The 144179-nt window shown below is 37.7% G+C and overlaps 1 protein-coding gene across 1 annotated transcript; it reads left to right on the top strand.

Moving 5' to 3' along the window:
* Window positions 1-27277: 27277 nt before the first annotated feature.
* Window positions 27278-95609, top strand: LOC306887512 (adhesion G protein-coupled receptor B1-like; the record flags this gene model as incomplete). Its single annotated transcript, XM_079445296.1, has 31 exons — window positions 27278-27995; window positions 40466-40624; window positions 40859-40933; window positions 41396-41500; window positions 42850-43017; window positions 44630-44809; window positions 45176-45505; window positions 46768-46869; window positions 47079-47185; window positions 47380-47574; window positions 47669-47737; window positions 48192-48300; window positions 50634-50777; window positions 55760-55835; window positions 57724-57826; window positions 58608-58651; window positions 70314-70440; window positions 76188-76291; window positions 78940-79042; window positions 79193-79343; window positions 79559-79628; window positions 79884-79950; window positions 80738-80823; window positions 84270-84368; window positions 86986-87157; window positions 87267-87362; window positions 88495-88534; window positions 90615-91270; window positions 93056-93091; window positions 93190-93348; window positions 95415-95609. The coding sequence occupies 31 exons, from the start codon at window positions 27278-27280 to the stop codon at window positions 95607-95609; spliced, it is 4845 nt and encodes a 1614-aa protein (XP_079301422.1).
* Window positions 95610-144179: the final 48570 nt, after the last annotated feature.

The following is a 144179-nucleotide window of genomic DNA, read 5'->3' as shown; positions in this document are numbered from 1 at the left end:
CATTATTTTTCTATCTGTCTACAAATCAGAATACACTCTTAAAAATAAAGGTGCTTAAAAGGTTCTTCACTGCGAAGCCATAGAAGAACCATTTTTGGTTCCACAAAGAACCATTCAGTCAAAGATTCTTTAAAGAACCATCTCTTTCTTACCTTTTTATAATCTGAAGAACCTTCTTTCACCACAAAGAACCTTTTGTGAATCAGAAAGGTGTTTTTGTGTTCTTCAGATGTTAAAGGTTCTTTATGGAACCATTTAGACAAAAAGGTTCTTCTATGGCAACGTGAAGCACCTTTATATTTAAGAGTGTATACACATGAGCGAGTACGACACTGACATAAGATCCCGTGTTTGGATTCATCTGCTTTGTTAAATATTTTAACAAAGACAAATGTATGGCAATATGGTGAATAAATCGTATCTTATATAGGTTGATAATGCAGATGCTGTGAGCTGAAAGTGTATATAGATTTGTGTGGGTTGGGGCAGGGGATTGAAGTTGACATTACAAATATATGCATTTCAGTGTATCTCTCTATTTCATGTGAGAAAAGATCTAGAAAGTTTTACTCATGCTCCTGCTCAAGGAAACACATTTTTCTCCTTCAGTCTCACATCAGAGGTTTTCCCAGCTGTGATGGCCAAGCCAAGGGCGAAACTGAAATAAATAATAAGAGTTATTTGAACATAAATGCGACACATTTGTACCTGACATCTGAACGCATGATGGAAAAGAAGATAGCACTGGTATAGATCTATATCTGAAAGGTAAAGTAGATCAATGAATTCCAAAGGGATATTTGGGGGTGATCCCAAAGGGATTTGGTTTTTGTTTAGAATTATCCACCCAAAAATGAAAAAATCTATAAATATTTACTCACCCTCATGTTGTTCCAAACCGTTGTGACCTTTCTTCTGTGAAACACAAAAAGAAGAATGCTCTAAACTGAGCTGAGACAACTCTCAGTATTGTTTTGTTGCTACCACATGAGAAAAGAATAGAAAACCTTGTTTCTGCAAGCTGTTCTTTTCACATCTCACATCAGAGGGCTTTCCCAGCTATGATGCTTTAGCCAGGGGTAAAACTCAAATAAATAGGAGTTATTGGAATATGAAGACATGTCACCCTAATGTTGATGACTGGACAAAAAGACAACAGTGCTACAGTGTTACAAATGTCTTGTTTCTTTGAAAAACAAACTTGCAAGGTACTGCAGAGCAGATGGTTTAGAGATAATTCATCATTTCTATATTGTATAATTTTTGGTCTCATACAGATTATGTTGCAAAGAGTTCACACTTCCTTACATGGCATAGGTTGCCCTGAATGCCAGCTGATCATTTGCATCCTTTGCGCAACAGGAAAACGCGTCTGGTGCCATGACGACATGTTTTTGCGTAATATTGCTCTCTCCGCTTCTGTCAGATTCTGATCGGTTCCATGAAGAGCAGCTTTAGCATCAGAAGCCTCCCACTCCCCGCCCTCGAGCTGGAGAACCCAGAGTCTCCAGCTCGAGCGCGCGCGGTGAGCAGGTGGCCGCCCACGAGCCAAACGCTGGAGAAACCGTGATTTCCAAGCGCACCTCCGGTGGTTTGGCGCCAAAATATCTCTTACGAACACAATTTACATTGACATTGAAATTGACGTCGCATGTTGCTGTGTATCACGTTTCCTCACTATAATTTCATAAATAGTCATTGAAGGACATTTTTGTAATTCTGAAATGAGGTAGAACGTGTCTTCTTTAAAAGATGTCTCACACAGTCACTAAAACATAATCAAATAAATTACACTAATTGAAAATAAAAAAATACTAGTATATATCTATCTATCTATCTATCTATCTATCTATCTATCTATATATATATATATATAATTTATACATTTGGCATTTTATTTAAATTTATACACACAAATGTATTCACTTTTTATCTAAATGCAATATATTTTCGAACTAAATATACAAATAATTTAAATATAAATTATAGTAATTATTTTTATAATCGGCTCTGAATGGGTTAAACAACTGCCTCCGTGCGCTATCTCTCTCTCTCTCTCTCTCTCTCTCTCTCCCTGTCTTTCTCTCCGTGCGCTTCATTTTCACTTTCTCATCGTTGTGTCTCCTTCATTCTGGTGTGACCCACGCAATGCTGTTGCTCCACAAGGGGGGGCTGCTGGATATATGGTTTAGTGCCCAACTGCCTGCCTTCAAACACTGAATCCAGTTTTTGTGGACAGAGCGGGCGAGGAGAGGAAGACTCCCACTGCCTCGACACGCACAGAGAGACCACCCGACCCGAGCCTGGGCTACGCTCACCGCACACCTCCCTGGAGCCTTCCCACACCACTTCAGGACTTTTTATCCGGAAAACAGGACAACCATTACGACTTGCGGGCTGGATTAAATAATAAACATTTGGGAAACAGAGTAACATTGTCAGAAGTGACAGAACAGAAACAAACATTAACAGGATCCGCTGTGAATTTATGGATGTTGCTTTTTTCGGTCCTTTGAGCACCTCTATTCCACTGGAGCAAACAGACCTTCTTTTGTGTCATTGTTCAAGCAGATATTGCCTGTTGAAAGAATGAATACACCGAACTTATTCTGAACAAGTTGGAGGAATAGTCGAAGGCTTTTTATGTGCAGACAAACAGATGGGACATGCCAACTTTTTCGAGGTAAACCCTCATTATGATTGATCTAGAATGTGATTAGAGACCCTACGTTTGCCCCAGTTCAGCCCCACTTGACATGGTAATTAAATGAAATGCGTTTGCTTACACATCATAATATATTCAGTAATTTAATCACAGCCTCACATCAATTATGCCTTGTCTACAATAATTGAGTGATATCTCCTTTTACGCACGCATTGATGGAGACTAGGGTCATTCTCATCAACTCTTTTGTATATTTTGTGTATTCTTTATAAGTGTTACATCAGAGAATGACACGACAAATCTGTATAAATAAGTTTGTAGAGGATTTCTGAACTCAAATGCGTTTATCTGTGCTCTCGTTCTCGTCAGGCAGCGTTCGCTCTCCAAGGTACCAAACTGCGGTGTTGACCAGTTCAGTGTCCAGTGGACAAAACAGTTTTGACATAAGAACATGATCGCAGAACAAACATATTTAACTATTTTAGCTTCGCTGGAAGCGGCTAAGCATGTGGTGTCTGTTATTTTACCTTGGCCATACATTGTGCGCAATAGTTGTTGCTCGGATCTCCCTTGTGGAATATACCTTTCCGTCTCGTGTCTCCTATCCTTCCCCTGCACAACATCAAAACCTAATACTCGCAAAACTCCTTCCAACATAAACCTGGAACAAAGTTGTTACAGTTGTTTTTTCACAACTTGTGTCTCTTTTTTTATTCGTGTTGGTCACTTAAATCGATTTACCATACAACACGTTGCCTATATTACAATGCCGATGAGATAGGATTCATGTATTCGGATGCGTTTGGAGCAGTTTTATGGGATATGACACATATTCCACTTTAAATATTATTACAGAACCTGTCACTTGCTATTAAGAGCACATGGAAAGAAAGAAAAGGTTGAGAGCTCGTGTTTTGTCCGCTTCAGTGACGATGTCTCTCTTTAACAATGTGTATAATAGGCAAACTCCCATTTCTGTTTCCCTCTTTCAATTGCAAAGTACTTGATTTGCACGTTCTTGCATGCAAAATCACCAGTAAATAAATTAGATGATTTAAATTAAATTAAGAATAAATTAATATTTAAAAATCAATAAATAATAACATAGATGTCAGTAATCGTATTAAACTAATACTTGCAATATACAATATAAAACCATGAACAATGACTCCACTGCTGGCTCTCTTTTCGAATCTCTCTCTCTCTCTTTCTGTTAAACTGTCTTACCATATGCTGCTTGCAAAGTCTAAAGCAAGCTACATGCGCCATTACATACCGACAGTATGGAAACTTCTCGTTTGGTAATAATAGATGTGGTTTGCTGGAGAGTTACTAATGGTGAGTGAGTAGAAGTTCCGTGTTTGTACAGTAGGGGGAACTGTGCCAGCGCTCAATTCCCTCCGTTGGAATAGGGGAATAAACGGCGATCACGGAGCAGGAGATGCCTCACTGCGCACTTTCAGACTCACTAGAGCCTCTGACTGCAGCACATGCGTCCTCAGCCGAGCTCCACAACAACAGGTTACCATACCGCTCGATCTGTGTGCTCTACTCAAAATCATACAAATACCTGAAAAAATGTTTATAATATATATTCTATCAGCATCACCACAGCAAAAAGAATAGGAATGATTAGACACATAATAAAAATTAAATAATAGCAATAATAAGTGGTGAAATAAAATTAGTGAAACTCGCTGCCAAAATGTTATCATATGCCTTTCTATGGTATTCCCAGGGTCCACGGTTCATTGGCCCAAGTCAAAAGAGCCCACCTCAATGTGTCTGTGATATTCTGGTGCGAAGATATGGCTAGTGCACATTGCTATACGGTTACTAGGGTGTTCTGGCTGGTTGCTAGGGTGTGGTTAGGAAGTTGGCAATGTGTTATGGAATGGCCTGAGTTAAAAGACCCACCTCTAAATCTTTATGACACTATGATCTGAAGATATGCCCTCTCTGATCTCCATTTGAGATTGTTAGCCTTTTTTCTGATCACTTTCTTCAGTAAGCCATATGATTAGAGCTAAAACTATATGATTTTAATAAAAAAATGTCATCAACAATAACAATAATAAAATAAGCCATATGAGTTTAGCTCTTAATAATAGTAATAATTTTAATAATAAAATACAAACAAAATGAACCATATGAATTGAGCACTCAATAATATTGATAATTGCATAACAGAAACAAAAAAACATGATTTGAGCTTTCAATAATATTAATAATAATAAAAAAAGCCATTTGATTTGAGCTCTCAATAGTATTAATAATTTGTATAATAAAAATAATAAAATCAGGCGCGTGGTTTGAGCATTCAGTAATATAAATTATATGAAAAATAAGAAAAATAACAAAATAAACTATATAATTTGAGATCTCAATAATATTAATAATAACAAAAAATAATAAAAACCTTTTTGCATTTCTTTGTGTATCATCACCACAGAAAATGCATCATGACAGTGACTGATTTCGGTGAAATATGCATGTCACAATCTTTGTGTTAAATCTAAATGGCACAGTCATATCAGTTCCGCCCAACTGCCTCTTTTAGATACACGCCTGCCGTGAGTCTCCGGGGAGTTTTGAGCTTAAGAGGCAAACACAGAACGCAGCGCTTGCCCTGTGGCAACAGATATTTGGACGGCTGTGTTTTCTTCATCTGAGGAAATGAGTAGGGATGATACATTGAGAATAAAAATAGATCATGCCGGAGCAGGCTGACAGCATAGTTCTGAATCATGAGCTGGGGTGAAATTGGGCAAGCTGGCACTATTGGCTTTTTGGAGGGCAGCCATGCATGCCTTTTAACCTAGATGTCCCCTTTTTGTCTTTCTCCTGTACATCCTTATTCTGTCGTTCACTTCCTCTTCTCTTATATACTATGCCTTTCTCAACTACCATTCATCATCAAGCCAACATGCATCAGAAGTCACAGAGCACATTTTGTTTAGCACAATCGCAGCATGTTTGCACATGCATAAGTCTCTCGACTAGTCTGTTTGTGACAGGTTTCTGTTCCCAACATACACAGAAACATTTCACACGCTCTCTGCTTTGGTTTACACAATGTACTGAAAATACTGTTTGCGGTTTTCATTTACAGAAACTTGGAAGGGAATTCAATACACAATGACAGTCAATCAACGATGAAAAAATACCTTTATTCTGCAAAGACACATCAAATTGATTAAAAGTGACAGTAAAGTTGTTTAGAATGTTAGAAAAGATTTCTATTTTTTAATAAATGCTGATCATTAAACTTTATATTCATCAAAGAATCCTAAAAAAACCCCGCAAAAATGTTAATCAGCAAAAAGTCCTTTCAGCATTGAAAATAACCAGAACCATTAATAACTGAGCATTCATAAATGATAATAATTGAACACCAAATCAGCATATTAGAATGATTTCTGAAGGATCATGTGATGCTGAAGACTGGGGTAATGGCTGCTGGAAATCTGGGAATAAATTACATATTAAAATTTATTCAAATCAAAACTTTTTTAAACATATTTCACAATATTACTGATTTTTACTGTATTTTTGATCAAATAAATGCAGCATTGGTGAGCAAAAGATACTTCTTTAAAAAAACATAAATAATTCCAAACTTTTGACCGGTGCAGGAGAGATTAACAGGAAATATTTGGAAAATGGGAAATAGAATTGGGACACTTTACAGGCCAAACTTGAACCTGCTCCGCCCACATGAGCACCACATTCAATGCATCCTATGCTATGAGTCCAATCAAGGCTAGATCCCTTAAACTAGGTTGCTGACTATTTTGACCTCCTGTGATGGAGTTGGTACGGAGAGGGGGGCAGGTGTTGAGGGAATGAGGTCGGTATGTTTGCAAGGTGCTAACCGATTAGTGGTGTGATTGTGCACAGGAGCCTGTGGCCCCTGGCCATCCTCGTTGAGCACAATGATCAGGGTTGGAACATCGCGCATTTGGCCATTCGCTCTCTAATTAGGGTCTAAATCAGAGCCTGTGCTCCTGCCTAATGAATCTTAGACAGAGAGCTGAGAGACAGGGAGAGCAGGCCTGGAATGAGGTGGCGAGAAGGACACAGTTCCCAGCATCCCATCTGAGGTCCTTGCCATGAAAGTGTATTAATGGCTGGCTTTTCAAACACTGCACAGATGGCTTCGCGATTGTGTGTGTGTGTTTCTTTCGGTGTGGGTGTGTTGCATGATGCAACTTTGGTCGCTTAAGAGTAAAAGTGTAAATGTGTGTGTGCGTGTGTGTGTGTTTGTGTGTATTATGGATGTACAGTGAAGCCGTTTTGTATTTATTGCAATGACAAAATTATCCGTATGAGATTCGGATGTGTGGAAGTGTGGAAGTGTGTCAATACTTATTGAAAAAAAAATTTAAATAGAGAAAGAAATCAGCCTCATTGGTCAAAAAACATGCTGCAAGCTAGATGTTTGTAATGTTACAAAAGGTTTTTGTTCAAATAAATGACACTCATTGAACTTTTATTCAAAAAATGAATGAATGAATGAATGAATGAATGAATGACAATTTTAACAAAAAACAGTTTTTGGATAATAAAAGAACCAGTGTTAATAATTGAGCACTGATAATAATTGTTATCGTGTGAAACTGAAGACTGCCATTATATGTTAAAATATATTCAAACCGAAAACAGACATTTAAATGTGTAATAATATATATCAATATTACTGTTTTATTGAATTTTAATCAAATAAACAAAGGCCCAATTATAGGCTAAATGTTACTATTTATTAATTAGAAGTTTCTATTTAGGAAATGAGCATAGTATAAAATTAATAAGTGCTAGAAAAACAAGCGAGACATAGTTGTATCTCACGAATATTATAAACATTAACAGATATTTCAAAAACAATAAAATACATATGATGTTGTATCTTAGTTCAATGTCACTCTTGGCAAGCTCAAGACATGCACGCACACACACACACACACACACACACAAAGGAGAATAAACCATGGCCATTTGATTTGAACCTAAGATCACAATGTGCACATTTCCAATTACTGGCTTCACAGACTCACCATTGATTTGTAATGATAGATATGTTCATTAAAATCACTTTATCATTGTGCTTGTTTTTTTATGTTTTCTAGTTAATTTTTAGTTAAGAAAATTATTTGTAATTATTTAAATAAATTCAAATAATTATATTCTTGTCTTTCTGAATAGGGCATATTGTACAAGGCAGACCTTGTAAAAATAAATAAATAAATACAAAATCATCCAACCCATCTTCTCAGATCCAACACAATGTCCTCTTCTGTGATTTTAGGCAATTGGCTCTATCTAGGACGAACAACTCTCTGAAAATCAAAATCAACATGCTCATTGACTCGTTCACTGGCCGTCGGCCCACATAAAGGTGAAGAACATGGAAAACTGGAGAGGCCTTTGTGCCTTCACTGAGTGCAGAGTCAGGGAGGCTGGATGGTGTTTCTCCGTGAAGCAGCGATCTCACAGATCTGAGCTCAAAATAAATCTGTGATTGCTTCAGGGAGGGAAACACCTTGTTTGAGAATCCTTTTCTCACACACATACACACATTTATCTGTGTGCGAGGTGGTTTTTTTTTTTTAACCTAAATTATGCAGTGAAACTCCAGCGGTGGAAGGATGGCAGATGACACAATGTGTGAGGACACCAGAACTGTATGGCACCTTTGTCAGCTAATTATAGACGGCAGAGTATGACTAGAGCATGATGACGGAAAGCTTTTTCTTGGACGTATGCACGTATTCGTATTTTTAAATGTCAAATGCATGTGCACAGAGGCGTTTCATTGTTTCAGTGGCATCCATATGGATGTCACAATCAAACCACCCCTTCACACTGTAAATCTTATTTGTCTGCTCTCCTCTCAGTAAAGCATCAAATAAGGCCACTGTTCTTCTAATGTAAAGATATTGTAGGACGTGTCTTTTCAGCACATGCTTAGCAAATAAGCTGTGATAGCTTTCTCACTGTTTATGAAGTGAAAATTAGACCGGCAGACACTGACATATTTGACATATATTTGACTTATATTCAAATATACAGTGCACTCTAAAAATTCAGAGTTGTTTCAACCCAACTTTTGGGTTCAAAAATTAATGTAAAAATTGAACCCAACAGCTGGGTGTAACGGTCTGGTGGTTGTGGCAAAAAGGCGCACGACAAAAGTATAAACAAAAAGGAATCTTTTAATAAATAGCTTCAACACACGTAAGACAATATGTTAACTTAAGATCAGACAAACACAAAGGCAGAACTGAGGACTTATAAAGGGGCTGGAACAAACGAGGAAACAAGGTAATTAATTAAACACAGGTGATGACGATCATTAATTAACAAAACTAGGACACAAACTAAAACAGGAAGAACCAAATAAGGGCAAAAAGGAAACTAAACAAACAGTTCTGTTACACTGGGTTAGTCCATATTTGATCCAAAGTTAGAAACAATACAGCATTTGTTTAGAGTGTGGATTTAAAAGCAAACAACGTTTGTTAAAAAATATAAAACCAAGTAGTTTTCTTATAGGACTAGCTTCTCTTTTCCAAGGTATTTTGCATTTACTTTTAACCAAGAGGTTCTAAGGTGATTTTTAGTGGATGTATGAAGTCCGTTTCTCAAGTTCATGTAGTAATCACAGTCATATTTATGATATTTACAGAAATCCTGTGCTTGGAAAGTGTGCTTGTGCAACCTTTCTTTAAAAGAAATGCTACACACAAACACACATATCTATACTATATATATATATATATATATATATACACTATGAAGGGCCGAACAGGAAATAATAATAAGAAATCTGAATATATAAATGTATATCTGTATACATAGATACAAATCTCAATAAATGTAGATTGTGAATATAGAAGTAAAACCCAATTTTAAGCCAGAATTTTAGGATGTAAATTCTGAATATACAGAAGAAAATCAGAATATATAGTTAGAAATGTAAATCATGAATATGTAATTATAATTCTTAAGAAATATTTTCAATATAGATGTAAATTGGTTTATATTTATAAATCCTGAATATATAAATGAAAATCTGAATATATATTGTCTAAATCTCAATATAAAAAGGTCTTTATTGCCAAGCATGTCAATACACAATGCTCTTATTGATTTGTTTTTGTTTAGTTTTTTAAGAAAATAATATGCCTATACATTCTGTATATACAGTATGTTTCATGCAGATACTATATTAATTATTGTTTTGTTTTGTTTTTTGGACAAAATCAAGTCCCGTCCTATTTTTTCTTGTTCAGGAAGCTGTTTCGTTTGCATATACGTACCTAAGTCACAGTAGACAAGACAATCACAATTTCCATTTCATGCTGACTTTAAACAGATAAAATGAGTCAGTTAAACAAAGGTTACAAGAGAGAAGAAAAAAACAATACAGAGAAAAGGAGAAAGCTATGATACATATCACAGATAGCAAGCATTCTGCTCCTTCGTGATTTAATTACAAATATTCGTTTGACCCTTCGTTTACAGCAACCAAGAACATTAAAAAAAGACAATAGAAGGTAAAGCGACTTGCTTTTAACTCTGGCTCACTTTTTATCATTCTTTTTTCCTTTCCTCTTCAGTCATTTGTTTTCCGAAAAGACAAAGTGTTATTCATGCTAAACCTGTTTACACAAAGGGAATCCCTGTCAGCAATGTGTGCAAAACTGAATAGCTCAAAATCGTTACATCCTGGAGTGCCTACACAATTTTGAACAAGAAATCTCTTTTAAAGACTTTTCGGGGCTATGTGCCGCATCAGTTTAAGGCCATTTTGTGTACAAACTTCAATAAAAGGGGTCTGTAATAGCGAATGAATGAATGTAGTCGCTCTTTTTCCGCCTGTCTATGTCCTCTTGTGAGAACAAAGCTGTCTTTGATGTGAAGTGCATGCATAATCCTCAGTATCTGACATTGCATCTCTGTCGTGGTGTAAAGCCCCCTCAAATCTCAGAAGGCCTGCGTCTCCGGAGCAGTGTCGTTAACTCCCCCACTGCGCCGGTGTGTCACTCACGGCACCGTTGTAGCGCTTGAATAGCTGTCAGCGCTGTGTGTTTGCTATTGTGATATACCCGACTCCATCATTGTAACTGTTTGTTACCTGAAGACATGTTTGTGACTTTGAGTCACTGTGCGTCAGTGTTCTGAGGGCACAGTGTTCGTATTTTTTTCTTCTGTTCCGTCGTCGTTCGTTTTTCGTGTGTTCCGAGTTCATAGTGGCCTTTCAACATATTGCGGAAGACGTCCTTTCTCTCGTAGCTGTGTAGACATAAAAAGCAACAACAACAGATGAACCCCAGTGTTCCTCATCTGTGATTCTTTTTACTGGCTAAATGCTATAACCGAATCAGTCTTTTGAACAAAATACATCTGCGAGTAATTAGGCTTGTTTCTTTGTGTTTATCGTAAAAGTATTTTGTATTTTTTCCCCTTCGATGAACAAGAAGGATGAGAAAAGCAGAAGAAAAGTGAAAACATCTGCTCTCGGAAGTGCAGACTGTCCAATCTGGCCATGTCAGCCTTTCTGTAGACTCTGGTGAAGTAGAGCGTTTATCTGTAGCAGTGAAAACTCTTTCTTTCTATCCCATTAATTTCCAAATTCTGCACAAATGTGGTTTTCCTCGTGCAAACGGCAGCTGCATTACTGTTTACTCCACATATGATGCAGTGTATGAATGTACAGGCCCAAATTTAAAGGGCTATGTGTCTTTTCAAAAGTCAACGTTAAAAATCAATTTGAACACTGCCTAAATTAACGGTGACAACTGCAGAGTTTCTGAGAAGTTGTAGAAAAGTTGTGAATGTGAGTTTATTAAATTTGATGCAATGAAAAGATTGTGTACTGTAAAATATTGGACATCTTTCTAGTTTTCCTTGTGGGCTGCATGCAAAAACAAACATAAAACACAACCGGTGTAGTCTAATTTATGAACAAATGACACTTAAGAGTCAATAATTTTAAGCAAAATAAACATGAAAACTGAAATGTACCCAAATGAATCTGAATCATTTGAAATCAGCGTAAAATCGAATCGATAGCTTGAGAATAGCTTGACAGGTTGTAGAATGTGTGTTTTTATAATGTAACACTGTGGCTAAATGCCTCCTCCACAGAAGAAGATCAACGTCTGCTTCTACATCACTGTCTGTTTAGCCCCGCCCACCGATTCGCGCACTTACTGTAAATAACAAGAGAGACAAACGCAGGTCTATGCAGAAACCAAACGATAAAGGTGACTCTGAAGAAAACAAGACACTGTGCTGTGCCAAGTTGTGGAAAAACACAAGTCTTCGCATTGCCTTCCTTCTGATCCCAGCAATAGGAAAGAGTGGAAGAACTTTTTTTAATGAAGGTCCAGACCACATCAGTAAGAACTTGGTCCTTTGCTCACTTCATTTTACCAAGGTTTCATTTACAAACAAGGCACAATTCGACGCAGGGATTTCAGAAAGATTGAAACTAAAGTATGATGCTATATATTAGATCTAATGTCGCACCACACAAGTGCATGTAACTGTTTTTAATACATGGTCACTATTGCTTTTTATGTATTTTTAACATAAATCACATCATCTGTGTGACTGTGAAGGATGTAGGCTGTCAAACATACACGACTGTTAGCCAATCATGGCAATGGGTGTTTACTTCCGAGACTACAACCCTAAATTATGATGTTTTTGATGTAAAAATATTGATAACATTATAAGTGGACCTAAGAGAACAGTACAAAATAATGAAAAGGCAGTTCATGACACCTTTAAACATAAAAACATTTTCTAGCAATAGAGCAAAGTAAATTATACTTTCCCTTGCACTCATACACCACCATGATAAAATGCATTTCTGTAATGAAGTTAAAAAGTTTACATTATATAATATATACATATTGTGAATCAGTTTGTGATCGCACCATACTTGAAGAATTCAGATTAACCTGGTGTTCAAGGTTGGCTAAAATGCAAATGTTTTATAGCCACATTTTTTTGTGTGGCTTGCTTCTAAAGGGCTTATTCCCCACTTCGCTCTATCTTGCAAATGTTAATCTGTCCACATTGCCCATACAGATTCTTATAATAGGACTATATATCTTTTCTAATGAGAGAGAACGAGGGAGATTAAACAGGCTGTAATCTCTCTTCGTCTTTCTCTCGCTCTCAGGTCAGGACAGTTTGATGGATGGAGCAGGTCATCTCTCAGGCGCTGACAGTGATAGCTTGTGTCAGCCCTCAGATAGTGACATAGCTCAATCGCTCTCGTTCCCTCCCCTTGTCATTCTCCTGCTCTTTTAGTATTATCATTACTGTACTATGGACAGATAGGGTGGAGTTACCTTAGAAAGAGGTTTTGGATTACTCTGTATGTCTTTGCTGGCATGAAATAGTGTCCCACTGGTACTGTCAATGCGTGTAATCATCCATATCCCCCAGTGGAGTCTGCGTGACTTGGCTTCTCACTCACAGCCCTGCTGGGAAAACCAGGTCATACAGCATAAGGTGGTCAAGCTGGTTTTTGGAACATGGTAAATAGTTTTTTGCTGGTTCAAGATGGTCTACCAACCTAGCCAGGTCTTCACCAGCTGGTAGTGCAGCTGGTCAACCACCTAAACCAGCTTGAACCAACAAATGACCAGCTAGTAACCAGCTGCTCTGTTCCAAAACACTGATACTACATAAAGTTGGTTATAGCTGTTCGTTACAAAAATCAGTAACATTACCATGATGCTTCAAATGAACAAAACACATTTTTGCATTGACAAATGGCAGTGCAATGGCAAACATGCTTTGACACATTTGAACAAACAAGTGGAATGTTGCATTTTCGTGTGAAATGATGTAAAAGACAAGACACAAGCAGTCAAACTCATCTTGTCACAAATTTACAGACAGCGCAATGCAAAATTTGTTCAGTGTGAACTAGACCGCAAACCATTTTTCTTATGGTTATTATGAATGACTTTTTAACATACCTTTGTTTATTTTATCAAATTTCAAATGGCTTTTATGTGTAGATTTTATTGTTTTACCAATGTTAAGACTTTTAATCAAAATCACTTTTAATTAAAATAAAAACTGATGAAAAAAAACAAACTATGATTGTCTTTAAAAAAAACTGGGGAAACAAATCAATATATATTGTTTTATTTTAAAATTATTTTAAAATTTCATTTCCACAGTCATTTCCAATACAATTTTGGCCCTAATAAAGTTTTTTTGGGGTACTTGGTTAATATGAAGTCTTAGTGAAGAGAATGACTGAGGTGAAATATGAAATGTGAAATAAAGCCAGTGTAAATATTACTTGTGAATCTAATATTTTTATTATGCATGACTAACAAAGTTATGCAAAAATTGAAAATGTTATTATTTTGTGTGTATTTGGGAAACATAAAATGTAAACTTTAACAAGACAAAGTCTTGGCCATTTTATTTCAAAATATGAATATTCCAATACATAATTTCAGATTAATAGAATTGTCATGTGATGCAATACATGCCAAATTGAACAATGTTCACTGACAGATTAAAGTAGGTAGATTTTGTTGTTAGTAACTAAAAATATCATCTACTGTAGACTCAGAGTTGAAGAAACACCAATATATTATGGCACTGAATGAATATATTAATTTAACATGGCACATACATGATATATTTTTTGCTATTTTATGTCCAAAAAAAAAAAAAAAACACATGGCATTGGCTCAGTACATTTTTTAAGTGAGGTTAAGGATACAAGATCCTTGGGGCTCCATATGGACGAGTGCATGCCTTCAGAGACCCCTCTGTGAAGTGTCTGCACAGAGAGCTAATTGTTGACATTGGGTAATTGTGCCCTGAAGGTCTGTCGTGTTTTATTTAGTTTCGTGATGAGCAACCACGGCAGGCCCCTCAGGCTGAGCAGGGCAGAATGGAGACAAATAGCAAAAGAGAGACGGAGAAATACAACGCAGGAATAATTCCTTAAACTTTTATTACTTCGATGGCACCGCGATCAACTCAGCAAGCATTTAATGTAATTATCCAGTGAGCGTAATGTTAACACACTCATCGACTTTTCGTTTGTTTGTAAGACATCTGCGTGCCAGTGCCATTGACCCCGCGACAGAGCTCACTCTCTGCCTCCGTATCCGTCGTTCGCTTCTCGATATTCATCTGCCTTGTTTATGTATTCATTTATTCATGCCCATGTAGTGAGATGTTAGCCACCGTTGGCCTGCAGGTAAAGCTTGTACATTTCCTGCCATTGATTTGTAGTAGATATGGATTTCCTCTCTCTCTCTCTCTCTCAAGTGGTGAGGTGAAATAAGCTTTGTTTGGTGGGCCGGCCTTGAGTAAATCTGCCTGTGACATTTTGATAGCTGAGATGTACTGGAAGAAAAGCAAATATCATTAGAGAGGGGGTCGAATTAAAAGCAGTCACTCAAACACTCCATTATCAAACCAAACGAGAGCATCGCACTCAGAACGGATGCGCGAAGAGAAGCTCAGTTATCTGCACAGATAACTTGAAGACAAAGAGAAATGGCGAGGGATGGACTCGTGGGCTAGTCAGTCCGAGAGTCTTTCAGTAAACAGCGAGTCGTAAATATTTCAGCCGTCACGGCAAAGTGTCGACAGCTGTTCCCAACTGCATGTTAATGAAGGCAGAGGCGAGGGACCCCGGCTCAATGGGTCCCTTCAGCTCCCACACTCTCTCTCACGCACACACACTCCCACACCCAAACACTCTCTCTCTCTCTCGAGGTCCGCCACGGCTCTCTCTCACTGGATGGGCATTGTACACCCAGAGCACCCTCAGTCCCACGTATCTACAAACACACTCGTGCACTTGTTTCTCTAGAGCAGTCGTGAAGTCAGTAGGCTATAGAGACAGAGAGAAAGAGAGACACAAAGAATGGAATGGATCACAGGTGTGGTTGAGTGTGAGGTCAAGTCTAGGTGAGTTAAATATACACAATATTCCTTATTACACTCAAAAATATTCATTTTTAAAAAGATTTATGTATTTGAAATGCATATAAAATTTGGATTACTAATTATATTCTAACATAAATGCGTTGCATATTTTTCAGTCATACTTAAATTAAACAGGTAAGATTTCTGTAATTAAAAAAACAAGGTTTATATATTTATCATCAATAAATGATTTATTTTTTTCAAATTTAATTAAACTGCTTCATCCACAGCTAGCCATTTCTGAACTATGTTTGTACATGTTAGCTGAATAAATTTAATTGAACAGATCTATGGTAATTCTAAGCATTTAAATGAATGCATTTTGAAAATATGATCATTTAAATGAGATCAAATGCATGCAAATAGTTAATAATAAAATATGCTATGATTTTTGGAGTGCAGAAATCTTACATGTTTCTTAGCTGGATGAGGAAATGTTAATTTGACTATATTAGTTACTGAAATGTGAAAAATAAAATAAGTAAATAAAATAAAATAAATCTTTGAATTTTACTTCCATACAGTGATTCACTGAACATCCACTTTTAATTTACCTATTTGAACATAGATGGCAATAAATTTCATCCCATAACATGCATTCTTATTTGTTCTTATTTTAAAATTTAATCTAAACGTAAAAAAAAAAATGTTTAAAAAGTTTTTGAAGAAATAATATAATATAATATAATATAATATAATATAATTGTTTATTTATGATACTAAAATATTGTTGGTAATTTTATTTAGACTAATGTGGTACAAATATACATTTTTTAAATAGTTAAAAGAATAAATATTTTAAACCAAGAAAAAAATTATCTAAATAATCAAGTTTACACTGGATCTTACATTTAGTTTTGTACATTACATAAAACAATACAATTATTATGTTCCATATGTACATTACAGAAATATCTATTTATTTATATTTTTATTTATTTATTTTGTGTGTGTGTGTGTGTGTGTCTGTGTGCGTGCGCGCATTTTTGTGACAAATGAGGACATAAATTTGTATAATGACACAGGTATAACAAGGTGAAGGTGACTTTTGAGGACATTACCCCATCTCCCCACTTTTCAAAACACTTATAAATCATACAGAGTGAGTTTTTTTGGGGGAAAGTAGAAATGTGAGGGCTAAGTTTAGGTGCAGGGCAATAGCACATACAGTGTGTACAGTATAAAAACCATTACGCCTATGGGATGTCCCCAATTTTCACAAAAACAAACATGTGTGTGTGTGTGTGTGTGTGTGTGTTGAACTCATTGAACTCACATCTAAATATGTAGTGGTTTATCAGTGAACAATATTCTTAAGTGGATGTCTTCTCCTATCTTTACTTTTATAAGTGGTTGAAGTAAAGGAACTGCAAATATGGAATGATAATTCAGTGTTTGACTAAAGCATTAAGAAAGGCTATTAACTGCAACATTAAGACCTGATGTGTGACGGCTCTCCCTTTCTCTCTAAAAGAGTGGCATTTAAACGTAGGACATATTATTCAGGATCAACAAAAACAGTCATCCATATAAGACACAAAAACAGTTCAGATATTTTTTTTTATGCGTCACAGAACCATGATGCAATACTCAGTTACGGTTGCCCTTAGGAAACTGACACCCCCTTTCGTCTCCCGCCGCAGATGTCCCCTATAGTCATTGGGTGAGAACCGTCTCAAGCTAACAGAGTGGGATTGTTAGTTCTGTTATGGAGCTGATGAGAGCCATACTGTGTTTGTGTGTGTTTAAGAAAAAGCATGCAATGTTTGGCCTCAATGTCACCCGGAGGATGATGTGAGGTCATTTAGTTTCTCAGCTGCTGGGGTCAAGACCTCAGTCTTGCGTCCCTTATGTGCTATCAGAGCTATGTACAATAATACTGACCGAGTGGATGCTTTTAATTTTTAATTTGCTACAGCATGTCTTTTGAGGCTCTTTCCCAAATGGCAACCTCAGCCCTTGCGGTCCTCCTCTGAGTCTAAACACTGTCGCATGAGCTGTTGAGTAATAGTCTGCTGTAGAGGAAGGAAGGAAGGAAGGAAAGAAAGAAAGAAAGAAAGGATGATGGATGATGGGGAATTTGGATGAATGGATGGATGATGATAGGTAACCTATAGAAAAAGAGATAGATAATGGATGGATGCATAGATGGGTGGATGGATGAATGCATAATGATAGGTAACCTATAGATAGAGATATATATGGATGGAGGGGTAGATGGATGGATAATTAAAGGTAAACTATAGATAAAGATACAGATAATGAATAGATGGATATACCAATGGATGGATGGACAGAATGACAAACTCATAGATATGCTGGGGAAGTCGTGGCCTAATGGTTAGAGAGTTGGACTCGTAATCCAAAGGTTGCGGGTTCGAGTCCCCGACCGGCAGGGATTGTAGGTGGGGGGAGTGAATGTACAGCGCTCTCTCCACCCTCAATACCACGACTGAGGTGCCCTTGAGCAAGGCACCGAACCCCCAACTGCTCCCCGGGCGCTGCAGCATGGCTGCCCACTGCTCCGGGTGTGTGTTCACGGTGTGTGTGTGTGTGTGTGTGTGTGTGCATTTGTTCACTACTCACTGCTGTGTGTGTGCACTTGGATGGGTTAAACGCAGAGCACCAATTTCGAGTATGGGTCACCATACTTGACAATATGGGTCACGACTTTACTTTACTTTACATATAAATGAGTGGATAGATATATACATGTTAAATGATGATGGATATATTATGGATGGATGGATAGATGGATGGATGAATGATGATAGGTAACCTATAGACAGAGAGATAGATAATGGATGGATAGATGAATTGATGATGATAGGTAACCTATAGAACAAGAGATAAATAATGGATGGATGGACGGACGGACGGACGGATGGATGCATAATGATAGGTAACCTATAGAGAGAGAGATAAATAATAGTTGGTTGAATGGATGGATGGATGGATGGATGATAGGTAACCTATAGAGAGAGAGAGATAAATAATGGATGGATGGATGGATGGACAGACGGATGGATGGATATAGGTAACCTATAGAGAGAGAGATAAATAATGAATAGATGGATGGATGGATGGACCGATGAATGGATGATGATAGGTAACCTATGGAAAAAGAGACATATAATGGATGGATGATGGGTAACTTGTAGATGGATGAATGAATGAATGAATGATGTAACATATCAGAGATCAATAGATGGATGAAGGATAAATAGATGGATGGATAGAACAACAGACAGAAAGATAAAGACTAATAGATAAAGAAACATGAACAAAGATGATGAAATCAAGCCCATGAAATGTAGTTCCTGCAAAAGTGGGTTCAGTCTGACAGCATAAGGCCTCAGGGTACGAATCCTTTATCCCTGCTCTTAAAGCCCAAATGTGCTGTCTGGCTCATTTGCAGTGGACGTGATATGGTTTGATTGGATTTGATATTCACTACAATTCCCTCTCATATGTATCTGATTATGTTCAGGCACAAAGCACTCATTATCTGTGGGATTGATTCTGATGGAGAGAAAAGAGGACAGTCTCGACGCCATCTGCAACAGCCCCACTGTGAGATGTGTGAATTATGAGCGATTAGCCATTTCATCTCCCGAACTCTCCCAAACACTCTCTGCACACTGAAATGCACTCTCTCTCACACACACACACACACAGAGGCCAGTGTTTTTCCCAGCCACGCTTGATTCATTTTGTCACCCTGCTTCCGGAAATAAAGGACCCCTTTTAAGCTAACTGAGCCCCTGATTGTAAATGTTTGTGACGAACTACCGCTGCAATGAATGTGTTTATTATTAACAGCCCATAAAAGTGTTTGTAAAGCCACTTTTGTAATTTTCTTTGTTTGGCACCACTATAATCCGAGTTACAGATGTTGTAAATTCTGCCGGCATGAAACCCAATTAGGGTAGTATTCAGCGGCGTATCCTTTCCAAGCCCGTGCTCGGGTGTTGTGTATGGGAGGAGATAATTGTTTTCTTTCATGTGAGGGGATGATGCCACTGGGTATCTTCTGGACGGATGGACAAAGAGCACACAGATGTTGAAGCTGGATAAAAGGACAAATTATTTCTTTAATGAACTGTTGGTTCACATATATAATCAATCGGGGAAGGTAATGAAGGGGCTGAGGCATCAAATCTGCGCATGTTAGCGAGAAATGAAAAGAGCTTAAAATAGATTCATTAGAGACGATGGGTTTCATTCACTAAGTCTTCTGCACGCAGAAATGATTCTTATAAAAAAATTTCACCAGATTCACAACACGCACTTCGGTTTGTTCTTATCCTCATTCTAATTTTGATGAATCTGGATTATTCTAAACAAGGAAGTCCACAATTATAGCATTTAGCATAATATAAGACCAGAACATCTCCATAACTTTCCACACAATTACACAATTATGCTCTATGCGAAGTACCCCAATATGCATATATGCGTATCCTTTGGTCAAAAACATACTTTACACAAGCGAACAAATGCAAATGTCTAGTACTGCACTCTAGGAGGCAACAGACTTACATTTGAATGTTAATAATATGATAAAAAAATGTAGGGGGGAAATGTATTGGCAGATATTTGTTAATTTTTAAGCGTAAACTCAACTATGTTCAATTTCTCAGAAAACAAGACTTTGTCTTCATTTTGCATTTTAAAGTAAATGTATCCTGATTTAAGAAAGTTTATTTCCACTGGAAACAAGACAAAAATAAAGAGGATTATTTTTTTTTTAAGTGCACATAACATTTGTGAATTTAAGACTACCTGCTAAGATTCAAGACCTTTTGAGGCCCCAATTTGTGTAAGAGTGAATTAAGACTTTTTAAGACATTTTTAAGAACCACAGAAACGTGTGTTAAGCAAAAAAAAAAAAACAATTTATATTTGTAACATTGCTATTAAATTTATCACATTCACGTTTAACACATTCAGTGTTTTTTAAGTTCATCGGGAGGTTTGTTGGCATGTGTGTGGTTTGAGCTGGCTCAGAGGTTTTTATTTAGTACCTTAAAAGCATCCCAAGATATATTGTACTGTCTGACAAAAAAAAGCTCATGTCAGCCTTGGCTTTCATACAAGATCTCACGGGGCTCATATCATACAGTTTGAACAGCAACAATCATAAAAGACATTTAAAAAAGCACATTGTGTACTTGGTTCAAGAGACTACTAAATATTTGATGTCAGCTTCCTAGCCATGGACATGTCCATTTGTTTGTATTTTATCTGTCTCCTACAGTCTGTCTCCGTTGTTGTCTCTGATGTGGCTCTTCAGCTTTATTCATTTCTTCAGACAGTTAGACGCCTAATTGACATTAGCGTCAGGTAAGCACTAGTCTGTGGCAGAGATGACAGAGAAAACAAACAGTGCTGGAGCAGGCGTGCCAGGGGAAAGAGAGCATGCAGACGCAGCCTGTTAGATCATCACACAAACAGATGTTCAGTTTTCTCTCTTCCCCCTCAACATTTGTCCTTCTAACACTCTCTCCATCCCCTGCCAGTTTGTTCATCTCCTCCTCTTTGTCTCTTCAAATCATGATGTCGACCTCTGATCAACCTCTGAGATACTGACGTCAATCTGAACTTTGCATGAGGAAACAACAGGTTTGGTCTAGGTCAAGTAGGTCTATATCACCAGGAGTTATAGAAACACCAATGGTTCATGTAGCACAGGACCTATTGGAAGTACATCATTTGAAAACACTTGAAATATTGAAACCACAGAAGCTTTTGAGCCAAACACATGAGCCATAAATGCCATGTGACTAATCACTGCGGAGCCACAGGAAATTATGTCATGACAACAATGACTGGCTGTTGGCAATGATACAAACTGTGACAAAGGAACAAAACTGGGGAAATTAAATGTTTTAAAGAATATTTTAGCCATTAAGGGCCATTTTTAAATAAAATAATAAAATGAAATTCCAAATGGTGTAGTCAAAGCATCCATGAAGAACCACTGTATTTTTAGGTGTACTTAAGTGTTCAGCATGTCTGTGGAACAGTACCATCAAAAGGCATTAATATGTAACCTATATATACTAGTGTGCGTCCATAAAATATTATTATGCATCCTTTAGGGTATATTAGCAGATACTGTCTCAGAGAAAAAAATGTTGCCCTAACAATAATGTATCATGTTATCTAGCCCGATCTTGACCTGTTGGTTTAGGTTAAGAATTAGACATTCTGTAACTTCCATAAATATCTGAGATAAATGGATTCTGTGTATGAGATCAATAATTGTGGAGAAAAATAAGAAGTACAATCAATTTAAATATAATAATGCCCTTCAAGAGCTGTAAAATTCTATATTCATGACAATAGTATGCAAAACATTTCCCGGAAACAATATAGTGTGTTTTTAAGGGTGTGAATATATTTTTCCATATCCACTCTCTTAATTTTAGATTTAAAGACCATTTTAGCTTCGTTCAGTAAATCTCCCAGGCAAGTTCTGATCCTATAGCTCACAGAAAGCTTGAGACAGCAGAGATAAGTTTGCTCTGCACCTCTTTCAAGAGCAAGAATACCGCTACCTCTGATCTGTTTACCTAGCTTAAGGTTAACCCAGGAAGCACTGAACGTTGAAATTAAAGCGATAGTTCACACAAAAGTCTATTCAGCCTCACATAATTTGAAAAGCATATAATTCTTTTTTCTTGCATGGAACAAAAAAAGGGAGATTTTGCAGAATAAGCGGCTCTTTTCCACACAACAAAGACATGATTTACAAAGCCAAGCTCCAAGAATAGTCCATACAACCCCAAATGTGCTTATAATGTTGGTGAGGAACAGCATTTGTTCTAATGCAAATACAAATTTGTTGTATGATTTTAGATGCCTGTTGTATGATTTTAGAATTATGTCATAATTTATTCACCCGCATGGCATATTCCAAATCTGTATGACTTCTTTTGTGGAACATTTTATTTTATTTTATCATATCTTATCTTATCTTATATTATTTTACCATGAAAGTCAATGGGATCCAATGTAGCTAGAACCACAACGTTCTTCAAAATATCTTCTTTAGTGTTCTGCAGAAGAAAGAAAGTCATATAAGTTTGGAACGACATGAGGATGGTAAATAATAATTTTTGGGTAAACTATCACTGTAGGAGGACTCAAAAGGACTTTTCGAGAACAAAAGCATCTCCATCTGACATTAACTGTTTTCTGATGCAAGATCCCTCCGCATCCTGTACTTTGTCTGATAGGAAAAGCAACGGTTTATAAGTTGATGAAAGAAGGCCTGGCATTTAGCACGGTAAACACATTCATCACCAGAGACAGATAATTATCTCTTTAATTCCATGACCGCGTGAGGCCTAGTGCTTGAGAATGAGGTTGGTCTTGAAAGAGGCAGCAGTGCTTGTTGCCTTCTGTTTGCTCAAATAACCTTGTTCACTGGGGTGTCATTGTAGCTCTTTAATTTGAGAGGAAGAAAAAATAAATAAGGGGCGGAGTGCGGAAAGAGATGCCGATGAACGAGAGCGCCCATGAGAAACGACAGCCTGTCTTCTCTCCCTTCTCCTTCTCTCTATCTTTCTCTTCATCTGTCGCTCTCTTTTTCGTCCACTCGTCCTCTAACTCCTGCACCTTTTTCCCCACCCAATGTTTTTACACAAACTACCAGTAGTACTTTAGGTACCATTTCCAGTGACATACTATGATTACATGCTGTCCCTGACAGACAGTGAAAGGATAATGAAACGACAAGTAACAAGGTAAAAACTTAATTGAATGAAGGTGGTCTTCATCTTCCATGAGGTTGGAAAAATCACGATTACCCTCAATGGCTTCTTTTCTGTTCAATGAATGTGGAAAGCAAGCCCCATCATGGCCCCTCTAATCATGGTATAATCCTGCTATGAGAAAATACCTGTATTTTCTATACTGTCTCTCTTTTTCTTCTCTCAGAAGTTAACGTCAGTACGTGAGCCCTTTCTGCTTGAGCAATTTATCCAGCATATTCAGAATCCGAGGCTGCTAGCAGTATGTGAGAAGCAGTTAGTGTTTCCATAATGCCTTGACAGCACGGAACTGATCACGACACACTTGACACGCACATGTGAGATTGACAGATTAGGAAATGCTTTTGACAGTGAATGCCGATGTCTTACAGGGATATTTCATGCAAAAAATAAAAATAAAAAATAAAATTGTGATTTACTCTCACCTCATCTTGGTCCGAATATGTATGACTTTTCTTTTATTTGTTAAATTTTTTTGCATTGACTTTCATTGTATGTGGCCCGTACAATGAAAGTCAATGGCATCCAGTGTTGTTTTGGAACTGACTGACTTTAATAAAATGGTTGGGGGGGGTTATCCCTTTAAATATAAACTAGTCACACTTATCTGTATTCTCACCTGGCTCTATTGCATTATTTTTCATTCAAAGTGTACATTTTCTAGCTATTCCTTTCTCCCAGAGTGACATAGTGTGCAAAAGTGAGGGCTCAATTAACTGAATAGCAGTTTTCGGTGTGTCACTGCTGCTGATCAATAAACAAGACATGTCTGTAATGAGCTGGCCACTGTGCGACACTCAAAAACCCCATTCAGTGCATGCTGGGATTGCTAAATTTCTTAGGGCAGAATAGAATGGATGAGCGATCATCCCTGCATCAGTCGAGGTGTTTCTTGAGGTTCAGCCTTGAGAATGTCCCGGTTAACGTCAAGGCTAAATTAAGACAAGGATTAGATGATTACACCCTTCAGCTTCATTACGGATACCACTGGCATGAAAAGCACTGTTTATTCTGTTCAAAAACGCCCACTCTTTCACTTAAAGACTTATGCTCTGAGCATCCTGAACAGAGCTTATCTGGAACCAAACAGATATGTGCCATTGTGTGTGTGTGTGTGTGTGTGTAAGGCACTGTTTGAGGTCATGCTGAGATCAATTGGAGCTTTTTTTATATTATCTGCCCATAAAAAACGAAAACACCTGTGCAGTCAGCCGCATCCATCTATGCTTTTCACCCAAGGCTGTGCCACTAGGACTCCAGGATGCAGTCTGTAGAGAGAGAGGTTAAGATTTGGGTCAGTTTTGTTGCTTGTAATCTTAATTTTAATCTCATCTAAGAAATTACTAGTCAAAATGTTTGTGTTTTCTGCACCACTTTGCTGAATACATGCTGTCTGATTTGAATGTGATGAGATAAAAAATAATGTGCAACATAAAATAGTCAAGAAAAAACACAATTGTGTTGAGTACTCATGTAGTCTGATTAAAAAATTAATTACTCTTATTAACCAATTAAAAGCAAATGACTTAATTGTTTTAAAGAATCGATCAAAAATATTCACAAGTTTTGAAACATTGTTTTAAAGATTAACCAGCTTGAATCAGTCTGTCAGATGTTTCACTGAATAACTTGCTGAATCAGTCAGGGGTGCATTTCCCAAAAGCAACGATGGTCGCAAGTTTCATTGTTACCAATAGAGTTCAATGGAACTTGCAACCATACTTAGCTAACAAAGCTTTTGAAACATACTTTACATAAAACTTTACTTAAATGATATGAAACGTTTATAAAACAGCTTTGTGAAATTTGAATGAATATTCATAAGTTTTAATTTACATAACAGCAGTGTTCTATAGGAAACATTGATTCAAGACAAGAACAATGCATGGAGTAAGTTTCATTTCTGCTAAATGACAAAAGTAAAAAGTAAAGAGTGTAAAGACCATCAACTCTACCGTGCGACTCCACCGGGCAGGGACACCGGCAAGGGATAGAAGTATCGCTTTTTATTTTAGTTTTTTCATTTATATGTTTATTATTGAAATGTTGTTATATGCATGTGTCAATTTTATTTAATTTCTTTATTTTCTTAAATATGTGGGTATATAGTATTTATAGAGTTGTAACTTTTAGTTTTAGTTACTTTTTCTTATTTGTAAGTCGCTTTGGACAAAAGCGTCTGCTAAATGACAAAAGTAAGTAAGTAAAGTAAGTAAGTAAGTTTCAAGAGAAAAGAAATGAAACAATTCATTTAAATAATCCAGTCATAGTGTGGTTGTGTTCGCCCTGCTTGCGCTGTGAAAATGGGTATTTTAGCTCACTCAAAAATTTCAGTCGACTAAACTTATATGCCATTTCAGTCAAAGTAAAATGGACTAAAATGAATGAATATAGCATGACGAAATATTGACTTAAATGACACTTTCATCGAAAGACAAAAAGTATGACTAGAACAAAATATGGTGCAAAAAATAACTCACACACTCATTCTTGCACATTCACAAAATTGCATTCAGTGCTTTGGTTGAAATACACACACACATTTCTAAAGAATGCACATTCTCATAGACACACACATCGATCTCACCCACACACATTCATAACAGCATTATCCAGCATCTTTGTGGAAACTGCTAATCTCCAACAATACCCTGCTATATACGCCGATAGCGACTGTTATATTTATTAACAATACCGAGAGGAAGGAGCGTACTAAGATTGCTGAACAGATTCATTACACATATTAAAGTAGCAATGATTATTATAAATATCACATCACTTCATGTGAATAAAGCACCCCATTTTTCTTCATCCATTTCTAGAATCCAGTAGTATTTAAAACCTATATGACTCAGTGCACTTTTTTTCCCCTGTCTGGGTTGGTCTCGTTTCTTAGCACGCTGAATGTGAGGAATAAAGCTAATGCCTTTAGATAAGGATGATTAACCTAGAATAAAATCTGCATGGTATATTCTTGTATGGTATATGGCCTGTCAGGGAGAGCCTGGTGCTGGGATGCTCACATTGTAAAGTGACTAATGGCACATGGAAATTTTGCGATTACATCAGAATAGTCTCCAAGATGTCTGTCTACTGCTCTTGCATGTGACCTCACATATTTCTTATCTTTAAGTGCTGTAAAACTGCACGAGACACTGAATTGTCAGGGAAAAGAATGACAATCAGGCCCATCTGAGAGATGATCCAGACGCTTTTAGCCTAATGATTCGCAGAGGACTGAGGCTATTGATCATTTTGGCATGAAGCAAATGCACTGGAAATAATGAATGACAGCAGGTGTTCATATTTTTGTAATTGATTGCCCCATAATTGGACAAATTATTGAGCTCACTGATGAAATACAAGATTGAGGGTGACGTTTTTGCAGAAAGTGACTGCTTCACAGGGAACAAAGAGTTCTTTTTGAATGTGAAGCACAGGTGCGGCACTTCTGGATCGATATAGCCCAGCGTGGTAATTTCTAAGTACCAAAGTCAGTCATGTCGGTGTCTACACACTTTTGAAGTTATTATGTTCACTCTTATCTGGTCAATGGATAATTGCTGTTGTTTTCCCATCTGGCTTATGCAGTCTTTTTTCTGTCTTCTCTAATCCTGCAGATCTCTCTGAGGGCGTCTGGCATCATGGACAGCAAACTGGATCAATGAGCCAAAGTTCCCTCTCATCCTGAGCTGTCAGTTCAGACGGTTCTGCAAACATCTGAGAATATCGGCTTGTCAACAAAACGAGGCTGTTGATCTTACATTAACAAGAAGAGGCTCCCAGTAAGAGATATCTTCAGCCTCACACTTTTCTGCACACCGTTCTGCCGTTTACAGCCATGATATCAAAATTCTTACAGAATTGTTCATCGTTGGTCCTTCTTTTCCCTCTTCTCCAACTGCTGCGGCTGGACATGCTCAACGCTGCCCCCTCTGGTCCGGAGTCTGACACCTGCTCCACACTGGTCCAGAGCCGCTTCTTTGGATTCTTCCTCTCGTCCTCAGTATTTCCCAGCACACCCTGCTCCTGGACCCTGCAGAACCCCGACCCAAGGCGCTACACCATCTTCATCAAGGTCACGAAACCAACCAGAGACTGCATTCCCCGACAGCACCGGACCTTCCAGTTTGACTCCTTCTTGGAGACGACACGAACCTTCCTCGGAATGGAGAGCTTCGACGAGGTGGTGAAGCTGTGTGATGCCTCTACCCACGTTGCCTTCCTGGAAGCCGGGAAACAATTCCTGCAGATCCGGAAAGGGCTGCCCAGAGCGGGCGCTGGATCCAGGAATGGCGATGGGGAATTTAAGATGGAGTATCTTGTGGTTGGGAAGCGTAACCCCAGCATGGCTGCCTGTCAAATGCTGTGCCAATGGTTGGAGGACTGCCTGACCTACAGTACCTCCAACCGGCCCTGTGGCATCATGCAGACACCATGCCAATGTTGGGACCAGCCCCCACCGGACAAAGAAACCAGTGGATGCTACCGGGACGGGGTCTACTTGGAGAACTGCATCCCTGTTGTGAAAGAAGGAACAGCTGACACTGACACTAGCGGTAAGCTAACAGTTTTTGTCTAGTTATAACTCAGCATGGTTCAGTAGTTATTGAATTAAAAAATGTTGTTCTCTGTTCCCACTGTGGGTTTGGTAGCTTGTCTTATTTAGTAGCAAAGCAACAGGACAATCGAAGCTGAAGAAACAAGAGTTCAGAGAGAACCGATGAAGGTAAAAAAAAAACAAGGTTTTAGGTTTCAGCTGATGTGTCCTAGCTGGGTGACCTTGGCTTCTTGGCGCCATGTGTGATCCTGTGAGGGTTCAGATAGGGATATTGGATCGGCCCGTGGGAGAGTTGATGCGGCAGACATGCTCTGGGAGTGACACGGGATAGTGGTGGTGATGCGCTTAGAGATTGATTATTAGGAAGGGAATAGGGCCGGTTACTGAGTTCAGAGCTATGATGTGATTTCTTCTCCAAGAGTGGATGTGGCACAGAAACTCAACCCCTAGAGAGGCTGCAGCCATTGGACTGGAAGATCACTCACCCTATTGCACTGTGTGACCTTTCTGTGGACTTTCTGTTCCTTCTCTTTTATGCATTACTTTTTTTCTGCTTGTTAAAAAAACACAAGAGGGTGACGAATCTCCACAACTCAAAGTGTTCAAACATTATCTGTAAAAGAGCACTAAAAGTGTGTAATTAATAATATGTGTGATTGTTACACAGCTGAACCAAGTGATAAGGGGGCCGTTTTCACAGAATATGTTCTTGCCTCCAAAAATTGCTAAAAATGGAGATTAATTTATTATAATAATTTAGTATAGTTTGGGTATAACATACATTTTACTTACAAATTCTTATAGATCATGTAAGCAAAAACTGAAATATTATAGAATATATAGAAGGAACCTTCTAACTAGAAATTAGTTCTAATTTTGTAGTTGCCCTGTCAACATGTTCACTGGCCTCACCACAGATTTGTGAAGGATCATGACACTGAAGCCTGAAGTAACGGCTCCTGAAAAATCCGTTTTGCCATCACATGAATAAATGACATTTTAAAATACATTGTATTAGAAAAGACAACAATATTTAACAATATTACTGTTTTTACTATGTTCTTCATAAAGTAAATGCAGCCTAGATGAGCATAAGAGACATTAAATAAATCTTATGGGCCCCAAACTTTTGAATGGTAGTGTGTATATTTGCTAGAAATATTTATATTTATCATTAAATTAGGTGTTAAAATTACAGTTATAATGTTTACTCCATACTTTTGAAAATTATTGTATCCAATGGAAAGCATTATTGATTGGTTTCAAGTTTTCAACAAAATATTATAAATTATGCTTCCAAGATCACAAATGAATTTTGCAATGTCAATAAAACATCATCTATTTTAACCAGCTACTGTATATAACATGTTGCTGATGAATCAGCACTATTTACATTGTAGACAATGTAGAATACATAAAAGAAAAAAACAAACATTTAAGTTTGCAAGGTATAAAAAATTAACACGATCAATTAATATAAAATGTTCCGCAGCCAGTGGCCCATCCTTAATGCCGATGTGTCACAACAGTCAAAGACACTTGTCTCATGTATGTATATACAGCAAGAACTTATATGTGAACAGCCCCTAAGATAAGCAAGGCAGATCGAATAGATGTACGGAGGGCGTGATAAAGAGAGAACATCTCATAAATTGATCGTGAGCTTGGGAGGCAAGCCAGGAATGTCCGGCTGGGCCCATCGGATGGAGCCAGAGCAGAAAGGCGAATGAAAGATGACTTTTGAAAGACAGGCTGTGCATCATTACAATGCTACTCTACAAGACCTATCGCTCCATGGATATCCCTAGCTCAGTCTTAATGGCACGCTGTCCATTTTATGTGTGGCCAATTTGGAGATGTGCCTCCTCCCACATCCCCCGTAGGTGGAAAGGGCCCACCTCCCTCCGATTCCTAAGAGGGAATGTGGAGCGTTAAATAGAGGGACACATGAGGGAGAGAGTGTGCATTCCATCTTAAAATGCTAAAGGCGTGTCTATTGTGTGAATGTGACCCATTGCTCAGAGGCAAGGCATCATGGGAGATGAGTAGATTCATCTCTCGCAGCTCAGAGCAGTGACAGATTACGGGCTGGATTTGAGAGACAGAACGGAAGGGGAGTCGAGTGAGAAAAAGCAGGGGAGAGAATTTCAGGTGTGAGGTGATGACAGCGGAAAATACTTTCCTCATGACTTGTACTTTTTTATTATTCGGGACGATGTGTCTCAGAGAGCTTTGGTTAAACTAGATGAAAGTACGTACTTGTTATTTCTCAGCGATGCGCTTTGAATTGAGAGCGGAGCCGATAATAGCTTGGCTGTGATGTTGCTAAACAAAGGAATTTAAATTGACTGCCCCCATAGTCCTCAGTTCTTCATCTTTAGGCGCAATAACAAGATTTAACTTATCACTGTTTTGTTGTAGTCGTGTCTCTTTTCTGTTTCTCTCACACACACACACACACACACAATCCCTCACGCCAGTGAGCCGTTTCATGCTGAGTCGTTTCATTGTGGATGTCTGAAAACGGTTGTGTGGGCAGCACTCTGTCACTGCGTGTGGGGGTGTGTGGGGGTGTTATGAGCATGTTTGGCCACCAGGGGCACACAAGTTTTTTAGCGTACAGCATATAAAATTGCTCCCACTGCTCTGGGAAGAATAAGCACAACGCTTATCTCTGCTGGACGGATGGTCTGTGTCTGTATCTTTTTCTCTCTCTAGCTCTCGTTCTCCTACTGTTGACAATGTAGCTCATGGCCCCTCTATGGCTCTCCAGAGCTCATAAAATATTAATGTTTTAATTAAGCAGTTTTACTGCCTCTATGCTTGATAATAAAAAATGCCCCAGGTTGGGTGTGCATTAGGATGAGTATATGTGTTTTAAGAACGTATGTTAGCCGTGAGACTGTGCTAGTCCATTGTAAACATACACAGGGGATGGGTGGGAGGGTAAATTTGTCAGACATCTGTCTTGCTTTAGGGGTTCATCGCTATTTCATGCACACTTTCAATGATGGATTTTTGAGGGTGTTTGTTCCAAGAGGCTGTTACATTGTTGTTCAAGAGAATATCAGTTTTTCATTGTTTACTTTGCTTTTTAAGTTTTATCATCTCTATTTTCAACTCATGTTTGTCATGATAATGCTGTCTTAATAGCTCTAAATCTGTAGAAACCCCCAGAGAGGTGCTTTGTGGCAAGTAAAAAAAAAAAAAAAAAAAAGGTATAACAGTAATGAGAATCAGCATTGAGAATAATGGAAATATTAAAAAAAGTGAAATGTCCAAGAAGTTTCTTGCAATAGAAATTTAGAGAAAATGTTTAATTATCAAAGAAAACAATAATGACACAATGCAAAAAAAAAAAAGGGTGAAAATTACCACACAAAATGAATGAATTACACCACTGCACTGAATAGGGATGAAGGCTTTCGAACTTTAAAAATTATGTATCAAAAAAGTAGTTTATATGACTCACATGCTATACTGGATTTCAACCATTAGGCAGCCTGGAATCTTTGGCGTGCTTATGAGATAAGATTTCCGATTTTTGAACGCGTCGAAACTTTTCAATGATTTAGCCTACTTGATCCGGTTCACAACTCAGGTCTTATGCTACATTCACGATGTTATCGTAAATTATCGTAAATACGAGTTTCCTATTCGGAAATTGACCTTATAAGGCATCTCTAAGGCCGTTCATATCCAATTTCCGACTAGGAAGCTTGTATTTATAATAATTCCGATGAATGCAGCATTAATAATGATTCGTGTTTTGACTTCGATCCAACACAGACTTCAGAAATTCTACATTTCTTTTTGACAAAAGAACGAAAGCCGTATGGGTCTGGAATAATGTGAGGATGAGCTTGTTTTCTTTATACAAAATGTAGTATTTATTAAAAGTATTTCCTTTGATATTGCGACTTGGCCATTTCTCAAATGGAAGGCTGCATCCTCCGGAGGTTGCATTTGTAGGCTGCATACGTCATAAAGAAGATATTATTTTAGAATATTAACAGTTATAAATTTGGCCATTATTCTTAGTTAAGTGTAAATTGTTATAATATGCTTTTGATTTGCGAATGTTATGCTCAGTTAACTGAAATAAACCAGGCTTGATGATGTATACAGCCTACAAATGCGACCTCCAGAGGATGCAGTCTTCCGTTTGAGAAACGGCCTTGGACATAGGTCAGTTGACGCGCATGAGCATCACGCAGATCGACCATTCCCCGCTTGAGCCAAATGGTTCATCCTAATGTTGTTTGTCTGGAACTGCCTAGAATTTGAGTGGGACTTGTTTGGTAAAGATTGGTTATTGTAACTGCTAGATGACTGATTGTTAATGTGTTTATGGGCTAATTTCCTTCTCTTTCTCTGAACACTCTTTGTCTGGAAGTGCCCGCGCTACATTTGCACAAATGATTGGCCCCTTATGTCCGATCTTCGAAAATGATTGGTTGTACGCTTCAAAGCGAAGCAACACGTAGCGAGGATTGGATAACAGCGAGCATGTTTGTTCACTTGCTCTGATCTCTCAGCATTGGTGGAATTGAACAGCACTGACTGGACTTCAACTTGTTGGAAGCAGCAAGCGATGTGCTGCTTATTTAAATTTCCCTCAGAATTCTTTATTATAAAGCTCCTTTGGAAGTCAGACACCCCAATCGATTTTAAACATTATAAAAGCCATACGCCGCATGAGTTTTGTCGTTCCACAACCAGACTTTTTGTGTGCTAGACCGACATTTTTCTCCAATATTGCTGCCTTTTCAGTGCATCAACGCCTAGCTTTTACATTTACATACATTGTCATTTTATATTTACATTTATTAATTTAGCACTTTATTCAGAGCAACTTACCAATGAGAAATACAACAGCGAAACAAGCGAGAAATGCAACAAAGGATTTTTAAGATGATTTTAAGTAACATTGAAATTGTGCCATAATATATTGTTTGAAGCTTGTCAGCTTGTCTTTCTTAAATTGCTTGGAATAAAAAAAAAAAAACAAGTTTAAGGTTCATGAAAAAAGAACAGGTAGATATAGATAAGGCACAGTTAATAATGTTGACTCAACCACTGATATTATTTTATTTAAAGGTATTGTCCACCCAAAAATGAAAATTCTGTCATCATTTAGCCATCTTCATGGCATTCGAAACCTCTATGACTTACTTTCTTTTGTAAAACACAAAAGAAGATATTTTGGAGACTGTTGGTAACCAAACATTTTCAGTTTTCATTGACTTCCATGGTACGTTCAAAAAATATTATGCAAGTCAATGGGAACCGAAAATGTTTTGGCTTGTTCGTTCTTTTTTTCTGTAGAATTTTCATTTTTGGATGGACTATCTAAAATGAACAAATCTGAACTGTGATATCAAAATGCACACAGATTTGTGTCTGGCCCTGTTTGAGCTTTAAAATTCCTAGGGAGCTGCTTATTAGTGAGCACATGCTCCTGCAGATAGACCTGTTGTGTTTGTGCGTGGGTGTATGTGTGTGTGTCTGTAATGGAGAGTGAAAGACAACAGTGCTGGAAGGAGCTCCCCGACCTATCTGTATGATTAGCCCCTCTCACATCTCTAGAGTCACATCTAACCCACAGTCCATACAAAATAGAATCTATAAAAGATAGAAAATATCTTCTAACATGCTGAGATTGACCCAGTGAAAGCGAGCAGGAGATATTGAGAGAGGAGCGATGAATGGTTTGATTAGGGGGATTAGGGGTTATTTGTCTGATAAAGCCCCATACTTTTGAGAGGCACCACAGATGGGCATGTAGAAATGTCTAATGCACCTAAGGCTCTGCAACATACATGTGCCACCAAAGTGGTTTCCATAGGAACACTGGATCAGAGTGAGACACTCAGTATGAACACTGTCAATTCCCAATCTGAAGGCTGTTTTAATCAAGTTTACTAACCATATGGGGGCTAATTCATATTTTCTCCTTCACTCTTACTCTCTCTCTCTCTCGTTCCTCCTCAACCTGATATTAAAGTATAACCGCTGTTGCAGTAAAAAAAAGGCTAGTTTAGATTTTAGACTAGTTCAGCACCGGATATTCAACATGTGGAGCATCCAAAAGTAGTTCAGGTGTTTGTTTTAATTTATATTATTTTATTTATGTACATTAATTGGTATAAAATAACTTTTACGGGCTACTTTATAATAATTACAATAATAAAGCACATTCTATTTGCATATATAAATGCAAAGATAACTAAAATATGATTTCAGTTTTTAAGGTCATAGACCAGAAATGAGCTAGATTTATTGTAATGGTCAAAAGTTCAATATATAAAAACATTAATTTCATAGCAAGCCATTTATGCTTACATATATTTATAAAATAATTTTAATTTAGTCGAAAGCTGTGCCTCATGTCAAAAATAGAAAAGCGGCATTCATCAACCAAAGGAACATTGCAATGGGCAATTGCAAAGTAGACAGCTCTGATTTAGTTTTGTCATTCAGTGTAGTGACATTCATATTCATTTTGTCAAAAGCCTTTTATGATTTTAGATTGCCACCTTAAATGCCATATACCATAATGACATATATTGTGTTTTAGTTGAGATTAAATAATAGACTTTGCATTCCACATACCATAACATCTGGCTATGAAGGGTATCATCGTTAAAAGACTGCCTGCATTTTTAATAGTGGACAGCTGCCAGTTTGGAGAATTCAATTAAACTAACTTGCTGCAATAATAAGGCTTGTTTACTAGATGTACCCACTGAAATTCACAAAGTAAATCATTCATAAGTAGCATTTTTAAGTAAAACAATTTATCACAGTTGACTGCTGGAATGATTATGCTATTATTCATTATTTGTCTTTTAATCAACCTCAATATATAGTAAATATATGTAATCTCAGTATCAAAATTGCAATTTCATATCCAGCTTATTTAGTATTAGGCAGGGTGCTTTCTTGCTTCTTAGCATTTAAAATTAGATGAACTTTTAACCACTAATGACTGTGTTGTAAGTCTTGTGTTTTATATATATATATATATATATATATATAGTTTTTTTTTTACTTTTGTGGATATATGTATTGTGATGTTCTATGTGGTGCATATGTAATATTGTATGTTATTTAATTTGATTACCTGCCCAGGGACAGCAGATGTAAATTAGCTATTAGCTAACTCTGGTGCAATTACTTTTAATTGTGCATTGTCCCTGTAAAAATAAACAATAAAGTAAACTTATTTCTTTGTAAAGGTCTTGGAGTTTCTGAGAGTTTGATGCTGTTCCGGTTAGTTCAGCCCCAATGTGATGATCCATTTTGGCGGTCACTGATCTGAGAGATGAAAGTGCATGGAAGTGAGGGCAAGATGGCGTGTTCTTTTGTATGTTTGTGTGTGTGTGTGTGTGTGTTCACATGTGAACCCACGTCCTTTTGGTCTTATGAGCAGATGTTTCTCTGCTGAAGATTGATGTGCAAGAGGAAAATAAAAAAAGCCTATTATTTTTCCACTCATCTGTGGGCCTGTGAAAAGTGGGAGGCCCATCTGATCCTTTTAGTGAAGGTGTTTTTGATTCGAGCTAGATTTTCCCCCTTTTGTTCCTGCTGAGGAGAGGCATCCATCTTCGGAATTGAAACGTCAACTTCTCTGACCCGCACCTGCAACCAAAGAACATTCAACCAAACCCCTATTTATATCTCTGTCGTACTTTTGATCTGTTTATCTACTTGCTCGTCGGTAAACAGTGCAGACTCTGAGCTCCCCACCAGACCCAGGCCGTAATCTTGTAGCGTATGCACTCCGCTGATGAGAAGTCACTGGTTTTGTCATTGTGTGACCATTGAAAGACAGAGCAGAAGCAGTGATCATCACTAAACACGAATCGCAATCATCAGGATTAACCTATGAGATAGAAAAAGACCCAAGCCCAGTGATCATTAATGAGCCAAAGAGAGAGAATGTGATTGATCATATCACCAGAGAAGAAACAACAGAACAAAATGTTTAATTGTGTTAGGAACTGACACAAAGCAAGTCTAAATCTGCTAATATAGACAGTTGACAGCTGTTTTAAATATTATACATTTACACTATTCGAAAATAAAAGCATTCATAATTGTGTTTTAATTGAGATTAATAGACATATAATGACATCTGACTCTGAATTAGTACTGACATCCGTCTGCATTTTTATCAGTGAACAGTTTTGAGAAATCAATTAGACTAACTTAGATTTCTTGTAACTATTTCCATCACTGAATTTTATGAAGCATAAACAGACATTGTAAGATGAATGAAAAGACCTTTCTTTGTTTATTTTTACTTGTTCTGCCTAATTTTATTGGTGTTTGTTGCTTTATTGTTTATTTATTTGCACTTATAGCTAGTTTAGTAGCTTTTACCACTACTATTCATTTGAAGTGAATCATTAATGAATTAAGTCAATTATGAATTATTCATTATGATTTTTTTATTATTATCTCTCGTGACATGATCAGTTACACTCTCATTGGCTCATGGATTAAAAAATTAAGCATTTAATAAATAGTAGCAGGATACACTTATGTATAATTATAAAAACATATGCAATGTATAATGTGAACAATATGTATAGGGTTAATATTATTAATTAAAATTAATTCTCAAAAACAGCTTATCCTCTCTTGTGAGGATGCTGGAGCTTATAATATTTTAATATAAATACAATTTATTTTACTAGTAAATAAAAACTGTTGATGTGATGTTTTATGGTCATATCTGCATTGAATACCATCTCTAGAGACAGTATCAGTATAGTCGTTTGGCATCAGAAAACCCAACCAGACCACTTCCAAACCACCAACTGCTAATTAAATACACATCAAAATGTTTAATTAAGAGCCAAATAGTGTACATCACCTGCTGCCTGAATGTCTCAAATAAATCTGTCAAAACATGATAGAATAACATTATTCCACAGTTTCAAGTCAATTAAAATCTCAAAGGAAAATTGTGCAATTATTAGGAGCTGTTGTTCAATATAATCCCCCACATATTGACAGAAACCATGTTAAAATTCATGGGTAGGAATTGTGTGGTCATTTAATTGAGAGTTGGTTTGTGTGGGCCATTTTGAGCACTGCGGTGCAAGATGGGAAAGATTATGTGAAGCGGCAAGGATGCAAACCAAAGTTGTGTTTCCTGCCCCTGGAGTGAGGTTAATCAATGAGATGTGTAAGCACAGCTGTTCAAATATTTATTCTAAGCAGGATACTGACAGCAGAAATGCACACACACAGAAGAGTGGATTAGACCTGTGAGCTGCAGCCAGCAGAGGGACAGATAGAGATGGACAGAGGGAAAAAGGTGTGAGATGATGGATGGCTCATTTCTTTTTGCTCAAACACTTTCAGAAATCCATTTTATTCCAACATTATAAAAAAAAAAAAAAAAAAAAAAAAACTTTTTTTTAAAGAGATCAGACAACATGAGATTTTTTTCTATTTTTGTAATTTCTCTTCTTTTTTTATTAGTTTTTTTTTTTTTTTTTGCTTGCACACTTGGCGACATGGATGCCAATAACTAGTAGCATCCTCTGGGTGTCAGCGCTTCCCATGTTTCGCTTTCCATCAATGACCCACAGTCTGTGTTTTAATGCATGTAAGCAACCAGAAACCAATGCATGAAGTTGAATGTAGGGTGTAATTTAGATGTACCAACTGACCTTGGTTTCCTAGCAGATATGTACTGGGCAGGTGAGATTATGGTGAGATCTTGTATTGATGAATTCAGATCACTGTCACTTGAGCCATTATTAGACCTTCTGTTCACCACTGAGGGAAAGTGAAGGTCACTTTGAGGTTTTCGTAAGCCAAGATGATATTTGCTAATGGGCAAAATGATGTATATCCACACACTCATCCTTTGAAAGCAGGTGCGTGCTGCAGCTGCAATCTGAAAAACAGGCGAAAAGACAGAATGATGGAGGAAGGGCTGATGAATAGAAAGAAACATCCGAGCAGAGGACGAATATGAGAGTTTAAAGATGATATAGCGTCTGCTGCAAAGAGTCTGAATTAACACTAAATTATTGAAAGCATAATAAAATGTCCTTGGGGACAGAGAAAGAAAACACTATATTATTCTGCCCCCCCTTTTCTCCTTCAGCCCGTGATTACTGAGCCAAAAAAAGGTTATACTCTCCCATCGTTTTTCACAGAGAGAGAAAATCTTATCTCCAAATGGCGTATTATTTTTTTCCTATCTGGACTTTTTTTTTTATTCGTATTCGCTTTTCTAAAGATTGTTTGCCTTGCGAATATTCTCACCCTACTCATTTCACTGTTCCTTACTCGCATATATTTTATATAAGGTTGAAGTCATTCAGCACAGAAGCTGAGTAACTTATTTCAGACTGATTTTTGCCACTTATGGTCCCCCGTTGAGCAGGGATTGGCTGTGCATGCTGTTTATGCCACGTGCAATTGGTTGATGAAGCCATCTGACTTGAAGTGTGATTGGTGGATGGGATTAATCAGGGCAGCGCACTGAGAGCTGTCCCGGTTCATTTTGCATGAGATTGTCACTTGCTGTGCAAGGAGGACATTTGATTGTATATTCAAGGCTGAGGCATTGAAGATTAGAATCCGTTATGTTTTATCAGGTGATGTGTCTCGCGCAACATGCGGCAAAGCCAATCTCAGCACCCCAAGTAAACAATTTGCCATTAATCGCTCATCCTGCTCAAACAAATAGATATTGATTCTGCTTTTCAGCACTCGCTTGCCAGCAGATTTGTATCAGTGCTGCAGAAAAGGCATAAATTGTTTTTATATCTGGCCTTTATGTGGCGTAATGTATTAACTCGGGCTTTGAAAGAGGGATGCTTCGAATGTAATGGTCGGAAGGGTTCAGTTGATATTAGGGTCAATGGCATGACACCCATGTTCTTTTTCTCTGGGTTTATTAAGGTATTCAGAAATACATTAAATATACAATTCATACATATTATTACCCTTCTTAATGAACATGCTTTCAATTTCTGAGTTAAAACTCTTTGGTGTTTAAATTAAATTGTATGTGTGTGTCGTCTGTTTTTGTCTGCTACTTTAAAAATAAATCTTAATGAAATATCAGTCATACACTGTAAAAATTATTTTTCATAGTTGTAAATAAAGCAAACCTTTTGTGGAGTACAATTTACTTGAAAATGTCATGTTTAATTAAATGTGTCACTCGTCAATTCTTCATAAATATTTGTGAAATTTGCTAGAATTTTCTAAGTGAAAAGTGTAGTGAAAAGTAAATCCTACAACTTTTTTAGTGTAAACATGCAATAAATATTCTGTAAATAAATACTACAAATGCTATAATTCTTACCAAACCTTTGACATGCATTTATTGTGATTTGTTTAAAATGTTATAAACTTCATGATATTTATAATCCAAAAATGTAATGAATAAATTAATGAATAAATAAATAAATGAAAGAAAGAATATGATACAACATAATATTTGACATTTATTTTCACCTTCTAAAAAACTGAAGGTTTAAGAGGGTTTTTTTGTTTTGTTTTTTGTTTGTGATACATACACCACTTGACATTTATAGAGTAATTTAAAAATAATAATAATAATAATAATATAATATATATATATATATATATATATATATATATAATGATGTAATTGATGTTGGTTTCATGCATTTTTGGAAATGCCATAAACATTTTTCAAAAATATATGAACCAACACTTGGTGCTTCTTTTAACTAGATTTTTAGCATTTATTTTTTTAACTAGATTTCTTTTTCTTTTTTAACTGTTTTGTCGAGTTAGATTTCTTCTTTTATAATTCTTATTATCTTCTTTTAACTAGATTTTAAGCATTTCATTTAAAAAAATAATTAATTTTTTTCTATTTTGACTAGTTTGTTGAGATTTCTTCTTTTATTATCTCTGACATTTATCTAATATTGGCTCCATTAACTGATCTTTACATTGTCTGCATGGACCATTCTCATGTAATATATGTTAAAATCTTCTGATGGACATTTTAAATATAGAATGTATCTGATTATTTCTCACTTTCATTTCAGTTCTCATTTTCCGGGTAGAGCGGCACTGAGTGTAGAATTAAATACCCTCCCCCGTACAATTGATTTGTGAGTAATTAAAAATGTCTGCAGCTGGACATGGTCCAGCTTCATGTTCTATTCATGCAGATTAATACATATTTGTCGGGGCTTCCGGGATCAGACAGGCAGCAATGTCTGCTATTAAACATTCATGAGGGAGCAGAACACAGGGACTCGTATCCTACTGGTATTTATGGTTCCATTTCTACTTCTTAGTACCATCATAATGAATTCCGAAATCAGAACATTATTGCTTAGCAGGGATGGAAATTTAATTTGTGTCACAAAAATGTATTAATAAATGGCTTTTTCTTGGGAATTACATTCACATGGACTGTGCTCGTGTCTGTGTGTGGGTTTAATACAGGTGGCTGGAGTGGGTGGGGCAACTGGGCGGAGTGCAGCAGTGAATGTGGAGGTGGAGTCCAGACTCGCATACGCACCTGTCAATCACCACCTGAGGAGGCGTACCTGTGCGAGGGTGTTCTAGAAGAAGGTCGTCCTTGCAACTCTCAGCAATGCATCGGTAAGTTACATTCTAGGCTCATGCACGTTGTACGTGACCTTTTGCACATCCACTTCTTCTCTGGCTTTCTCTCTCTATCACTATCTGACACCTCATTTTTTTACATTCTTCACATTTCACTGTAAAAAAGATGTTCTGCTTCCTGTGTGACACAATGATAGAGCAATAACGATAATGAAATGCTAGACTGATGATAGAATGAGCGTTTTTGTGTGCTTTTCATTGGACCCATAGGCTACAGGCAGTATTCCTCTAAAGGCAAGGGTTTAAGTCCAGTGAAATACAAAGGAATGCAAGAGGCCATGCTTGGTAAGGTCAAGTCAGTTTGAATGTGACTGTAGTGAGTAGATCTTCACTCAGTTTGGATGGAGGCCATGAGTAAATAACCCACTCCATGGTCAAGGCCATCGGCTGCAGATGTCTTCACCTCAATTGTCTGTGTCTCCGTTCCGCATGGTCTGCTTATTTTTCATCCGCCATCCACTGCTCGCTCCATCTCGCCCTCTTTCTGCACACTTCCTGCCGTTTTTTGGTGTTCAAAGCACACGTTTCGAGGTCACGCAAGCCTAGAAGTGTCCAAACTCTCACAGAGTCTCGCGTTCGCATGGAGAGTAGTATCAAACCAAATATAGGTTCACTTCTTCTCAGCTATGTAACCTTAAACTTCACACAAAATCCCAAGCATGGCTGATGCTGGTCTAGATGTTCAGGTCGCACAGCACTGCCCAATCAGAATTCGACTGTAGTTGCTAATCCCACCCCATCCTGCAGGCAGAGGCCGACTTGGCACTCGTAGCCAATCCCTACGCTCGGTGGACAGCCGTAAACGAGAGGACTCTGATAAGACCCGCAGCGGACAGCAGTCTTCCCAAACAGGTAAGAAGACAGGTGGCATCAGCCTCCTCTGCAGCTTGGGGTCACACACACACATACACACAGTTGCAACCGTTTCGCTCACTAGTCCACATACAGGGAGTAGACTGGATGCGTATGTGGCTATGGCCTTGTTTTTTTATGCTCCTGTCAGTGTGATTTATGTTTTGTTTGTCTTTGTCATGTGTATTATGGCATGGTTCATGGAGGAACATCGAGATGTCCATGAATCATGGACACCATTGCTTACAAGGAAGTTAAAAGCATTTTGAAAGGGTTGTAACCGCTTATTATGAAACAAACGATAACAAGACACACCTTGCTTGGGGGTGGTGATGTATGATTTGCATGCTTCAATATAAAAGACATATTGGACTAATATGATGTAATCCCTAGTATGTTGTCTTTTCTTTGTGAACACTGCATGCATTTGTCTTTCAATTTTACAGTTACACCGATATGAGCCTTTCACTTCAAAATAAATGCAATTTTCCTCTGTCATTCCAATGTGTTACAAATCAGAAATCACAGTGAATCCATAAATGGAGGCTGTAGCGTCACATTTAAGTTGTTCATCAAAAAGAAAAAATCAGTTTTTCTATGAATCAGAAAGTATATAAAAAAATGTGCATGATTTTACCAATTTTTATGTTACTTTCAGAAGCAGCATTAATACTATGTACACAGTTTTATGCAAATTGCTAAACTAAATGGTACACAAACAAGTTTTGTACTGATAGTTTCAGAAATTAAATAAAACGCTCATATATATGCATATTATTAAATATGCTTATGCAGGGTTTTAGTATGAAAACTAAAACGTTTATAGCCCCTAATATTGTCAGAATGAGGTGAAATCCTTCCCTCCTTATCACTTTTCATTTTGAAATTAAATATCATTTTATTGGACATTCTTGATTCTCCATTTCGTTCCACTTGATGGTAATGATAGCTTAACTCTTTCTATTGGACAGACATGACAGCCCATATTATCTATTGGACTGTCAAGACAATCAAGTGTTTCCTATTGGACATTTAATGTTCCCATTCCTTCGGGATTACACATGATTCCTTGGCTTTCCCAGTTGCTCAGATAGTAAAGTCAGATCTATTTGGTAGCCTTGTGAAATCTTCGTAGAGATGGCTGACTTACATATCCCAAAACTGAAAGCATGAACTTCTATTACGGGTAAATGCGGAGGATATGGAGTCAGCGACGAAAAGATCTTCCCCTGTTAAATAAAATGGCTAATCCTGCATGCTAATTAGTTTTGGCCCTGTTCCTACCCTTTCCTCTGCTCTCTACCCTACCCCATCCCATCCCCACCCCCACTTCCCCCCGTCCCTCTCAGTGGATCCTCCATCGGGTGGGGAGTGGTCTGCGTGGAGCGTGTGTTCGACCACGTGCGGTGAGGGCTGGCAGAGCCGCACACGCTTGTGTGTCTCGGTGCCGTACAGCACGCAGTGCAGTGGGCCGCTGCGTGAACAGAGACCCTGCAATAACACTGTTGTGTGTCCAGGTAAGCACAGCCAACCTCAGGCCTCTCCTCACCCCCACCATCTTCCTTATCCATATCCCGTCACCCGTCCCGCGTCCACTCAGGTCCATTAGCTTTGCCCACTCACCCTCCAGCTGCTGCCCACCTGAAGCTAACTATTCCTGGGCTTCCATGTACGGCTTCTCCCCCCTCAACCCTGGATGCTGGAGAGCCGTGGTAAGATGTTAATGGGTGCAGCACTGTCAGCTAACTCCCTATAGTTCCCACTGCATGTAGGATGGTCTTTCTCAATATCTTTTCATTCTACCATTTCAGCATCTCAGGGGGCCAGACAAAAGTGTTACCTAGATAAAAACATGTGCCTAGTCAAGCACAATGTTGTATTAAGTGCTAATATCTTTATGCAGAAAAAAGAATGATTAGCTCTTCAGAACATTCAGAATTTGCAGCCAAATATTTAACATTTTGCACACTAAAATTTCCATGGATATTTGTGTTTTACGCTACCCGTAATTCTATGTTCACTCTGACAGCTGTTTTTGCTGTATTGTTGGTAGCTAGTAGCAAAGCCTCTTGGAACGAAAGTCAGTTCACATGGTGGATATTCGCAATGCAAGATCTAATCGAATGCAGAAAATCTGAGAAACTGCTTGCCAAACTTATTTAAAACATTTTACTTACTTACTTTACTTTACTTACTTTTGTCATTTAGCAGACGCTTTTGTCCAAAGCGACTTACAAATAAGAAAAAGTAACTAAAACTAAAAGTTACAACTCTATAAATACTATATACCCACATATGTAAGAAAATAAAGAAATTAAATAAAATTGACACATGCATATAACAACATTTCAATAATAAACATATAAATGAAAAAACTAAACTAAAAAGCGATACTTCTATCCCTTGCCGGTGCCCCACAGATTTTGACATTTAAATGCATATATTTCTGGTCGGTCAATGCCAATGCACATGCGCAGTCGTTAACACGAGTCTCAGGTTTCTGTGGGAAGTGGAGTGTCTAACAGTAGCTGCAGTGCAAAATGACTAACAACTCTTTTATTTCGATGGCATCACTCCTATTACTAGAGCCGCCATATTGCGTGTTGCAGTTTTTCCAATTTATAGCAATATGAGTGAACCGTCTTGGGTATCATACAGTCTTCCCTAGTAGGCGTTCCTGTTGTAACATTATTTGTGGGCTATGTAAATGGCTGTAGCTTCTGAACATCTGATCACAAATATGATGTATTGCTGTTAAAAATAAGATGTTCTTCGGTTTGGACAGGGAATCAGTTTTCTTGCTGCTAAAAATGGAGTGGAAAATGTTCATAAAATTGCAGCAATACATCATATCATGAACAAGATGATCAATGATCAATGCATACTGCTGAATGTGCTCCAATGCCTTCACTCCTATTGGTAGTCTTCCCATTACCTGGCCTCTCATTAAACTTTTCTCAACTTTATATCATCCCAAACAATTGCTTATGCCATCAGGAAATCAGCAACTCCTGTTGAAAATAGATGAATTCAGATCGTTGTCAGTGTGAACCCCTCTTTAGTTTTACCCTAGTGCGTGTGTTTGTGTGTTGTCGAGGTGCGTTTTTCTCTCTATAAATCATACCCTAGCCGCTCTGATTACAGTGCACGGGTCGTGGGATGAGTGGACTCCATGGAGCTTGTGTTCTTCAACGTGCGGCCGTGGGTACAGGGACCGCACTCGCTCCTGCAAGCAGCCACAGTTTGGAGGAAAGCCCTGCGATGGTCCAGAGAAACAGACCAAATTCTGCAACATTGCTGTATGCCCAGGTGATCTTTGGGTCTTTAAATACAGACTGTCTCATACAGATTTAATGATTTTCATCAAGCAGCACAATTAAAGCCTAACGTGAGGCACTGTAGAGAAAGAGATTGAAAGGAACCAGTGTGAAGTTCACAGCAAATGATGGTGATTAAGTGAGGCTTTAAATCACTGCGGACTTGACTAGAGTTTGGCAACCCAAAGCTCCTCTCTCTTTCTCCTGCAATATACTGTATCTTTCAGTAATGTCCCCTTATCATGCTCCACTTTAAGTTCCTCTCTTTTGTTAACCTAATGTTGCTTTGTATCCTCTATGCTCACATTTAGAAAATTCTTCAGTTTCTTCTTATAACTTTATGTCTTTTGCTCTGTAGTGGATGGCGTGTGGAATGAGTGGTCCAGCTGGAGTTCCTGTTCTTCGTCCTGTTCAAATGGAACAATGCAGCGCACTCGGGAGTGTAACGGGCCCTCGTATGGGGGTCTGGAGTGTCAGGGCGAGTGGCGTCAGACAAGAGACTGCTTCCTCCGAGAGTGTCCTGTGGATGGCCAATGGCAGCTCTGGAGCTCTTGGGCTGGTTGTACCAAAACGTGTGGTGGAGGAAGCCAGCAAAGACAGAGAGTGTGTTACGGTCCCTTTTTTGGGGGGGAGCCATGCCCAGGGGACAGAGAGGAAGTTAGACATTGCAATGAGAAGAGATGTCCAGGTGAGACAAACACATGTAGTCAAAACTCATGGTATAGGCTCACTTGTATAGGCTACATTTTTGACTAGCATCTCTATCACGGCAGTGTTGCTCATGTTTATCCTTTTCATGTGTTTTTACGTTTTGACACATTAAACTTCAATGTTTAATGTGTCAAAACATTAAACACATTAAACTTCACTATAGCACAGTAATATATGAAAGAGGTCTCAATTCAGTACTTGCACACTGTTCTGACAGATGATTTTATTTCTGAGAGACAGTTTAATTAAAACCGACTGTCAGAAGAGTGCGCATGTATTTAATTGAGATGTCTTTCGCAACTTATTGTGCTGCCTGTCACACAGCATGAGTACGGAGTTATTTTTGCAGTTTATTTCACTCAAACATTCGAATATACAAGTTATGTCAAAACGTCTGTCTTAAGTTAGAACATTAGACCCTTGTATTAGGTCTTAAAGTGACAGAAGCCTAATATAACTGCTTCATGTCTTCAGTAGGCTTGAGAGCCGATAGATGATGCCATTGTCACGATGTTGAGCCAACATTGTGATTCCTTGCCCCACCTCTCTACCGCAATCTGCTGCATCTCATTTCCGTGTTTGGAAAGGAAATGACATGTACTACGGAACCCCTAAAGGGAATAAATAGGAGATGGCAGGGAAAAAATATTTCAGTACTTTCTCTCAAAATGATATCGTTGTGTAATTATACTGTATATAAATTGCAGGCATCAGGGAGCCGTTATTAATATGCAGGGCATTGAAACCACTTTCGAATGCGTGCTCTCTTTTTTACTTTCACTTTTGAGATTCCCGATCACATGGACACTATACTACGGAGAGGCAGTACTTACCACACATTCTACAAGATTAGATGTTTGTCAGTGGTGCTCAGGAGACATCGTCCGATGCCAGTTTGGTAGACATCGCCCAACCCAAACTTGTATTAGTTAGGCTAGTATTGGTTTTTGCAATGGCATTGACATAATTAAAAAATAATAATAATAATAATGGCATCTAAAATGTTGGCATTGTAACAACCTTATTTGCAGCAACAACAAAAAAATTATATATTATCATATATGGCATTATCGTAAAATACAGTTACTCTTTTGGTACTCTTTTGGTCATATCACCTAACCCTATTTATAGACTTAACAAGTATTATGTTGTAATTCTGTAGTTTACTTGTTTCTTTGTTCACATTTTGTGGCATTGGTCAGTTTTTTTGCATTTTTTGACTTCTTCGGTTTTATGCAGAGCCGCATGAGATCTGTGATGAGGAGAATTTCTCTAACGTAGTTTGGAAAAAAACTCCTGCAGGGGACACTGCAGCTGTCCGCTGCCCTCCGAATGCTGTAGGTAAGATATGACTCATGCAAACAGGAACACGCCGCAATAACTTCCTAAACAGTCATCACCCTCTAAGCTATACTGAGACAATTTCAGGACCACGGACAGCTCCACAAGCTTGGTTCACAGAAGAAAACCAACAAGACAACATGCAGTATACAGTTTTTAACCAATCCTTGTTCAAAATCTGGTAATGACGACCCATTTCTTTGATGCAGGGCTAATTCTTCGGCGATGTTCGTTGGATGATGTAGGCATTGCATTCTGGGAGAACCCAACGTACATTAAATGCGTCTCAAATGATTACCGAAGTATCCAAACACTGGTATGTGATGTCCAAACTAAGCTCTAGCTAGGTTAAACTCAAGATGGTGTTTGCAATGCTAAGGTTGTTTTGTTTTGTTTTGTTTTGTTTTGTTTTGTTTTGTTTTGTTTTGTTTTGTTTTGTTTTGTTTTGTTTTGTTTTGTTTTGTTTTGTTTTGTTTTGTTTTGTTTTGTTTTGTTTTTTACCTACTCCAGACCAGAGATCACCTGTCCAAGGCTCAACGAGGGCTTGTGGGAGATGGGGTCTCTGAAGTCATGACCAAGCTGAGGGTGACGTCAAGTGATGGAACAAGCTACAGTGGAGACCTTCTGGCTATCATAGACGTACTGAAAAACATGACAGAGATATTTAGGAGGTCCTACTACAGCCCCAGTAATGCAGACATGAGGGTTAGTGAAGCATTATTTGCTTACTTCTAAATAAGAAAAAATAATAAAACGTTTTGACCCAGAATGTTTCTCTGACATGTGGTTTTGTTCACAGAATTTTGTGCAATCAGTGAGTAACTTACTGATGGAGGAAAACAGGGAGAGGTGGGAAGAAGCACAGCTGGTGAGTCAGCCTTCACTCTCTCTCTCTCTCCATGCCTGTTTATTCACTCACTCATTCATTCTTCCACTCACTCATTCATCATTCTCTCATTCCCTCTTTTAATGTTGGCATCATCTAACGCTATTTCATTTAGTAATTATACAAGTTTCAGCTGGTTTTAAAGGTGATTAATTGGCTAATTCTCTTCTCTTCGCTGCACATCTTTCTTTCAGCTGTTTGTCTCCTGCTGTTTAGTTAGATCATTAGTTAGTTTATAATTTATGCCTTAACACAAGCTTCAGTCTACATTCTGAAGCAAGGATATCATTAAGCTTGAGCAGCAGCAGCAGTTATTTTTAGAAAAATCTACTATTTATTACAATAACATTTAAAATCCACTTACAGAATCACATAGCCTACTGAAAGAAGAACTAACAAAATTTTTAACATGAAGCTATGTTTTTCCTTCTGGCAGCTTGGGCCCAATGTTAAGGAGCTTTTTCGTCTAGTGGAGGACTTTGTGGACGTCATCAGTCTCCGCATGAAGGACTTCCAGGATACTTATGAGGTCACCGACAATCTGGGTCAGTTTCCACTGACATTTAGCAAGGTTCACACCTCTTCAATAATGTCAGAGGGCGATGGTCATGTACGTAAGTAGTTGAATGTTTGGACAGGCAGCCTAGAAGTTGAAGCTATCCAAAAAAAGAACTGGAGAATATGAAGCAAATTGTACTGAAATGTAATTAACCATCTGATGAATGATGTCCAATACTGTGGAAAGGTCTTTTAAAAGGCATTTTTAATCATTCAAGGTGTGGTGATGTATATAAATCTTCATGGGTGGTTACCTATGACCCTTTCTCATAGTTTTAAATGGCTGTCATCTTTTTTGTGCTTGTGCTTTTAATTACAACACCACAAATTCCCTTCACCAATACCACCAATACTATTACTCACACACACCTTGAACATTTTCATACTCATCAGAAAGCAGTAATACACAATATCCCTCTGGGAATCATGAGAAGTCCCTGAGCTGTCCCTGTCTCTGATATGCTGCTCATACTGATTTCCAAATATGTATAGCTCTAGGCATTTCTATAACTTTGGAATCACACTCTAAACGCGCATCTCTCCTGCACACAGAAAGGACTATGGTTTACTCAGCACCCAGGTTCGCAAAAACAGCGGGAAGATGAACCTTCATGGTCATAAGTTGTGGGCAGCAGCTGGCAGAGTTTAAAAGGGGGTGTGAGAGGTTCTGTTTACCTCTGAATCACTGAACTGCGTATGAGCTCAGATTCTCCCTTAGTGACAACACCTGTCCTACAGCAATGACCTATCAGACCTACACAAAGCTTTGAGACGCAGATGAATATGTAACACCACACATTCATCAATAGATGGAAAATAATGCACAAGAACTTGAACTTAAGAACATGAATAGCACTGTACAGAGTTAGTAACAATTAGCACACACATACATTGATCAAATCTGGCCTGCTAGTTCCCTTCTTTTTCACCAAGTAATTTAATGTCTCAGCTCCAACCTAGATTTCGATGCAAAAATGTGACCCTGGACCACAAAACCAGTCATAAGGGTCAATTATTTGAAACTGAGATTTATACATGATCTGAAAGCTGAATAAATAAGCTTTCCATTGATGTATGGTTTGTTAGGATAGGACAATATTTGGCCAAGATAATGTGCAACTATTTGAAAATCTGGAATCTGAGGATGCAAAAACTCAAAACATTGAGAAAATCACCTTTAAAGTTGTCCAAATAAAATTCTTAGCTATGCATATTACTAATCAAAAATTAAGTTTTGATATTATGGTAGGAAGATATATTTAGATGTATTTAGATATATTTATGGTAGGAAATTTACAAAACATCTTCATGGAACATGATCTTTACTTAATATCCTAATTATTATTGGCATAAAATAAAGATTTATAATTTTGACCCATACAATGTGTTGTTGGCTATTGCTACAAATATACCCATGCTACCTATGACTGGTTTTGCATTTCTTAAGCATTTATTTTTATTATCAGTTTTAAAAACACTTGAGCTGCTTAATATTTTTGTGGATATTGTGTTAACAGTTTCAGTATTTTTAATGAATAGAACGTTTAAAAGATATTTTTTATTTGAAATATATTTCCTCTGTACTGTCTGTCAAAAAAGTGAAACTACTCAGTTACTGTATTTAGTTAGTAGAAGAAAAACACGATGTCTAACAAGTCATTATATTAGCACTGTATCTTGTAAACCAGGGGTCATCAAACTTGATCCTGGAGGGTCGGTGTCCTGCAGAGTTTAGCTCCAACTTGCCTCAACACACCTGCCATGACGTTTCAAATATAACCAAGCAAGACCTTGATTAGCTGCTTCAGGTGTGTTTGATTAGAGTTGGAGCTAAACTCTGCAGGACACCGGCCCTCCAGGACCGAATTTGGTGACCCCTGTTGTAAACACTAGTTCTGAGGCTGAGATTAATTAGTTGGTTACTTGGTTAGTTTGAAAGTCTTAAAACTGTATAAATCATAAGTAAAACCATCGGTATGTAAATTGTTCCAATACATTGATTTGAAAAGTACAAATGGCTTTATGAAAGATTTGCACAGATTTATTTTTCGACTTTCATAAATAAAAATGGCTCTTTTGCAAGTTATGGGAATTTATTCAGTGATTAAAATGCTGTCGTCGTGAAGTGGTACAGAGAATATGGCTGGCAGCAGAAGGCTGAGATCATAAGAGAATGAAAGCGTTTGAGCTGAGAGAGTTTGTATGGGGGAGTCGTCTGACAGCATGACACTTTCTCTAGTTGAGATGTGATCGCTGTGCAGTGAGTCAGGATATTGGTGTTGCCATGGATCTTACAGTTCCCTCTGGATTCTCTCTCCAGTGTTGAGTATTCACAAGCGGCCTGTCGCAGGAAATGCAGATATCACTTTCCCCATGAAGGGGTGGAGGGGGATGGTGGACTGGGCTCGCAACTCAGAGGACAAAGTCAGGGTGGCTAAAAACATCATGGTCACTGGAAAACCAGGTAAGACAGACACAGTCTCACACAACTGCACACATATATGCTTGTAAGCACTAGTGGCTAAGTGATATTTACACATGCTAAAGACACATTGAGCCTTGATGCTCATATGGGAAGCACAGGTTTGAATCTGGCCTGCATTGTGCGCTCATCTAGGACACTATGAAATCTGTTTACATTTTTTCCAGAATTCATAAAATGTAACAATTTAATCAGTAATTTCCATTTTTACGCCTGGATGCTACTCATCCCATTCCCTTTTTTCTCTCTGAATAATTTAATGTCTCTTCTCTGCTGTTTACTCTAGTAAAACAGTAGAAAATTGTATTTGTAACAAATCTCTGTTTGTTTGATGGATTTTATCTCCTGGAGAGCAGATTGCTGTAGGCTGTTTAATCCTTGCCATGTCCGGCGTTACAGGCCATTTAAGATGCTTCTTCCCCCGTGACTATGCTAATAGCGGAGTTGCTACTTAATCAGGAGTCGGCAGGAGCCAATCAGGCGCAATTAGGTTTAATTCCCTTTCCCATTGGGAGATCTGTTGCCATGCCACCAGTGCTGGATTGACAGGTCGTCAAGCTTTGGACATGCTGAGATTAGCTGTTATATTAAAGATGCTTTAGAATGAGACAAGTGAGAGAGGAATTTGATAGACTGAATCCAATGAAACACATTGTAAGCGAACAAAACACTTTCATTCTTACAAAGGATCTGCTTTTAAAAAGAACACTTTATGATTCTTTCACCAAAATGATTTGTTCACAAACAAAAGACCACTATTAAAGTTGGCATGAAATTAAAGCTCTATTAAAACCTGATTTATTTTCTAAATGCATGTTACAGATCTTATTGTTACATGTAACAATTAATCTGTGAATATGTTCTCAATAACTTAATATAAATGAGTAACTGTTATAGTGTCAGGTTGTTGTTTTAATTATGTTGGTCTAGCGTGGGTTTTTATGTAGTTTCAAGTAATTCACATTACTTGAAGGTCCCGTAAACTGGAAAATATTTAGTGTGGACTTGAACATCTTAATTTTTAAAGTTACAAACTCTTTTTTTTTTTTTTACAATGCACATTCCTCTAGTACCTTGTGTTGTCCATAAATGCCCTCTCGGGTCTCATCTGTTCGCATTATCATGGCTTTGGCATATTAGTAGAAGGGGTGGGCAAGCAGAAACCCGATTACCCCGAGGGAGCTCAAAACTGTCACGCCCCCAGCCCCCTGTCCCCCTCCATCAGTCTGTGTTCTTGCCCATAGGACCTCAGCTGCAGCCCTGAAGCTGTGGACTCTGCCCGCCGCCTGGCACCCCCCTACAGACTCTCACTCTTTCTCTCCCTTACAGCACATGCCAGTCTGCCACATGTTTTGGCATGATTTAGAGCAGTCTAGCTTGAAGACCAGATGGACTTTATGTGTATGCACATATATGTGTGTGTGTGTGTGTGTGTGTGTGTGCGTGTGCGCATTGTTTCAGGTGGTTCTGCTGAAAGTGATGCGATGTGAGTGTGACAGAGGCTGGACCGCTGCCCTTTCCCCTTGCTCGCGCTTTTTCAACTGTGTTGCTCTCTTCATTAGCACAAGAAATATCACCTTGTCATTTCAAACCAACAGGCCAAATATGTGTATCTGTGTATACTTGTGTGAGTGATATCTGCAAGTTTAGTTACATCACAACCATGATTTGCTATATACACTATATTGCCAAAAGTATTGGGTCACCCCCTTCTAATGAACATGTTTGACTAGTTTATTAATTTCTATGAGTACAAATCTTAATGTTTAAGCATATAATGATATTCTAGGGAATTGTGTTCTTCTAATTTTATAGCAACAGTTTGGACAGGACCCTTTTCTTTTCTAACATGACAGTTCCTCTGTGTATAAGGCATGGTCCAAAAAGACATGATTGATTCAGTCAGTGTGGAAGAACTTGACTGGTCTGCAGAAAGCCAAGTCCTGATCCCAGCTGAACACGTCTGGTGTGACTTTATATGCAGACCTTGAGCCAAAAACTCATCACCAAACACCAATGACTTGTATAGACACTATAACGACAAAAGTGTTGGGACACCCCCTTCTTTAGAACAGAAAAAGGCACTCGGCTTGCGGCTGTGGCGATATACAGCCATAGACCTGTCTCACATCTACGAGTGAGATATTGCATTTATACAACAGTTCAACAGCACAAGTGTGTAAATAATTTAGAAACAACAACGGAGTAGCCTATCTTTAAAAGCCAACAATGTAACTAAAATCACAATCACAAACACATGCAACATGTCTCAGTACTAAACACTATTGAATACTATTATTATTTATATAAAATACTAATAATTGAATAATCATATTTAATAAACAACAACAACAGCCATCATAATAGTTGCTAGGCAATTCAGTCAACCTTAAGCAAAGGGACCACGATATACAGCATTGAATTTACATAAACATGATAAACGTTTGCCAAAACTATTTTCTCTGTAACAAATAATAGTTTAATGAGACTGGCTGTTAGATTTATCCAACACGAATTATATCTCGTGTTTAACCAGTATAGAGACATTAGAGGCATGGGTAAATTCCAGAAGATCTATGCAGGTGTAATGAGCACTGAACTGCCGCTGAACCGCTAGCATGGAAGCATATGTGTAGCTAAATTCAATTTGAAATGTAATGTACAAAATGGCAATGCAATATGTAAAAATATGTAAAATGGCAATGTATTTCTGTATTTAAATTTACATTTTCCCATTCCATATGTGCAATATTTAGTGCAAAATGAAAGTGAAAGTTCAATTATATAATTTAAATTTGCCATTTTCTACGCTAGTTCTAATATGCTAATTAAAATTTTTTTTAAAGCTTTATAAATTGCTAAATTAAAATGCATTACACAAATTGATTAGATATGTTTAACATGTCCAAGCAAAAACTGTTGCAAAATTATAATTTAAATGCTGTTTTTCTGCATTTAGACTCGGTAGGACACTTGGGATTGCATTTTCATCGTGAGACCGCGGGATAATTGTAGCAAAATGCAAAATGCATAATTTTGCTATAGTTTTTGCTTGGACATGTTAAACATATCTAATCAATTTGGGTAATGCATTTTCTATTTAATTTTGCAACTTATATGGCTTTAAAAATGTTTTTAATTTGCATATTAAAACTAGTGTAGAAAATGGCAAATATAAATTATATAATTAAATTTTCATTTTCATTTTGCACTAAATGTTGCACATATGGAATGGGAAAATGTCAATTTAAATACAGAAATACATTGCCATTTTACATATTGCTAATATTCACAATAAAAATAATAAGGTCATATAGATCATAACACAGTCTCGGAGGTAAGAAGTGGATTATCCTTCACCTGAAATTTCTTTTCATCCTGAAATGCGAGGCAAATGTTGGATCACAATAATTAGGAACCACAGTTTCCACAAATCCCTTCACTCGATTGGGATGTTCTCTTTTATTCTGGATGGCAAGGGCAGTGACTGTAACATTGAGCGTATTTTTCAGTATTAAAAATGTATTTATATCGATTTTATCAGGCTCTGAAAATTCTTTAAAAAGAGCAAACAGAGTTATCTTCTCAGCTACCATAGTTGCAACACTTGCGTCATCAGAACAGGGTGTTCAATGCATCACCGTTTCCGTTTAATAAACGTTTCGCACCGTTTTTTCGGGGCTGAACGCAGCCCAGTACAATATCTCACGGTTCTGATATATATATATATACATAACATTACTGTTGAAATGTTTGGGTCAGTAAGATTTTTTTTATGTTTTTGAAAAAAGTCTCTTGTATACTCAACAGAGCTGCATTTGTTTGATTAAAAAAGAGTAAAACAGCAATTTACTGTTTTCTATTTGAATATATTTTAAAATGTAATTTATTCCTGTGATGGCAAAGCTTAATTTTCAGCAGCCATTACTCTAGCATCCATTGTTACATGATCCTTCAGCAATCATTCTAATATGCTGATTTGCTGCTCAAATAATATTTTCTTATTTTTATCGATGTTGAAAACAGTTGTACTGCTTAGTATTTTTGTGGAAACCATGAAAAACTAATTTCTTTACTGTAACTTTTAATCAGTTTAATGCATTCTTGTTGAATAAAGGAATTATTTTTATATTTTTGTGTAAACCATGATTTTTCACCAGGATTATTTAATGAATAGAAAGTACAAAAGAACAGCTTTTATTTAAAATATCTATATTTTTGTTTGTCTGTACTGTCACTATTGATATATTTAATGCATTCTTGCTGAATAAAAACATTAATTTCTTTAAATCTTTTCACTCTGACCTCAAACTTTTGAACAGTAGTGTGTGTGTTTATGTGTGTGTGTGTGTACACCTGGAATTCCCTACAATATTTGTACCAAATGTTCCTTAGAAATATCAATACATTTTGATCTCGTGGGGACATTTTTTGGTCCCCATGAGGAAACAAGATAAAAAATCATATAAAATTAATAAAAAAAAAAAAATCTAAAATAGCAGAAAGTTTTGTGTGAAGGGTAGGTTTAGGGGGTTTGGTAAGGGGAAAGAAAATAAAGTTTGTACAGTATAAAAACTAATACTCCTATGAAATGTCCCCACAAAACATGGAAACCTGAGTGTGTTCATTAAAAAGGGACAACTCTTGGAACACGCCATGTATTCGTCTGTGTAATGAAGGTCTGTGCAAGCATATGTGATTAGTCATGTTGCCCAACTCATCGGTAAGAAACTGCAGAGTAAAATAGCGAGAAACAGGAAGAGAGAATAACCTGCAATCTCACCTCCAGTTACATTACAGGGCTCTAAATAAAGGGTTTGATTACACACCAATCAAGTCTGTATCTCAGTGACCTCTTATAGCATTTCTTTTCCTCATCGCTTTGCTTTATGCCTTTTTATTTAACAGGAACTGAGGTGATACTGTATATCTGTAATACATGTGTGTGTGTTTTTGTGTTATAGATGAAGATGACGCCTCAGCGTTTGTGACTGGTATCGTACTGTACAGAAACTTGGGCAGTATTCTCTCTCTACAGAGGTGAGACTTTGCTTTCATTTTATGTTGAGACTTTGTGCATTTCAATTGGATTCTCTGTCTGTTGCTGTTTTCTTGGTTTCAAAGAAAGGCCAAGCTGCTACACTTTTTCGAGTTTTAGCATTATTTGAGCTAAAGTAGTGATAGTTTTCATACCATTATTGTCAGATTTTGTAGTTTATTTATCTTGGCAAACATTTTCAGAGCTATATCAAACAGTTAACACTAACACGAATAGGAAAATGTATTTTATGCCCATAGAAGAAAGAAAGTCATAAAGGTTTGGAATGACATGACACTGAGTTAAAGGTGCCATAGAATGGAAAATTGTATTTACCTTGGCATAGTTGAAAAATAACAGTTCTGTACATGGAAATTACATACCGTGAGCCACCATTGTTTCCTCCTCCTTATGTAAATATTGTGAATGCAAAAGACCACTGAAAAAAGGCGAATCAGAACATAACACCGACTGTGATGTTACAGTCGGGATCGCTAAAAGTTACGCCCCCAAAATTTGCATATACCCGCCCATGTTCTGGGCCAGCTGCCAGCTGAGCCATCAGAAGTTCTGCAGGTATTGTGAAGAAACAAGCGAGGACAACAAGGAAAATGGCAGATCATGGAAATAAATGTTATGTTCCAGGCTGTGCAGGGGATGTGATGTGCAGCGATGGGTTGGTGTCTGTACTCAGAAAGGCACAGAAAACAAATAACGCATTCTACTAATTAAAATAACGTGAGCAACTAAAGGGACATGGTTAGCTCCTTGCTAGGGGTAGCCTGTTACATTACAGTACATAAGTCACATGAAGTACATAAGTCACAGTACATTCACTTACCACATGAACAGAGTAAGGAGAGATGACTGAGGATGATTGCGAATGATTTACAGACCTTGAGCACCACTGACAAGCATCTGATCTTGTAAAATATGTGTTAAGTACTGCCTGTCCATAGTATAAACCGAGTACTGCGATCGCGAATCTCGAAAGTGAAAGTAAAACTAAAAAGCGATCGTGCAGGAAAGCAGTTTCAATGCCCCGCATATTAATAGTGGCTCCCTGATGCCCGCATTTTATTTACAGTATAATTACCCAACGATATAACTGCACAAGAAAGTATTGAAATATATATTTTCCCTGTGTTTCCTTCCTGCTGTGTGAGCTACTGAAATGAGCCACACTGTGAAACAGCCAATCAGAGCAGAGCTCAACATTATTATTCATGACCCTCCAAATAAGGTAATAACAGACCATTTCATTAGGGACAAATCCTAGGGTTTTAAAAATACATGTAAAACCGTTTCTGGAGATTTTTTGCCCTTACATTCCTTCTATGATATCAGAGAACAATTTAAAATATTGTATCAATGCATTCTATGGCACCTTGAATGAAATTTTTATTTTTGGGTGAACTGTTCCTTTAAAGGGACTTTTAAAAGGACACTCTGCAATATCAGAAAGAACTTCATAAAAACAAAGACATTAAAACTACACTCTTTGCCTTGTATTAGTTTTATAGCCTTTCTGAATAGTTGAGAGATGTCTAAATGTATTGAAATGTCTTTAGGGTTCAACAGAAAGATTGGTACTTTTTGTTCTGTCTGTTTTCTGTCTTTCTCATTTTTCTCATTTCCTGGAATGTGGTGATTTTGAAACCGATATCTGTTGACACAAAAAGTGTCAAAAAAGGAATATACTCTATGAGCAAATGACATGCACATTTGCCACAGCACAAAGAGAAGTGTCTCATACTATATATTTGTCACATGGGAACATGGCAGCTTCTTTGAAGGTCATGACCTCCTCTCTTCTTCCCCCTTCTGTTTTTTTGCAGTCCTCCTCATGTTTTCTCTCATCTCTCTCTCTCTCTCTCTGTATTTTCACAGAAATAGCACAGTGCTGAACTCCAAGGTGATCTCTGTGACAATCAAACCCACTCCCAGCTCCCTCTCAACTCCACTAGAGATTGAGTTTTCACACCTTTACAATGTAAGTTAGTCTGCCCTTTAAACCCATATGTTGCATCAAACGCAATATCTTGTTCCAATATTATTCAAACTATGGCTTTGTTACTCTGACACATTAAAATGAATTAATTTTTTATTTTATTCTTGTATAAGAATTCTTCAAGCATAGACATTTTTCTCCCACATAATGTAGGGTGATATTTAATAGTATTTTAATTTAATTTTAATTATTTTCTAGTTTTAAGAGCGTTTAGCCATTTTCAAGAATTCCACTATTTTGGGGGAAAAGATTTTAATAATTTTATTTTTTGTTTGTTATCATTTTTAATTTATTTTTGAATTTATTATTATTATTATTATTATTCCATTAATTATTTTAAATTATGCTGTGACTATATGAACATTGATTTTATTTTTTATTTTATTTTCAGTGTCCTCAATATTGCTTATATCTTGCTTACCCTTTTTTCTAATTTGTATAAACTTAATTGACTGTTAGAAAATCTAAAATTTCAACATTTTTGCAAAAAAATAAAATACAATTAACATCTTATCATTACTATCACATACGGCATCAAAAACCACTTGGAAAAAGTCCACTTAAAAGCCAATGGCTATGATCATAATTGTATTCCAGGACATGAAAAAAACTGCTTTCAAAAAAAAAAAAAAAGTTTTATATTTTAAAATTTCAGGTAGTCAAAAAAGTGCCCCTATAATTGAATAATCACCCATACATATTTGCAAGGCAAAATCACAAGGTGACATCCTTCTCTGCCTCTCACCCTGTACTCTCTCCACAGGGTACCACAAACCAAACCTGCATTTCCTGGGATGAGAATGACAGGTGAGAAGCCGTTTATTGATTTAAATCTGTTTTTGCTGTCTGCTGAGTTTTGCGGAAAAATCTTCAGTCACACAGTAGGGTGTATTTTCCAAGGCTTACGGAAGGGTGTGTTTATAAAGGGTTAGAGACAACATGCTGTAGTATGTTAAAACATTGATGCAACGTCGGTGACAGGAGATGATGAATCCTGCAGATAGCTGCCTTGATCTTCACTTGACCCAGCACTGACTCCACTTTGATGCCGGGTGATTTTTGCATGCCACATTCCTTCTGTACTGTATACACATCAGCAGCAATTATGGAAAACACACTTTCAATTAAAGCAGAGAAGAGACACACAAAGCAGGCTACAAGAGAAAACAGTTAAAAAGAGCAGAAAGAGGGAAAGAGACAAGAAGGTTCTGGCTGCAGACATGCACTCTCTGTAGAAGAACAGAAATATGTTGCAAGGATAATGTTGATAAGTGTTTTAGCATGTTAACATGAGGTACTTTGGTGGCTGTAGACATTTTATTTTTATATTTATGTTGGTTTATATATTCAAGATACACAACTAGTATTGGTAAAAGCCAAATGTGCATCACAAATATGTAAACAAATTGTTGTAAAACCGGCCTTGCAAACTGAGATGAAATAGACCAACTGCTTTTGAGGGCCACCAGTACTGTTGGCTCATTTATAACTAGTTTGGCTGCAGATTGTCCAAAAATATTGTTAGAAAAGATGATGGTAAATAAATCATTCTGCCATATGAAAACTTAAATTTTTGTATTATTGTCTTGGTAGCACTTTACAAAAAGGATCGATTTGATAATCCACGGTATCATGAACCTATTCGGAACTTTTTTTTTTTTTTTGCAGCATTTAAATAATCTAGGGTAGTGCTGATTTATAAATATTGTATTGTTTGCCATCACTGGAATCTTTCAAATATATTTATAAATGTATTAATATATTTTAAAATATATATAAAAAATGTTTAAGTTATTTAAAATTGTACTGTATTTCACAATTATTTTTTATATTGTATTTTTTAACATAAATTAATAAATAAGGAAATAAAATATATGAGAACTTAAAAATGTTAACTGAACCGAAATTTTAAACACTGGTGTACGGTAATTTCTAGAACTTTACATGTGAAAAGTGTATTAGTATATGTAGAAATTAACATTAAATAAATTGAATCTTATTTTAAAGGTTTTTTGTAATGTTTTAGTATTATAAATACGTCATTATTTTTATGTATGTATTTAGTATGTATTCTGTGAGTGTGTTAGAGAAATAGCAGTTACGCAGATGTAGAATTAATCAAATGTTTCCTTTATAAGTTTCTATTTATCATAAAAAACCGTCCTCCTATGATCTGCATTCAGATCTCAGAACGCTTTATGCACTATAAATTTAAACCTTCATACTTTATGAGTAAGGATTGGCACCTGACATTCAAATGGAAATCTATCCTGTCATCTCAATAATCTTCTCAATCATCTAAATGATTGAATGCTTAGCACAGACATGATTGGTATGTCTTTCCCAGTGCCGAGAAACATAACAGGTAAATCCTGACAGCGTCACTCTAAGTGCTTCAGCTGCAGAATTTACATCTGAATTATTATTGTCACATTCAAAATACACACAGAAGAGCTGAAATAGGAGAATCGTTATATTACCATGAGAATAAGTTTGGTTTCATTAGCAAACATGAACAGAAAGTTATTTTTTCCTTTGCAGAGAGAGCAAGCAAATTGAGACTGTGTCTCTGAAGCCAGATTCTATTGAAAGAGACAGACAGACGAGCACCAGAATTATGTTGTACTTTAACAAAGAACCATGGGCCTCCTGGTCTTGCTTGTACTTTCACCCCCTACACATCCATCAGTTTGCGCTCTCTTTTTTCTTTTAAAACTGCAAAAGACTAGTTTGTGCCCATAGCATTTAATGCAGTGTAGGTGGAACATTTGCATTTAAATGGATACATATAGATATGTTAAAGATATAAAGTTTTCTGCCGTTGCCTCAAGAGAGAACAGACTGAGAACAATAGAATTTAAAAATCCTATTTAAAAAAATATGAAAAAAAGTGCAAAACTCACTGGTGTTGTTATTGGTTTTTAGTGCATTGCTGGAGTATCCTGTGTGGTTTCTTACAGGTGAAAAGTTCAAAACTTTGGAGTCACTACTCACATTTCTTAAGATAAATTAATACTTTTATTTAGGATGAATTAAATTGATCAGAAGTGACAGTAAAGACTTAAATAAATAATGTTATTCTTTTGAACTTTATATTTATCAAAGAATCCTGGAGATGGGGGAAAAAAACGATAACAAAAATAGTAAGCAGCACAACCATTTTCAACATAATTAGAAGAAACATTTGATTTATTGAACACCAAATCAGCATATTACAATGATTTCTGAAGGACCAAGTGACAATGAAGCCTAGAGTAATGGCTGTTAAAAAAAAAATCGACTTTGCATCACAGGAATAAATTACATTTTATACTTCAGTTAAATAAAAACGTCTCAGGTTACGCATGTAACCATGGTTCCCCGAAGGGAAAGAGACGCTTCGTCCAAAAACACTTAGGGAACACCTTCAGCATGACCGTGCTCTGAATCATCTGTACAATCAGTCCAATGGAAGGGCGAGGCGTCATGGGTGGGTGACGTCACGACCAGGAAGCTTTAAAAGCACGTGAGGTGGAGCTGGCTTCAGCTTCTAGGAATAAAGCAAGCGCTGGCAGGGATACCGGATGTATGGTCTCGAGATGCAGCGTCTCGTTCCCTTCAGGGAACCATGGTTACATCCGTAACCTGAGACGTTCCCCTTCAGGAACTCGAGCTGCATCCGAAAACGCTTAGGGAACGAGACTGAAAAGTCCCTGCCCAGTGTGTACTAGGACGAGAGAACAGAAGAGCCCGGAGGAGCTTGCATGTCGAGGTCATAGAACCTTACAAAAGTGAGGGGCGTGGACCACCCAGCAGCGTTGCAGATGTCCTGCATAGACACACCTGCTAGGAAGGCCTTGGAGGCCGCCACACCTCGAGTGAGCTCTGACTCCCTTCGGCGAGGGGAGCTGAGAGGACTCATAGGCAATATTAATAGCATCCACTATCCACCTACTGAGGGTCTGCTTAGTAGCAGGAAGACCCCTCTTAGGAGGACCATAGCACACTAGCAGTTGGTCCGCCTTTCTCCACAGGGCAGCTCTGTGGATGTACGGGCCCAGTGCTCGCACTGGACACATACAATTAAGCTTCTGCTGGTTGGGCTGCCTGAAGGGAGGAGGACAGAAGGCCTGAAGTACGACGGGCTGTGGCATCACAGAGGGAACTTCGGTACATACCCCGCTCGGGGGTAGAGAAAAACTTTGGCCATACCGGGCGCAAAGTCAAGATAGGCAGGAGCCACTGAAAGATCACCAACTCTCTTTAGAGAGGAAATAGCCAGAAGGAAGGCAGTCTTAGTGGTGAGGAGTCTGTCATATATCTCCTCAATGGGCTCAAAGGGAGCCTTGCAAAGAGCCTCTATTACCACAGCCAGGTCCCACGTGGGGACACGTGAACGTACCGGCGGCCTCAGCCTCAGCGCACCGCGGAGGAAACGTGTAACTAGGGGGTGTCTACCCACTGACAGGAACGTGGTAGGCCACAATGGCGGCCACGTACACCTCAATGGTGGAGTGGGTTAACCCTGCGGAGAGACGGGCCTGCAGAAACTCCAGAACTGTACCAATCGGGCAGTTAACTGAGTTGAGCTGGCGGTCTCCACACCATGAAGTGAAGAGTGTCCACTTCAGGGCGTACAGTTTCCTCGTAGAGGGAGCTCTGGATTGGAGCATGGTCTCGACAACCTCGGTTGAGAGACCGGAAGCTATGAGCTGTGCCCCCTCAGCCACACCCACAGCTTCCACAGCTCCGGGCGAGGGTGGCGATAGTGCCCCCTGCCTGTGAGAGGAGATCTCTCCTGACGGGAATCTCCCATGGAGTTCCGTCGAGGAGAGAAATCAGGTCCGAGAACCATACTCGGCCCGGCCAGAACGGCGCTACCAGTAGTAGACTGACCTCGTCCTGGCGCACTCTCGCCAGAATTCCCGGGAGCAGAGCGATAGGGGGAAAAGCGTACAGACGAAGCCTCGGCCAAGTCTGCACCATAGCATCCAGTCCCAGAGGAGCTGGAGGAGTCAGAGAGAACCAGAGGGGACATTGAGCTGACTATAAAAAACTCTCCATATCTGCTTCACCACCTCGGGGTGAAGCATCCGTTCCCCGGGCCTCGGCCCCTGTCTCGACAGAACGTCTGCTCCCACATTGAGATGCCCAGGAATGTGCACTGCTTTTAATAAGAGGAGTTTGCCCTGGGACCACACAAGGATCTGGTGCGCCAGCTTGTACAAGGGTCGCGACCGCAGACCTCCTTGCCGGTTTATGTACGAGACCACCGACGTGCTGTCGGTGCACACTAACATGTGGTGATCTCTTAGGTCTGGGAGGAAGTGTTTGAGTGCTCGAAACACGGCCAGCATCTCCAGCCAATTGATATGCCATGTCAGATGGCGGCCACTCCACAGACGCGGGCAGGGTGGCCACTCATGACCGCACCCCAACCGGGGAGGGACGCATCCGTCGCTAGTGTTACACGGCGACAAGGAGCTCCCAACACTGGGCCCTGGGACAAGAACCAAGGTTTTCTCCACATGTCTAAGGCACATATGCATCGTCTTGTGACCTTGAAAGTGCAGAGTGGTTTACCCCTTGGGGAGAACCCCTTGGTCTAGAGCTACCACTGTAGGGGTCTCATGTACAGCAGGCCAAAAGGTATCACGATGGACGCAGCTGCCCTCAGATCCAGCAGTCTCTAAAACTGCTTGACAGTGAGTGAACTCTGTTCTTTCACTCTCTTGACTGTGAGGATCGACTCGATACGAGCAGGGGACAGACGTGCCTGCATCGTGGTCGAATCCCACACCACGCCCAGATAAGTGGTCCTCTGTAATGAAGAAAGCACACTTTTCTTGGCATTTAGTCTTAACCCCAGGTCTTTCATGTGGGCGAGAACGACATCTCGATGTCGAGCCGCCATTTGCTCTGATTGAGCTAGGATCTTCCAATCGTCGATATAATTCAGTATGCAGATGTCCTGAAGCCGCAGCGGGGCCAGTGCCACATCCACACACTTCGTGAAAGTATGGGGTGAGAGTGCTAGGCCAAAGGGAAGAACTCGATATTGGTAAGCTTTGCCCCTGGAAGGAAACCTCAGGAACTTCCTGTGATTTTTTTTTTTTTTTTTTTTTTTTCAAAAAAAAAAAAAAAAAAAAAAAAAATCACAGGAAGTTCCTGTGGGATGGAGACATGGAAGTACGTGTCTTTTAGATCTATCGTGACAAACCAGTCCTCGGACCTGATTTGAGACACGGCATGTTTGATTGTGAGCATCTTGAACTTCAGTTGCATAACTGAGCGGTTCAGCTGACGCAGATACAAAATGGGACGCAACCCTCCATCCTTCTTGGGAACTATGAGGTACCGGCTGTAGAACCCGGACTCTCTTTCATAAGGAGGGACCACCTCGATGGCATCCTTCCTCAAGAGAGTACTCTACTTCTCGTTCCATTACCAAAGCCTGCTCAGGGCCCACCTAAGTTGGATTCACCCCGTTGAATTGAGGTGGAGGAGAATCAAACTGGATTCTGTACCTTCTTTCTACAGTATGCAGGACCCATGGAGACACATTTGGCAGTAGCCAAATAGTCTACTAAGGGAACCGGTCTCTCGGGACTGGCCTCTGGTGTACCCAGAGCGGCTAGCTCGGTGTCCTGGAACGGCACACCAGCAGAAGACGGCCGAACTAGCTGCTCTAGGGACCCCCGAAAGGGTGGTGAGCCTCTCAGTTCCACTACGTTTCCGGGCGGAAGTAACTGAGAGAAGCACTCACTGGAGACCGCTGCGCCCTGGAACACTGGCAGGGTTAGCAGACTGATCTCCCGAGGGCACTGAGGAAAGACGGGCACCGTGTACCGCGGTGTACGCCGAACTTCCTCAGAGGGACCTGCCCTCATGAGTCCTGGGTCATAGGCAGCAGGACGTTTTAGCCAAAGATTAGCCAGCGAGAATGACGATCCGCAGATCCGCCTTCTGCTAGAAGCCTTTGGCCCGGGAGCGCGACTCTGACGCCAATATTATCGGGAGTACGAGAAGTGATGCTCCCTAAATGAGGAGCTGGAACACGGTTGGGGCTGCTCTGCCCAGCAGCCCCTGCAGATCACCTCAACCTCCTCAGAGGAAGAAAGGTAAATCATCGTGCTCTCACTCGAGAAAAGTCCCAAGAGGCTCCTATATACACATATATGTATGTGTATACATATATATACACATCTAACTTCTCCTAGTTAGATGAAATACATAATTTAATTCCTCAAAAATTCAATACAGAAAGGCAACCAGACGAGTGAACACGGTCTGATATGAAAAGGATTCATAATAAGAATGAGAATGACGTAATGCACGCGGTCGCCTCGGCAACGTGCGCTGCAACAGCGAGCTCTCACTCAAAGGGAGAAGAACCGCACCACAGGCTTCCTCTGCGAGCCCCACGAGTGCAGCCGCCGCTCTGCCTTGGCAGCCGCGGGGCCAGCACCGTGAAGAACACTCGCAAAGGCTCCCTTCTCGAAGAGAGCCCTGCGGGAGCGAAGCGCACGTAGCGGAAGCCACTCACAGTGTGAGCAGTAGGCTCTCTCGAGAGCAGACTCCACATGCCTCGCACCCAGGCAGACCACGCACAAACTGTGTGTATCCCCGCTCGTGTATTGTAGCGAGAGCAGGGAGGAACACACAGCCTGAAGCGTAATCCGAGATCTCCCTTATGCTTTGAATTACTTGTGGCCTTGGACATAGTGCTTTATTTTGACAAACAACACCAAATAAGACTCACAAAACAAATATCGGACTGACAGACACACAGAACGCTTGCTGAATGACAGAAAGCTGAAGCCGGCTCCACCTCACGTGCTTTTAAAGCTTCCTGGTCGTGACGTCACCCACCCGTGACGCCTCACCCTTCCATTGGACTGATTGTACAGATGATTCAGAGCACGGTCACGCTGAAGGCGTTCCCTAAGCGTTTTCGGACGCAGCTTGAGTTCCTGAAGGGGAACTGTTATTTTAAATTGTAATAATATTCGACAATTTTATTGTTTTACTGCATTTTTGATCAAATAAATGCAGCCTCAAAAACATAAAAAATGTGTATATTATTTTAGTCCTCATAAGTAATATATACAGTAAATAAGACTATGAACAATCTTTTTGGACAAAAAAAAAATAATTATACATACGAATTCTTAGAAAAGTAATAGAACACCAAGCACCATTTATAACACAAGAAAAAAACACAATAATGCAGAGAAATGAGAAGAAAATAAAAGACAAGGAGAATGGTGACAGAGAGGAAGGAGTGAGATAAAGGGAGCGAAAGAGAAAGGCTGAGAGACAGGAAGAGGACAGTGAAATGTAATCTGCCCGCATTGAGCGAAGGGGAGCCGGGGCTGGTGTGTGTTCGGTGCAAAATTAAAATCCATCTTGGACAGCTGCTATGATTAATGAGTTCATATTTGGAAGAGAAATTGGAATGCGAAGAGGCGTCCTTGTCAGTGACTGTCTTTTAGTTAACAGCTTTAAAGAGTGTGGGCTTTCTGTTTACTCGCACTTCAATCACACGCTAATGATACAAGCCAGTCTTTTTTTTTTTTTTGCTGGTTCTTGCATGATCCTTCTCATTCATGGATTTACTTGAAGAATTTTGCATGCATTTACTGCGTAAAAAAAAAAAAAAAAAATTTAAATTTACAATAAAAAACTAATCAGCAGCTGTGGATGCCAGAATCAACATTTTAGGTTTTATTTATTAAAAAAATCACATGCAATTCTAGGAATGTTAATTTACAATTTGCACGGAAAATTAATAGATTACTTGTTCTTTTTCACTTCCATACACTACATTTAACAGTATTTTATTGTAAATACATGAAATGTCCTATTATATTTATTACAGTTTTTCAGCATCTAGTTAGTGAACTTATCTTTAACCAATTATTTTTGTTAATTAAAACTAAAACTTTTAGTAACTTGCTAAGACAATATTTCATATTATATTTAATTAGTATTTCATTAAATAAAATAAAAAAAATGAAATAAAAATAAATTAAACCTAAATAGCAATATTAAAAAAAGCCAAAAACTAATAAAAATGACAAAAGCACATAACAAAATTACTAAGAAATCTAACAAAATTAAAATGAAACCTGAAAGTATAAAAATAAAAGCTAATTCAAAATGTGGATAAAAGTATAATAGCATATAAATAATACTAAAATATTCATTTTTGCAGACTTTTACCATTAAAATGACAATATATATATATATATATATATATATATATATATATATATATATTTACACACGCACTGTATATATAGTTTTTCAAGCTTGCTTTTCTCATGCATCTGCACTTGGCATGTTCTCTGCAAACATGCACACTACAGCTGGACTGGAAGCCCATGATCCAATTACACAGCCGTGCTGCGCTGTCTTTATATTTGTGTGGTCGACACAAAGTCTTAATCGTATCACACGAGTGTCTGTGCAGTGGGTGATAATATATTGAGTTTCAGGTTTATGTGCTAATGTTAACACTGAGCCCTCCCCTGGGGCTGCAACACGCTGTGCTTCCAGCACTATACTGTTTGGCCCTCAGCGCTCTTCGAACCCCAGTGCATTATGGGTATCCCAGACTGCAGAGCTCTACCGCACAGTGGGTTTGGAATGGTGCCGGTAACCCCGGGTTTGTGTGTGTGTGTGTGTGCGTGTGTGTGAGTATATTGACTTCACGTTGCAGCTGCATGAAGAGGATGCTACGTGATTGATGGCTTGCTATTAGGATCAGTTGTACATGGAGTGGGTATGTTTTGATATGACTTTCATATCACTTTCATTGATGTCATTATGAGGTCTTTGTTACAATTATTTGAGCGTTAGATCAGACACAGCCGAATCATTCTGTCAAGAGGGTTCCTCGTCAAGATTATGAGATTCAAATTTGTGTAGGTGGCGGAATGGACTAATTATTGAGTGGCTTTGGGCAGCGGCACTAACCGCAACCTAAAGGTTCACTTGATTATTTATGATATTCGTGCTTTTATTGTCATCTGCTTTGGTGCATGCAAGTTTCATGGGAAGCATAAAACAGAATACATTTCTTGCAGAGAATAGAAAGATGTGGATTAATGTTCCTTTGGGTCTTATGAAAAGTCAGCTTTTGACATTTATTTTTAGTGTATGACAGTGTGTGTAATCTCTCCATATATTATAATATTCTGTGATATTTTAATATCATTCACAGTTTTCTATCACAGTCCAAACCAATACTGATTCAGAAATTCAAAACATTTTCTCTTCATTGAATGTTAAAGGTTAATTTACAATAAGGTCCAATTAGTTAATTAGTAAAACTACCATTAACTAACAATGAGCAATACAGTGTTTATTCACTTTTGTTATAATGTTAGTTCATAAAAATACAACTGTTCATTGTTAGTTTGTGTTGCTGTAGCTCATGTGCATTAAATAATATTAACACAACATTTGATTTTAGTATTGTGTATTAGTAAATGTTGAGATTAACATGAACTAAGATTAATAAATTTATAAATGAAGTTCTGTTAACTAATGAAACCTTATTGTAAAGTATTACCACTAATTGATTAGTTTATGTTCATTATTCTGTATCTGAACACGTGAGACATCATATGCATAACTGACATTCACAAGATAGAAAATAGAAAACATAAGACACTGTTCGGATTTTTTTTTTTTTTTTTTTTCCCTTCATGTTGTGCTCCAGGTCTCAGTGTCCAAGTGCAATATCCGTCCTCTGCTCCATTTCACTTTTCCTCCACACTTTATAAACTTACAAAGTTTTGACAGGTAAAAGAGACTGTTCTTTACTCCACTTGGAAGGCTTGCTGCAGGCTGAACACAGTGTGAAAAGGCTACCCCAAACTGTCCTTTGGGAACTTTCATTTCAAAGTGATTCTGTGAAGTTTGTAGTTTAATTTGCTATTATGTGTTTTGGAATGCAAGAAACTAGTAATACTGCTAGTGCAACAACAACTGCAATAATAATAATAATAAATTCTTCAAAATTATTAAATTTCCAACATTATTATTATTATTATTATAAAATAAAGCACCGAACTTCATGTCAACAATGGACCCTTTTCACAAGACTGTGATGACCCGTTTCAACTGTCATCAGCATCGTAAATCCTCAAGTTTTTTATATTTTGTTTTTTTATTTTTAAATGTATGTGCATTTATAACACTATACTTTGTATTATATCACCTTTGTATCGTTCTCTCTTCTGACAGCCGTTATCAGTCTTTCTCAATTTATTTCCTTTGATTGAAAGTTGTGAAAACACTATCATGGGAGTTTTTCTTTTGCTATTTGAGCAAATGAGAATGCAAAACATATATAGGCTATGTGGTACTCTCCCATTCACTGCTCTCAAAGTTTAAGAAGACTATGACAACTACTGTATGATGGCTTTTCCACTGCTGAGAAACCCGGAAATGTGAAAAAGGTTGTGGTGAACAATGAAATTAATTTTCTACCTATTAGATTGTGTTTTATTAACGTCTACACCTACACCAACACTAAACCTACCCCTTAAAAGGATGAAAAAATTGTAATTGTTGTTGTACAGTGTGACAAAAATTACGCTGTATTGATGTGCGCATGCCCAGTAGAGCCATAAGTATCCCTTTTAACCTTTACCATGCTAGATTTGTGTTGTTCATCAACAGACCAATCATATACTGAGTCAGCGCTTCCCTCATTCATTATTCATGTTTGTTCTACAGTCCAAAGGAACTTTGGCGCGTTTTTTTTCAGCGTTGAACGTTGAAAATGGCGTTGAGCTGTAATTGATAATGTAGTATCGACAGTTAATAGACTTTGTCGTTTTGTTTGTGCTTTTCTAGGCTTCAGTAGACTTAAAACAACCACCGAATTTATTTGTCGACATCTTTAATTTCCGCGTGCCAGTCGCATCCTGTCATTGAATGTTTTTAGTTTCATAAATATGCTGGGTTCAAATGAAGGATTTACAAATGTAGCCTTCCATGTGAAAATCGAAACCTGCATGGCTACCCAAGATTAATTAGCTAGGCTACTATAAAATGTGACCAGTGTGCAACAGGAATGATAACCCAGAATTATATTTACCCGGGGTTAGAATTTGCAGACATGCACTCTGTGTGTGTGTGTGGCTGCATATTTAATAATAATAATAATTTAATACATAAAATATTGAAATAAAATGCACTTATTATAAACGATTTTAAACTTAAACAGTAAGTTTTACTTTATTTTATTTCAGGACATTATTATTTTTTGCATTTGTGTAACTGTTTTTACATGAGCTAACCTGGCCATGCAGAAAGCAGAGGTGTGCGCTGCATCACATCATCCATTCATCTTTCTTTTCTCGCGCTCCGGCTCTCATACGGTGGGCACAGTGTGCGCTGGGTTAGAGAAATAGCTGTTTTATCGCAAGGGATTTGATCTCATTCCGCGCTTTTGTCTGTCTCCGCTCCGCAGCTCGTCGTTGCTGGGCTCCTGGTCTGCTCGAGGCTGTAGAGCCGTGCCCGTCGACTCCAGCACAACCAAATGCTTGTGTGACAGACTCTCCACCTTCGCCATTTTAGCACGCCTCAATCCCGATGTGGTAAGTCGAGCCATTTCTATTGTTTCTTTTAACGCCGAAGAACGTCAAGACGCGTTTGTGTGACATTGTGTGATTTAATGTACCGCTTTTTTTGTGTGTGTGTGGGGGGGGGGGGGTCATAGGCGTCATTGTCATTGTGTATCAACAGATCCCTCTCTCTCACTCCCCCCTCTCCTCCTCTCCACGGCATGCCAGAGCCATACAGCAGATTTAATGCAAATAATTTAAGACATTTTTCTTTTTTTTTTATGTGTTCTGAATATGTAGACACAAATATATGTGACAAAAAGGAACGTTTTGCTAGCTTTCTTTAATGCTATAACGCAGTGCATGAAACATGCTAGCTTTCATTTTGGATGTGCATACATTAAATGTTTGTACGGAGAAAATGCATGTGATTAATTATATAATAGTTCAAAATAGCTGTCTTAACTGCCTACATTACACTATCTATTATTTGTAAAGAAATGCAGTTTGTTTAAAACACACCAACATACAATTTCCCATATATATATATATATATATATATATATATATATTATTCTGTTGGATCTTGCTGTGTGGACACCTCAGATACATTTTTCTTGGTACATTCAGATGTGCATAGGGGATTTGTTGCCCTTTCCATCAGTGTAAAACATATTTTTTAATGACACACCATCCGTGCATTTGGGCCTTAGAGGGTTGTCTTTATGTAAATCTATATGTCTTCCTTTAAAATAGCATCTTTATTTAAAATGATGGGATTTGGTTTGGTTTAATGCAAGAAAGGACAGTGTCTTTGTGTGGAATTTTCATTCAGTGTGATTAGTTATTATTAGACTGGAAACTGCCTCTGAAGCAGTTTATTCACCAGTTGCCGTGGAAACAGCATGGGCAGTGGAAGTTCTTAAAGCTATAGAACACGCTATAACACTCTCTTTGTGCAGCTTGGCCCAGATATGAGCCAGAGAGCCCCCCCAAAAAAGAGGAAGAGGAAGCTTGACACCCTACTGGCCAAAACAATGGCCACGTCTTCTCTCGTTCGCTCTGCCAAGATGTTTCAGATTCAGACTGCTTCAGGAACAGAAGTCACTGTTGTGACACTGTTTTGATTTGGGAAACCAAGTGAAAAAGTGACATTATAACAAAGCAGAGTTAGGATCACAACATTACATACAGGCTACTGTGCACAAAGCTGCAAATATGGGGTACAAAAAGTGAATTGCTTTTGTAGCACATTTTACTGGCTTAATGTGGTTTGTTGCAATGCAATGCAAAACATATATATCCTACTTTTATTTGGGACTTTTAGTTGGATTGGAAAAAGGAAATATGGAATTTCTGTTCAACACAAACCACAATCAGTGTGAATTGCCTTTTGCAACAAATTTTACTTGCTTGGTATAGTTCACCCAAAAATTGACTCACCTTCAAGTTGTTCCAAACCATGCATTTCTTCCTTCTACTGAATACAAAAGATGATGTTTTGAAGAATTTGGGTAACCAAACAGTTGATGGAGCCCATCGACTTCCATAGTTTTCCATATGTTATTGGTAATGTGAAATTACCAGTCAAACAGGATATTCAAGAAAAAAATGTAGGATGCTGCTACTTCACTCTTTGAATCAGCTGGATTGGAAATGTGGGCTTTAGGAGCCGTAATTTGCTTAAATTCCACCAAAATATCTACTTGGCTATTATTTAACACTATCAAATTGTTCTCTCGGCCTAAGTCATGTCAGCAGAAAAGGAAAGTCTTTTCAGTGTAGCTACATTTTGATTAAAGATTAAAAAGACAAACAATTTTTATTTGGGACGATGTGCACTGATTGGTTGTTCACAATTAAACTAGGAAAGTGCATTAAAGTAAATAGGGTTATATTTATTTCATGCTGATCAAGGCTGATGTTACAGTATATTCAAGCAATGATTTTAAGATAGCCAGTTTAAATTTACACATTTTTATCTGTGTTTCAGAGGCCTCCTGTGTGCATTTATGTACTGCTATTTGCTTTCATGGATGTGTCTGTAAAGATCACATGATGTGCATGTCTCCTCGTGGTGATTCAGAGAGCTATAGTTGTATGCTAATCGCTCGCCTTATGATGGCTGCCTGTCCCGCTGTACCTGGTCAGATGGACGTGGAATATGGGAGTGTCGCAGTTAGCTCGTTCCATGCCTCATGGGAAGCATATTGTGGGGATTTCATCTGTGTAGCCGTGTGCCAGCAGAAGGGAGGACCGCTCCTCCCCTTGGCTTCACTCCCTGTCTGTCTCTCTCTTTCTCTAGTCTTCTCGCTTCAGATCCCCACTGCTATGCCGCTAATTATTCCTGCAGCTCCACTTGCCACCTCAAAATGGCCCATCCAACGGCCCCTCCACTGGCAACTAGCGTCCTACAGCTTCAGAATGATAAAGAGCCAGAGAAACACTTCCCTTCCTCTCTTTCCCTCCCACATTCTGAGTCTGAATATACAGTCAGCTGCAGTGCACATGGAAAGAGAAAAAAAGAAATAAAGGGAGATAGTACACTGCAGCTATTTTAATCCCACTCCGGTATTTCTACAGATGTTTCCAGCTTTGAACCGGGATCTGGTTTACATGGGTCAGATTGTCTTATGCTTTATAAGAAGTTTGATATGAGAAAATTGCTGTGGTTTTGCCCAGGCTGAATATTTATGAGCTAAAGCTTGTAGAAATGCACAGTTACGCTGCAGTTGTACTTGGATGAAGCTCTGAATACATCATTCCCAAATATGGGTCAGTGAAGATGGCGAGAGAAAGAAACCGCACACTGTGTTGAGCTGTTTCATGTTAGTACATTCTTCAGAGGTAGGCCATCAGCTTTTTGCTTGTCACTTGTAAAAGATTCAGGATTGCCTTTGCAAGTCTATTATTTACCTTTGTGCAGTCCTACTTAATTTGCATGCAGTTTGGCAAGTTTTAAAATATTAATTGACCAGTGTCCTTAGTACTTATTAAATATATTGTTTAGCTTATAGCTTATTAAATAACCATGCATTTCCAAGTACATTGTGGCTTAGTTATATTTATTTACTCATTTCTGTCAGGACCACTATCGTCAAAGATGATTGACAATTAGTATATAGTTTAGATTGGTGGTATGGTTCTTTTCTGGGCAAGAGAGCACCGATAACCCCACTAGGGTAAACAGAACAGAACCAACATAAATGTATTGTAGATATCACTAATATGCAATAACATTTTAGAAATTAATCTGATTTAAAGGAGAATTAGAAGGCCGAATCATGACTGGATGAGAGGAGGAGCTGGGGATGGAGGGGGGGTAATTAGCTATTGAGCAACGCGAAAGCTGCTGATTATACTTAAGGACCTTATGTATGAATGCTGAGATAGGCGTCATATTCCTATAGGTAGACGTGGATCAGCTGACGCGAGCTTGACTGACGTGACCTGCCAGAACTAATGCTACGCTTGAATATATATATTATATCAGGGCTCACAAAATCATTAGCCCGACGCCCCGGGCTACCTTAAAATACAGGGCTCCCACAGGTCCTTAAAAACTCTTCAGTTTAGTTGTATCAAACTTAAGGCTGAATTACACTTCAAAAGGCAATGATGTCATTGAATAAATATGAGCGCTGCACGTTTCAAATTAAAACACGACACGGATGTCTTTATGTGAATGTATCTGAAGGGAACCGACTGTCTTCAGAAAGGTGGCATTTCAATTTCATCTTACCTATAATGCCTGATAAAGCAGCGTTTATGAGCGCGAATGGTGCTGCATTGTGTACTGGAAACCGCTATATTAATCCGCTCCTAAAGCGCCACCTCGTGGCAGAGAATGAATTTGCATTTCCAATAAGCCTTTCTTGTATGGTCAGATCAATGCAAATATCGACCAATCTTTTTAAGCAGCAAACACATAGAGTTGTAAATGAGAAAGAAGTTAATGTGCCTTCTAAAAATCTAAACAATTAGACAGTAATATTTATTCATTTCAATTTAATATAATAATTTATATGCTTGATTTATCCCTTTTCTGGGATTTTTTTTGTGAAAACCTGTATCTGAACTGTAAATCATGTAATTTTATGGCTTAATATTGTATGTTACCATAGACATCGTACAAACCCCGCTCATACTGTGTTCATTTTACTTGTGCAGCTCTTAAAATGGGTATACCTTGTAAATAGTGAAATCAAATTCCTTCCTTCATATTTGTTGATATTTGTGTGTTGCAAATATTTTTGATTGACGATTAGACTCCTGTCTGATTTTCTATATTTAAAAAAAAAATGTTTTTTTTTTTTTTTTTATTTGGGCTAGTTAAATAAATTTTCAGGTTACCAAAATCTGAAGAGTACCTGCCCGAAGGGCTACCTGGGATTTTGACATTTTGCGAGCCCTGTATAAATATACACAGTAGACACATATAATGTGTAAACAATTTTTTTTTTTGATGCGATTAATTGTGATTGATTAATCGTTTGACAGCACTAATATATACGTATATATGATTTTGCATATTGATCAATTTTGTTTTAAATGTTTCCAAATTTCCTCTTACACGTTATTGTCCTAATACCAATGGCAGTATAAAGGCTTAAATTATTATAAAACTGAACAATGAATAATGAAGTGCACCAGCTTTCCAGAACTGACTTCATCGTGACTTTCTAAGCCTCTTTTTGCCTACCGTCTCGCAATCAAACATTTCAAAATTGACGGGATTTGATAGTTAATACTTGATAGTTCCCTTTCAGATAGGGATCCCAATTACGTCGTCACGTCGACATTACGTCTCCCGTTCCCTCCTTCAGGGAATGAGGGTTACATCAGTAACCGAGACGTTTTCATTCCCAACTTGCTATGGCTCAATGTCTGCACTGATGGACTGAATAATTCCCTTGGTTCGATTGTGGTTGTTCTGAGTACTAGCCTGTCTTCTACAGCTTTGGCTTAGTCAAGTGTTTGATTGGCCAGGAGAAGACAAACTTAGTCTCAGAGGATGCATTTCTTTCTTGATTGTCAGTGGGGACCTCACTGCAGTGCAGATTAATCAGAGGGATTTAATTAACTTGGCCCTGTGCGCACATTAAACCTGGAGACAAGACAGGCTATAAACTCAACCAATTATCTTGGTGTGTAAGTGTAAGTCTGTGTGTTTTCGACTTAAGGTGAGAAGTGCACACCTCTGTGAATATGTAACACCCATGGACATCCTTAACTCTGCTGTACCATATTTACAGTGTTTAACAGATAATATTTCTAGATGTGTATTATAGTGGCATAAGTCGTAGGCAAGGAATGCAGATATTCACAAACACACACAGGCATGCACTACGGTACAGTTAATGCTGCATACACCACTGCAGTGGCCGCTGTTTCTCCATCACATCACCATGGCAACCAAGACAATGGTTGCGCAAGCCTGCAAATGTGTTATATTTGAGGATTTTGGTTCACAATCACTGTATGAGTGATTCACAGCATCAGGCATTTAGCTTTTCCGGTGGTCTATGTGTCATTAGAAGCAGTCATAGGTTTTTATACTATAGCTCTCTGCTGTGCCCTCTGGATATCTCAGTCCTCAGTATCAGCTCTTTACCGAGTGACCGTCATCTCACCTTGTTCCTTATCCGGAGCCACACGGACAGCAGCCCACTCTCCCCAGCTCTCTTCTACACAGAATCTCATGAAGGACAGCAGGCGGCTAGCCTGATGCACCGTTAGCATCTGTGAGCACTAACAGAGTCTATTTCTTGTGTTGACAGAACATGGATAAGACCCAGCTTCCATCTGTGACTCTGATCGTGGGCTGCGGGGTCTCGTCCCTCACCCTGCTCCTCCTCATCATCATCTATGTGTCTGTTTGGAGGTAAGCAAGATCTTCCACTGATGAAATGCAATCTGGCTGTTCACCAGTAAAAAAAACTTACTTGATGGGAAACAATAGGGGTTTCAGCACCATGGACAGCGACATATATTTGTGTGAAAAGCTTTGAGATGCTTTGGAGTTTGAGTTTCAAATCAGTTGTTTGATGTAGGGATGCAACGATACCATTTTTTCAGAACCTATCCGATCCGATCCGATCCTGAAAATTCTGAGTATCTGCCGATACCGATCCAATCCGATACCAGCGCAGTTTTTTTTAAATCGATGTAGAATTTCTATACTTCTGTGTGTCTGTGTGTGTTACTCTTTTGTGTGTTAAACACAATCTACTACATATAGATAACTTAATTTTAATGAAAAATAACAAATGAAAAAGTATGTAATCATAATCTATGACAAAAATACTATTATAAACTTGGTTTATAATACAGCAAAAGATACTCTAGAAAAATCATGGGTGCACAATAATTTTATAAAACCTAGTGAAACATTTTTATTTACAAATAAAAGTGAATAAGTGTAGGACTAAATCTGGTGAAATTATACACATTGCTCTTTGAATTGTTGTAAAATACATTCATGAAAAAACAAGCAAATACATTTATATATAAATATATAGGCTACTATAAAATTAAAATACATTTCTTTTAAATCTATAGCACAGTAATGAAGGCAGCAACATATGATAGATAGGACAGAACAAGAAAGACTGTTAATAATCGTTCATTGCGCAAAAGTATTATAATAAGTAAGACTCCAATATAGAGCAGCAGAAAGCGCTTATGCGCATCCCGTGCGCAGAATGATGCGCTTGAAGCGACACGGAGTCACGGAGTCCGCATAGAAACGTTCAAAGTACAAAGGGAAGAGATATTAATGCGTAGTGTATTAAATCTGTGCGTACGTTTATTAATCCTTTTCTTTTAACAGTTTTAAACCTCAGTAACTGTGCGCTCTTGAAGAGAGGTTGACTGTAGTAACCGAACGTGACACGCAGTTTGAATGCTGAATGGAGGATGACAGACAGCCGCGGCGGAGAGAAGAGTTTACCTGAACTTAAATTTAAAGACTTAAATATTCATCTGTACCTCAGATTAAACTATGGAACAGCTTCAGAACACTTGAAATATAGTGCACAAAAACTTTATGGTGCTTTCTAATGGTTTTGTGCTTTCGTGGGGCTTAACAATAACACAGAATAGTATGCGCACAATATCGGATTTGGATCGGTCTCGTCTGAAAATGACCGTATCGGAGCCGATACCGATCCTGAGTATCGGATCGATGCATCCCTAGTTTGATGTGATGTAATTCTAAACAAGTCAGGTTGTTATTTACTATTCAGCATGTTATTAGTGAAAGGCTGATCAGCTAGGCCATTTAATGGCAATAATTGTTCTCAATTGGCTCATTCACAAAAGTGGTCATTCTGTCTAATGTCAGTTCCAATAACTACCAACAGCCTTGTCCATGGTCAGTGCACATTTTTAAATTATTTTGTCATTTTATTGTATGTTTTAAAATTATTTTTTTATTTAGAACTTTTATTCAGCTGGAATGTATTGATTGATCAAAAAATGACAGTAAAAACTTTCACTTAAAAAATAAATTCAGTTTCAAATAAATGCTGTTCTTTGCTTTGTTCATCGAAGAATCAAAAAGCTTTGTTCATCGAAGAATCGTGAAAGGAATGGATAACATTTTCCACAATTTTTAAGCAGCACAAGTGTTTTCAACATTGTAACATAATGATAAATAATATATTTTTTGAGCACCAAATAAGTACATCAGAATGATTTCTGAAGGATTATGTGACACTGAAGCCTGAAGCCTGTCGCCTATGGCTTGCTCAGTTGGGGACACTTTTTTGTTTTAGCGATTATCGTCAATTTGATTTCACAGATACTATTTAAACTAAACTGAGATAGACAATGACATCACTGAATTCAATAATGAAATGCCTTTAACTGAAAATTGAGTGTTTAATCTTATTATTATACATTACTGACACTCTATCCTCCAATTTGATACTGTTAAGTGCTTTGACACAATCTGTATTGTTAAAAGCGTTATATAAATAAAGGTGACTTGACTTGACTAGTAATGGCTGCTGAAAATTAAGCTTTGCAACACAGTAATAAATTACATTTTATATATTTTTTAATGGAGAGCAGTTATTTTAAATGGTATTAATGTTACCCAGTACTCCTGTTTTTACTATTTTTGATCAATTAATGCAACCTTGAGTCTGTATATACATAGGGATCATATACATATAGTACATCATGTACATATAGTACATAGGGATCTTTGCTTATACTTATATTTGCATTGATAAAACCTATTTTTTCATACAAAATATATTTGAAATTATTGAAAGTTATTTGTTTCTTTTTCTTTTCTTTTTTTTTATTTCACCATGCTATTTCCTCCTTTGCATCTTGTGCTTCAATGATCTGTTCAGATGCTTTCACTTGGTCAGTGTCACATCTTGGTCGCCACTAGAAATTATACATCAGTTCAGGTTCCATTTATGTGTCCATCTATTGAAAGCATGGTGGCTGAATAACAGCGAGCAATAGACATCATTCAGATGCATTGGCTCAGTGTTTCCGTGTGTTTTTCTTCAGGTACATCCGCTCAGAACGCTCTGTCATCCTCATCAACTTTTGTCTGTCCATCATCTCCTCCAATGCACTCATACTTATTGGACAAACTCAGACACGGAACAAGGTATGACCAAACAAACACAAATAAATTGATAAAACCCTTGATCTACAACAAAATATTCTTAATCTTCCTCTTTTCTCCTTTTTACATTCCATCCTTACCTTTGATGGCTGGATACTCTTTCTTTCTCTCTTACTATTTTCTTGCTCTTAGGTTGTTTGTACTCTTGTGGCTGCATTTCTGCACTTCTTCTTCCTGTCCTCTTTCTGTTGGGTTCTCACGGAGGCATGGCAGTCTTACATGGCCGTGACTGGCCGTCTTAGAAACCGCATCATACGTAAACGTTTCCTCTGCCTTGGTTGGGGTGAGGCTTGTCTAGTAACTTCTAGGCTTGTAACTTCATTTATAATCTCTTTCTTTTGAAAAATTACCCAACTGGGAAGTTGATTGTAAAATTTCACTTGGTTTTAGCAGCATTGTGTGGTACTATGTGTTATAGTCTAAAATCTTAGATGAAGTTTAACTGAATTTACTCAAATACTCAACTACTTTCCAATTATTTCTGTTCCCTTTTTATAGGTTTACCTGCTCTCGTTGTAGCAATTTCTGTTGGCTTTACAAAGGCAAAGGGATATGGCACTGTTAGCTAGTAAGTATGATCATGATTAAGTTGATCAATCATCTATTTTCACCTATATACAGTAATTCCTAATGCTTTCAATGGCCGGTCGGTCCCTGCATTACATTCTTCAAGTGGACACTTCAAAATGTTAAAAACAATTAATTACAGCCACATTATCTGACAACCCCATCACTGATTTTTCTTTCCCTCTGGTCTCTTTATCCTTTATCTTACTTCTGTCTCTATCACTCTCACTCCCTCTTTCTTTGTGTTATGTGTTAGTTGCTGGCTCTCTCTGGAAGGCGGTTTGTTGTACGCGTTTGTGGGACCAGCTGCTGCTGTCGTCTTGGTACAATTTATCTCTCTATTTGATTTATTCACAGAAATCTTCTGTCCCTCATTTCCAGACTCAATGTTTAATGTTGCTAGCATCACTGCACCCAAACATGGAATTTTACAATAAATAAACCACCACAAGCTCTTATGAATGAGAATGCAGACAGTTCCAGATCTCACCCTCATAATGCCACAACATAATATCCAGCAAACACGTGTTTCAGTAGATCTGTTTTAACACAGCGGATGCTAAGCATGCCAAGTGTGGACATAATAGCCATTACACCACTGCAGATTAATTAAACGAGATCTGGGCTTAGACTATATTAACATGGATTACAGCGATATCTATTTTATTCAATAACAGGTTTCGTTTTGTCAGACAATATAATGGTGAATTTTCTATACAGTCTCATAAGAAATGTCATTCCACTGCAATTTTTCTCTGTTCAACCAAAACATCTTTCAGTAGCTAGTTTTGTTAATTGTATATTAATATTGATTTATATTTAGTATTAGTATTTGCTGTAGTGTCAAAAATTGGTATTCAAAATCATATTGACTCCTGAAATATTGGTATTATCACAATCCTGGTGCAGAAGTAGCTTAAATAACAACATATTTAGATATTTTATTGGCAGTACTGTTACAACATATTAAAATAGAATAAAACCACAAGTTAAATGAGCCTTTATAGAAATATACATCACGTTGGAGACCATAGGACCATGTTTCTATTGTGAGACTGGGCTGGATCTTAAGATGCACATGTGTTCACCTTTCTCCTCTCTCTTCACCAGGTTAACATGGTTATCGGGATTCTGGTTTTTAACAAACTGGTGTCTAAAGATGGCATAACTGATATGAAACTCAAGGAGAGGGCCGGGTATGCTTCACAGCACTCATTCATCTCATTGGCTGACCTCTAACCAGCTCTGAGAAAGAGCTTCATTGGCCAGACCTCTCATAACATCTCTCCCCTTTCCAGAAGGACATGTATTATCATGAATGAATTAGAAGCACTACAAAAAATTACTTTCTTATAATAATCATCTTAAAATGACCTTAGCATCTTTACAGGGATCTTAAAACAGGAAACATCACATATGATTGTTTTCAGAAACTATTCCTTGAGTTCTTCTATACCTTGCATTTTACAGATAAATTGGCAATCAAAATTAGCAAGGTTTGTGCTTTGAAAAAAACTACATTTTTTTCATCAGAAGAGAGATCGCAAAGGACTGGTTATTGGTCCCGTCAAAAGCAAGATGACATTTCTGCTCACTCAGTGCATTTCTTTTACCTTTCCGTTGGTGATTTGCCATGTGTCGCTTAATCATTTCTCCAGCTTCTCTTGATTTTTAGGTGTTGCTGTGCATCTTGATTCAAAGCTGTTTAAATCCATGTGTGCCATGTTTCTGTGTGTGAAATGTTTATTTGAGGGGCAGTCGCAAAGGAGCCGGCAAAGGAAACTTGACATAACATGTCAGCTTCATGCGTCTGATCGATAGCACTCAGGCTGAGCGAATTTCTCATTTTATATCCATTGATTTTGACAAGTTTTCAGTCGTGTGAGTTAAATGTCATTGAAGCTGAAGTATGAAGCGAGAATTGTTATTATAGACCTCATTATAAGGGTTTCACAATCGTACACTGTCCATCTCCGTGCCATGGACCATCAATTACACACTGGAATTGTTAATCTTCCAAGATTCACATGCCTTCTACCAATCAGGCTTCAGAGCGGAAACATGGCCTGAGATTTATTACCGAGAAGACGAATATTACTCATGTTATGACTCATGATTGACTGTCTGTGTTTCCTTTTCTGGGCTGTGCTCCACTGCCTGCAGGCTGACGCGTGCACTTAACTGGCATCGTTTTTGCATCCGACTGTTTTCTTTCCCTTGTCCTTATCTTTCTTTTTGTGTTTTTAGATTATTATTATGAATATTTCATTTAAACTATGTTGTGTTTGCCTCTGCTATGATCTCTCTGATCGACTGTGTTTGTTTTTGTGCTCTTTGAAACATTGTATCAGAGTTACCACAGCATCCCCTCGCTCACACTCAGGGCTCTCCTCTCTGCCCCGCCCACCCGACACTGATTGGCTGAGATGCAGGTCCGTCCACCCTCTAATTTAGCCTCTCCCACAAAACACAGTTTTTAATTAGTGCTTAAATTTGCCTTAATGGGCTTTTAGGACTGTCAATTTTCTGAATAATTCTGATGGAAGCATGCTGGTTAGATTAAATGTGCTTTAGATTATACATTTAGATTTAGAATAGCTTTAGATTCAGCTTTCTGATTCTTGTGTTGATCCATAAATTAGTTTGTGTGTGAGTGTGTGTGAGTGTGTGAAAGTATGCTTGTAAAGTTCTGTTTGTGCTTAAGTAATAATGGGAAATATTTTTGCAATTCCAAAACTCTTATCAACATGTTTGCTTGAGTATTTTCCAGCCGCATTGCGTTCTCTGCGGAAACCGATTAACTCAAGGCTGGATGCAGTTGTTTGGTGCTGATAGATGGGAAGGGTGAATTAGATTTAGAGGGAGGATTTTTTATTCCTTTTCCCTCCCTCCCTCGCCCTTGTTCTTAAACACAGCATTTTTCATTAGCCTAATTAATAAGCGCTGCTCTTAATTACACTTAGTTAAGGAGTAGCACTTTGGATAGTCTCTGTTCACCTGTAAATCCTGGCATTTTCTTCAGTTTTAGAGTATCAAAGTGCATTTTGACAAATTGTCGTGGCTCTCATCAATAATTTATGCTTTGCTTTATTGACTGCGGCAAGACAAAACACAAGATGAAATGTTTTAAAAATGGAGGGTACAATAAATGAGAAAGTTTGTTTCAATATTTGGTAAAGGATCATATCAGCTCGGTCTTATCAAGTCCCTCCACCTCCACGAGGGACTAGCATGTAATTAAAAAAATGCTGATTGCTTTTTAATATCACTGCCTCTAGTGAGGTTTTATTGGTCACATTGGCATTTTGCTTGGAATTGAATTTCTTATGTGTGGTTTAATCTACATGTCTGCCAGTAGCAGAATCAGGTTCATATCTGTTTGGGCAGCCATGCCAAGCTGATGGCTTTAATTGTTTTTTTGCAGGTGGCTGTTTTGTGTACAACAGCATTACATTCATTACCGTTCAAAAATTTTGAATTTTTTTCTTTCAAAATTTTTATTTGCCATAGAATTCACTTTTTACAAAAATATTAAGCAGCACATTGATTTCAACTGTGATAATAATATTTTTTTCTTGTGCACCAGATCAGCATATTAGAATGATTTCTGAAGGATCATGTGACACTGAAGTCTTGAGTAATTGCTGCTGATAATTCAGCTTTGCAATCACAGACATACATTTTATTTTAAAATATATTAGAAAATAGAAGACAGTAACTTTTTAAATTGGAATAATATTTTTAACCACGTTACTCTTTTTACTGTATTTTGACTAACATTTTGGACTATGTTAAACAATGCAGCTTCACTTTTTTTTTCTGAAAATGGAATGCATATTTTGCATATTTTTCACATTTCATAAGCAAATATTAAAATGCATTTAAGATCCTTTGTAGAAGCATATTTTAAAAATCTCAAGTACGGTTGTATGCTGTACTGAAACCATGAGTTGTACTGCATTTTATTTAAAAAAAACAAGCCACACATATATATGCAGAGTTCGATATTGACAGTTATGGCTGTGGATGACTTTAATGTGTCTCCTAAAATGACCGTGATTTAGCATCGTGTCTGTGAATGCACGATCTCCGGCTGTCAACATGCATGAATGTTTGTGTGTATGTTTTTCAGCCAGCTTTTTTCGAGTTCCTGTGTCTCTCTCCAGGGCCCAAAGACAGATGCAGAGTGGGACGGATAAACCGCTCGCAGCCTAAATCAAGCAAATTCCATATGGCATACTAATGCAAAAGAAGATTTTGATGTCATTGATATGACAGAATCAAAATCTTATCATGTAGCATTTTACATAGACTGTCAGTGGAAATAAATGATGGTAATCTATACATACATGCACTGCATATAGAGTTTCTTTTTTTTCTTGCAAGCTGTTTGTCCCACGTTTAATCAGGCCTATTTAGATATGAAGCTAACGTGACGGCATCTTTTCCATTATTCCCGCACTCTTCCCAAAGCCTTAACAGAGATCTGCCCTGAGTGAGAGCTGGAAGGGGATTCTGTGGCCGCTAGTTGTGTGTATCTGCTTGGATATAGATGTGTGTGTCTCTGTGTGTGTGCGAGAGCGTGTGTGTGGTTAAATGTCAGCGTACATGTGTATTTCAGTGTGTTGATTTGACTTTGCAGTCAGATGGCAGTGCCACTGTACAATATGACGCTCAAATGTGCCAAGTGCGGAGTTATCTCGTCGGCTGACGTTTCCACCACAGCTACCAGTAACGCCATGTTAGTCCCGCTAATTATTTACCAACTCTTTGATGCTCTGCCTTCGGTTCTGTTTTCCTTTCTTTCTGCATATTTCTTACCTCACCCTTGTTTTTCCTTTTCTGGTTTTCTCCCCATTCATTTCCCTCACCCTGCTATTGCTCCTTAGCTGTTATGTCAAAAGTGATCAGCAAAGACAGAGCTTTTATGTTGTCGTAATGCTAAATCATGCAGATGCAATAGGAGCTTATCCTAAAGCCCTGCTGTGTATGTTTGTGTGAGTGTGCAAGCGTGTTTGACCAGACAGTTCCTTGCTAGAGATTACCATGGTAACAATAATTTCTGTCAAAGCAGCATAGTTTTAGTTATAAGAAATTAGTTTTAGGCATTTGGCTGACGTTTTCATCCAAAAAAAACTTTCAGTGCATCCCCTGGGATTCAAACCCATGGTTTTGGTGTTGCTAGCATCATGCTGTACTAGTTACTGGCTTAAGTGAAAGATCAATATGTAATCTAGGCATGATCTATCACCTTTAAATCAGTTATTTTGAGAAATCTTCCATGTGGTTAACAGATGCATTGGCACTTTCAGATATTTTTAGTAAATTTTGAGTAATATTCAGTGTTGTTATTGGTAACTAAAACTAATGGGTTTCTGTAATTGAAATAAGGCTATTAAAAAATGAATATAAATATTAGATAAAAAATGAACATTTAAAATGTTGCCTTGGCAACTAACTGAAATAAGTACTAAAATGACCAAATCTAAAACTGACGATAAAATAAAGCGAAATAGAAATATAAAAAAATCAAAATAACAAAATTATTCAAATTAAAATATAAAAATAAAAGTTCTTTCAAAATGATATACAATATAAGTAATAAAAAAAAAAACACTGGTAATATTCAGATAAAACATGCTAAATTCAGCACATTTATACACATCCCAGTTGGTATAATTCAAATGAATTAGATCATATTACATACTGTATATAGTGTATATCAGAGATTTGAAAACTCATATTGGTCAATCACTATACTAAAAAAAACATGTAGAAACAGTTTTCACTCAGAAATTGCTATTCAATAATGCAAATAAAGTAGAAAAACTCATATTATTTTCTTGTAAAATGTTCCCCAGTTATCTTAGTTTTACTTTCAACTTCGAAGTATTATAGATAGATATATGTTTTATGGTGTAGCCTTAAAATGTTGCCGGAATTTTTCTGCCTCTCTCTGCATTTTCTTTTTCTTTTTTTTTTTCCTCTGTTTCTCTTGTGATGACAGTGGTGGCCAAATATTCTGTAGTGACAGTAACTGTATGGTATGTTGCTTGAACTGGTATTTTGGTGGAAACTATGGTTGCCATGAGACATTTTTGAAAGGGCTATTAATAGCAGCTATGTCAAGAATGGCTTGTCTGACTGTGAGGCTTCAATGAGCCATATTTATCAGGTCTCTGTCATTAGCCTGTTGCTGGTACTGGCCGGGTGTTTCACTCCGCAATGTGACATAAAGTAGATCAGCCATTTATTAATGTTCACGAGCATGTGTAGGATGGTGTTGTACATGGCAGAATCTAAGAAGCAATAAGAGAGGTTAAAATCATGCAACCTACAATATAAATTCATCTACATTTATTTATTTTGCTGGTGAATTGCAGCAATTTGTAAACATACCTCAGCAGATAGAGTTAAAGGTCAATGAGGTTTTACCACATTATGTGTTTGCATACATGTATAGATTGACTACATTTGCGGTTAGCAGTGCTTGTGCTGAGTACTTCATAAAGACAATCATGTACATGTCTTTATGGGGTCTGTGTATCTGTTCGTGAAAGACATCTATTGTAAATCCATAATGTATTTAAAAAAAATGAATTGTGATTGTTTCCCAAAACAGTATAGCCACTGTACTCTTTTTTGTGTTTCTATGAGCATCCCTGACGTGTGTGCATGTGTGATTGGCAGAGTGTGTGTTTGTTGGTGCATTAAAAAGATACAAATGCAGTAGAATGGAGCAGATAAATAATTAAATATTTAAAAAATAAAATAAAATAAAAGGCAGGAATAAAATAGAAAGAATAGTTAGACATAGGACTTGCTGAGCATGCTGACCCTTCCTCCAAATCCATTATCAGGGGAGAGTTCTTCTCTAAAGACCACTGAAATGTCTACATTTCTTCATCTTTCATCCTCTCATTTGTCTTCCTCTTTTTTCATAATCCATTGCACCTTTTTATTGCTTCTTTTGTCTTATGTTTACCTGTTGCACCTGTTCACATGTTTTGAACTGTGATTGAACCTACATGTTTTGAGTACCAGTATATTGATATTGTTCAGAGTATAATCAACAAAAAGGGCAACTCTAGCTCATATTGAACACTGCATTGATCTGTGTATTCGTATATTAATGCTCTTTAGTGCAATACCACATTCATATTTGTAAAACACTCCTCAGTCATCCAAGAAATCAATAATGTGTGATAAATATTAATTAGCTCTATAAGAAATTTCTAAATATCAACCAAAGTCACTCCGAAAGAGAGGCTTATCCTTTAGTTTTGCCCTCTTTGTAATTTTGTATGGCAATTGTGATATGAACAGTCACTTAGTGTAATTCTACTCCTGTCCTGTAGGGCGTCGCTGTGGAGCTCATGCGTTGTACTGCCACTGCTGGCTCTCACTTGGATGTCGGCAGTCCTGGCCATCACTGACCGCCGTTCAGCCTTGTTTCAGATCCTTTTTGCCGTATTTGACTCCCTCGAGGGCTTCGTTATCGTGATGGTGCATTGCATCCTACGCAGAGAGGTGAGAGAACCTGTCTGATATTTGGTTTCAAATTGAAGGACTTTCTAATTATAGATGCAAATTACATACTTAGACATGTTTTTTTTTTGTTTTTTTTACAATCAATTAGGTACAAGAGGCAGTAAAGTGTCGTGTTGTTGACCGTCAAGAGGATGGAAACGGTGACTCTGGTGGATCTTTCCAGAACGGCCATGCTCAGCTGATGGTGAATTGCGACTAAATATCTGTATTTCTGTTGCACTTTAAAGGGGTCATCGGATGCCCATTTTACAGAAGTTGATATGATTCTTTAGGGTCTTAATGAAAAGTCTATAACATACTTTGGTTAAAAATTCTCAGTGGTAGTGTAAAAAACACCTTCTTTACCCTGAGTTTTCAGCACGTTGATCTAGTCCATGTTTCTTTAAATCCTAGTGAGCTCTGCTGACTCCTCCCCTCTCTTCCGTGGAGTGACGAGCAGACCATAGATATGTGTAGATTCCCTATTCGACCGCTCCAGATACGTTGACACGTCAGCCATCTCGCATTCACCATAATAATCAATGAATATTCAAAGATATACAAACGTATAACTTGCTGTTGTAGACGCACACAGTCAGTGCACTCAAAGATTCGCAGACCGTTCCAAAAATAGCGGATGGCTTACATATCACAGCCCATAGAAAGAGTCGATAATGAGGCATCTAGGTATATATATGGAGCATACTACTAAACTTCAGCCGCGAAACTGGCTAACTAGCACATTATTAGGAAAGGTGATTTGCAAAGATTCATGAAAACCCTTATACTCACTTCTTCTGTAGATAAAGCTGGATCACGAATGATTCGGGCAAACATAGACACATTTATGTAGATCGGGGATCGGCGCATTCCCTTCAAAACGAAAGTAACGTTAATCCTCTGCCTTCAGTGGCTCAGATGTGGGGAGTTAATAATGACTGCTATGTTCATTATTACATCCAACAACTAAACACTTCAGTCGCTTAATCTGAGACATTCTTGTCTTCCCCTGCACCGGAGGTGGACAGCTCTCAGCTCACTCAGGGCGGGTCTAAGGTAAGACGGTCTTGTCAATCAACTCTCGTGGGAGCAGCCTGTACAGAACTACGTCATTATGACAGGAACCTCAGAACAGCCTGATTTGAGAAAGGGGATTTTAAAATAGGGATTTAAAAAAAAAAACACTGGGTGATTTTTTTTCATTATAGGATGGATGTATACACACACTTCCAACACACATTTATGTTCAAACAACTTGAAAAGTGAATTTTGCATCCGATGATCCCTTTAAGCATAAATTTGTGGTTTAAAACTCTCATTCTCGTTGTTTTCTCCAGACCGACTTTGAAAAGGATGTGGACATGGCTTGTCGATCAGGTGAGTCTCTCGCAACATATGCTCTGGTCACTTAAAGTTGTTTTGACATCCCTCTGAGGGGTTAAGACAAGACAAGTGCCATTTTACAGGCCACACAATGCATTTTCTTCAAGGAATTTCAGAACACGATCTGATGGCTTGCGTGAAGCAAAATGTAGATAAATAGACTGTTCCCCTGCCGTGCCTCAGATCTGCCGGCCTGTCCTAATTAAGTCCCTCACGACATTTCATTATCAGATAGCAGCTTTCTTCTCTGATAACTATCGGAAATGGGATTCTGATTATTTGTCAAGACGACATATCAAGCTAGCATCTGGAAATAGAGACTTGTGATGTGATATTTTTTGCTTTTTTGAAGTATGAAGGACTAAAAATTAAGCCTTCAATGAGCCTTCCTTCAGTTAGTTGCACTGAAGACTTTTTCACATCTTGCTGAAGCTAAAGTTTAATTCTTGGCTGGATTATTGTGCAAAGCATAATGCAACCCTCAAAGTTCAAACAATTTCTCAACTTTGCTTGCTCCTGTTTTCTACAGACCTTTTGTAACATAGTCAATTATAACCTGGTAATTCACATAATGTATAATTAGCTTGCTGGTACTCGTGGCAAAATCAAAATAAGAAGAGATATTGATCCTTTGTGTATTTACACCTTTATGATCCCATCTTTGATTAATCTTTTAATTAACATTAGTTAACAACATTAGTAAACATGAACTAAGAATGAACAATACTTCTACAACATTTATTAATCTTAGTTAATGTTCATTTCAGCATTTACTGATGCATTATTAAATTCACAAGTTGTGTTTGTTAACATTAGTTAATGTAGTGTGAACTAACATGAGTAAACAATGAACAATTCTATTTTCATTAACATTAACAAAGTTTAATAAATAGTGTAATAAATGCATTGTTCATTGTTTGTTCATGTTAGTTAATACATTAACTAATGTTAATAAATGGAACCTTATTATAAAGTGTTACCGAATTTTACTGTCTACCCTTTCAACTTTCTAGATCTTAGAACTTGCTTTTCTGTGAGGTACAAGTGTTGTCATTAGGGCCATTTAAATTCTAATGCGTGAAACTTGGGTGAGCTGCATAACAATAGAATTTACTGTGTAGTGTGGAATGTCACCGAATTTGTGGAATGTCACCGAATTTGCCAAATTTTGGATTAATAAATCAAAAGTAGGGCTGTAAAATTAATTAAATTCAAAGTGTTGGTTAGCATTAAAAACCACAACAAATTCCTTGTGTGTTTGCGCACACTTAGCGAATAAAGCTAATTCTGATTCTGCTAATTTTTAAACAGGAATCTGAAATATAGAATCTGCTTGCCTCTGAGTGAATGAGCACCATGTTTTCATCTACTGCACATACTTAAACACACATTTGGAAAAAATTATAAAAGTGATGTAATGTAAAAAACTCACAGAAACTCGCATCTTCATGGCAATCTGCCAAAAAAAAAATCAGTTTAACCAGTTTAACTCAAAGAAATTATAGAAATATATTACTATAATGTAGTATAGTAAAATGTACTTCTGAAAGTCAAAATAATCATCATCAAAAATCAATGTTTTGATTTTTTATTATTATTATTGTTGTTCATAATGTCATAATCAAGAGTTTTAATTTATGCAGTAAATGTATGCTGTGCAAAATTTAAAGACATTTATTGTAAATTGTTATATTCTTATGTGATTTCTTTTGTAAAAGATTGATCAAATTTAATTGATTAGATATGCTGTTTAATGACTACAATATAATGGAACAGTTAAAATGGAACACAAACACAGATTACTACAGAATACAAAATTTGGAAAAAGTAAAACAATTTTTTTTAAGGCCCTTTGCAATCAGCTGCATTTGTTGGTTTTTAGTCTTTGTTTTTGTTCTATACCATGTTAGACCGTATACCGTATTATTCTTATGATTCAGCAAAGTTTTATTTAAATTAGTTACTTCATAATTTGAGCTGAGGAAAATTATAGCATCGTTTTATCAAATTAGCTTGTGTTTTCTCTGCTATGATCTCTTTTCACATAATAAGGCTTTTCCCTTCTGATTTGCAGGCACCCTAAAGCGTTCCTCCCAGCAAGGTGAGGAGAAGGTAGCTTCACAGCAGATCACGGTACAGAAAGGCTCCAACTTCAACACCCTTCCTGCCAGCATGGCAAAGGTCCACCTGCAAAACGTTGCAGACTATGCCAGTCACACTCTCACCATGCGCCGCGACAAAGATGGCATTGCTGGGGTCAGTACCGAGCTACCCGGAGCCAAATCTATTTACATCTGTGACGGCGAGCTCTTCAAGCAACTGGATGGAGCCCCAGGAGACAGCGGCGGTCCTGAAGGAGGAGGAGGAGGTGGGTCGGGCCAGGGTTACATGCTCTTGCCCAACAACAACAACACCCTTAGGCCCGCAAAGGGCGGCAAGGACGACCAAGCCACCAAGTACAACATCAGCATCGAACAGTTACCCCAGACCAGGCTCATCCACCTGGCCAACCCCGCTGGCACTGATCCCGTGCCAGGCTTCGGGTTGAAGAGCCTGCCCACCGACCGAGTCAGCGTTTCCTGCTCAGAGAGGGACTCCCCGATGCAGACAGTGCAGAACATCTCTAGTGAGTCCCAGATGACAAACACGTGTGAGCAAGGGGACTCTGGGAACTCCGGCATGATGTCTAAGAGTGAGACCATCTCAACACTGTCTATGAGCTCTTTGGAGGTAAGAAACAATGATAAACATGAGATCAAACAATGCAACCCAAAGATTTCGGGGTGGGTGAAAAAAATTTGGGGTGGGAGGAAAAAATATTTTTCAAATCTTTTGCGTTCTCTCGCAAAACTTTGCGTTCTCTAAATATGATGACCATGAGCTCTAAGGGGCTCCGTAGCTATCAATTTCCGAGTTAAATTTGTTTTCAAAGTAATGTTTTCATTAGTATTACGTTATTAATATTATTGTTAACTTTATTTACAAAAACATTAAATGGCACAGTCTGGCGAGTAAGCAAAAAAATTGAAGATTCTTTTGCTAAGCTGTTTGTAGAGGGTTGCAAAGTGCTATACATCCTGCACCTGTTTCCTCATTGTAGACAAGCTTGTTTGATTTAATTTTGTCTAAATAATGAAAATGTTCATCACAGCTTGTATTGAAAGATTCACAGCCTAAATTAAACAGAACCACAGTGACACAACAGCTTTCTAAATGACTATTCATTAACATTTAATGGCTATCAGCACAAATGTGCGTGCATCATACAACTCTGTAGATGCTGGTCTTGCTCTTTTTTTAAATCACGATGTCTTTTCATCATCTTATACTTTTTGTTTCTCAGCTGTGATTATTTCTAATAACTGATGGACACTTTGGTTTCTGGTCCAAAGAAACTTGCTGTAGACCAATCTGCCTACAAGGCTGTGAATTCACATCAATGTTTGTCATATCTGCCACAAGGGAGCGAGTGTCCTAATTTATGTGCGGAGTGAAAAAAGCATGTTTGTGGAGAGTGTCTGCATAGAGGACTGTCATTACGTGGCTCAGAGTTACATTTCAACTGACAACAGCCAATGCACTCGCTTTCAATAAAACTGCGTCGAAACACTTAATGGAATAAAAAATATGCCGTTTCAAAAAGGAAGGAATGAAAGAAGGCTACATAAATTATGCCTCTTTGCATTTGCAATTATCCATCTTAGAAAAGAAAGTATCTGCAAAGGTCAGATTTTGCTCATGCTTTAAAAGGGAGCAGATGACAAGCGTGGATTCCTCCTCACCTCAGGCCAAACATGCTCCCAGAATGCATTGCGGGCGCACAGCTGCAGCCACGCACAGCGCAGGCAGAATGTCAGACTGCCCTCAGACGCTCCCCGACAGGCTAAAGAAATGCCATTCGGTCACAAGCTGTTTCCCGCATGCTCATGCCAGGAGCTCGGTGGAAACGTGCAATATAAAAGCAGCACAATGCTTTCTCCAAATCTGTCCAAGGTGCCCAAAATTTTACAATCGAGTTTTCTCCACTTATTGCATTTGGGTCGTTCTCAAACAGTATTGACTTACAAAATATTACCAAATGTTGAGTGTTTAAATTAAATTCAGTTTGTTTTCCCCATATTAATTATTAAGGATTTATTAGGATTTATTAAATTTTATTCATTTATTATCTTGACATTACTACTAATCACAAGACATAACCTGATTTTGTTACTTTCTGTATTTTCAAAATAGCTTAAATTTATACTGATGCCAATGATATGAAATTATAATATTAATTTTTTATATTAGTTGCTTTAAATGTTCATTCATTTAACATATAAATTATATTTTGTATTGCGCACTAATGTTTAAATGTTTAATGTTTCTTGAAAAATATGAAATCTTTCGTATGACGATAAAGTCTAAGGACATGTTTGTCACTATATTTTTGGAATGACCCATTTGCTGTTTCCCCCCCCAAGACGACTCTGAAAAGGACATAATATAACATCCTTTTCTTATTTGCCCTTTTAGAGACGAAAATCACGCTATGCAGAGCTGGACTTTGAGGTCAGTGTAATGTAAATCTTTCCACAAATGACAGCAGTCTTGTGTGGTGCAGTTTCATTCATCTCTGCAAAGGTTTAAATGCGGGTTTTGTCTTGCAGAAGATCATGCATACACGGAAGCGCCACCAGGACATGTTCCAGGACTTAAACAGGAAGCTGCAGCATGCAGAGAAGGACAGAGATTCTCCCCCAGTGGACGGGAAGACTGGGAAGAGATGGAGCGTGTCGTCAGGAGGCAGCGATAAAACCAATCTTAGTGTATGAACTTATATTAATCACTCCCCCTCCTTTTCTATTTGTCATTAAGAGGATCTCATGAAAAAAAAAGATACTCCGTACCAAAATCAAGAGAAAATATACACTACCAGTCAAAAATTTAGAATAACTATGTTTGATTGAAAAAAAAAGTCTCTAATGCTCACCTAGGCTGCATTTATTTGATCAAAAATACAGTAAAAACTACGGAAGTTCTAAGCGGCCATGCATTATTATAATTTTTCTGTCTTGTTTTCTCGTGATCACGACTTAATTTTATCGTGATCTCGACATAACGAAAGTTGTTTTATCGTTATCACGACTTAATTTTCTCGTGATCTGGACATAACGAAAGTTGTTGATCTCAACGTAAAAAACATTTTCTCACGACGTAATTGTAGCTATCGTGAGAAAATCAGGGTCGCTATATTGTCTTAAAGTTGCAGACCCGACAGCCTCCTTCTCAAGTGTCCAACACTTATGTGTAAGTCGTCAATCACTGACAGACACAGAGCTAAAATGGCCGAGTATGAATATGCATGAAAAGTATTCTATCATGGATCAATGTAGTCGGTCAGACACACAACACCTTCAATATTTGGGATGGTACTTATACCATATTTTTATTTTTATTATTTCAGTTTGAGTGAGTCCCTGATCAAAGTAAAAGCGAATACGATTATCCATGATGCTGCGATGATGTTGCTTCTATAGCATTTTCTCATGCCGAATACACAGAGAAAATTAAGTCGTGATAACGACAAAACAACTTTCGTTATGTCCAGATCACGAGAAAATTAAGTCGTGATAACGACAAAACAACTTTCGTTATGTCGAGATCACGAGAAAATTAAGTCGTGATAACGACAAAACAACTTTCGTTATGTCCAGATCACGAGAAAATTAAGTCGTGATAACGACAAAACAACTTTCGTTATGTCGAGATCACGAGAAAATTAAGTCGTGATAACGACAAAACATCTTTCGTTATGTCCAGATCACGAGAAAATTAAGTCGTGATAACGACAAAACAACTTTCGTTATGTCGAGATCACGAGAAAATTAAGTCGTGATAACGACAAAACAACTTTCGTTATGTCCAGATCACGAGAAAATTAAGTCGTGATAACGACAAAACAACTTTCGTTATGTCGAGATCACGAGAAAATTAAGTCGTGATAACGACAAAACAACTTTCGTTATGTCCAGATCACGAGAAAATTAAGTCGTGATAACGACAAAACAACTTTCGTTATATCGAGATCACGAGAAAATTAAGTCGTGATAACGGCAAAACAAGACAGAAAAATTATAATAATGCATGGCCGCTTAGAACTTCCGTAAAAAACAGCAATATTGTGAAATATTATTACAAATTAAACTTTTCTATGCAATTTTTTTTAAATGCTATTTATTCACATGGCGACAAAAGTTAGATTTTCAGCAGCCATTACTCCAGTCTTCAGTGTCACATGAGCCTTCTCAGAAATAATTCTAATAATAAATTGGAGTGTGCAGATTTTGTGAAATTTTCTAAACAATTAAGAGTATATAATATAATATAATACAATATAATAAATGAAAATGTTTTTAAAAATAATCATTCTTGTTAATGCAGGTCAAGCAGCATTTAATTAAATTCAGTTCAGTTTTTCTATATTAATCTTTTTATTAATTTATTCGAAAATGTATTAAATTTGATTAGTGTTTTTTTATCCTGACATTACTAATTACAAGACATCCTGTAGCTTAATATTTTTTTGTTAATTTTATTGTATTTTTTTTACTTTTTGTTTTTTCAAAATCAAAATATAACTAACTTTATATTTACCCAAAGACATGAAATTAATTACTTATATTTTTGAATAATAATAAAAATATATTGATAATGTAATAATGTGTCCTGATAATAATATTAATATTCGTCTAGGTCGATAGCCTCATAGGCAGCACTTTGACAAGTTTAGTGCAGTTGCACTTTGGGTGACCTGATTTTGCAATGAACTAGGACGTTACTTGGCATTTTACAAAACATTCACCCTAAAATATAATTCTTCTTTTTAATGCAGGACAAGCAGCAGACCCCCAGTAAGCGGGCGTGGGAGAGCATCAGGAAGACCCACTCGCCACCGTCATGGGTGCGTAAGGAGCTGGAGCCCCTACAGGCCTCTCCTCTGGAAATGCAAGCGGTGGAATGGGAGAAGGCCAGCACCACCATCCCTCTGGTGGGCCAAGAGATCATGGACCTGCAGACGGAGGTCTGAGAGACCCCCAGAGCATTCAGAGAAACAGAACAAACTCTACTCGCAGGGAAAAGGGACAAAGAGAGGGAATGAGATTTGAGAGTGTGGACTAACAAAAGTATGCAAGAAAGAGAGAGAAAGCAACACGGCTGTGCAATTTTTATTTGTGTTGTTTTGTTTTTTTTGTAATCCTGGAATGGCCTTTTCCTTAATGTCAAAGCGAATCATAACACTTTCGAAAATCCAGGTCTGAGCCTGTTGCTGTGGTAATGAGCTGGCGCTACCAAGAACGGCTGAACTGGGCAAGTTGAATGCTGGGAGTGACTGACTAAAGGGAAGGACTAGAATTCAGACTAAGAGCAGATGAGCCTTAGTGAGTGGCCTTCAATTTCTTACACCTCTGGATACACACACACAACACACATATTAGTTGTCATGTCACATTTATGGAAGAGAGAGTAGTAGCACTACAACAGAAAGCTTTCAAACTGCCCGGTAGGAATCAGGTGAGATACACGTCATTCAGAATTACATTCTTGAATATTATAAGTCTTATTATCATCGTTGTTGAACAGTGTGACACACAACACATGCGTACACTTGGGCCGCAAGAGTCGACGTGATTGCCCAAAGCCATTTGACTGTTAATCTGTCTCAAATGCCCTTCTGAGCCAGTACAGCCCACTGCTTAGCCACTATGCTGTCCCATGCACCGCACCGACCTCGGGATCCTTCGAAAGTTGGTCGACGCAGAAACGACTTCACCATAAGATTCAGCTAGGAAGCGGTCGGCGGTCCAGCTGGTGTGTTCATGAGAACCGACACGTCTTCATTCGCTTGATGTTTTCATCAGAATCACTGGAGCTGAGAGACCTGAAACAAACTGCTGAGTCTCAGAATACGTGCAGGATCATGTTTGAAAGAGAAAACGGAGATGAATATGAATATATAAATATATATATATTATAAATAATCTTATATATGAAACTGCAGAGGGGTGTTATTCTCTGGTTAGGTTGTGGTCGCACACAGAGAAAGCACAAGACTCACTCCTCAGAGTCCTGTTGTACAGCATTGTAATTATTTCCAGAAGAGATCTACAAAATGAATTTTAGCCTATAAATATCTTTCTTACTGTGCTTGGGGAATATTGTTAACATTATTATAGATATAATTACAATTCTGAGGTCCCCCACCCCCCAAATCTAATTGGGTTACTGGACTTTGTCAGTGTTCTGTAACATCATGTAACGGTGTGTATTTCGGTATCACTGACTGTCACTCCAGATGATACATACTTGCCTGAATTCTCCACCATCAACCCCTCGTTCTCCTCCTCTCCCTCCTCTCCCTGCCTTTCCACACTCCCTTTTTTAAGTTCACTGGGGTTTCTTTGTTATTGTACAGTTTTCAGAGCACAAAATGAATGTGTCATATTTCTAATAAAAAAGTATATCTATATAATAAAGGGTTAGATGTCGTATTTATGGCACTCTGAAACTTTTTGACATCTCATTTGCTGCAGAGTCCAGACAGACAGATAGATAGACAGACAGAGACAGATAGATAGACAGAAAGATAGATAGATAAATGTTAAAAATAAATGTTGCTTTAAAATGTGAACAAAAAATGTAAATGTTAAACTATTATTATTAACTGAAAAAATTATGTACATGAATTAGTAAAATGAAAACTAATAAAAATGAATCCAAACAAATATGTAAACAAAAGCTAATAAATATACGCACAATAACTAAAGCTTCAGCTGAAATTCAAACTAAAAATGAAGAGTTTATTTGCAAAAACAGATAATGTACAGTATCTCACAGAAGTGAGTACACCCCTCACATTTTTGTAAATATTTTATTATATCTTTTCATGTGACAACACTGAAGAAATGACACTTTGCTACAATGTAAAGTAGTGAGTGTACAGCTTGTATAACAGTGTAAATTTGCTGTCCCCTCAAAATAACACACACAACACACAGCCATTAATGTCTAAACCGCTGGCCACAAAAGCGAGTACACCCCTAAGTGAAAATGTCCAAATTGGGCCCAATTAGCCCCGGTGTCATGTGACTCGTTAGTGTTATAAGGTCTCAGGTGTGAATGGGGAGCAGGTGTGTTAAATTTGATGTTATCGCCCTCACTATCTCATACTGGTCACTGGAAGTTCAACATGGCACCTCATGGCAAATAACTCTCTGAGGACCTGAAAAAAAGAATTGTTGCTCTACATAAAGATGGCGTAGGCTGTAAGAAGATTGCCAAGACCCTAAAACTGAGCTGCAGCACGGTGGCCAAGACCATACAGCGGTTTAACAGGACAGGTTCCACTCAGAACAGGCCTCACCATGGTCGACCAAAAAAGTTGAGTGCACGTGCTCAGTGTCATATTCAGAGGTTGTGTTTGGGAAATAGACGTATGAGTGCTGCCAGCATTGCTGCAGAGGTTGAAGGGGTGGGGATCAGCCTGTCAGTGCTCAGACCATACGCACACTGCATCAAATTGGTCTGCATGGCTGTCATCCCAGAAGGAAGCCTCTTCTAAAGATGATGCACAAGAAAGCCCGCAAACAGTTTGCTGAAGACAAGCAGACTAAGGACATGGATTACTGGAACCATGTCCTGTGGTCTGATGAGACCAAGATAAACTTATTTGGTTCAGATGGTGTCAAGCGTGTGCGGCGGCAACCAGGTGAGGAGTACAAAGACAAGTGTGTCTTGCCTACAGTCAAGCATGGTGGTGGGAGTGTCATGGTCTGGGGCTGCATGAGTGCTGTCGGCACTGGGAAGCTACAGTTCATTGAGGGAACCATGAATGCCAACATGTACTGTGACATACTGAAGCAGAGACTGGGCCGCAGGGCAGTATTCCAACATGATAACGACCCCAAACACACCTCCAAGATGCCTTGCTAAAGAATCTGAGGGTAAAGGTCATGGACTGGCCAAGCATGTCTCCAGACCTAAACCCTATTGAGCATCTGTGGGGCATCCTCAAACGGAAGGTGGAGGAGCGCAAGGTCTCTAACATCCACCAGCTCTGTGATGTTGTCATGGAGGAGTGGAAGAGGACTCCAGTGGCAACCTGTGAAGCTCTGGTGAACTCCATGCCCAAGAGGGTTAAGGCAGTGCTGGAAAATAATGGTGGCCACACAAAATATTGACACTTTGGGCCTAATTTGGACATTTTCATTTAGGGGTGTACTCACTTTTGTGGCCAGCGGTTTAGACATTAATGACTCTGTGTTGAGTTATTTTGAGGGTACAGCAAATTTACACTGTTATACAAGCTGTACACTCACTACTTTACATTGTAGCAAAGTGTCATTTCTTCAGTGTTGTCACATGAAAAGATATAATAAAATGTTTACAAAAATGTGAGGGGTGTACTCACTTCTGTGAGATACTGTAACTTTTTTTTTTTTTTTCAAAAATCATGTTTTTTATTAGGTTCTTTTTATTGTGTTTTATTGTTAGTCAGCTTTATTTTTAGTTATTTTTTAACCTAATCAAAACAACCCAACTGCACATTGATTGAGATTAATTGGAATGCACAATGAAAAATCATGATTTTTGAAAATGTAAAAAAAAACTGAGTAATTTGTTTTTGCAAATGAACTGTTCAAATATATCAAAAGTTCATTCAAAACATTAATAAATACTATAGTATATACATAATACTAAAATAACACTGTGTTCTTACATTTTCATCTGATAAGCCTATAAATCCACTGATAAAGATCTAACCAATCGCAAATGCTTGTGATAATGAATGTGTGTTATTATTCGATTAAAGAATACATTAGGATTGGAGTCACGGGAATGTAGTGGGAGGGAAAATGTGGCCATGCTGCAAATGGAGGACATTAATTTCATGTCACCACAGAGCGACCCAGTGTCCTGAACCTAATTATGTCAGCATTAGTTACTCAACACTTTAATACATCGCTGCTTGCAGTAAACTAGAAAGATTAATATTACAGAAAATAGATCCGTAAAATTTATGTTAATAGATCCACTGCTGCTACAATAACAAATAGTATTGATGAATTATATATGAAATAAATTGTAAATCAATAATTAAACATTAAAAAGAGACAAGAGGAAGAGAAAATATTAGAACTGTATTAGTTGCAGTAGTAACATGTAATAATAAATAGTACATAAAAATATATCACACTGATTTTATAAACATTGGACAATTTTATTAACATTATTTGAAATTCAAGGTACGGCCTAAAATTGAATTTGTGAACACTCAATTATTTTTTAAAAGGTCCATGTATTCTGTATATATGAATTGTGTAAACAAAAGTATACACAAACCGAAGACAAACATAAACACAGCTGAGAGGGAAAATAACAGCAGAGGAATATCAAAGTAATAATTAAATTAACATAACCCCACTGGCTTTGTATCATTGCTGTGCGTTAATTTTTTATAATGGGTTCACTAATGCATGAGGACATCTGTTTTCAAAGTTTCCCCATATACTGAAGTGCAGTAATCAGAACTGTTTAGACCAATAAACAAGCCCATGGAGCATGCAAAGCAGCAGTTACTGTACTGCTAAACACCATTCATACGTTTATGAGATGTTTGCTATAGGACCTCCGTAACCTATGCCTGCTAAAAAGATGCGCTGACTGGAGAACACGATATTCTAATTAAACACCTTGAGCTAACGAAGCATGTTAAGACACGACTGAACCAACAGCTGGATGTTTATTTCATAGGGACATAAGAAAGCATGTTCTGCCGAGATAATTATGCATTGACCTTTGATTTGGACAGAACCATATGGAATGTTTTGATTCCACCGTCTAATAAGCAGTAGAAAGCTTCACTATATGTAATGAAGCTTCAGGTTGTTTAGTTGGAAGTAACTGGTGGATACTTTGATTCGTTTTAGGCTGTTGCAAATGTCAGTCATGCGAGTTAATTTGGCAACTTGCATGACTGACATTTTATCATAAACATCCAATAGGCCAACAGCATTAAAAAACACGATAAGCCATGTATACAAACTAAATGCAAGTCTGGATTTGTTTTTAAATTGCATGGAGTGCAGCACTATGGGAAGTCAGATAATAGACTACAGCTTATCACCCATCCGTCTGTCAGTCATTGCTTTTGTGTACTGTATATTTCTCAAACGCTTTCCACATATTGCTAAAAGAGAGATTTGCCATTATTTGAAAATACTCTATTTTCTGCAACATTGCATTATTTGAATAATTGACTTTTTGGACTAGTTTATTGTAAACAGTCCTTTAGCAAGACAAATGATTTTAAATGTATATCAGTTATATGAGGCCATAAAAGACACTGGCATAAAATATGTATATAAATGTTATTTGTGACCCTGGACCACAAAACCAGTCTTAACCCGCTGGGGTATATTTGTAGCAATAGCCAAAAATACATTGTATGAGTCAAAATTATTGATTTTTCTTTTATGCCAAAAATCATTAGGACATTAAATAAAGATCATGTTTTTTGAACCCTCAGATTCCAGATTTTCAAATAGTTGTATCTCAGCCAAATATTGTCCTATCCTAATAAACTTATTTATTCAGCTTTCAGATGATGTATAAATCTCAATTTTGAAAAATTGACCCTTATGACTGGTTGTGTGGTCCAGAGTAACATATAATAGTTTTAAATGGCAAATAGGACTTGTTAGTAGAATACATTACCTAATGTGTGTAATCCATCAGATTACATTACTAACTACAATTTTTTACTATTTTTATTTTAATCAGTAATGGACTATAATTTGTACGTTTTTAATTCTATCGTTTGCTGTAGTATGTCAGTAGGAAATAACAGTTTACATTTCCATTTAAGTCATATTATAACATCTAAATAGAAAATGACCTTCTTTGAAGCCTTACATGGCATATGTGTGTGTTCCAGGGATATGCTTTCAGTCATGCTAGATGAGGCCTAATTAAATATAATCTGGATTCAATTATATGGAAATCACCATTCTCAGTATTCCAGCCATGCAATTTTGCTCCATATGTGTTTGTTCATCAGGTAAAATTGACAAAATTACTTGGAAAGCACTCACTGCTGACATTCTCATTAGTTTTCATCTGATGCAGCTCCGTCAATAAATCAATGCAACTTTATATTGCTCCTTTCATGCAGTGCAATAACAGCACCAAAAGGGATTTAAAATAAATGAATAAATAGCAAGACAATTTGTCTAATAATCAACATTTATAATTTCAAATAATTACATGTATACTACCGTAAGTTAGGGGTCAGTAAGATTTTTTTTTTTATTATTTACTCATTTTATTCATGAATGCATTCAATTATTTAAAAGTGACAATAAAAAAAAAACTGATGTTGCAAAAAAATGTTGGTCCTGGGCTGTGGAGGCAAAATTCATCATGCAACATTTCTAAAATAATGAAAGCAATTAGCTATATTAAATCATTTTTAGGTAAGATCGGGTGCAGTATTTGTTTTGAACCCGATGAACAGGTTCTATACAAAGGCCCAACCAAATCACTTTCCTTATTGCATCAGGTTTAACAACATTAAAAACTCCTAAATTAGCTTCTTGCATTGGTAAATGATACAATAACAGTCTCAAATGCACTATTTTCAAATGTTCTGTTTATATCCAGCCTAACTGTTGATACTTTTCTAGGAAACACTGCCAATTTATCACATTTAAAGCCTGGGATTATGTCAGGATGACTTCTAAGAGAGGCGTTTAGAAGCCTGTCAGTGGTCCAGAATAGCACCCTTGGGGTGTTCTGGTTCTCAGAGACCAATTTAGTGAAATGAGCGTACCAGCTCGATCTAATTGCATTATTAAAAATAGATAGGTGCTGTCTGAAGGTATCAAAATTGATTTGCAGCTTCATCTTCCTCTATTTATATGCAGCTCTTCAGTGGTTTCTCCTGAAGTTGATATTTTAATTCATTAATTTCCGGAGTTTGTAAGCAAGAAGCTGGAGAAGCAGTATGTGGTTATTTGAGATTGTTTCAGTCAAACAAAATGCCAATTATTGTTAACAATGCACACTACTGGCTTAAAATAATACATTTGTATTTAAAAAATTTTTTATTGTTTTTAAATAAGTCTCTTATGATCACTAAGGCTGCATTTATTTGAGCAAAAATGCAGTTAAAAACAGTATTGTTGTGAAATGTTGAATAGTTTAAATGAGCAAACTTATTCCTGTGATGGCAAAATTGAATTTTCAGAAATTACTTTAGCCTACAGTGTCACATAATCTTTCAGAAATCATTCTGATTATAATGCTCAATTATTAAGAATGGTTCTTACTATTATCAATGTAAAAGCAGTTTTCACTGCTTATATTTTTTTGAAAACTGATATTTTTAAGGATTCTTCGAGCCTTTATTTGACATATTTGTAATAAATATATTGTATAAATGTCTTTACTGTCATTTTAATAAATCAAATGCATTGAATAAAAGTATTAATATGAAAGTATTAATCTATCTTTTTTTTAAACTTAATTACCCCGATGATGTATCAAAAACGTATATTCTTGTAAAACTTACTCCAGTAATTGTATTTTGTATTTTGTATAATTGAATTTTGAAAAATCATTTTTACAATGTACTACGATAATGTTTTAAGAGGAAATGCAAGGTGTTCGACCGGTGGAACGCCAGCAATGCATCACACATCCATTTTTCAGGTTAGAGGGGATTTTGCATGCTCACTCATTCTTGTTTATTTAAGAGTCTGCTCCCAACCTTTCTAAACCTTTCCAATGAGAGGAAAAAGGAGAGCTTTCAAAAGCAATTTTTTAAAATTTTATCACCCTTGGGATTTCTCCCTCTGTCCCACTCAGCGTTTTTGTCTGTGCTTACTGACCTCCCTCCAGCCTCCTGGTCCGCTCCGGTGGTAAATCTGTCTCGAATCCATCTGCTGTGACAACCACAGACAGGCCCTGATTTAAAGCCTGTCAGTCTCATTCTCAGACACTGAGGTCTGCCAGAGACGCCCGGCCACGGCCCATCCAAGCTGATCTGTGTCTGCTTCAGTCAGTGATTAATGTTACCCTATTTTTAACACCTTCCTCAGACAACACACACACTCGCATCCATTCATGCACACTCATTGACAGATGAGGATACACAGACTCGCACGCAACTCTACAAGCTCATTCATACTTGACACATGACACAAAAGGCCTATGTGAAGGATTGTGTAGTACAAAATTAAAACTGCCACAGTAACAAACAATTTGATACAGTACTAATGGTTTTATCTGCAGGAAGTGTGTATAAACAATAATCTACAAGATACTACCGCACAAATTTAATTCATTAAAGGAATAATTCACCCAGAAATGAAAGTCTGCTGGAAATTTACTCACCTGAATGCCATCCAAGATGTAGGTGAGTTTGTTTCTTCATCAGAACAGATTTGGAGAAATTAGTATTTACATTACATTAGTAATTCCTTCACTTGATCACGAATGCTCTTCAGTGAATGCGTCTTGTCTTCATCAGGAGAGAAATATGTACAGATCAAGCACTGTTTACAAGCAAAAACAGTTCTTAACAAATATGTTGAAGAATTTTCATGCGAGAGGACATTTGGGGATAGACTTTTTTACTGTGAAGCATTATTATGGAACATGGCACCATATTTTGGACTTGATGTATTTGTTTATTACAAACATGCAGCTTTTCACTTCACAAGACATACATTGATGGACTGAAGATGTGTGATTTTTGTGATGTTTTTATCAGCTGTTTGGACTCTCATTCTGACGGCACCCATTCACTGCAAAGGATCCATTGGTGAGCAAGTGATGTAATGCTAAGTTTCTCCAAATCTGTTCCAGTGGAGAAACAAACTTATCTACATTTTGGAAGGTCTGGGGGTGAGTGAATCTTCAGCTTGAACTGTTCCTTTGAGATTAGGGGCCAAGTATTTATTTAGAAAGGGAATACAGATGTCAGGAAGAAATAAAAACTTAACTAGAGCTATTAAAAAAAAGTGTTGAGTAAGACCATGTCTTTCCGTGCTTGAATTGTCCATATATAGATAGGCAAGTCTTGGCTGTAGACCAGCAAAGGAGAAAATCATCTTTGGTGAAATCATCTTCAGAGTAAACTTCAACAATAAACATAAATTTCATCATGAAGTCCAATTGCACCAGCATACACCAGCAATAACTTCTAATGGATATTGTTGTTTGCATAATTGGAAAAGCTATTAAAAATAAATGAACAAGAATACTTAGTTTGCATAGCGTTATTAGTCAAACATCAGTCACTTTTTCAGGATACTGTAGCTGAGACATGAGCATCCAAAACAGAAAATTAAACTTTGTGATGTTTATTTTACATAAGAAGAATGTGTCTTTTTCCTTTAGTCATTTAAGGAATGAAAGAGGTGGAAATATTCTATGCCCTTTTTTATTCAATAATAATAACCTGCCCTCGATGTATGTTGTGTGTGTGCATGGAAAAAGAAAATTAATTTGAAAAAATTAAACAAAATAAATTCCAACAAGTTTATCTCTAAATAGGTATATTGTTGTTTTATGCTGCATGTATTTCTGTTATTTGTCTTGCCTTATGAACAAACACATAAGTTCGCGTTTGAGAGAGCCCATGCAGTCTCATGAAAATGCGTAAAATGCTATTTATACGCAGAAACTGACTTTGGCGTGCATACACTCTAAAACATTATGGGTTAAATGCATCCCAGCACTGGGTAAAATATGGACAAACCCAGCTATTGGGTTCTTTTACCATTTTGTTGGCGTGCATATAATACGCATTTTGGCATACATATAATATGCACCTATTTACCAATTGCGTATCATTTGCACGCCAAAGTCCTTTTCTGTGTATAAATAGTACACCAAATAGAAACAGAAAATCATGCCGCTGAAACACACATTCACAAGATCGGGTTCGTTTGAGAGTAGAAATAGTTTTTGTGTCCGAGTTGTTTAGTGTTTACATCTTACAAGTAGCCTCGCCATACACCTTCTGAACCCGAATGAACCATGATTCATTCATTAGAGGCTCACAATATAGACATATGACCAGAGCTCTATGAAAATTCAGTGTGCATTTAAACATTTGCAATATACGAAGCACAAGTGGCACTCTCTTTCCAAGCCAACATTCTTGATCATCTTACACTAACTCCACAAAATCAAAATAAAATGCACTGCATAAGCAATCAATTACTAATAATGACGTCTCTACCTTCCCAAGGTGTTCGAATAATGGCGTCACTAAAGCTACAAATGGATGCCTTTGCGAAGGGAGCTCTTCAGAGAGCGCGATCTGCCAGAAAAGCTTTCATGCTAATAAAGGAGAGTGGAGTGGTGGCGTTCGTTCACTCACTGTAGAAATGAGTCACGGGGCTGCGGTCGGACTAGCACAGTTAGGCTCTGGCGGTAATGAGGAGCAGCAGAGCCAGCCTATTCCCTGTATATTTTGTTACCGTCAAAGCCCAATTTCTACCTGGAAAAGGGGAGCCGACTTAAAAGGGACTTCATAAAGACACGACCATATTCCATTACCGCACCCCGTTAGTCAACAGAGCGGAGATGTGGCCAATAATCAGGCACGCATGCCTGTGAAAGCCTGTTTACATGGGGAACAAGGGTCGTCCTTATTGCTTTTAGAGATGGACGTGGACGTTGTTTTAAAAAATATGAAGGTTGAAACGTAATCTGTGAGGGTACATTTTTCATCTTTTGTGTTCTGAGTTTTTCATTTCCTGTAAAACACAATATCCTGTCCAAAGGGCAATTATTCAACCACCTGAATGTGTGTTTACTAGCATTCAACACACATAGATGTGAGGAAAATTAACATGTGTTTAAACCTGGAAATATACACAGATGTAATTATGTATTCATACGATATTTATAGTTTCAAACGCATTTCAGGGGCTATCCTTGAAGAGGACACTTTTACCTGAAGAGTAAGAAGCAGTGTTAATTGTGCTCATTTCATCATAATTACTACTTTTTAGGAACAAGAACACCATACACCAGTTTTTAAAGCACAAGTGACAGGAAGTGAATTGCATTCACACACACTTTATGTATTTAATGCTTAATGCGGGGAAGTCGTGGCCTAATGATTAGAGAGTCGGACTTGTAATCCAAAAATTGCGGGTTCGAGTCCCCGGCCGGCAGGGATTGTAGGTGGGGGGAGTGAATGTCCAGCGCTCTCTCCACCCTCAATACCACGACTGAGGTGCCCTTGAGCAAGGCACCGAACCCCCAACTGCTCCCCGGGCGCCGCAGCATAAATGGCTGCCCACTGCTCCGGGTGTGTGTTCACGGTGTGTGTGTGTTCACTGCTGTGTGTGTGCACGTTGGATGGGTTAAATGCAGAGCACGAATTCCGAGTATGGGTCACCATACTTGGCTGAATGTCACTTCACTCACTCACAATTTCAGACCGCAATAAATCCTAATGACTGGAAATGAAGTTCAGGGATTACAGATGATAGCTAGTAGCACAATCATTCATTTTAATAAATGCATTATGGAACATTTCGTCTCATCAACTAAGCATTGCAAATTCAGGGTGAGGAAGCTGTTGATAATGTTATGACATCTAAAGAAAGGGTCATCATTTCAAAGGTGGAGCATCACCAAATGGTACTGCTAAAAAAATACTGTTTTCAAACAGTTCTCTATTGGTCAGACAAACAGGTTGTTCCCCCAGTTGGTTTTGAGGAAAATCAACTCTTGAAATGACTTTGGGAATGTCTCTGGGTATTAAACACAAGGGAAAGTATTCTAATATCAACACCATTTAATATACAAAAAAATGACACTTCATCAAATGTATTCTAGAAGGCTTTAACAAATTAGTTTGCATGTGTTCCTCTTTTGGGCGTACATAAAATTACTGTCGTTACGATACGCATTAAAGAGATTTATCCTTGCCGAGTCAGATGAAGACATTTGTCAGCTCACAACAGACATTTTAATTGCATTTTAAATGGTTGAAAGACATGTGAGCAATACACAGAGCAATCTTGCAGAGAAATGACGTAAAGCAATGTTACAACTATAATATTGTCTGCCCTAATATGGCAAAGGAAATGTATTTGTTGCATCCTACAGACAGCAATTGTTATTGTGTTCTGTCAGATTCCTTGTGCGTGCCATCTCACATAGTGAGACAGACTTAAAAGGGCCTTTCATCGAAAATATCAGGCTGCAAGATGCACTGCCCCTGTATTTAGGATATATTGAGGCAATGTAGGAATGTTTTATTGTCATGGCTCACTCGTTCTTCTCTGAAAGTCATTTTTATTGTTCTACTTTAATTCTCTTTTTTGTCTTTCCTTTCACCTTGTTTTCCACAGCTTTTTTATTTAGACTTAATAAAAGAAGTTAAATTCATATATAATTCATATTGCATAATTTTATTTTTATGCACTTAAATATAATTATATCATTAATTATTCAAATGTGAAAGTGATATGTTACTTAAATTATTCATTTTATCTTTTAAACAATTAAATATAATTATATCATTAATTATTAACTAAATAGGTCCAATTGATGTATAATTCATATTATATAACTCATTGTTATTTTGTGTAATTAATTATATATATATATATATATATATATATATATATATTTTTTTTTTTTTTTTTTTTTTTTTTTTTACTCATTGTAATACAATTTATTTGGATAAATCACTTTTATGTTAAATCTGACTTTTGGATTACTTTGGCAACTTATCATTGTGGAAAATACTAATATATATATATATATATATATATACTCTTAAAAATAAACGTGCTTAAAAGGTTCTTCATAGCGATGCCATAGAAGAACCATTTTTGGTTCCACAAAGAACCATTCAGTCAAAGGTTCTTTAAAGAACCATCTCTCTTTCTTACCTTCTTATAATCTGAAGAACCTTCTTTCGCCACAAAGAATCTTTTGTGAAACAGAAAGGTTCTTCAGATGTTAAAAGTTCTTTATGGAACCATTTAGACAAAAAGGTTCTTCTATGGCAACGTGAAGCACCTTTATTTTTAAGAGTGTATTATTTTTTTCTTCTTTTTTTTTTATAAAGCAATTTTAAAGACCCAAAACCTTCATGCAGAGATCATCTCTCATAAATCAGCACTACCTCTGTGCTTTTAAACCTTCCTGCTGGGATCACACACCTGAATGATTTGATCTAGATCAAATTCTCATCAACTGCTTATTGTATAACCATTAACTTTATAACCTCTCAGTCTCAACTCAAAGAGTGCAAAACACTTCCCACTAGTTCATTTTACTTCTTCCTTACTCTCAGAGTTGTCTATGGGCTTAGAATGGTGTTTTGACAGTGGTGCTGAAAGTTAAGTATGTGTTGACACACTATTCATCGGAGGAAGGTCTCGGGCTGACGCTGAGGGTGAATGATAGTCTGGGGGTGGAACGTATGTTCTTGCGTAAAGCTGGTGTTAGTGAGTGGCGTTGCAGCTAGGTGTTCTCTATAGCTCAGTCATTAAAGCTGTTTAATTGCTGCAGCACCTCCCACTCAACAGATGGCTACAGTTCAGGAAATCACGTTATTTCCAAGAATAACAGTAGACTGACGCCACTCTTGCATTACGTTATTTCCATTAACTTTTGTGGAGAAAGTTACTAATTACCCAAGAAAGCCAAATAATAGACCATATACACGCAAATTGTATAGCTGAGGCAAAAATTATTAATTTGCATAATTTGATATTGTATTCAAAGCCAAAAAGTAGACCTGCTTGGCAACAGAGGCACACTGCTGGGATCTTAGTAATTCTCAGCTTTACAAAGGTTTGAACCTGCAACCTTTAGCTTGCCAGACAGAATCCTTAAAGGAATAGTTCACATAAAAATGAATCAGTTACAAAGTTTTCAGTGAGCAGCAACTTAAATTCGATCTATTCATCACAAAAAGCGATCATGAGGCTTCGGATGACAAGTATGGACTAGTTGTATGGTATGATTTGGACCCCAGATTTTCATTCACATTCATTATATAGTAAAGAGAGGCCAGGATATTCTTCAAAAATCAAAAGAATGTTGCTATTTTTAGCTAGAAAAGCAGCATAACATTGCATCACCATATTGAACCCTGATGGATTTAACTGATAATGTATCATAGATTCTAAATTTGCACACGTCGGAATGTTTCACGCACCTTTGTAAGCTGGGGATAAATATGATAGCTGAATTGCATTGTAATTCAGGTCCTTACTACAGGAGATTCTCTTTCAGAGCAAGTGATGAGGGATCTCAGACTAGAATGGACTGAATAAATGGAATAATTATATCGACAAAGTGTTAAAAAAATCATGCAGAGGGAAAATGGCAGGGGGGAAAAGTGTTTCTACCGCTCAATACACCGAGTCTCTCTCACAAACAAAGAGGACACATTACTGCCAGCTAAATTCTGTGTATTGGACACATATTCAATCTTTGAAATCTCCTTACTTAGAGTAAATCTCATGAATGACCCAGCTCCCTTGAGGTTTTTCTCGTTTTTTATGGGTGTATCCTGCACAAAGTAAGAGATCAAGAAAGTTTATTTTCCATATCTCAACAGCGTTGATGTGGGGTGGTGAATCACACAAAATCTGACAAAGTTTTATCTATAAGAAATTATATATTCTATTCGTATTTTCTATTATTTTTCAGGAAATGCACATATTTGGTGACAAAATAATGAAAGTAATAATTAATAAATTATTTTAGTTTTTACTTTATATTGTATTTATTTTTTATTTTATTCAATCTTTAAAATCCCCATACTTGGATTAAGTCTCATGAATGACCCAGGTTTTGTTTTGTTTTTTTTTTGTTTTTTTTAAATGGGTGTATCCTGCACAAATTAGGAGATCAAGAAAGTTTATAATTTTTCCAAATCTTATTCCATGCCTGTTGTGTTGATGTGAGTTGGTGAATCTCACAAAGCAATATTTCACACCAAAATAATAATGATAAAAATGAGGTATTATATATTACAATAGGAAGCCTATTTTAGGACCATGACCAATTTGTTTAGGGCTATGTCCATCTGTTTCAGGAAATGCACATTTTTACAGTTCAAAATAATAATTATAATATATATTTGTTAAATACATAAATGTTAATAGCATTTTATTTTATTTGACTTTATTTTGTTTTCCTTTATTTAGCTCAGTATAAAAGACTAGAGGGAAATCTTTTTTTATCTCTTATTTAGACTCAGTGATAATGTCATTCTGGCCATGGTCTTTTGCCTCTCAGACATCACGTAAGGTCACAGCGTTCAGTGTTAAATGCAAATGGGTCTGTGAGTGCCATTGACCTATCAGCAGTACTCAGAGAATAACCTCTCCTTGTACGACACTGAATATTTCACTGGGACCTGCAGAGTGGTGCCAGAAGAAAAGCATCCAGTGGGAACACAGCATCCGGGCAATTATACGTGGCAGTCATCTTCAGCAATCACAGCTTTCTGATTTCAGATCTGGCTGAAGCAACAAGTATATGTTTCAGGATTCCATGTATCGCTGTATATAGCTTAAACAGAAATATATGAGGTCTTCATGTCAGACTATGGGGTTTATTGTTTACGTCTGTAGACATGAATGCAAGTGAACACAACTGACAGACATGCAGCCCAATTGATCAGAGACAATGAATGACAGGTAAGAGGGAAACGCCATAGCTGAAGAAGGAAGAAAAACGCACAGAAGGGTTCGATTCTCTGTGAAGAGCTCCAGCCAGACCAATGAAGAGGCGTATTGATCAAGTCTATTGTCTGCAACATCTTAGCGGGATAAATCATTTCTTATTCAGCCCACCTGAAAAGAGGGACTTTTCAGCATTGTAGAGCATCATAGGTGTGCTTACAACATGCTGTTCAAAAGGAAGGCAAGTGAACTATCCCACCTCCTAAGATACCCCATTTGTTTTATCCATATTGTAAGGCAGTATCACATGTATCATTAAAAATGATCCCAGAATGCATTACAAAGAGCTAAGAGAGTAAAAAGAAAGCCAAGAAAGTAAAAAAAAAATATTTTGTTCAATAATTATTCATTCATTCATTTAAACCACCATCATCATCATTAAAAATGAATAATAATGAAAAATAGTAATCGTTCAGAAATGAATCAAAGCAATCCCAGAATGCAATGCAATGCATTGCAGAGAAAAAATGATCCAAGATAGCAGAAAAACAAAACAAATCTTGACTAAAATTAATTTGTTTATATATATATATATATATATATATATATATATATATATATATATATATATATATATACATCCACAGAATCCCCAAATGTGACAAAACATGGATTGAATCAGCCAGCAGCTAACATTGCTACTAACAGGCGCTCGAGGTTGAGCAGACAGCGGGACTCAGCTCAGAGCGCAGCCGAGCCCAGGACTCTGATATTGGGCGACTGTTATCAAACATCAGTAGCAGGACTATAACTACAAGCTGCTTTCCTCAAGCAACTGTCTCTGATGTGAACAAGGAACTTCGGAATATTCTGATGAAGCACAAGACTGCAAATCGAGTCATCATCCATGTGGGGAAGAATGATATTCAGAAGGAGCAGTCAGAACTTCTTAAGAAGGATTTCAGTGAACTCTTTGAAACACTTCAAAGACTTGAAATTCAGTCGTTCATCAGTGGACCACTACCAGCAAGGGGAACGAACATGTTTTCACGGTTGCTTGGGCTGAATACATGGCAACAAAGAACCTGCATTATAAAAGGAGTCAACTTCATCGACAACTTCAATATTTTCTGAGGCCATAGACAACTGTTTAAACTGGATGGCCTCCACCCAAACAAACTTGGCGCAAGAGTGCTAAAGGACAATATCTATTTCTCCATCCGTCATCCTTCAGTGATATGTGCCAGTCCACTTAACCTGAATGGCACACACACACCTGGACAGAATATGAGTGACCACAGGACTTCATATCAGCTTCAGAGTCATCATGTTGTTGAAGAATCCCACAAGGACACTGATAACGCCACGCAGCCACAACAAACTTGGCTCATAGAAACTATCCCGGCTTAGCCCTGCCCACAGAGCTCATCACAGACTGATTGCGACGTATTACAACAGCTCCAAGACTCAGCACCCAAGGATGACTTTCTGGAAAACAGCCAGGGAAAAAAGCCAGGGCGACAAATCACAGCCACCGGAAACACCAGAGCCAGAGCACTACTCACCAGACACACTTTCCCTCTCTCCAGCATCTCCACTTCTAAGCTTCTCACAGACAATGGAGGAACTGGTATATGCTGAGATCAAACTCTCTCACTCTTTTGCTGCAAGCCCCCAGATATCAACTAAAAAAACGACGGGTCCCACAACCACCAAAGCCTGTGGACCCAGCTCATCCTCCTCCTCCTCCTCCAGTGAGAGCACTTCGACCGCTGCCACAACGCCAGGGTCCAAATCCTCCTCCATCGGCTGTAGGTGAACCAAAATCAACTGATAGCTACTCTCAGTGATGTGTGTCGGGTCCCCGCTATGATAGCAGCAACTTTCACAATTGTTTACAGAACAAGCAGGAACCCAGTGTGCCTGTAGGTTTCTCTATCTCTGTTTTATCACGTTATAGAAAGTCTAAGGCCTTCTCAAGCCGTACTGCTGACCCATCTGATCTGCGGCCTATAATTCTTCAAACTAAGATTGCTGAGACACATAATAATGCCATCAAGTTAGCATTTTTAAAAATGTGCTCACTAAAAAATTTATAATTTCTGATCAATGACTTAATAACCACAAACAACCTGGATTTTATGTTTCTAACCGAAACATAGTAAGAAGAACAGTCCTAAATGAAACAGCCCCTCCTAACTCTGCAGGACTGTTAAGAGAGGTGGAGGTGTAGCTGCTCTTTTTAAAGATGTCTATCAATGCAAGCAAGTGTCATTTGGTCAGTACTTGGCTTTTGAATATCTAGGTATTGTGCTGAAAGGTGCTCCGCGTATTCTGTTTATCATTATTTAAAGGCCTCCAAAATACTCTCCAGCCTTTGTTGAAGATTTCACAGAACTGTTATCAATGATTTCCTCAGAGTTTGACTGTTTTGCTATTGCAGGGGATTTCAATATTCACATAGATAATGCAGAAATCCAAACTACTAAAGAAATTATATAACTGCTTTAAACACTTTTGACCTGATTCAGCATGTGCACGGACCCACACACAATCATGGACACACTCTAGATTTACTCATCAGTAGAGGTCTAAACATTTCATCCATTGTTATTAATGATGTAGCGCTATCTGATCACTTCTATATTTTCTTTGATATATTGATCTCTGTTACCACTGAATCTAGATCTGTCTCTGTCAGAAAGAGATGCATTAACGAGAACACTAGTGTGCTGTTTATGGAGGCTATATCTTCAACACCACACATTTCTGCAGACTCTCTTTATCTTCTCCTTGATTCCTTTAACTCAAAAGTTAAGAATGTTATTGATGATATTGCCCCCATGAAAATCTGCAAGAAGAATGACAGACAAAAATCAACATGGAGAAAATCAAGAGCAGTTCAGAATATAAAAAGACAATGCAGAAAAGCTGAGCGGATGTGGCGGAAGACAAAACTCGAAATTCACCATAGCATCTATAAAAATAGCCTTCATGCTTTCAGTGCGGAACTCGCCACAGCTAGACAGACCTTCTTCTCAAACCTTATAAACAGTAACTTAAACAACACTCACAATCATTTTGCTACCGCTGAGAGACTAACAAACCCCCCAAATGCTTTCCTACAGCAAATGCAATGAGTTTGCTTCCTTCTTTTCTGAGAAGATCAATAATATCAGAAAGGCGATTGGCACATCTTCCAGTTATGCAGAGGTCACACAGGTTTGACCGCAATTTCAAAAAGAAGTAAATATATCTGTTTTTGAAGCAATTGATAGCAAAATATTGGAAGAAATAGTACAGCACCTTATATCGTCAACCTGCTATCTTGACACACTTCCCACATCTTTTTTCAAAAGTGTGTTTAACTGTTTGGAAGCAGATCTCTTAAAAGTGGTGGACGCCTCACTTCTTTCTGGGACTTTTCCAAACTCCATGAAAACTGCAGTTGTTAAGCCCCTTCTGAAAAAGCGCAATCTTGATAACACCATATTGAGCAACTATAGACCAATATCCAATCTACTTTCATAAGTAAGATTATTGAAAAGGTAGTTTTTAATCAACTGAACAACTACTTAAACTCAAATGGATATCTGGACAATTTTCAATCCGGTTTCCGAGCGCATCACAGCACAGAGACAGCACTCATTAAGATAACAAATGATATTCGCCTTCATTCTGATTCTGGCAAAATATCAGTGCTGGTACTACTAGATCTTAGTGCTGCATTTGACACTGTTGATCATAACATACTTCTAGAGAGACTGGAAAACTGGGTCAGGCTTTCTGGGATAGTACAGGTAATACTTAGAAAGGAGAGGTTATTATGTGAGTATAGGAGAGCATAAGTCTAAGTGGACGTCCATGACATGCAGAGTCCCACAAGGCTCAATTCCTGCACCGCTCTTGTTTAGCTTGTATATGCTCCCACTAAGTCAGATAATGAGGAAGAACTAAATTGCCTATCACAGCTATGCTGATGATGCCTAGCCTTATCTCCAAATGACTACAGCCCCATTGACTCCCTCTGCAAATGTATTGATGAAATTAACAGTTGGATGTGCCAAAACTTTCTTCAGCTAAACAACTAAAAATCAAGTCAAAAATCTTGGGGTGATTTTGGAGACAGACCTTAGTTTTAGTAGACATGTCAAAGAAGTAACTAAATCAGCATACTATCATCTCAAAAACATTGCAAGAATTAGATGTTTTGTTTCCAGTCAAGACTTGGAAAAATGTCTTTATCACCAGCAGGGTGGATTATTGTAATGTTCTCCTCACCGGCCTTCCAAAGAAGACCATTAGACAGCTGCAACTCATCCAGAATGCTGCTGCCAGGATTCTTCCTCAGGTCCTTACACTGGCTTCCAGTTACATTTAGGATTGATTTTAAAGTTCTTTTACTCTTTTATAAATCTCTCAGTGGCCTAGGACCTAAATACATTGCAGATATGCTCACTGAATATAAACCTAACAGACCACTCAGATCATTAGGCTCAAGTCAATTAGAAACACCAAGGGTTCACACAAAACAAGGGGAGTCCGCTTTTAGCTATTATGCCGCCCGCAGTTGGGGTCAAACAACTAAAAATCAAGTCAAAAATCTTGGGGTGATTTTGGAGACAGACCTTAGTTTTAGTAGCCATGTCAAAGCAGTAACTAAATCAGCATACTATCATCTCAAAAACATTGCAAGAATTAGATGTTTTGTTTCCAGTCAAGATTTGGAGAAACTTGTTCATGCCTTTATCACCAGCAGGGTGGATTACTGTAATGGTCTCCTCACCGGCCTTCCCAAGAAGACCATTAGACAACTGCAGCTCATCCAGAACGCTGCTGCCAGGATTCTGACCAGAACCAGAAAATCTGAGCATATCACACCAGTCCTCAGGTCCTTACACTGGTTTCCTGTTACATTTAGGATTGATTTTAAAGTTCTTTTACTCGTTTATAAATCACTAAATGGCCTAGGACCCAAATATATTGCAGATATGCTCACTGAATATAAACCTAACAGACCACTCAGATCATTAGTATTGAGTCAGTTAGAAACACCAAGGGTTCAAACAAAACAAGGGAAGTCCGCTTTTAGCTATTATGCCGTGCACAGTTGGAATTTGTTTAGCTGTGCATTTGTTGAATGAGCACTGTACTACGTCCGAACTGATTGCACTGTACTTTCATTTTATATCATTTTCCTTGTTTTTATTTTTGTGATTATTATTCCTTGTTTTTATTGCTGTGATAATCATTTTCTATTCTTAACTGTTTTAAATAAATTTTAAATAAATTTTATATCATTTTAAAAGTTTAAACTGAAGGCTAAAGTAAGTGTTGTGATGGTGAAGAGAATGTGGGCAAAGAAAGACAAGTGTGTTGGTTAATCAGTTTCTGGCTAGGGACTGTCTGTAAGCGGAGGGAGTGCGGGAGGGGGGAGAGCGATGGGCTCACTCAGATATGAGTGAGGGACACCAGCAGAAGAAAACTGGTGTCATAATTTAGGTTCACCTGTAAGTGTAAAGGTGTACGAGTGCACATCTATAGATTGAGAGATGTGCAAAATTCCCTATAGCACTAAGAGCCCTAGAGGCAATTAGTGCATTTGAAGGAATAAATACCGAGAGAATGTGATACGCTAGAAGTGAGGTTCTAGTCGTGAATCGCTCTACCAACTCTAAATTCCTACCATTACAGACAGGGGCACGCCCCGAGTTTTAGTGAATACGTCAGATATGATGGTCACAATAAGTAGGGGGTGAAGTAGTGGAATAGTTAGGTGTTTTGGAAGGTTTTTTTTCCCGCTCACTTAGTGCAGAAGACTTTGAACAAAGCTTGAGAATATTTGTTTTTATTATTAGTATTTAAAAAAAAATCCAACTCCTTATGCGTATTGCTGTGATCAATATTATTATTTTATTTTTTTGACTATTTTGCTTTCTTTCATGTAAAGCACTTTGAAATACCATTGTGTATGAAATGTGCTATACAAGTAAACTTGCCTTGCCTTGCATTGCCTTGCCTTGCCAATAATGTTAAAAGTATTATTGTTACGGCCCGTAACCATTTTAAGGCTCATTAATTCAAACAACTAAATAAAGGACACAGGCTGAACATATTAAAAGAATCACAACACCTGATGTGAATTTCAAGACGCCTCTTATTTAATTAATTTACGATATTCAACTCAAACCTTCAGAAAACAATACACAACAGTTCACAAAGAATATTTATAAACATAATCTAATGAATAATAACAAAGAAAAAAATTGTCAGCTCATGGGTAGGAAAGCTAAGAAGACGGACTCCTAACCAGTGATGCCGGTAACGCGTTACTTAGTAGCGCGTTACTCTAATATGACCAATTTTTCCAGTAACGACTAATCTAACGTGTTACTATTTCCATACCAGTAATCAAATTAAAGTTACTTGTCCAAGCCACTGTGCGTTACTATTTCTTTAATTTTTTTTAAGCAAAACCTATTTGGTTTCTTCTTGCGTCTCGGGGAGTGACATCACGTATGCGACAGGTCATATTTTCAGGACAGCTCACCTACCAAGCGCCGCGGCTAGCGACACACGAACAACAATGGAGGGAGGAGAGAGATATGCGTTTTCTAGCTGGAAATATAGTCACTATTTTGAGTTTGTATCAGCCAAAGATGATAATATTAAGGTTTGTTGTACACTCTGTGCTGGCGACAAAGTGTTATCTAGCTTTAAAAACACTACGTCAAACTTGAAGAAACATTTGGAGTCGCAGCACGCCACAGTGAAACTTTCAGAGAGAGTCCCACCTGGTGGTGCTAAGCAGAGAGCTGTAACCGCTGCAGAAGGTCTTCCACCACCCAAACAACAAAAACGACTTCAGTACAAAACCAGTAAGTGGTGGAGAAGTTAGAAGTTATATGAAGTCAAGAAAGCCTGTCTTTATTTATTTTTATACAAACGTGTATTTCTGTCAGGAAATAGTTTTTAAGTTCAACTTAAAATGTCAAGCGATACATTGTTGACGTTACTGTTAAAATGCACCAACATTAAAGTAAGCATTGGCAAAACCGGTTGTCGTTTTTATGTTGGGGGGGGGGGGGGGGGGGGTGTTATTGGCAGCTGCTGAAAGTAACTAATAAAGTAACTTGTAATCTAACTTAGTTACTTTTAAAATAAAGTAATCAGTAAATTAACTAAGTTACTTTTGAAAGGAGTAATCAGTAGTCAGTAATTTGATTACTATTTCAAAGTAACTGTGGAAACACTGCTCCTAACTACACCTGTTCTCGGAACAAAGCTCTTACCTGACTCCCGAAATAAAAATAAGAATAGGCGAGTCTTCCGGACACCTGCTTCCCTCGCTCAGTTCTTACTAAATAAACAAAACGTGAACTAATAAATAAATACACTACCCAGTACTGATAAGTAAAAAGAATATCACATATCAAAGCACAAATTTACAAGTTAAACCTAAGCATAACGAAAAGCAAAAATATAACCTCAAAGAGGCGATGAGAGAGACGCTTGCGAGAACAATGGGAAGCGGAGCCATAGGAAGAGAGAGAGACCGCCATTGTCGCCTCGCAGCCTAATTATCCAAGTAGGGCTCACTGCAGTCCACAACATCCAGGGGGCGTGGTTGGATCCACATCTAGGGGGTGGAGATTGGTAGGTTTACGGGTGGAGACGGGGTGGGTTTAGGGATCAGGGGGTGGAGATGGGTAGGTTTAGGTATAGGCAGGTGGGAGGAGTTGGATCTGGATCCAACCACGCCCCCTGGATCTTGATGAGGTCAAGCGACTCTCTCAGAATGGGAATCCCCCACAACAGGGCTTAGAATATAAATGTCACACAGATACACTTAACAATTATTATTATTATTATTATTATTACTATTATTATTATTTAATTCTTTAAAGAAACATTAATAACAACAATAATGCTTCTAATTCTTCTTCTTCTAATAATAATAATAATAATAATAATAATACAACTATTTTTAGATAAAATAAATGAATACATTAAAAATAAAAATGATGCATCTTATTTATTTGTTTCCAATAATTATTATTGTTTTTCTGAAACAAATAAACCTAAACTTGGCTTTGTATTGTATGTGTGTGGTATTGATTCGATACCTACGTACACAGCCTTCCAAATCGGGCACATGTAAGGTTGTCTTGAAAGGCAGCCGCCCAGGCAGAGAGACAGCTCACTAGATTTTGAAACGAGTTTTTTCAGAACTGAAACCAGCATTTCACCATGGCAACCATGATAGTTGAGTCAGAGTCAAATAACTGCCTCAACTCGTGAGTTTCTCTGGATCATTCTTTATTCTCAGTCATAAGAGCTATTTTGCATCGTTTTAGTTTTCAGTAACCTGTGAGTCACTGGCTATAAGAGATGAGGCATTCTTTAGCACCCTCAGCATTCTCCTCTTCAGAACATTTCCATATGTGAGAGGTGTTTGCATATGTGCCCCCGTCATCACGATGCTCAACATCTGAAATAATGTGGCCGTGAATGACTCTCAGGCAGGCTCTCCATACAACCCACACGGAGGTCACTCCACCATTTCTTCCTTATCTTCTGCTTCACTGCTTTACACCAGGCTTAAAATTCCCAGACAGTCCCTCCCATTGTGTTAACAGGACACATTACAGTAGACTGTCCTCAAGAGCTGTTCATTCAACAGGAATATCTGTTAAACGCGTTTAATGGATCTGTTGGTAGTTTGAAAGAATTGTATGTTCTTTCTGAAATTCTTGAATAATAATATACTGATATATGAAAATTATTCTTTCTGCATGTCAAATGGAAACGCCCATAGGTAGCGACAAATTAAAGTAATTGAGCGGCGTGTTTCATGTGTAAATTAAATCATAATTTAGTTTATAATTTAGTTTAGTAGATATTTTTTTTTTATATAATAAAGGTTTTATTTTGGATGCGCGCATTACGAGATATTATGTTGTCCTGGGTCTAAAATACATTATTCTGCAGAAATTGCAATTAAATTTAATTAATTGCAATTAAAATTGTGTTTAAATTGCAATTTAACGACTATTGTAGAGTTGGGACAACATGAGGATGTGTAGATAATGACATAACTGTCATTTCTCAGCAAAGTATTCCCTCAACCTGATATTTCCGTATGCCTTCAAAAAAGACTTGTTTATGTACTACTCCATAGGCCTTCCTTAAACTAACTGTTTTTGGGGGTTTTTCTACAAAACAATTTTTCAGCCTTCTTGAGAAGTTTTTCCTCTGCTATTTAACTTTTTCATGCAGGCTGTTGTCGGTTGGCATTTCTGCAGTGCTGCATGAGGAGGATAGGACATTGTAACTGCCTCAGGCTCTGTCAAATAAATCATGTTGTTGCAATTAAACTGCTCTTCTCTTCCCCAGATACCTGGAGAGAGCAGGCTGGAGTGACTCAATGTACTTTTAGCTTAGGAAACACCCTATTTAAAAAATAAATAAATAACAAAAAGAAAGTGGGCGCATTACGGCTTTCAGCACTTAAAACTGAGCAAAAAGAAAAACAATAATAATTCAGTGACTCAGAACTGTGTATATTCCTCTTTAGTGTGTATTTCTAATTTGACAAAAGTATCCAAAAGAACACAATATAAACCTATACTTCCTAATCTAAACTCCTATTGTCTTCATTTCTGCCACCCACCTGAAAAAATATATTCCATCTGTTCTATCACCTGTTCTTACCAGTGGCATCTCTGGCTCTTTATTTTTGGTTAAACACACTATGTTGGGCTTGGCAACCGATTGTAAGACCATGTTTAAACTAGCCACTAGTCATTACGAGGACAACAATTACAATGGTTGTCCGAAGTGCAAATTATCTCATACAACATTAACAATTATATTAAAAAATTATATCAAACAAAATACGCTGAATAGTGCCCAATATTGTGGTAAACTATAGTCATCTCAAATGTGATAATAAGTGGTACACTTTAACTGCATTAAACGCGGAGGTATATTAAAAGCTCAAGATGCAAACATTATGGATACAGATTTTTTTTCTTTTGCAAACATTAAAAGAAATGAATATCACTATGCAGAAGGATGATCGCTGTTTCCCATTTAAAAAGCTTCTGTCTAGCTTTTCCCAATGCATCCTTCATCTTCATTTACTTTTGTTTAGGATATGAATGAAGATGAATGTGTTGCTTGTAGTACTAAAATGCTGTGTATTAAGTGGCAAAAGCAGCAGAAGAGAATAACGAGAATAGACCACACGGCTTAGCATAATGCAATTCATAAGAGCTGTATTCAGCATTTCAAATTATGGTATCGTTAAATAGCAAAGTGCTCCGTGCATCTTCACTTTGAGAGGTAGAATCTGGTATATATTGCACATCTTTCCATCATATTTGTTGAATTTTGGGAAGTTTTCACAAACGAACCAGTGTGACTGAAAAGTAACAGACGGATTGGCTAGTATTTATCAGTCTGTTTTTGAGTACATCCACCGGAATGAAAAGCAGTGACAGAGAGAAAGGTTTGGGTTGAGATAAATCCGTCAATCTCCTCCGTTCACTCATTTTGGGTTGCAGGAGTTTTTAGGGATTATTTGCTCGACTCTGCAGTTAAAGTCTCTGATACTATCTGACTCCTTCCCCAAAGTCAATTTGTCGTGAAGTATCACAGTAGCACTCCCAAAGAACGGGATAAAAGATTTATAAAGGCTGTCACAGTATCTAATGGCACTGGTTAACGTGAAACCTTCAGTCTTCTCCCGAGAACCAGAGAAATTCCCCAGAGGGAAGATGCCTTCTGGACCGTCTGCTGTGTATTTAACACTATAAACTGGACGCTGCAGAAGAGAGCACCAAAGTTCACTCTCAATCAAAAGGGTCCGATCAAACCTGGCCTGATTGCTTAGATCTACCAAAGCACTGAAACCTTTTTATTGACCTTTCTGTAGCCTTACTGGATTCATTTACAAAGTCTTCAAAGATCCCAAAGGTACAATACGAAAACAAGTATCCCATGCTTTTATTTTCCTGTTTAGGATGTTTGATCATCTTGCAAATGGATCAATATACTATTTTGTTATATAAAAATCAGAGCTTTATGACAACATCTCGCAAGCCAAGAGCAAGTTAGATGTTATTAGATTCATTATCATTACATAAAAATGTGAACTGAGACCTGACATAACTACAAGAGCCGGCATATGATTTGCACAAACTCATCACAGGAATAATCCGTTACAATTATTGAGCGACTTGGAATTCATCCACTTCATATGAAAACGCACACAAACAGACCATGCGTATCATAGAGGCTGCCACTGAAAATACACAAGACAATAATGAAAGGCGCAGAGCTGACAGAAACAGAATTAAGTCAACATACACAGAAAATTGGATTTTGCTACACTTTATTATTAATGCGTTTGGAGATTGAATGCTGTCATTCATTTTTAATTTTGTATTAACTCTTGTTGCTCATGGAGGCTTCATTAAGTAAGCATTAGGATGTTTTCTGCATGAAGCGGTATATAGTACTATGATGATTGCTGCTCTGTCATCTCGTCTAGGCTTGTCTGACGGACACATGTATTGAATATTAAAGAAATAGTTCACTCAGAATTTTCATTCTTGTCATCATTTACTCAAGCTCGTGTCGTTTCAAACCGTATGACTTTCTTTCATAGAACACAAAAGAGTGCTTTTTATGGTTCTTTTGTATCCTTTTTGATGCTTGAAAGCTTCACTCTCCATTTTTTGTAGTTGCATGGAAAGGAGTGATGAACTACATTCTCCAAAATGTCACCTTTTGTGTTCCATTGAAGTAAGGAAGTCATAAGTTTGCAGGCTAGCCTTTCTTTCTGTGCACTTCTAGTTGTTGTCTCTTCTAGTTAGTTCATTTTAAATGTTAAAAATTTTGAAAGTGTTGTCCTTTCATTTATTGAATACATGACTAATGATTCTCAAAAACCTCCCACTTACTAGGTGGAACTCAGAAAAAAGTCTTGAAGAAAAGGAAGTTTAATAATAGACTGAAGGTTCCTAAGTAGAGATTGAAAACAGCTAATTAAAGGTTATAGTTTGATACCAGCAAACCTGTTTGCCATCTTTTAGACACTGACAATGATAAATGCTCTGTGGAAATTGGCTGCCACATTTTTAGCTCAATAGCACCACCAGTGGTAAGTCTGTGTGTTTAGTTTCAGGAAGAGACTCCTCTGCAAGAGATCACACTGTTACACTTGACCAGTAATGACTAATAGATAACCTTCTCTATATTTCTACACATAAGACTCTACTAAAAATTTTAAGTTAATTATTTTCTAATTTATATCTGAAAATGTATTGTAGTAATTTTAGGACATATATGCTAGTTTAAAATTCAGTATTAATTTAATATAAAATATGATATGATATATTTTCGGATTTAACTGCTATAAAACATTCCAATATATATATTACTTGAAAAATGAATGTGAAAAAAATACTGTTTCTAAATGAGTGCACAGAAGCACATGCAATGCCATAATGTCCTGTTATGCTGTACTCCTAAATTAATTTAAATGAATTTATGATGTGACAGGGATGTTATCTCAATTCTTGAAAATTTGTGAGGTGACTCTGCTGACTTTTATCCACATAAAACACTAAGTCACTTGTATTCCCTTTATTGGTTTCAGCCTGCCTGCATATGAGCACATATCAGGCCTTAATTGCCCTCACTAAAATCTGCATAGCATTGTCTGGTGTAAAATACAGCCTAAAATTGTGTAGTAATTTGGCCAGGGGGAGCAATATAGCTCCCTGTTTCCATGGTACTGATGTGATTTTAATCACCAGACCTCAGTCTGTTGTGGCCAAGTGTTCTAGAGGCGTCTCTGCCCTGAAGGAGCCCTTTCCATCATCAATGACTGAGACCAAACTGCCTCGACCCCGGCCAGCAAGTTACGAGCAGAGCAGGTGCTGGTGTAAAGCCTGACTTGTTACTTTCACAGTTATTCGGCACCTGTGTAGAGGTTGTTGCCAAGGTCAATCCATTTTGCCTTGTAGTTCTGACTCATGTTAACAGATGTTGATTTGAAATGAACCTTGAGAATGTGTGAATGTATTTTGATTATCTAGGCAAGCGGCATTTGGAGGTCTTTACACAGCGCTGGCATAATTACAGAACTCAATCATGTGCATATTTCTAAATGATGCACATTGTTTTTGGAAAATATGTTTATGAGAATCCAGTCAACTCAGCCTATTAAATGGTGTTTATTCTGCATAAGGCAGGTCAGACCCTCATGATGACTAGCCGTGCTTTGAAATTCAAGCTGATAAACACAAAATAACAACAAACTGGCATTTCTCAGAGAATGTCAACTTATATTGCATACTGGTTAGTAGGGTACTATTCAGAACCAGAATGACGTTTGCTAACTGTTCTTGCATGACTGTTAGACATCTACACATCCTAAAGCACAACCAGTTTATTCCAGTTCCCAAACAAATGACTCTTATGAGCCATTGCAGAAACAAACACTGCAGTGCAAAACAGTCCACAGAACAATCGATTATATCCTGACAGAAAATTACGAGTAACTCTTCCATTTGCTGAACCACAACATAATGCAATGTGTAATCTATAATAAGTGTAAAATACCTTTGAAAAGTCCTTCATATCAACACAGTACAATGGGACCTGTTTTTACAGACTTTTCTTAGTGTACAGTGTCACTAACCCAGTTACATAATTAATGACTCTCATGAGCTCAACCAGTGTAGTCTGATTCCTGAATGAATGACTGTAATGAGTCAATTCATTTTAATGAATCAAACATGCATTAGTCCTGGTGTGTTTTAATGAATTAAATGCAGCTTTCAACTATGAAAATTATTTACTGATTGGTTGTTCATATGATAGAGTATATTTAGGAATATGTATTATGTGGTTTGCCAGTGGTATCTTAAAATTGTATGAAAAAAACACCTTTTTTTGTTTTAGTATTGTTTGTCATTGCCAATTATTGGATTGCTTGTGTCTTCTCTAAACAGACTGTGAAATGACATTTTAACATCAAGTGATTTTTGAAAAATGGTAATTTGGAAATTAAATGAAATCTTTAAATATCAGAGAAGCTGATATATTAGACAAGATAAAGAGTTATTTTGTGTATCTTCAAGTATATTTTTACATGATTCAGTTACCAAAAAAACTACTTTGAAACTCAGTATAAATTCAGCTCAGTTAAGCAGAATTGCCACAGGCCGCAGTCAGAGGTTAAGGTTGTCAATTTCCTTGGTGTAGCTGCAATTATAACAAATACAGAGCATTTTACAAGGTCAGACGTCACTGTGTGTGGAATTGCAAAAATATTCACTATGGGGGGCTCTTGTGCAAAGCTAGCATGTAATGTCAGTCTAACCTTTCAGCCCTGTCAGTGCATAAATTCCTGGCGAACATCAGTGCTGTGTTTTAGGCCAGGGTGACTCAGAATGCCCTTTGAAATTTTTGCTGGTGATCAGAGGGAGCAAACTGCTGCCCTTTTCTCTCTCCTTCGGAAGGAAACTGACCAAGAGATTGGCCACTAGTTTCTCTTGAGCCTTTGTGCTCAGTCTGAGCGGCTCTCATTACCACGGCCTCGGGTTCACTTGTAGTCTTTTAGATTCAATTAGCTCCAGCGCCCAGGAAACTGTTGAAGGGCATTTTGATCAAGCGAGGCTTTGAGGGAGCTGGAAAGGTCAGCAAAGAAATCTCTTCCAACATGCACTGAGAAAAAAAAAATCACACTATCAGAGCTGCAAATGAATTTAGGTGTGCAAAACAAAAGTCAAAGGTTATATAGGTGTTAGATAATATGCTGTTGTGTGTTGCCGAAATTTCATCACTTCTAGTTCTAGTTTTAATGAACTATTTTCAAACTATAATACTATTATAGGTGCTATTTTTCATGCTTATGCTTTGTGAAAGCTCATTATTTAGGTTAATTGTGATTTGCTGCTGTTTCTCCCCATGTGTGTGTCTGCTTCCTGTGAGGATGACCTTGGTGGGCAGCAGGTGTCAGCAAGAAGGAAATAATATGCCTGAAATCACCTGCAGGGGACATAAAATTCCCAATTAAACCTCACAATGCCTGGATGCATGCAGGAAACTCTGCACGTGCCGAGATTTGAAAGAACTGCCTGAAAAGACAGAACTTTAAATCCTGTTAATGTAATAAGGCAGACTGAATAAAAGAATAACTTCGAAATATAGTTCAAACATTTATTATAACACAAGCAAACCTGTAACCTGTTTATCACTGCAAAATTCTCCTGATATGATAAGTTCAATATGTGCAATCATTAAAAAAAATAATAATAATAATAAATAAATAAATGTTTAGGTAATTTGAGCGAACGTTCATGCTTATTTTATTAACATTGTTTTACTAATGGCAATTGCTGAAATGATTCCAATAATATCATTATAGATGCTGTGTGGACATGCTTTTAGATTTACAACATTTAAAAATTTATTTTGATGTTATAGTTATTGTCCTTCGTGTGAATGGGCCTTAATAAGCTTCAGAGCATTTAATCTATATAACCCACCATCAAAAGAAAAGATCCAACATAACATTTTACTTTTCTCACTATTCTCTGCATGTAAATTCAACCCAATCATAACAATGACACTGAAAGTATGCACAGTCAAAGTTATTCAGAGGGCCTCTTTACTTTGTTGCTCCCTACAAATTATCAAGAGATTAAAACGTTGAGAGGAGCATTTGTATGTGTCAAGAGAAATTAAATAATGTTAAGTCCTCTGTCCTAGGACATTGGATATGGTGAAACAGTAGCTCTTTATATTGCAGCGGCATCATCCAGACAACGCAAGGACTGTCTGTCCTCAGAAGTCAGCAGTATATGACTTTAGTTTCCTGGAAAGAGTGTATTTTGGAACAATCACAGGGGATTTAATAATCCGCCTGCCTCTCAAGACGCCTGTGTTGCACGAGATTTATTGAAGAGGTAAATGGATATTGCATCAGGTCAGGAACATGAATGCACAGACACTTTTCCCACAGAAGTCCACAGAGTGGGCTGTCATTCTTTAAGCAGAAATTGTATGAATAATGAATGTTATTTTATTATGTGCTTGACTTGCTGTAGTTCCCAGTCTTGGCCAATTCTTACGCTACATGGAAACAGAGCAAAGTGGCGCTGAATGCATGACTGGACTGGAGAAATTACTCTCTTCTAATTCATGTGGAATATTCTCATTCTTTTAGGCCGTGCTGTTACCTAGTGACTATCTTTCTTTGTGATCTCTGAAGCCGCACCAGGAACATAAATGAGCAATAAATTATATTTTAACTGTGAGGAAGAATCAGTCTAAAGTGTTGAGAACTCATGAATCAAATTAATGGCACCGCCTTTCGTCTGCAAACGAAACAATACAAATGGCTGAATGCGTTGCAACACTCATAAATTAATCTTATTCTTGTGAACTCTCTGCCTCTCTAGTTTAAGTTTGGCACAACAACACTGAAGTTTTATTTCAGAGATCCGAATTATAGGATAAGCATCATTCTGATGTGAAGTGATGGGAGATAAAACAGTCAGCAAGACCAAAATCAATGATAATCAGATGTGCCTCTACCATCTAATTTTTCTTAGGCTCAATACTTGACAATTAACTGAATAAATCTAATTGGTGGCATTTAGTAATGAAAATGTTCCAGCATTCATATGTAAATTCATATGTATCTGACATATGTAAATTCATTGGTCCGGACTGAATGCATATGAAATATGAAGTATGGGCACATTTAATGTAACAGATTAATTATGCTCATCTTTAAAAGAGTGCAAAACTCATATTTTAGGAAAAGAAAAGGAACTCGCATTTGAAGAAAACATATGAATATTACCATACGGTAATGGTACGGTATGCCATTTATTTCAAAGGTCATTTTGAATGTACAGAAAACTGGTATTTGTGTGCAGTGTAAATGGCAGAATTTATCTTAAAGGTTAGCATACAATATATTACACTTCTGAAGATGTAGAGATATTTTGAAAAAAGGTTAAGTCTAGACCAGAAATGAAATAAAATAAATACTTTACTTTTGTTATGAAGACCATGACTGACTGCAAAATCTGCAAAAATATAACATTTATATACTTGTGTATTCTAACGATTAATTGATGGTAAACAGGTGAAGCATAAGTGACCAAAACTGTCCTCAGTTTAAACACTTAAAACCACAATTATATGATTAGCATAAAGATGCAGTCAAATTGTGTAATTGAGCAATTTGGCATTTAATCAATGTATTTATTACAAATTACACATCATCAGTAAAAGATTTCAGTCAAACTATTTGCTGTAATAGCTTCTGGTTGAATATAATAAATGTTAAAACAGCTGTCAAGCTCCAAAATTTAAATAAAAAATAATGGGACAAAAATAAATAAAAATCAGTAAATGCAAATTATTGGACCTGCCACTTTCATTTGCTTCTCGTTCTTCATTTTATTACTGATTTTTCACTTGGTCTTATTAACTAATGCTTATCATACTTAATTGGAATGTTAAAAATAATATATATGTAACTTATTCTTAGCTTGTATTTTTCATTAAGAATTATAATAAACAAGATTGTTTTATCTAGCCCCCCCCCGCCCTGTAAATTGTTACAGTAAATTTTTGTAGTTTTTCAATAGCTATGGTACTGACATTGTAATCAAGAATTGTGAAATTTTACTAGTACTAGCTGGTACCAGCTAGTGAAATTCAGGTATAGAGAACACTAGTCAAAATCATACTTGGACAACATTAAACAATTTTTTTCCCTTAAAATTACTGTGACACGGGTGACTAGTTCTGTTTCACTCAGCAACTCTAAAGTCCAAACCTGAGAGATCCATTTGTATTCCAATAGGGTACACTCTATCCTATTAAACAGTTGGCTTTGTCAAAACAAACCTGTAAATAGAAACACATTAAATAGCTATGCTCATAACCTAGCGCTGGCCTGGTTCTGCTGTGAAAAGACACTCAGGGGTGTATCTGAGACAGTGGAAACATGCTTCGCTAAAGGTCTCCAGCATTTGTCTTGTCAGAGCGAGCGGTTCTTTGATACTTGCAAAAATGGCCTAGCATCTTTCATGAGGACAGCAGGGTATCTCTCAAAAAAAATCTATCCTTCGTCAGTTGGCTGAAGACCTATTGGTATTTCAGATGTGCTACAGTGAACAAAGACCTCCCCGGGAACACAGAGGGCCGATCACCCACTGATCAGAATTCTTATATCTGACCAGGGTCTTACAGAGGGGAAAAACGCCGGAAGGGTCCGCTAGACGCCAATAGGCTGCATAGGCAGTTAGGCTCAGGATGGAGAGACGAAGAAAAACAAAAATCAATCAATTCAAGTCTCCAAACACTTGACCATGTATTTCCTCTGACATTTAGCTTGTGATGAGCATCTGTCAAGTTTTAATACCGTTCTTACAGCAGGTGTCAGTGGTCATGAATCCGAGTGGAATTCGATATGTTCATGCTTGTTTCACGTATGGCCACATTGGATTGATGAATAACATGTTCTGAACAACAATCAATTCCAATCATTTCATGACTTGCACTTCTCTTTCACTCTGCATGTTGCTTTGATTTGGTCTGTCGTTACTCCATTAGAATCTCCATGTGTTTTTGGCACAGCAGGCTGAAGTGGATATTCATTAAAAACAGCTGAGGTTATTATCCATTACCAGCAGGGAAGATTATGTATTAAGACCAGAAGGAACAAATTAATAAATATCCCCTAGTGTACCGTTGAATATGATCTCTTGGACTGATGTTTGAACTGTATGTTTGATTTAAAGTTCATGGTAAGACTCAAACAAATGTATTCTGTCAGTCAATTTAATAAATGTAATTAACTGCATGATATGCAAATAAATAAATACTATTATTTGCATACACTACCGTTCGAAGTTTGGGGTCAGTAGGATTTTTTTAAATATTTATATCCAGGAAGGATGGATGAAATTGATCAAAAGTCACATTAAAGACTGTTACTTGTTAAAAAACAACTTAAATTTCTATTCCTCAAAAAAAAAATTTTTTAAATGCATCACAGTTTCACCATTAATATGAAGCTGCACAACTTTTTTTCAACATAAAATTTATGCAGCCTTGGTGAGCAAGGAAGACTTCTTTCAAAAACCTTTAACCAACCCCATCTTGCCAACCCCAAAATTGATATAGAATTCGAATAACATGAGTTGAATTTGAGTTGTGCACCATACATAAAATGAAATAACACTCCTCACAGTGAGTGTTACAATGTATAACATTAATTAAAATTGAATAGTATGAAGTACCAATTTGTGAACACAAAACTTCTCATGCTAGAGTTGGCCTGAATGATTTGTTCAAATCAAATCTACACCAATACCTGCTGATAGTACACAACTAAACAAAGGTCAGACACGCCAAGTTACCTGATTTGACAGCTAATATTCCAAGTCTTGCAAGGAATATGAAAAGCGGGGAGGGAGTTGAATCTGAAAGGCTAATGTAAGACATTTGGTTCAGAAGAATGGTTGAAGGTGCAATAGGTCATGTCAGTTTTGTTTGCGTTGCTAGAACATCATGCAAAGCACAAGACAAATTCTGACCTTTGACTCATTCCAAATACTTATTTGATTGATCATTTGATCTCTTTCACATAACTATTATTTTTGTATATGTTAAACAATAATTAGGTCAATTGTATTTAGATTGTTTCTTTTATTTAATTATTATAAAGGCTCTGTGGGGTGTACACTGTAAAAATGATTCTCTGAAGTTGTAAGCACTGTAACACAAATATTATTGGAGTATGTATTACCAGAAAATACTGTTTCAGTCTACTTAAAATTTGACTGTAATTTGCTGATTCCTTGTAGTTTAATTGCAAATTTTACTAGAAATTTTTGACTAAAATTGTTTGTACACTATTTTTTTTTTCAGTGCTTCACACTAGGAGAACTAATAATGTATTGAGTCAGCTATTAAAACCATAGACTGTACGTTAGTTATCAAACTGTTGATTAGTGCTTCAAACAGCCAGGTATTTCTATTATCAGTGCACGGCCCTCCCTCTTTCTTAAAACGTTTGCTTCTCCACTCATTGTCTCAGCAACAATACCGATGCTGCAGTTTTTATGAGTTAGTCACTCTTTTGTATCTGCTTTGACCTTTTGTTGCTAGGCTTTGTGGTTGCCTGGATACACTCTTTCCCCCGGCAACATATAAATCAGAAGAGATGAGCCATTAACAGATGCAGTAATTTAACTGTCACCCTCTAAAGAGACATGTCCATAAAGTGAGCTTTAGCGGTACATGAAAACAGATTAGATGGGAGATACAGACAGACTCTCCCTGCAGACGCTGTGGATGTGGTTAAAGGCTCTGCAGTGCTCTTGTGTCAAGATGGTGAACTATGCAAAGTGGGAAAGAAGTGGGCTGTTTATGTAATGGCTTTTCACAGTGGAGGAGGTGAAGAACAAAGAGATGGATGAATCCACGTGTCATGCACCCACATTTGAGACGTGCACATCTCTCTAACTCATCCCACTACTCACAAGAGTCTTTATTGACTCTTACGGAGCTCTTTCTTCAGGTTTTTTTTTTTTTTTTGAGGTTTTGCACCACATTTGTGGTTTGCTCTTGGGGTGTTTACGAAGCTAAAATGATGGCAAAGATTTGAAGAGAAAACCCAGAGCAAAGTGTTGTTGAGAATGCTCTTTTGGAGAGAACTTCTGGAGTTCTCATTGAGCATTTTACATTCTCTCTGATGTTTCTCCTAAGATCTATTAGGAGAAATTAAAAAGCTATAATATCAATGAGAAAATCATAGGTTAGATAATTTGGTCTTGAAAGATGATAAATGCTGGAATTTGTATTGAAATATTGAAATTAAAAGTTGAAAAGTTGATTTTTAATTACAGGCTTTTGATGTCTTGGCAAATCTGTGCAATAATCTCTTTTGAAGCTGAAAAAACGCATGTGAGAGTCTCTTCTTTTGGTTCTCAGGTTTTGCATGATAATTCAGATTTTGGAATATCAGAATTGCAACAAAATGTAATTAATTTTGCTGTATTTTCTTTTACCTTACGTATATTTGTGTTCATATTTTTTGCTTAAGATCACCTGTCCTGTTCCTGTATATTCTGGTTCGAAGTAAGGCTGAGCGAAAAAATTGCAAGTTATCATCTCTGTCGAAATCTTCAGGCATGTTTACAAAGACTATTTTCATCTACAGCATGCATCTTCTTCTGCTTGTAAACAAGGCACTGTGCATCCAGGTTCTATGTCAGCGTTGTGGTACTCTCGTGAATGTGCGTTGATGATTGACATGGAAGAGAAGAAATTGTTGAACAAAGTCATTACTTTTGTTTTCTTTGCACACAAAAAGTATTCTCGTAGCTTCATGAAATTAAGGTTGAACCACTGATGTCACAAGGACTATTTTAACAATGTCCTTATTAGCTTTCTTGGCGTTGAACGTGGTAGTTGCGTTGCTGTCTATGGAGGGTCAGAAAGCTCTCGGAGTTCATCAAAAATATCTTAATTTATGTTCCAAAGATGAACAAAGGTCTTACAGCTTAGGAATGACATGAGGGTGAGTAATTCATGACAGAATTAAAATTTTGAAACAAAATCTATATGAAGGTCACTGGAAAAATACGATTTGGCAACGTGCGTGAGAAGTTAGCTCCGGCCAGAGGCTTTGACCAAGTGTGTCAATCAATGAGATTAGTGACCCCCTCATCATCCCCGGGGCTCAGGAAAGCAGAGACCTGAGAAACAGCCAGTCTCTTATTGCATTACACTTTCAATTCAGCCTAATGAAATCCACTATGCTGGACAATGGGCAGAAATTACATTTGAGCAATGGATGACCAGCCTTTAGATCAAGCCCCACCGTCGCACCCCCGCCTCTTAACTCGCTCACCGTCTCCGCAAAGGCACAGCGAGAACATCTGTAAAGATGGAATTTGCTTTAAAGATAATTTTCCTAATTAACCAACACAAGATTTAATTAAAAGCCGGTCTGCTTTAATTACAGTGATTCTCGCTTGCGCACTCTCCCTCTCTCCAACTGAACAATGAGCGGCACGTAGAGCGTGGAGAGCCGAGGCGTGGAGGGATCGCGTTTTCTGTGAGGCCGAAGCAATATAACCTGATTGATGGGCTGTGAGTGTCCCTTCAGCATCGCCCTGTTTGATGTAGCCGAAGTTTTTGCTCCAACGCTGCCCCCTTGCCCTATCTTTTTTCCCTCTCTCTGTATCTCCATCTCTCGGGAAGCGTTGATAGTATGTGCGTTTTGCCATTCCCGGATGTGAGTCTGTGCGCTGGCTAACATTCTGTGGGTGAAATGAGCTTTAATTGCATTAAGATAGAAAATCTGGATTGATTTTCTTAAAGAAGTGCAGGAAGAGGTGGTGGCATCCCGTCCACAGAATGGTTGCAGTGCTGATGTGTTTTTCTCCATACTTGCTGCATTGGCAGGTCTGCTCACATATAGAGCCAGATTATTGTGTGTATCAGGGAGCAAGAGCATGACGGTGACAATAAGAAAAGACAGATATGAAGTTAATTAAGCTCTTATCCCTCTGAAGACACAAGCGGTCTCAGAGAAGCTTCCTTTATAAATCTGATACACACGTCAGATGGTGAAAACTTCTCACAAACCCTGAACCTTTGGGATTTGATTAGCTTTTTTTGTAGCAAAGTTCGGTTGGTTAACTTTTCTGCCTTCGTTAAATTGTTGAAGGGGTTGTTTACCCAAGAATTAACTATTTGTCATTTTCTCACCCTCATGTCACTTCAAATCCGTATTCTTTTCCATGCAGTTATGATGCTTCCCACAATGAGTGGGAACCGAGGCTTTCCACAAAGTCAGATCTTTTCATTGAATCGTTTTAACCTGTTGTTAACAAAATCAAAATCATTCAGCCCAATTCTCCGTGATCCAGTCACAGCAGTTAACAGCTTACTGGAAGGGAAGATTATCAGTAAATAACAACAAATTTGTCTTTTTCCTCACATAAAATGATAGTATAGCTTCAGAAGTCTTGGAATATAGTGTCATATGAATCTTTTTTTGGTGGTTTTATTGTGTTGCCACTTTTGGATCTAAAATATGGACAGCGGAGAGCAAACAGAGATTTTTCTCCTAAGAACAGGCTCCAGTAATTTCACATTTGTCTTATAAGTTTCAGAAGAGAACACTGCTCAGATTTGCCAAGACACCAAAAGCTTGTAATTAAAAGTCTTTTCAACTTTTAATATTAAATCACCAAAATCTTTCAGACTCAATGATCCAATTACAGTAGTTACAACAGCTTACTGAAGGGGAAAATTAACAGTAAATAACAACAAATTTGTCATCAAACAAAAATACTGTAAAGACTTGTAATATTGTGCATGAGTCGTATGGATCATTTTTATGGAGGTTTTACACCCTTTTTTGGGTCGCCATAATTTGAATTACGTGAAATAGAGTTACAGAATTTCCAGGTTTTGCAATAGAATAAAGTAATACAAGTGTGGAATAAAATGAGAGTGAGGAAATGATGACAAATATAATTTTGGGGTGAAGTGTTACTTTGAACACTCACCGATTGTGGTTTTACATTGAAGTATCAATGTCGTGTCATGGTCCTGGTTTTTCTTTGCCTCTCTCTATGGACAAGAAAATCCTTTGTTTACTGGGAAACAGATATTTTCTCTGCTTCCACATCTCCCTTGAGGACTGGCAGCGGGGACAACCAAAAATCAATGGCAATAAAAGAGCTGTGAAAAGAGGCATACAAATTACGGCACTCCATCAACACACAGCAGCTCAAACAGTAACTCACTCATCCCTCTCAGAGGTCTAACTGACTCCTTCAACCAAAAGCAATGCACACGATCAAGACACCATACAGTGTACACTGAAGAAAAAGAAAAAACCCTCAGCTGAAAACCTCTGGGGTGCTGGTTGTGGGACAAAAAAAATGGCTCTCACCTGTTGTCACAAGATACGAAGACAGTGAATAAACAGGAAATTTGAATAAACATGGTTCCGCTGAAAAAGTATAATTTGCCAAATATGTTCTCTGCCTCCTGATAATTGAAGCAGATAATAGTTTGTGTTCCTCATGAAGGAGTTTTTCATTCACTTGCTGATAATTGAAACCAATCTCAGCTCATGAATAGCTGTGAATTTATTTTTTTTCTCAAAATGACTCACAAACATGCATTTAAAAGTAGAATATCATTGATTTTAAAAAGACTTTTCCGCTACCCATCTTAAAACAAAACTCCCGTTCTGACACAAAGATTGCCACATTTTGATGCAAGTCTCTCAAAATAATTGATTAATAATTCAGAGCCTTTATCCAAGATTTAATGACTGTACACAACAGCACAGGTCATGCTCTATCAAAACAAATCCCTCGGTAAACATTTTGTTAATTTCTGGCAGGTTTCCCCTCCATGCCTTATGTATTTTGATTTATTTGCCAGTTTAAAGCCTTTGAGGAGATGAAATATCGATTCTCATCTCTGAATAAAAGCGTTTCAGCAGAGAGTTTAATAAAGAGTTCTTTACACTCAGTGTAGTGTTCAATGACTCCCTTAAGGCCCCACACCCAGCCATTTGCCTCCTAAATCTGACCTCACTTAACTGGGATGTAGCTACTAAAACTTTTCTCTCAGTGCAAGAATATACATTTTCCTATAAGGATATATATTAGTGCTGTCAAAATTAGCGAGTAACGCAGGCGATTAATTTTTTCAGTTTAAGGCATTACAAATATTTAACGCTGTTAACACAGGGGCGGGGCTAGTGTTGGCCACCCCACTCACAACTGCTGCCTCTGTCTCTTTTTTATTGCTAATTTAGTCTCAGAACGTCTTTACGACCACATCAAACTAGGAGACCTTTCAGATGCGCACTCCACGTCACCTCAGCGCCAGGCGCGAGTCAAACGAGCATGGAAATGGTACTGTAGGCTACTCAGCACGCGCTCTTCAATTACACGCACAAAGGCACTGGCGCACACTATAGCCTTTATAATTTCTTATCAAAGCACGAAAGAAACAAATTGCATGCAATGTCGTGATCAGTTACGTCATGAAGGCGATTGAAGCTGCCTTAAATCTATGCATGCATGTATTAGGCTATACAGTATGTTATATAGGCCTATGAGTCACATTTAAGAACTCTGAAATGGATTTAAAAACTGTCCTGGAGCAGCCTAGTACTGTCTCCCTCATCTAACACACTCGATTCAACTCATCAGCTCATTAGACTTTAAGACCTGAAGTGGGTCAGAAAAGGTAAAGAGAGTTGAGAGAAAGCGAAAATGATGTGTGTCAGATACATGTCATGTTCAGCAGCGGCAGCTCTTAAAGAAACAGCACCTAAAATAACCTATTAACCCAGCTGCTGTTATGTCTGTTCATCAAAGAACAAAAGAAAAAAAGAGGAAATCAGTAACTTTTATAGCTTTAAGGATTCATCTATATTTAATTTAGAATTTAGTGTTTGATACCTTTATTCAATTTCTGTATATTTCCTACTTGCTGAAGGGCACAAGTAGCTAAATATGACATTGGTTATAATGGGTTTATGTGAAGATTGTTTAAAGTTCACTTAAATTAGCAGTTATTTTATTAAAGTCTAATAAATATTAAAATTGATAGCTCTCAATTATAGTGTAATGTTGAATGGCTAGAGGCATCAGTAGTATGTCAGTCAGTGATACTGGCCTTCAATCATAAAAAAAGATGCCATTAAACAAATACTGAAATAATTGTCTTTATGTTGTTTCTACATTAATTTGAAGATTAAATGTGAAATTATTGCAATATAAAAGTGTATTTAAAAAGTTTTATGTTAGGTGGGATTAATCACAATTAATCGCGATTAATTTCAGAAAAAAACATGTGATTAATTAGTTAATGTTTTTACTCGATTGACAGCACTAATATATATCTTAAATTCTACTAATATTTCACAATAATACTTTTTACTGTGTTTTCGATCAAATAAATCTAACGTCAGCGTCAGTTCTGACAGGTCACGTTAGTCGAGCTTGCATTAGCTGTGTTCGACTTGAAGCGGCGCTGCGCAGACTGATCAGTGTATGACATCAAAGTACCGCGAGAGCGATTGGAAAGCATAAGGATCCATCTGCTCTCTTATCGCTCTCGCGGTACTTTGATGTCATACACTGATCAGTCTGCGCAGCTCTGCTTCAAGTCGAACACACCTATTAGCTGACTCTCAGCTGATTCCCATCTACCTATAGGGATGCAACACCTATCACAGCACTCATATATAAGGTCCATCAGTATTATCACCAGCTTTCCGTTGCTCAGTAGCTAATTAATGGCGAATTCGCCAGGCTAACACAATCATCTCAGTAGCCTACTAGGAATTGTGCAATCGGGAATTTAGCGAGAGGATTCATTCCCCTTATGGATTTCACCTCGATTCATTCAAGTTTGTTAACTTGAACACATGCTTTCCCAGTGGGGTTAATTTCCCTCACACAATCAGGGATAAACTCTATACTATTTGCCTTAAAAATTCTAAAACAGTTACCGCCAAAAGGGCAAGCTAAGAATGTTTCTCAACATTATATCACTTGCTATAATAGGCACTGCCCTGCACAAGCTGTTGTAACGTGCATTAAGCTGGGAGAGATCGCTCTTGGTGAACCATAGTAAGGGACCGTGGGGAAAGTGCAAGTTTTGGCGAAAATCGAAAGTTAGCATTGTTATATTATTGATGTGGACTCCATGAGTTATGTGACTGACTAAGAAAAAGTTGAGATGGGATCTTCACTCCCCACATGAAGGATTAATAGATCAAGCATCCACGTCCCAGCTGGATATGTTTCGTTCTCCATTCATCTCTGAAGGTCTTCAGGAATCTAAACTCAGTTCCTTTTTAATGTTCTCAGATTATTGAGGAGCGTCTCACTGCAGAACACAAGATCCAGAGGATGTGGTTGGATCCAGATCCAACTCCTACCACTTTACATATACCTAAACCTACCAATCTTCACCCCCTAGATTGTGGATCCAACCACGCCCCCTGGATCTTGTGGGCTGCAGCGAGCCCTACTTGAGATTATTGGCAACATGCTTGCTAAGGCTATCTGTATTGCTTAGATTTATTTCGTTGTTTTCAGTGAAGTGCTCATGCTAAGCTTATGTGATCATACTGACAATGTGCCTTACTTTCTGGTTGTTGGGAGCATGCTTGTTACTAAGCTGTCTGGTTTTTATTGGGAGCATGCTTGTTCCTACGCTGCCTGGTTTTTACTGGGAACACGCTTGTTCCTAGCTATCTGGTCGTTATTGGGAGCACACTTGTTCTTAAGGCTATCTGGTTGTAAGTGAGAACATGTTGCTTGAGCTTTTCAGGTATTGGCAGCATACTTGTTAGGTCATCTGGATAAGGGCAACATGCTTGTGGCTATGGCGTATGCAGGTTTTTGGCAACATTCTTGTTCATTCATTGGGTAAGGGCTGCATGCTTATTGCTTAAGGCTTTGAGATTTTTGCGGCCATTTTGTGTTGGGGGGTTATTGCTGCTCTCTTATCCATGCTTGGCTGCATGGGTGTGCAGGAAGTTCTTGCCCACAACAGAACCATACCGCCAATCCAAACTTATGCTAATTGTCAGTCAACTTTGACGATAGTGGTCCTGACAGAAATCTAGCGGCAGCATCAGTTCTGGCAGGTCACGTTAGTCAAGCTTGCATCAGCTGACTCTCAGCTGATCCCCATCTACCTATAGGGCTGTAACACCTATCACAGCACTCATATATAAGGTCCATCAGTATTATCACCAGCTTCGCATTGCTCAATAGCTAATTACCCTCCTCCATCCCCAACTCCTCCTCTTGTCAGTCAGGATTCAGCCTTTAAATCATACTAATTTCTAAAATGTTACATTGAACTTTAATGATATCTGCGATACATTTATGTTGGTTCTGTTCTGTTTACCCTGGGGGGTTATTGCTGCTCTCCCTGCTCTTTTGCGCAAGGACTTCTTGCCCAGAACAGAACCATACCGCCAATCCAAACTGTATGCTAATTGTCGGTCATCTTTGACGATAGTGGTCCTGACAAAACTGCAATCATGGTGAGCATATATATATACTTTTACACACAAATATATTGTATTGCATTTCATTATATTACAATAAATGTATATAGCCTATAATAAAATGTCATTAAATATAACAAAATAATAACAAATAATAACAAAATTAGGGGAAGTATAATAACTCCCCTAATAATAATAATAATTCCCTAATAACAAAATTAGGGGAAGTCATGGCCTAATGGTTAGAGAGTCAGACTCGTAATCCAAAGGTTGCAGGTTCGAGTCTCGGGCAGGCAGGGATTGTAGGTGGGGGGAGTGAATGTACAGCGCTCTCTCCACCCTCAATACCACGACTGAGGTGCCCTTGAGCAAGGCACCGAACCCCCAACTGCTCCCCGGGCGCCGCAGCATAAATGGCTGCCCACTACTCCGGGTGTGTGTTGACGGTGTGTGTGTGTGTGTGTTCACTGCTGTGTGTGTGCACATTGGATGGGTTAAATGCAGAGCACGAATTCCAAGAATGGGTCACCATACTTGGCCATATGTCACTTTCACTTCACAAATACAAGCTAAATTCTTATTTCCACACTAGTTTAAACCATTTGACCTTGTGTCTTTTTAAAGTCTTGTATCTGAAGTCTGCATACCAATAAACTCCAATATTTACCTGTGCCTCCAAATAAGCCAGACTGATGAAAACAACAGACACGACGGTCTCCGCTTAGTAGGATTATGCTAATTGTCTCCTCCAAACATAACCACCCCCCCTCCCTCGACTCCACACCCTACACTCCCCAGAAATGTGCAGCGCTCCGGGGAAGAGTTGAATGCAGCTGCCACTCCCACTCTCTCCATATTCACACACTCCTGTCAGCTTGCTGGAGAAAGAGAGAAGGAGATTTAATAGGATTTGAGGCCGCAGGCAGGCCGCAGTGTTTTTACAAAGGTGAACCGTTTGTTTGAAGATGATACACACGCAGCCCCTAGGGAGAGAAAAAGCCAACACTGAAGCTGTTTGGAAGGCTAAACCTGATTTGATTCAGTTGTGGCACGTGGGGAAAAGGTTACATTCATTCAGTATTTCACCATTCCACCGTTCTAAATGTTTAGAAACGTGTTTTGGAAACACTTTAAGTCCAACAGTATGAAGACACCCAATTATTGCTATTCAAATCAACTTTACACAGTCTCATAGAGTGAATTCTCGAAAAAAGAACTGCACCTGCAGATAGCGCCAAATATTTGCACTATCTGTGTTGTATTAGAGCCTGATGCAATGACACAAATTGTACGAATCCACTGCAAGCATGCGTAAAAATCTACACTGAATGCTGGTTTTGGACAATTCAGCAGACTAACCCAATCTGGCATGCTTTAGTAAAAATGCACTTTTGTGCTAATATACTGCGCACAAAAGAACAGAAGACTAACATACTGGCATTGATATCATAGGTATGTTTTTCAGTGATATGAGTCTGGAATATGCTGGACCTTTGAAAGTTGTCAAAATTGTCGCTGTAATTACATGTAATGACTGTTTTTGCATAGTATAGCTTAGTAGGTAACCATAGTCATAGTAGGTGCCATGGCACTCTACTGCTGAAATTTGTGCCTGCTATTTTAACCATGTGTGTAAAAAGATTATTAACGGCAGCAAGAAATAATACAAACATTCTTAAGCCAAAGCAATATTACATTTGATACCATGTATTTATATCAGGCCCATTTATGCTGTAAGTGTGCATACTATGAGTCTATCAGATGCATTAAGGAATTAATAATACGCCAGTAATCTTGTCAAATGTGACATTTATAAGCTCTTTCACCTTTCCGTCGTGTACACACACACATGCATGCCCTCCCTGTGTGAAAATGCATAATAAGCTATTATAAAAACCCATTTTCATTCATGCATTCAAAGAAGTTTCAAAAACTCAGCCGTTTCCTGATTGACGTTTCACAGTTCGTGAGCGTTGGCCCCGTAATCATTTGTGTTTATGCGCCATTCTCCCACCAAGTCGTTTTCAATGCATCAGCAGATTTCAAGGTCAATTTGATTTATTCAAACATTTTAAGATCTTATTTCTCAGCAAGACGCAGGGTTAGGAGCAGCTGTCCTGGCGCGTAAGGGGTTAACAGAAGACAAATAACCTCCTGCGGATCTTGCCTCCACAGTGAGCCCACTGTCCCGCATTATAACCCCAGTCCCTGAAATCTCTCCAGGCTGTCGCTGTGGCTCTAATACAGCCTCTATTTGAGAAGGAACATCTTGCATGTTTCCTTATATTGAATCGGACTGGTTTATCAGTGTACATTTGTGGCTGCGAGCTCGTGCACCTGCATACTAATCATTTTGTGTGGTTTTGAGTGTGTGTTTCTGTGCGAGTATGTTCATAAGCATGGTGTTTGTTGTCTATCTGCACACAGGTTGGCTTACCCGAGGCTTTTAGCTGATAATGCAGTGCCACCAGTCGTCAGCTGACAAGAACTGCATGTGCTCGTATGCAGTGAATCCTCTCGATCTCTGTGGGCCATTGGATGGAGACAAATAGATATTGGCACTGGCTGATTCACTGTAACTCTGCTATTTCCTCAGAGAGACAAAATCGGCACACACACAAACAAAAAGAGAGTACCTCTTGTTCTGTCTGTGACTCCATCTTGCGGTTGTGAACTCTCTATTTCTCTATACTTTGGCACTGGACAGTATTGTGGAAGCTGCGGTACAAGTTACTGATATTTTAAAGTAGTTAAACTACAGTTAAGCAACACTTTGATATATTTTGCTAGTAGGTTTGATGGAAGGAAGGGGCAACAATCAAGCTACAATATAGTTTCGATCTTTTTAAATATCAGTTTACACTACCAGCAATAAAGCTAGAAAATGTATTCATTTCCATAAATTATTTGTAAACAAACTTTTAACAAAATATAGTAGTCAACATTTGAAGTGGCTCAAAGCAAAGAACGCATTGTGGTTTTAGGTTTAGGTTAGGAGAACTTTGATGAAAGGTTTTGATCCACTTCAAATGTTGACTAGTGTATATTATATAGATGTATTATAATAAATGTAATATTATTTTCTATACAAAAAGAATAATGTAAAATGCTGATGAATTTAATTAGTAAATAATGTTTTTTATCCTGAATGAATATTTAATGCAGTTCTAGCTGTTGAAAATAAACAACAGAAGAATTATTCAGTTTAAACTCTTTGTGTATTGAAATGAATCATTCAAATGAATCGATTCACGAGAATGAATTTAATGCTGTATGAGAGAATGGACAGTTTGGTAGATTTGTTTATACAAAAAAAGATGGGGTAAAATGCTAGTGAACTGAACTGGTGAATTGTATTAATTTAAATAATTTAAATGAGGAGTCCAAATGAATCAGTTCCCAAGAATGAATCCAATGCTAAATATAAGAGTGTGAACCATTTAGTAGATATGTTTATTCCTTCAGCTACAAAAAAAAGATGATATAAAATGCTGAAATGAACTGATGAATTGTTTTATGAAGCAAATAATTTAAATCAAATGTCCAAATGAACCAATATATGAGACTGAATCCAATGCTACATTTGAGATAGCAGACAGTTTGGTAGATGTTTTTATTATACTTTCAGTGTCCAAATGATGTGATCACAAGAATAAAACTGGCTTTCCGATGCTATGTACGGTACGAGAGAGAGAGCACTGTTTATGTGACTCGTTTGTAAAGAGATGCATAAAGAGACGTCCAAAGAGCAATAGTCTGAAATCAGTCATGATGATAGAGAACAGAAATGTGGATAAATATGGTTTAAATCTGAAGTCTAAAGACTGTCCATCCTCTCTTTTGACACCTCTCAGAGCCAGATCAAGAGTGAGAGAGAACCAACGAGAGACGATCCGATAAGAATCGGTGTCAGCTCAGGTGATATCACAGCTCCACTGAGTCCTGCATTTCCTCCGAGGAAAACATTCACCCAGCACCAACTATAAATACACCCCACCCACCCAAAACCATTTCCTGCCTGATAAAGATCTATATTCCTGACGGATCTGGGAGAATGGACATAGAATAATTAAATTCTCCATTGGAGAGAAACGAGAGGAGGAACAGTGTGTTCTTAGTCTCACTTGCGCGTATTTCTCTTCATTTTGTCTCCAGCAAACATGGACTGTGTGACAAGACCCATCACCCTGTGAGGAAGAATGAGACACAGTAATGAGACGGAGTAAGAAAGTGAGAGAGAGAAGAAAACAGCGAGGGAGGGTGTGAGAGAGATATCAAAGCGGCGATAACCTTGTTTTTGTCCTTATAGGGAAACCAAGAGACGGAAGCCCTAACTTCCTAAAGGTCAGTCACCATAAGGAATACCTTCTGTAGACAGAATGGAGAGCACATCAGGGTATTCTGTTCGTAATGTCAAGTGACATAAGCGTTTACTGTAGAGATAATTCATGAGGTGTCTTCCTCTTTCTTTTATTGCATAATGGAGATATTGCATAGTAACAGTGACCATGCTGTCATCAGCCCAAGGTGGTCTAAAATATCTGGAGATTTTATAAGATCTGGAGAAGCAAACTGTTAGCATTCCCATTTTTCACAATGACAGTGTCCCAACTGGTATATGGTTCCTATAGAACAGTGGCTCTCAACCTGTTTTGGGCCAGCGACCTACTATCCATTAGCCAGGTCCCTCAGCGCCCCCACCCAAAAAAGGGGATAAATGTCTTTTCTGAATATTAATGTTGATTATTATACTGTTTTTATAATAATACTAATAAAAGGTATTATTTATGTGTGCCTT

This window comes from Barbus barbus, assembly GCF_936440315.1.
Source record: "Barbus barbus genome assembly, chromosome: 21".
NCBI classification, from domain to species: Eukaryota; Metazoa; Chordata; class Actinopteri; order Cypriniformes; family Cyprinidae; genus Barbus; species Barbus barbus.
This window is presented reverse-complemented; position numbering and strand designations above follow the sequence as displayed.